Here is a 142,295-nt window from a genome sequence, read left to right as displayed (position 1 = left end):
CAAACAACTAATGTTGAGTCAATGGAAATGTAATCTTCTGTCCATTTAGTGTGTTCTTTCAATTATTTATGAACAATAATCATATACATATATGTGTGTGTGAGAGAGTAAAGCTAGGGTATGATGTGTTTACTAAGAGGATTTGGTGAGCACAACTTCAAAAGTATATCGGATCGATTTTAAACACTGAATTCAAACCGTTGAAATTCATGTACGTCATGAACGATGCATGTACATATTAATTCATATTCTCATCGAACGGATTGAAACTAAACTTCAATTTTTAATTTTATTAAGAGATCCAGGCCCTGCACACATATTAAAAGAGTCCCGTGAATTTTACATTCGGATTGATTCGTATTATGATTGAACGGATTGAATCTAAACTTTTAATGATAAATTTCTTTAGGATATCCAGACCCTGCAGAATATGCTGATGGGTGCAGAGGATTGATTTTTTGAGGCACTACTTCATCAACGGGATGCTGCGGGTTTCAATTTGGTCCGTTTTCTTTATATAAACTCATTACTACACATATAGATACACCAAAAATGAAGCAGAAAAGAAAGAAGTAAGGAAATTAAATAACTGCCGCACGATCAATGTGGATCCATGTCCAGTTCTTGGTCCATGCTACATGGGAATTGGGAGCTCGCGATTCAAGCATGAATAGGCAGGCCTGCTAAAGGCCTATATTCATGAACTCGGATTCGGCCCTGTTCATTGAAAGGCCTATAAAAATCTTGACTCGGAAAAGGGAAAAAAAAAAAACACTCGAACTAGAATAAAGGCCGAAATTGAAAAGGAGAAAACTCGGAAAATGGTAGTGGGTCCGTCTCCTTCGCATATAGTGTGTTGAAATTGAAATAAATTTTTTTATGAACCGAACTGTTTAAATTGAATTTAAACACTTAGTTCGGTTGAAATCGAAATAAAAGAGACAAATTAAACTGTTTAAACACTCATGTAGTGGGTCCATCTCCAGTTTGGTTGAAATCGAAATAAAATAAAAAGATTAATTTTTTATTTTAAGAACCAAACTGTTTAAACCAAATTTAAACACCTTGTTCCATTGAAATCTTTTAAGAACCAAACTGTTAAAACCGAATTTAAACAACTTTGTTCCGTTGTAATCAAAATAAAATAAACAAATTAAACTTTTTTGTTTCGTTTTAAGAACCGAACTATTTAAACCAAATTTAGGAATGAGGGTCATTTGACTTGATTTCAACTATGAATGAGGGTCATTTGACTTGTTATAAATATTATTTTTATCAATGTGATTATTGGTAGTCATTTAAAGTCATTAACCTAAAGAAAAATGTTATTATATCTCGGTTGCTCTCTACAATTCCCAATAGCATTCTAGCAGGGGTATATATTAGGCCTATAATTCTTAATTTTCAACAAACTTTTATCATTTTGATGACGGGACCGGTTATCAAAGACGCATTAAACCAGACATTGTGGTCCCTAAAAGTACCTTAATTTAGATCTAAAATATGATTACCTTGAATTTATAACAACAATAGGCCCTCCATTGTCTCAATATCAAATTTTAAATTGGAATAATGGCCTACGATTGTTCTACCACAAAAGAGTAAGACACACATGATATGGGCTATAAACGTACTTAACTTCAGGTAAGGCCCATTTTGGGCACTTGGCTTTAGTAATGAAATAGTGTGCTAGCTGAAAAGAGGTAATCTATTTTACACCTATGTGACTTTTATTTTTAATAAAATTTCTAGTTTTCTATATTCTTATGAATAATATTTGTTTTTCTCAAGTTTTGAAATCATGCCACTGCGAAGTTTAGGTTATTGTGGAGTGATATCGGAAATAGTAGATGAGCTGATGGGCTGAATCTGTCGGCCTTGACACGGGCTAGTTCACTATTAATTGGACCAAAATCCTCGATGAATTTTGCTCTACCAAGTCACACCCGCCTTTAGACCGAATTTATATATTATCATCTAATGCAACAAAATATTTTTGTTTATATATCTCCATTTTCTATTATTAAGCACGTTGGGTGTCCGATCCGCTAACGGCTACGATTAAAAAATGAAACTTCAGATTTGATCTCAACCCTCTAATTACATAATTTGTCTTCTTTTGATTAAATGCATTTGTTTTATGTATAGAAGTCTAAATTTAGTTAAAAAGATACTCACCACATGTGCTGCCACATGATACGTTACAATTAAAATTGAACAAATTCTGAAATTTAGCGATATTTTTATTTGTTTCCTTATTTCTTTGTTTCCATATTTCTCCTCTTCAATTGAGAAGACTCCACCTTCTATTTTCTTATTTCTTTGTTTTCTTATTTCTTCTTCGTTTCTATACGAAACACAATGAAAATCATTTTTTTTTATTTCCTTATTTCTCTTTCTTTGTTTCTATACATATTGTTGTGGGCAATTTAGAATATATTTCCAATATAGATTATATTAATGTGTGTGTGTGTGTATATTCTAAATTGAAAACAAAGAAGAAGAAGAAGAAGAATAATATAAATTGGAACACATGTGTGAATATATATTTCTCTTATAATATGTGTGTGTGTGTGTGTGTGTCCTATACATATACACGATAACATTTTTTATTTATGTTTTTTGATATCATATTATATGTCAATATTGAATTGTTGTACGATATTTGATATTAGATTCGAATCGAGCTATTATTTGATATTATTGGTACTTAAAAATAAAGAATCATCACATCATCAAATTGTTATCAGAGATCACGATCAAAGTTAATAAAAAAATACATAATCATATAAATTTTATATTAACATGTGTGTTAATTTTTGAATAATTATTATTTTCATTGATATATATATTTTCTTATAATATGTCCCCGTTGTAACGCACGGGTATGATACTAATATCTTAATAATCACCTATTAGAATCTGCACGAATATTAAAGAGATCACATGCATTCCACCTCTAGCCTTGTTAAACATGTAAGGAGAAGAAGCCGATCAACAATAATTAATTGTCCTTCTGTAATAATGTTGAATCACCAATAATTAATTGTCCTTTGGCAATAATATTAAAATCAATAAGGCTAGACCCTATTGATTTCTCAAAAAAAAAGTAATAAAAATAAATAAGTACGTAACAAACATGAATCAAAATATTAAAAAAAAAAAAACTAATTGATAATGTTGAACTGCTTTCCTCTCTTGTTGAATGTTGACTCCAAGTCTTCCTGTCTCATTAATTAATTGACAAAGATTCTCATCCATTGTGGCTAACTAGAACAACAGTTATTAAAATAGGATTATGTGAAACCAGGGGCGGAAGGTAGTATGGTGAAGAGGTGGCTGAGTAAATCCCACTGCTTTCAAAATTTGTTATTATACACAGAAATTTTCTAATATTTTTATTTTATATGTAGTAGCATCCTCTATGATAATACAAGAAATTTAAAGGACTTATATAGAAGAGTGTCATGTTCAATATGTGGTCATCAGACGGATAAGATGCTGTCAAGCGATTAATCATAAATTATCAGGAATAATCGGCTATATTCGGAAATAATCGTCCGATTAGTTAGAAAAATTCATAATAATTTGATGCAAGCAGCTAACAGTCCCTCAACTCCAGTCCCCCAAAAATCTCCGGATATTTTCAATTAATTATGTAAACATCAATACTAAATCCTGTAAACATCAATACTAAATCCTGTAAACTAATTCAACAAATCCTGTAAACATAAAAACGTGTGAAAGCTGTTGAAAACGCGTGACAGCTGTTGAAAACGCGTGACATCTGTTGGGGACCACCTTCTGTGAACATACACATAATATCCTGTAAACATACACATATTATCCTATAAACAAACACATATAATTCTGTAAGCAAATACATATAATTCTGTAAACATACATATTGTACTTGAAATTATAGCAGTTGAAATTATGGCAGTTGTGACAGTTAAAAACGCGTCAGAACTAAGCTAAAAAGGGAAGGCTTTTATACACGAGGATTTTTGGGGGACTGTAGCCCGGGGGACATTACCTTTTCTCATTAATCACTGCCAACGACTAATCGTCTGATTAATTGACCTAAACGGACTTTAAAACACTGGTTTTCATGATTTTCTTATTGGAGAGCATAGGAAGAGAATATTTGTTGGTTTTTTACCGTATATAGTGGGTTTGACACAGGGGCGGAGCTCGACTTTGAGTATAGAGGGGGCTAACCGACTAAACATCATATATTTAAAAAATATTTTAACAAAAATCAATATTTATATAACAAAAAATAACATAATTCTTCACTATTTGATTTTATAAAATTTATAATAAACAAATAAAACCAATAAATGACATATTTATCAAAATAGAAAAACATAACATATTCATATTCATATTTTTTTTATTTAAATTTAGATATGATTTTCTAAAAAATAAAATTCTATAATAATCTCATTAGCTATTTCTTTCTCGATATAAACAAGCATGTAATCTTTCTCTTAAACATAATTTTACCTGTGTATAAATTATACACACAAAAATAAATAACCTCTTCTACAATTCCATGCACTAATTATTTTTGACATAATTTAAATTTTTATGCAGAAATATAAAAATTTAATAGACATCCACGAATATCATATTAGTGATTTAATATGAAAGTAAAATACTACAATTAACCTTCATCACAAATTCATTAGTGAGAAGTAAGACGCTGGATAATTAAATCAAACTCCAAAATATTGAATAAATTAATCTATATAATAATTATAAAAAAAAAAATCTCATTTCCGCAAAAGAATTCATATCACCTTAAGGTAACAAAATATTTCTATTTGAATCTAGATCGTCCAATCAGAATCTACACAACTATTAAAGCAGCCCTGTGCATTCTACTTTAGACCGGATTGGCTTGGATTCCGATCGGACGACCATGGTCCAAACAAAAATATTATGTTCCCTCAGAGGATATGGATTCATTCTTTTCATGTTATACGCGCGTTTTACCTTTCTATATTTCAACAAATTTTTCAAGTCAAAGATTCTGTGCATGTTTTCTTGAGAGGTTATGTGTTCTTGTTATTTTTTTTTTCGTTTGGATTATGTGCATGTTTTATGAGGCGTTTTTGGTTCTAGTGCATACCCCTCTGCTGTTAATTTGGGTACACCCTTCCTGAGGGATTTTGTCACAACTTATATAATAGGTGATGTATGTTTGTAAAAACTTTATTTAGTTGAATTGAATGCCTACGGGCTTTAATAATAAATAAAAAATTCAAGCCAAAGATAGTTTTATTTACTTTTTCACGTGGTTTTGGTAAGTTGGAAATCAAGACATGGCACTCTTCTATATAAGTCATTTAAATTTCTTGTATTATCATAGAGGATGCTACTACATATAAAATAAAAATATTAGAAAATTTCTGTGTATAATAACAAATTTTGAAAACCGTGGGATTTACTCAGCTACCTCTTCACTATACTACCTTCCACCCCTGCTCATGTCTCTGCTGGCCCTGCATTTTTTTTTTTTATAATACCGCCCCAGTGGTAGGAAATATCATTTTTTATATTTGAGTGGAACTAATGAAGGAACATATTCTTTTGAGCACATGGAATGACGTAGCGAGTAGCGAAAAAATTGTTCTCTTAAAAGGATTGTTTCGGTTTCAAACAAAAGAAAAATACGTAACTGCCAAAAAAAAAGAATATAAACTACTAAAATAAAGAAAATAATATATTTCAATGGAGTTTCTGTTGGAACTTTATTTAAAAACTCAAAATTTCAACTCAATATTTTATATTTGATTAAAATATCAATTTGTAATATTTTCAAACTTGAGGGTTCAAATTTAAATTTCATATGTAATTATTTCAATTCCGTTTGTTTTCTCTGAATGGTTATAAAAGCCATTAAGCCAAAAAGGCGTTACAGTACATAGCCACCTTTGTATCTCATTAATCTCTATTAATCTCTCTTTAAGACAATTAATCAACGGATCACTTTCTAATGTTTGAACATTATAAATGATGCATCTCTTCTCTCTGTTATAGAGGATCCGAGAAATAAAAACAAATAAGAAACCAAATATGTTTCTTTGCTTAGTTCCCACATAAAGTGTCCTTTGATTAATCCTCCATTTATATTTTATTTCAATTAATCAAATTCTGATCTATGCTGGATATTGCGGAGTTATCGTCAGTTGCTTCCATGGCATGCCTAAGGAGCAACAACCCCGGATTATTTTGATTGAGGTTTCATCTTGCACGATGAGACAGAATACGCTTAAGGAAAGTGTTTCGTACACGATCCGAATAACTCTATTTCAATTTAATTTATTTTCATTAATTTACAACTATCCGAATATTCTGAAAATTTATACCAACAGTTTCTGCTTTGAAACGATTTTTTTGGTCCAAAAAAGGCCATTACAGTTTGCGTCCGATAACGAATATAGATTTTTTGGTAAACTTTTGGAAGTGAGGTCATAATAAGAAATCATATTTTCTCATAAAAAAAATAACTCCTGTTAGTAGTCCAAAATTGTATATATTAATAATTTTTTTTTCTGGATTTCTTTGACATGCTCTCCTTCTTCTTTAACAACTATTTAGTTATATTTAACATATATATGTATATGATTATTGTTAATACATAATTGAATGGACACAGTAAATGGACAGGAGATTACATTTCCAGAGTAGAACTAGGGTGTTCTTAAGTTCACCAAACTCTTTTGTAAACTCAACTCTAAAATCTATTTGATTAACTTCAAATGACAAATCCAAACCGTTGAAATACTTCTACCTTACGAGTGATGTGTCTACATGTGAAAATTTTAAAGGCATCCAAAAAATAAATGCATTAAAATTAATTTATAAACTTTCTAACTTTGACCACTTGATTGTATACAAAATTAATTCGAAATTTTAAAAGTTTCACATGTAGACGCATCACTCGTAAGGTAGAATGATTTCAACTATTTGGATTCGTCGTTTGAAACCAATCCGATATTGTCACACCCCAAATCCCTGGTCTGACAGCCTGCCGCGTATATTTATTAAGACATATATACACGCAAGGCAGTGGATCTTTTATATGCATTACCAATAACACATTTACATAATAACCACATCCCTTTATTCCTTACAAGATTTATCTGACAGAATACGGCAAACTATAATTTAGAATTGTCTCCCGCATCCTGTCAGTTTCAACCACCCAAATCCCCAATTTCATGTGGTTATGCTGTCAGATGCAATCCAGAACCATCTCTCTGTATTCGAGTAATAAACCTGAAAATGACCCAAAGGGAGGGGGTGAGAATAAATTCTCAGTGCGAAATTTGCCACAATTAGATTATTGGACTTGCAATCAGACTCCATGTTCAAAAATGAAATCCATACAAAATCGCATTAGCAGTTCTATAACAATATATATATAAATGAATGCATGTACTCGACAACAATAATCGAATGAAAAACAACTTAAGGAATTTCCAAGATGAAGTTCAAACAAACACATTTTTGGCCTGACTCATTTTATTATGGCTGGTAGCATCTACAGATGTTCCACCGAGCTGGACCCTTTATTTGACCCTCATCTGTAGGGTTACAGACACCTACAGATGTTCCACCGAGCTGGACCCTTTGTCTGACACCCATCTGTAAATGCTTTGGCTTAACCATTACTAAAGTCTGGTTCCAAGTCATAAAATGAAAATTCACATGAAATAAATCAGAATGTCGTCATAGTCAATTGACCGTCCAAATGCATTACCACGTAGGGTAATGCCCCCGAGCCACAGACGTCACACATAGGTCACCCACAATCACAATCAACACATATAGATATAGTCACCCACCCCTCGTCCCAACCGGTACTGGGATACCTCGAGGGCCGTTCACCTAAGGCCATTAGGATCCTGGGATCAAAGTCAGCTAGCAGACTTTGCAAATTCATTCACATATCAACTCAAAGTTAGCTGATACAGCTCAACCTTGCCATTTCATTCACATATCATTTCACAATCATCAATTTGTGGTGACCTTTATCCATAGTCAATTCATAAGAGAACAATCAAAATGACAACCATACAAATATGCAAATCAACTATATCACAACAATTCGGTCTTAACTAGATTGAGTTATGCAAACAATTCACACAATTACGATTATGCAACTAACAAATATGTAACAATCAAACAAACAACATGACAATTCCAAGTATGCAATAATCAATCACACAACATGACAATCGAAAAAGATAATTTAATTTCTGAAAATGAAACATCAAACAAGTCCAAGAACCCCGCACCTGATTACGACGAGCGTACCGCTTAGTTATGGATCAGACGTCTCGAAATGTCCCACAAAGTCTTGCTCGGCCGAGCCTACACCTATATTAAATGTACCCTTGATTTAACCTTTGTTCGGGTGCTTGCTTGAGTTGTATTAATCTCTTTATACTTTCCTTAACGAAATTCATATATTTTGGTGTCAACCCTTTCTTCATTGGTCTTAATTACTTAACATCTCTTATCAATTCTCATATTCACGTTTGGGTCCTCTAGACCATACACAATTCCAATTTGGTAACAATTCCTTTACCGTCTCACTATTTTGGTTCTCGTAACAATTCAATTTGCCGATTAATTAAACCCTAATTTGGTCGAAAATTGAATTAATCGCTCTATGTCAAGGTTGAGAAAGAGGTTTACCGATTACAAGTCTATTTGGTCGGATTAGCCTAAGCGATCAACAACATTTCCCAATTTCGGATTTGGTACCAAAAACCCTAGAAATGGAAATCCAAAATCGAAATGAAATCGGGAAAATAATCGACACATAAACAACCAAGGAGGCTCAAGGAGCCAGTCTACAAGCAATTCAAACACAAATCTCGGATTTACAACGAAAAACCCTAACAATGGTGAAATTCGGATTTTGAGGGAGAAGAGGAGAGAAGGGAATACCAAATGGGAGAGCTAGATGAGATCCACGTCCAATTTCTCGTTCCTACCTTCGATTTCCCGAACTTTCGTGAAATAATGGAGCTCTCTCTCTCTCTCTTTTCTCTTTGGGGCGGAACACACACCAGGCAGGGAGAAGGGACGGAGTGAGAGAGAAAGAGACACAGAATTTTGCTAAATAGACCCTCACATTGTCGCATAAAACGTTATAACGTTTTGGTAAATCGTTATAACGATTCAGCTGGTGAAAAATGTAGGAAATAGTGTATAAAACGCATAATTTAGTGTATAAAACGTTATAACGTTTTCTGAAAACGTTATGACGTTTTAATTGAATCCAGCCTTCATAAAATTGTCATTTTTTATCAAGTTTTACAGTGAAAAACGTTATATAACGTTTTACGATGTTTTTTTTTTTTTTTTTGCAGATGTAACAGATATATAGGTTTTAGAGTTGAGTTCACAAAGAAGCTTGGTGAACTTAGGAACACCCTAGTTCTACTCAGATGAGAAACCAGAATTTGAGTATAGCTAAATAGTATTATTACTTTCTTTGTAAATAAAAATACATAATACAATATAACACAAGATAAGAATATCATTCACTATTTGAATTCACAGAAAGATACAATAAATAACTAATGCCAACAAAGTGTCATGTCTATGAGATAAATCACTTCATCCTTAGTTCCATGACACAAATCTAATAATTTAATAGATGAAGATGTCAATTTACAAATAAATTCACTTCATCATTAATTCATTCTATTATATACTAATATCAGGCCAACTGCAAAGAATCATGAAAATTAAATATTTCTTTCTATCCTAAACTGGTACCAGCTGTCCTATTGAGCATTGGAATAACTTATGGAGAATTAATGATATGAAATTCTTACAATTCTCTGAGGTGGCGTACTGCCTCTGAGAGCCGGAGAATTGAAATTTGATGGAGAACAGAGACGCTGAGTAATTGGAGCCGTGGAGAACATAGATGCTAAATTTAAGAATTGTCTTTTTCAATTTCAGTAGATCGGATGTTAATAATAAAATACACGGAATTGTCTTTTCAAGGAGCTTTGTAGGTGGTATTCTAAAATATCATTTGTTTCAAACTCTTTCTATGTATTATCTTTTTAATTCGAAAAGGGTTTTAATTTTCTTCTTTTTCACTGCTCACGCACGAAAGGCCCACTGACCCAATTGTCCAAATAGAAACAAATGTGATTTTAGTTTTCAAAATTTACATTCAAGTCCTTTAACTTTGTTATATTATTATTTTATTTTTTTTTGGGGGGGGGGGGGGGGGGGGGGGGGGCTAATACATGTAAAACAAACAAATTAGTATGGTTTCTATATACTTGGTAATAAAAAAAATTCAAATCTTGGGGTGGCTTAGCACCCCCCAAGCCATAACTATGGTCCGCCCCTATCGTCGAGTGAGTATTAATAACTCGTAATTCAAGTGTAAATAGTTCATGTATCAAGTGTTGTATCTAACATATTTTATCACAATTTAGTTTGTTTTCTAAATGATACTGGATGACGTCTGAAAGTATTAATCTCAAGTATTGCAAGTATTTATACATCGTTATGCAAATCTAAATAGTTCATATGTCAAGTGTTAGTAACTAACAGAATCTATGAAATTTTTATTTTTACTTTTCTATATGGCACTGGATGTTTGAATGTATTAATTTCAAGTATTGCAAGTATTAATTCATACCTCATCATGCAAGTATGAATAGTTTATGTATCAAGCATTTGTATCTAAAAGATTTTATCAATATTTTTTTTCTTATGGCATCATGACGTTTGAAAGTATTAATATCAAGTATTGCAAGTATTTATACCTCGTCATACAAGTGTGAATAGTTCATGTGTCAAATATTTGTACCAGGCATATCATATCAAATTTTAATTTTGTTATTCCATATGACACTAGCTGACAGAAAGTAGGGGTGTCAACGGGTACGATATGGGTCGGGTGCAGAGATTTTCATACATATACCCGTTATGATAACAAAAATAAATTGTTACCCTTACCCGTCTTTTTTAATATAGTATGGGTCGGGTAAACGAATAAAAAATTACCATTGACATCTTGATTTGTGTTTTCGATATAATATTTTTCAAAACAAGAAAAAGAAAAGAAAATAATAACAAATACAACTAATTTGTATTATAAAAATATAATGAAATACAAAACTTTATTGTATCATGTTATCATGTATCATCTTCATACAAATATATAAATATTTTGTGAGCAACTAGTGTCTTTATAATCAGTTCAAACTTTTGTAGTCTGTATACCCAGTTCTATTCGTGGAAGGTGAGATAAACACTCACAAATAAAGATAAATCTTTGAAAAACCAACTAGTGTCTTTCTTTGTACGAGATATATATTTTGTGAGCACACAAGTAATTTTGCATGTTACATGACATTAATTTATCTTATAGAACTGATTATATATGGTATGTGAAAAATGTTTGTATTTCTTTGTACGATGGATCACCCTTAACAACGCTCATGCACGCTACTAGTACATAACTACATATATAGATATAATTAAATATGTAGTTTGAAAATTTGCTTCTGAATCACACCGAAACAGATATGTATTCAGGAGTAAAATTATGAAACTTTGAATGAGACCAAATACAATTTCTTTAAGAAAATTAAATATATACATAGAAAGATACATCATATATGTATAATTAATTAAATTCAAAGAAAAGTGTTTACCAAGAAAACACATACAGTGGTAAATCCCGCCAGAACACCTAGGATCAATACAATGCATATTACCTTTTTGAACAGCTCAAAATAATTTGACCAATCTATTTTTGATGTACTCGTAAATTGTTGCCACTTCAACAAGAAGCCTGTCTTCAGCGAAGCTAAACGCCGTCGAACTGGCTCCCATAACCCAGATTTTTTCAGGATGAAGATAAGAAAGCGAACTAGCAACCATGTGATACCGAGATTCAAGACAGTATACCATCCCTGGGACAATTGATTGACCCAATTATAATTATCACCGTCGTCGGTATCAACGTAGAGTACATATATGCCCACAGTGAATGCCAGACCCATTGCGAAAGTAGCACCCCAGATCACCAACATCAACAATTTCATCACAATTGGTTTCTTCCGTGGGACCACACACAACAAAAGCATCATTACACTAACGGATAAAAAAAGTGCAATCATGAGAAATGGTACGAAAAGATTTAATTTTTTGCTGAGAAGAGGTGAGCCTTTTGTGAGCCCATCTTTTGTATCATCATCAGATTTAAATCCTCCTGGAGGATTTAGTGCTGCTTGGAAGGTGACAGTCGCCACCAATGTTGCCACCAACAATAGAATTTGCGGATCATGCTTACTTTCCTTTTTCATCATTAAATTTGTTTCTTCTATATCATTTCTGGTTCTAAGACAACGGGGTTGCCCAACTGACGTTCTTGGCGTTGGTATTGGGTTTGTGCTATCACTTGAAACTTCTGATTGAGACAACATTTCAGCTGCTGTCTTTCCCCCAGCTGCTCGTATCTTCTCGCCAATGATGAGATCACCATTTTGCTGCCGTGATTCCAGCAGAACATCGAGTGGAGTTGACAACTTCAAGTTCATGGTGTTCACATCGATAGCTGATTTACCCAACAAAAATTTGATTACCTGAGATCAGGTGCAATTTGTTAAGTACATGCTTAGAAAGGCATCAAGGATGAAGATATTACTCACTTATTTTATATTAGTAATAGAGATATGACATACTGATAAGTTCTTGCTTGCCACGGCATGATGCAAAATAGTATTTCCTCTGTTGTCCTTTGCATTAAGGTCCCGCATTCGGTCGATCAAGAACTCAACTGTGTCGAATGAATTATATTGAACAGCCAAATGAAGAATAGTTTCTCCACCATTTGTAAGCATATGGACTGCCTCCTCACAGGCTTCCACTAACTCTTTGACTATTACTGTCCTTCCTTTTTTAACAGCAATATGAAGCGGCAGTAATCCTTCTTGTTTCTCACTTATTAAACAAATGTCTAAGCCACTCTGCAGCCAAAAATGAACAATTTTTACATTCATTTTTTGTAAATAGTAAGATCTTGAAGGTTTGCTGACAACAAATTTTGTACAAGTTAATGATACATAATATATATGTCGTAGTGGTGTCCTCAGTTGCATTGTTATTATAATAGAGAGTTTCTCCCATCTGAGTTTTGAACTCATGACCTAATCATGTACTTTAGCCACTAGATCAAAGGTTAGTTCTTTTTTACTTACTATCCATCAATGTCCATATAATTTTAATTTGCCAGTCGTCCTAAAAACATTAATTTTCCATGAAAAATTGTTTGTTGGTAAGTTCATCATGGATTATTATCGGGGTACTATGAACAAAGTAAAAAAAAAAAAAAAAGACATGACAAAGAGTCGCTTAAAACATACAACTGATCATATTACCTTCAACAACTCCTTGACTACAGTGACATGACCGTGAGCGGCAGCCAAATGCAGAGGTGACAATCCATTGCCGTTGAGCTCTTTCGCAAGCTCGGGTTTGCAATAGATAACTTCGCGGACAAAATCAGCATGTCCAAGCATTGAAGCAATATGTAGGGGGTTATCTATCACTGATGTACTCCCAATCAGTTTCTCGAGCAACAGCTTATCTTTCTTGAGAAGCTCTTTCAATGAATTCACATCTCCAGCATGAGAGGCCTCTTCTAGTCTTGTAGAGAGATTATCCATTATCGGTCTCTCTTCTTTGGTGGAGTTTCCATACACAACACTAGCCCCTTAAATAGAGTTTGTGCAGCGTGTTGACCCAACGACAAGTCAACAACTAATGTTGAGTCAATGGAAATGTAATTTTCTGTCCATTTACTGTGGGTTCTTTCAATTATTTATGAACAATAATCATATACATAGATATCTGATGTCCCTTAAGCTCTAATTGATCTCTATAAAGACTTAATCTCTATTAGTTGCTGTTTTGTAATATGAATCTACAAACTGTCCTTGCATTCTGTCGCTTAGATACCACTTAGTTGCTTTACAACTAATGTGAGTGTTTTGTCTACTAGTTTTATCAGCGGAACATTGCCTTCAAGGCTCATTTTGTATTATACTCTAGTTTCTAATTATGAAACGGGTGGTTAATACCACTTTTATTCAAAAAAAATCATATACTATTTTTGGAATTTTTTGTTATTTTTTATTATTTATGAAAGATAATAAAAAATGACCTAAAATGGTGACAAATTTTCTTTTATTTTTAGGTTATTTTTTTGACATCTTTCATAAATCATAAAAAATAGCAAAAAATAATTCAAAAATAGTAAAAATTGGTATTCTATGAGTTCAATATATAACAAATTTACTGAGCTATTTAGTTCGAAATTTCAAATGCAATTTTTTGGAATTTAAATCGGTAGCACTTCAGCCGAAGTGTTACCGAAAGCATATATATGTGTATAAAGCTAGGGTGTGATGTACTCACCAGGAAGGTTTGGTAAGCATAACTCCAAAAGTATATCAAATCGATTTCAAACACCGAATCCAAATCGTTGAAATTCATATACATTATGAGTGATGCATGTACATATTAATTCATATTCTGATCGAACGGACTGAAACTAAACTTCAATTTTTAATTTTATTAAGAGATCCAGACCCTGCACACATATTAAAAGAGTCCCGTGAAGTTTACATTCGGATTGATTTGTATTATGATTGAACGGACTGAATCTAAAATTTTAATGATAAATTTCTTTAGGATATCCAGACCCTGCAGAATATGCTGATGGGTGCAGAGGATTGAATTTTTGAGGCACTACTTGATCAAAAGGATGCTGCGGGTTTCAATTTGGTCCGTTTTCTTTATATGAACTCATTGCTACACATATAGCTACACCAAAACTGAAGCAGAAAAGAAAGAAGGAAATTAAATAACTGCCGCACGATCAATGTGGATTAGGGGTGCAAACGGATCGGATACGGATCGGATAGTGCTAAAATCATATCCGTATCCGTATTTTTTTTTCGGATACGGATACGGATCGGATATTAATCGGATACGGATACGGATCGGATATTAAACGGATACGGATACGGATCGGATATTAAACGGATACGAATATAATTCGGATTCTTAATTCAAAATACATATGTTATGCCATTACAAAATATATATAGCCATAATTAAAATTCATCAATTCACCGACCATATCCAATTAATTAAAATTCATCAACATAACTATAATTCAAATCAAAATATACCAACACAAAAGATATTCTCTCTAAACATATATAATTCTAAAATAAAAGGAGATAGTTTAATAATATTTTGTTAAGCTATTATCATCTCCATCTTCTTCTTTTGTTTCCTCTATAGAATAAAAAATTGATGCTACACAATCTGAAATTAAAATAATAATTGAAATTAATATTTGATTTTCAAAAAAATCGAATCAGAAATATATCATTTAAGAAATTGAATTAAGAAAAGATGGTTTGAATAAGATATATAAAATTGTTAAAATTTATATTCTGACTTTTTTCTATTAATCTGAAAAAGATTAGTTAATTAACTTTATTTCAATTATATACATGACTAAAGGTTAGTTAATTCCTGACTATTTTAGAATTATATATGTTGAATCTGCTAAAATATGATGATCGAATCTGCTAAAATAGAGATGCAAAATAAAATAACAAAGGCTTGAGAGTTGAGACATTAAATTGATTCATATGCACCTGTGATCATTAGAGAAGGTGCAGCAGCTGCCATATTTTTTTTGGAAGTCTTAATTAGTCTCAATTGTGTGTGAAATAAGAAGAGGGGAGAATGAGGCTTCTATATATTAATTTGTCTTATTTTGACAAAAAGTATCATTAATTATTTCTTTTAGATTAAAAAGATATTATGCATAGAAGGGAGACAAAGCGGCATAATAATCAATATAGCCTCCGCTCCAAATCCCAATGAAATAAGAAATTTGAACCGTCGCGGAGAAAAGAGAATTCAAAAGGTTTGATTTTGAAATTTTTTTTACCGGATGACGGATATCCGTTTAATTAAAAGTTACAGATACGGATATTATCCGTATCCGTATCCGTATCCACACAAGTAATATCCGTATCCGTATCCGTATCCGTATCCGCAAATTATCCGTATCCGAATATCCGTATCCGCAAAAAATCGGATACGGATTCGGATCCGAACGGATAATATCCGATCCGTTTGCACCCCTAATGTGGATACATGTCCAGTTCTTGGTCCATGCTACATGGGAGCTCACGATTCAAGCAGGTATAGGAAGGCCTGCTAAAGGGCGGGCTTTAGCCCACCAGAGCCCAGTCCAGGCCTATAAAATGGAACAATATCCATGAACTCGAATCAGGTTCGATTTTCTTGGGGAAAAAACTCGGATTCGGCCCTGTTCATTAAAAGGCCTATAAAAAAACTCGACTCGGTAAAGGGAAAAATCAAACTGGAATAAAGTCCGAAATTCAAAAAGAGAAAACTCGGAAAATGGCAGGGACAAGAATTCTCTTGATACTGTGAAAGATTTCCTTCACTCTGAGATTCGGACTAGCACAGGAGCAATGTTATTGGACTTTGTAATTCGTGCTAAGTTAAAAAGAACGATCCAGATCCAATAATGGTTAAAGATTCCCTATTATGGTACCAAGAGTATCTGAATTCAAATGGTAGTGGATCCATCTCTAGGGCGTTCAAACTGTCACTTTGGTTGAAATTGAAATAAAATTAATTAATTAAACATTTTTATTTTGTTTTAAGAATCAAACTGTTTAAACTGAATTTAAACACCTAGTTCGGTTGAAATTGAAATAAAATTGACAGATTAAAATTTTTTTGTTTTGTTTTCAGAACCGAACTATTTAAACCGAATTAAATTTTAGTCTGTTTGGTTAAACAAAATAAGAGAGATTAAATTATAAAAAATCAAAATTCAATACATACACCATACACCGATACATTAGTAATTTCATTGAAATAAATATTAAGATAATCTTACACACATTATTTTATTTTATTTTATATATGTAGATATTTTAAAATATACAAACCAAAATAGAATGAAGAAAATGATGATTTAACTAAACAAAATATAAAATAAACCATACTTGAACCATTATAATTCAATTGGTTCGGTTTAATTAGTTTTAAAAGGTCTAAATCGAACCGATCCATTAAATCAAAGAATCAAACCATTTAAACTGATTTTTTTTTTATTCGGTTGAAAACCAAACAAACTGTACCGTTCAATACCTCTACTGTCCTAGAGACATTCAAGTACCCTTGAGGAGGAAAGCTTCAAATCAAATGGTATAAATTTTACAAATTAGATTTAGATTATCCACTTTATAAATACTCAAGTAGACATAACTGGATTCACTGAGAGAGGCTAAGATTAATTGGCAATCATTTATTTTTTAAAATTTGTGTTTAAACATATTATTTTATATAATTTAGAATAAATTACTATAAATACAATAAAATTGAATTTTACACTCACATGAAATTATATATAATTATTTTTTAATGTGTTTGATCTTTCTAATTTGAAATTATAATTCCATCCTTGTAGATAACAAAAATTATACTTGTGCATTGTAGCACAATTGGCTAGAAAAAAGTTCTAGAGTTGTTGTATCCAAAGATTGAGAATTGATTCCCCTCCCGACTTCGCAGCTTCTGCAAAGGTTTTTAAAAAAAAAATTATACTTGTGCACTAAATGCTTTCAAATATTACATGAAAATTTACTCGCTCGTTGAACAACAAAACAAAAAATATATTTATTTTTCAACTATTAACTCACTGTTAAAGATACTTCCTTTCAAATACTATTGGAAATCCCTTTTAATTTCTTTTTCCGAGATTTTCCCGGAAAACGAAATTAAAAGGTCCCTTTTCAGAGCAAGACACATTTACAAGTACTCAATTTGCATTCTGATAAACACAACAACGAACGAGAGAGAGAGAGAGAGATAAGAGACATGTATTAAAGCATCCGAGTCCCGAAAATTTTATTTATACCATAATAAAAAAAATCAAAACATCTCACGATGTGGGGAATTTTATATTTATGCGGACCGCTAAGTTAATCTGCGACTCATTTATCAGGAGTCACAGATTGGTTTAGAGATCCCCAAAAACTTCAAAATACAATGTAATATTAGATGTATTTAAATTTTGAGAGACTTCTAGGCTAATCTGCGCTCCCTATAAATGAGTTACACATTGACTTAACTGTCCAGATAAATATGAAATTTCCCGTAATATGGGGTGTTTTGGTTTTTTTTTTATTTTTTTATTTTTGAAAGAGTATCAATGAAAATTTCGGCATCGAGTCGACTGCCTTCTCTGGCCATGAATATAATTGAGAATCTCGAAACTTCTTGATTCGCCTCTTCTGCATTTTTTTGAGAAAAAAATGGAGATGTGACTTCTGGGTTGATTTAACTTTTTAAAATAACCATGAGGTAGATAATGAAGAAAAAAAATATTTAAATATTAAAAATGAAATTAAAATTGGGAATATCCATAAAGCTCATTTTCTCATAATTTTTCTTGAAAAACTGCCTCTACCAAACACCCCAAACCTCATGTGTGACCCCTATATGGTAATTTGGAGGCTACTTGAGCTCTCAGCCTCTAACTGATAAGGATAAGGCTACTTATGCTCACTGAAAGAATTTGATAAGGAGAGTTTTAAAATATATTGAATTAGTCTAAATGACGAATTTAAACCGGTGAAATCGATTCATGTGATATACGCACATGTAAAATTTTAAATTTTCTAATTCATTTAGCACAATGTATGTATTAAAATAACCTATAAATTTTCAATGCTTGATTTTATACTTGAAAACTTAAATAAAAAAATTACATTTATTACTCGTAAAGTATATTAATTTTGACGATTTAAATTCTTCATGAAACCAATATAATAAATTTTAAAATTATACTCATCAAACTTTTTGACGAGCACAACACCCGTAAAATTTACTCAATTGAAAATATTAGGATGGAACGATTTCAATCATATAATACTCACCCAAGAAAATTTGACATTGACAATGTTTTTATCATTAAAAAAGTGTAAGACTTAGATGTTATGGATAGCATAAGGTCTTCTATGCTACAATTTCAAAAACCAATTGTATAAACTTCAACTTCGATCTAAGCAACTCAGTAAATTTGTTGTATAATGAACTTGTAGAATACCAACTTTTATTATTTTTAGATTTTTTTTTTTACTTTTTTTATGATTTATGAAAGATGGTAAAAAAATAGCATAAAAATAAAAGAAAATTGTCAATGATAAAAAATAGCATAAAAATTGTTAATGTTTAAGGCCATTTTTTTGTCAACTTTCATAAATCATAAAAAAATAGTAAAAACATTTCAAAAATAGCAAAAATTAGTATTCTACAAATTCATTATATAACAAATTTATTGAACTACTTAGATCGAAACTTAAAATTTATACGATTAACTTTTAAGATCGTAGCACAAAATGTCTTATGTTATCCATAGTAGCCTTACTCTTTGAAAAAAAAATATTCACATATCATTCAGGAGTATGGCTACTATAACATCAGTGTCATTTCAGTCTATATAACACCAACTCCAAAACCTATCAAATCGACTTCAAACGGTGAATCCAAACCGTTCAAACCGATCTACTTCATTAGTTGTGCCTAAACATGTAAAATTTATAACTTTTAGAATTTATTTGGTATCAAGTCAAGTAGTCAAATGTGTGAGTTTTAAGTTTATTTTAATACATTCATTTTTCAATTTTTTTACCGCTTGATTTGATACTTAATAACTCGAGAATATAAAAAGTTTGCATCATAAAGTTAATTGATTTGAACGGTTTTAATTAGTCGTTTGAAATCTATTCAATTAATTTTGAAGTTAATATCATGTGACACCGATGTCATACTAGTCGAACTCATCATTGAGACCTTTCACCAAACAAACAAACAAAAACACTGGCCCCCGGTTGAAAGGTCCATGCAAGTTGTTTATTTTTCCTCTGCTATTTCCTCTCCATGCACAGTGCACTAGATGGATAGAAATAGAAGAGAGAGGAAACCAATCTGATTTCGTCGTCTTTTATTATTAGCAATATAGATTTATTGATTTTTATATACATCGAGATTAGTGGGATCACTTAATTAAATCTGACTAATTCCTATGCTTTATTTTTTTTTATTGATTCGTCGGACTTGTAAGTCTCCTCCTCTCCACCTTCGTAGAAAATACTAAAGTGGGTTGGTGAAAATTGAAAAGAAACAAACCGAAAATGACTTCTTCCACCAATGTCTTTTTCTTGCGCGGGGGTGGGGGGTTGGGGGGGGAATTTTTATTCATGGAAATTATAAAATTTAAATGTACAGAAATAGTGTTTCGATTTTATCAAATATAGTAAAGATTGAATTCATTGAATTTGATCTATTGATTTTTTTTTTGAACTGCAGCAGAGGGAAAAGAAAAAATTATGGATCAGATTCAATGATTCCGATCCATAACGGGGTTGATCTTTTGCGGCACAAAACCCTTTGTAACCATTAATTTTCTACGAATACAGGATTTTTTGTCTCAGAAAATCAATCCCTTTATGAATTGGAGTCACTTTTCACGATTCATAAATTTTCTAATTGATTTTCTGCAGCACCAAACCCTCTCTATCCGTAGATACAAAGGGTTTTGTGCCACAAAAACTTAATCCCTTTATAGATCGGATTCATTGAGCCGGATCCATAAATCTTTTTTCTTTTTTGCAAATTTTTCTGTGCAGATTTAAAAAAAAAAATCAATAGATCAAACTCAATAAGTCCGATCTTATTATATTTGATAGAAACGAGACACTCTTTTTATTTTTGTACATTCAAATTTTATAATTTCTATGATAAAAATTTCCGAAGTTGGGCTTTTTGGAAAAAAAAAATTAGCATTGAATTTATTAGAAATTACCGGCAATCCGCCCACTCCAAAAGGAAAGAAAATATTGAATTTGATAATTAACGGAAACCCAGCAAGATTTAATTGCAAACAAATTATTTATTTCAAATTGAGCCGGTTATGTCTTGTCATGATTTGAGTTGTATGTTGTGTCATGATCAAGTTAGATTTTTACATAGTATAATTTGTCGTGAACTCGTGATCGAATTGGAATGGATGGTGATGACATGTTAGTCATGCCGTGATTACATGCATCGTGCTCAACGTAACTGGTTATTTTTGTCACGTTTTGCTTAGTTTAACTAATTTTTTTAATAATTTAAGTTAGTTTATTTAAAATTCATTATATAGTTAGATTAAGATCTAACAGTCCTAATCACGCGTAACTATGTATCATGACGCGACCATAGCAGTTCGCTTGCATGACATATAATGTCATACCAATTTTCTAAAACATAATTATGATACACATATCACAACACGCGACCGATACACATACCGTAATCCAATCCCACTTAACTATGTAAAAAAAAACAAAAAGCATTTTCTTTGAGGACCCTAAATTGATCACAAGTCAAAAAGAGGCTGCGGTTCACTATTATAACTTTTGCTGCGCATGATGCATTATTGGGTGCGTTAAACACGATTTATGATAATTGCACAGCACCAAAATTGATAAGCTCTAAACCCTCAAAACACACACACAAAAGTACAAGGAAAAATATTTCAAACACTATTTTATTTTTTGAATAAAAGTGGAGAATTTCCATCGATTTCATTGATAAAACAAAGTTATTCATAAGCCGGTATTGAAATGCTATTATTTTTCTATGAAATTTTGAAACAAATTCAAGTATATATCTCAAAAGCACAAAACAATCTACTACAAAGTCAAAAACTACCATCAATAAGCTAAACTAGACAAAAGTAAATTTAAAAAAGATAATTATCACTATTTGTTTTGCACCAAAAATTAGTTGAAGAAATTATTTTGAAAGTAATAACTTTAATATTATTGAACCTTTCAGTTTTAACAATCTTAGTGGCAAAGGCTTCTATGGACATAAGGACCTATTTGTAAAATAAACATATTTTTATTTTCAAAGTTCAAACAGTCAATCCGAACCGTTCATCTTGTTCTCCATATTAATATGTGCTTGGAGACCAAATTTTACATTTTTCTGAATTTTTTTACTATTTATTAAGATGGGTACAAAATTCAATGGTCTGAATTTGATATTTTTTGTACCCATCTTAATAAATAGTAAAAAAATTCAGAAAAATGTAAAATTTGGTCTCCAAGCACATATTAATATGGAGAACAAGATGAACGGTTTGGATCGACTGTTTGAATTTTGAAAATAAAAATATGTTCATTTTACAAATAGATCTTTATGTCCATAGAAGCATCACTAAAAAAAAAACCTTTTTGTCGCTAAATAAAAGAGCGATATGAGTATAAAAAATTTCTGATGAAAAGAAAGAATTATAATTAAAGGAGGACATAGTTTTTGTCACTAAATAAAAAGTTCTCTCCCAGCGAGGAGGTAAGAGCTAAAAACCAAACAGCATGTGATTCAAGAAATTAAAGTGAACGTTTGACAATTTTTTTTTTATTAATGTTAATTCAAATATGTTTGAAAGATAAAAATTAAATTTAGGAATATATTGTTAGACGTGTAGATAGCAGCATCAATATAATGTATATTACTTTGTTTCAATAAAATACATATGAAATATCATTATTTGTATAAATACGATACCTGCATCATTTAGAACATGCATTTAATGTCGGATTATATTTTAGATGAGACATGCATTAAATATTAATCAATTTTGAATTTAGATGAGACTCCTTCTAACTCCAAACAACTGGAGTAAGTTACAGTATAACTTGTATATGCTAGTAACAAAAGAGGATCATGCCAATATCAACTAAAACTGACAAAAAAAAAATCACCAAGGTTGATACACAATAAAGTCACTAAGACAGATACAATATAAAGCTACCAAGATTGAGACAAACAACAAAAGATTAGCCATCCTGAAAATTTAAAAAACTAGCGACTCAAGCAAGCAAATCATCCAAAAATCCTATCCCAAGCATATGGATTGAATCTCCTTGATCCAGCATAACTGGGTATGCCCCATCCTCTATCTCTGAATCCTCCTCTTGGGTTATCCCTGAAGTCCCTAAGAAAGTTATTATCTTACAAGACATGTCATTAATGTTCAAAGGTATAATTAAAGGAAGCAGATCACCTGCTCCCCGGGGTGCAGGAAAATTCTGCCCCCTCAGTCACTGCGGGGTGGGGTCGGGTTTAGGGTGGGTAGGGCCGGGTTTAGGGTTTAGAGTTTAGGGGGCCCACTAACAGTGACTCTGGAGGCAGGAGATTCGATCCCATAATTAAAAGCAAGATGAGCATTGATCCATTATTCAAAGTCTTACATCAAAATAAGGCTAAAAAAATAATCCTTAAGCCCACAACCTGTAAAGTAGGAATATTAGACTATTGGAAACACAATTAATTTATTTCTCTCAAGCCATAAACACCACAGTACAACACCTCTAACAAGTTCAACCAGGAGCTTATCTTTGAGGGGTATAGGAGCATTTAGTAACTAAATATCATCTGATATTTGTCCTTCAAAAATAAAGTTATTATGAATAACAATCCAAACTCACCATTGAAAAGAAAATGAACATTGTACAAAAAAATAATCAGTTGATTCAAAAACCTCGCACAAAGAGCATGAAGTATTCCCTATCCAACCTTTCAAACACAGATTTTCTTTAGTGAGAATCTTATTTTACTTTTATAATTATTTAAATAATCAAAAGAAATATTTACTAGGTAATTTCTTTCCCTTCAAAAAAACAATGAAAATTCGAATATATTTGACTTGGTCAGGATTCCACTCCATCTAGAAAGGCATATTCCACTCCATCGAATTTATTTGACTCAGACCGATCTAGCAGTTCAGATTCATCACTTGTAATTTGTCAACCCACCAGTTCGCACTCAAACTCAAGATCGAGAGAGAGAGAGAGTGTGAAATAGAATGAGATAAAAATCTGAATTTGCCAGTACGAGTAATTATGCGTTGTGTTTTACTGACAAATGGGCTCCGCATAATGTGACCGAAAGAAATTAACCAGATTCGTTCGCCACACCAAGTTATACTATTACTCGCCGCAGCATGGATTTCTCCAACACAGAAGAGAGTTGAACGAGTTAAAACTTAAAAATAACATATAAAAAGGAGAACGAAACAAAGAAAGACAATCAAGTCAGTGATAATTAATGGATCCGTATCCTCCCAGGTACCTGACTCAACACAATTTAAATGAACGGGTCAGATTTACTTTCATCCGGTCGGGATTCGGGATGACAAAGGGGCAGGATTATTTGTGCTTTGAGATGCGTGCCAATCCATTTTCAGACCGTCCGATTCAATTCTACTCAGTCAGGTAACTGAGGGGATATAATACGATGGCGTCATAGTTTGAGGCTTCGCTTCCGTGGATCTCTCTCTATATCTCTCTTTCTACTAGGAGACAGTAAGTAGACTCACACAAAAAAACAGCTAGATCAAGAGCTGTAAGCCTGTAAGAGAGTATCAGTCGCAATTAGCTGAACACTGTCACTTGGTGCTCGTTCGAAACTTCAATCACGACTTGAACTAATAAGGAAGTGAATCAAGCTAAGAGTGAAGAAGGGAGAGAGATCTCTTGCGAGCTTGGCCTATCTGGTTCAAGCTCTTTGTTTTGTGCTTTGGAAGGGAACGGGGGTGTACCTCGACAAAGAAGAGAAGATTGACTGGTTAGATGTTAGATCTTCTCCAGTGCTATAGAAATGGATTCGGGGAGCGGGTTCTTCTCCACAGATGCTTTGCGAATCGACCCTAAGTGGCTGATCGACCCGAAGCTCCTCTTTGTGGGACCCAGGATCGGTGAAGGAGCTCATGCCAAGGTCTATGAGGGCAAGTAGGTTCTCTGATTTATTTGATCTCTTCTATTAATCTGGATCTTAAAGCTCAATTTTCAGGTTCCTGTTTCATTGATGCTGGATTTTATTTGTTAGGTATAAGAATCAGAATGTAGCAATAAAAATCGTGCAAAAAGGAGAAACACCTGAAGAGATTGTAAAGAGGGAGGGGAGGTTTTTGAGGGAGGTGAGCATGCTCTCCAAGGTCCAACACAAAAACTTAGTCAAGGTTAGTCAGCAATATTTTAGTTACTATTCCTTTTTGGGAATTTGTATTTCAAATGGAAAATTTTGTAAAATCGCTATTATTTACCTCGGTAGAAGGAAAACAACATTGGAACAGCAAAATAAAACCTGTTTTGCTGTTCCAGTGGTGATTTGTAGTTTATCGGCACATGTAAGTTAAACACCACTGGAACAGTAAATCACCACTAGAGCAAAGACAAGGAAGAACCAATACTAAACTGGTATACTCAGTGCAATTTGGTGATGCCACCTTTTGGTGACCAGAATCAACATATAATCATGTTGCAGCTGATGTGATAGTTGCCAATTTTGTAGTTTATCGGGGCATGTAAGGAGCCTGTGATGGTGGTGGTAACTGAGCTTCTAACAGGGGGGTCACTAAGGAAGTACCTAGTGAACATGAGACCGAGGTGCCTGGAGCCACGTGTCGCTGTTGGATTTGCGCTGGACATTTGCCGTGCCATGGATTGCCTCCATTCTCATGGAATCATTCATCGAGATCTGAAACCAGGTAACTGTGCTTTATTGCTAAAACATTCTCTCTAATTGACTAATATTTTAGTGGCTTGATAGTTTTTCAAGTTGATACATGACAAATTGAATCAGAATGACAGTGCTGAGTTGGTGAGCTCCAAACCTGAAATTAATATTTCTATTGACTCGAGGATGATAAAAGATTTTAAAATTAATATTGGTTTCCTTAAGATAAATGATTCATATAAACCTCTCTCATCATTTAACAAATGGGCACCATGGTATATAGATTTCTCATGAACGTTTCCTTTAAGGGCTTCAGACTCTTGCACTGTATTTATTGTTATCATGTCATTGTAGTCAGTCAATTAATATTTCTTTCAATAAGAGATTAGATTCCATGCTTATCTCCATTGTAAAATATTTTTTTAATGTGCATAATTTGTAAGAACCTAAATCAAAATGTATATTGTTTAGGCAGTACAAGGAAGGATATTTATGTTGCTAAATTAAATAAAGTATAGGTGCTAACAGCTATATGTGAATATTTGATCATTCAATACATGCAGATATCTTTCTCGGCCATGCCTTATAAGTGAAAATTTGATCATTCAATGCATGCAGATATTTGCAGTACATATATAATATTCATTTCTGAAAAATGCCAAACCCTATATCTTTTATGCGGGGCTGATAAATTCACTATTGGTGTAAATCCCGCAGTTCCATCTTTGTGTCCTTGAAGTTAAAAGAGACCCTTTAGCTGATAATGAAACTACAAAATAGGAAGAAAGCTGCAGATGAACCTAAAATTAACTGCTTCCTTTCTTTAATTATGGACCTCTAAGCTGGATTCTGTTAAGACCTTTCTAGTTGTGCCTACTACATAGAACATTAAATTCTATATTTATTCATTTGATTTTCAGTAGTTTTATGCAAGAAGAACCTTGGACCGTCTTTCTGTTCATTTGAATATGCTGTTTAGCAGATTATTTTTTTTGGTTTCAAGTAGTTTATATTTTATATGTCTAAAAATTACGGATGGACGGTGAAATATTTGTAGGCGCTGTTTAGCAGATTGTTATTTAGAATTTAGTCCATTTTTTTATTTTTTTTCTTCCTAGTTTCCTTAGTTACTCTTATTGGAGGCTTTTCCAACTAGAGCAGTCAATAAACTTAAAATGTGGTTCAAATGAATCTTCATATGCCTGCACCTGCAAATTGAGAAATGTCTTTTATGCCCCTTCAAACATATGGATATCACGTTAAGATCATTTATTTTCTTGAAATATTAGGAACAGTTCCCTACTTGTCCCTCATGTCCTTTATGTAAATAGTTTTGTTACCTTATGAAAAAGATGGAATAAAGGGAGGATATATAGGATATGTTAGCCTAGCTGACAATGACATTTGTTGTGAGGGTGTGCATCATATTGCACTTGATGAGTTGTAGTACGCTAGTATCACATATTGTACCGACTATTACATGATTTGTACCATAGGTCTATCAAGTTCTTCTAACCTTATTTGAGAGAGTAATTCTTCCTTTGATCTTTAAAAGAAGCATATGATATGTACCTTTGCTCCATATGAGCCTGCCTCATATTTGTATATAAACAACTCTGACATATTTTTGCCCTTAACTTTGGTTCCTATTGTTAGATGCTTGGGGTTTTTCGATATCAAGTTGTGGATTCCTTTTCAATGATGATAAACTTTGAGCTGTTCTTGTTTTATCTTTTATTTATCTCATTTTCAATTCCTACTTGCGGTCATGGATGCACATATTTCATTTGCTTGATGGCATTTGTATATTGCCATTTGCAGAAAACATGCTGTTGACTGGAGATCAGAGAACAGTCAAACTTGTAGACCTTGGTTTGGCCAGGGAGGAGACATTGACCGAGATGATGACTGCTGAGACTGGGACCTATCGCTGGATGGCTCCTGAGGTATTTCTTTGTGTTTTTAGAAAAATAAAAGGTTTTCTTGTTGCAATTCCATACTGCAAAATTTCGGATATTTCCCATCTACCCCTGAAAAGCATTTCAAACTGTTGTGAATCCCTGAAGACAAAAAAATATTTCCTGTATAAATCTACGAAGTTTCCACTTCGTAGAGCTAATACAGGAAATTTAATTATATATGCACTGGTATTGTGTTCGCTTACACCACTTTGGTATCACAGTAAAAAATTTGAATCCTTGGCTCCATCTATGGCCTAGAGCAATTATTTTGTTCTTGTTATGATGTTTCTGACATTGAATAATCTGTAAAGCTATACAGCACAGTCACACTCAGACATGGAGAGAAGAAGCATTACAATCACAAGGTTGATGTCTATAGTTTTGCAATAGTGTTATGGGAGTTGTTGCATAACCGGCTTCCTTTTGAAGGCATGTCTAATCTGCAAGCTGCCTATGCTGCTGCTTTTAAGGCAAGTTTTAGTCCAAGGATCTAGCTGCTACATTATTACTGTATTAAGGGCTCTATTACCCCAAATATACAAGTAGAAAAGCCAAACAGTTTGATAAGCCAGCACCAAACTTTAAGTGTCTTGTGTCAATTAATACATGACTGTACTGTATGTACCTGGTACAGTTGCTTGATGGCTGGACCTTATTGGATGTATTGCGATTTAACACTTACAATGCCGAGTTATTAGTTCTAAGCTTATAATCAACTAGTAAATACAAAATAGTAGAAAGATGAAAAGAAATGAAAAACAATCTGGATGTCAATACGACAGCAATGATTGATTTTCTTTGTAGTAGTTTGATTCATGACCTGTAGACACTGTGTGCAAAGTGGACTCCCCTCAATCGACAAATTTAGATTCATTAGTAGAACCACTAACGTCACTACTAAAATTACATGGTAACTTATTTGATCCATTTTTATTATGGGGCTTTCGCACAATTTGGTGAATTTATTTTATTTGGCTGTTCTGGTCGTAAATTCTCAGTGTACTTTTGTAGTGTTATTAGCATGGAAATATAATTAAAGTCTGGTTGTACCCACCACAAACACCGTTCGTCTTATCTCTAAACAAATTTTTGTGGGGAATCATCTAGGCACAAAGCATTGTAATCTAATCTCTAAACATTTTTTTGCAATTTGGCATGTAGATCCATAACCCGTTGTTCCTTCTTTTGAGAAAAAGAACTGAAGAAAGATTATTCTGTTTTTTGTTTTTTCAGAATGTTAGACCCAGCGCAGATGAGCTACCTGATGAGCTGTCTCACATCCTAACGTCCTGCTGGAAGGAAGACCCAAATGACCGGCCGAACTTCGGTCAGATTGTACAGATGCTTCTTCAGTACCTCTCGACTTTGTCTGCCCCAGAGGCCCCAGCAGTCCCTCCCCGCTTGTTTTCCTCTGAAAATGCAATTCTTCCTCCCGAGTCTCCTGGCACGAGCTCTCTGATGGCTGCCCGGGGTGACCTTGGCGACACGCCGAAATCGAGATCTGATGATGGATCGAGAGGCTTTTTCTTCTGTTTCAGCCAGTGCTACTGAATCAAAGAGAATGTTGTATTTCTATGTGCACCGTTTTGAGAGGTATCGTTGTATATCGTGTACCCTATTGAATGAGAAATACCATGAGATGCCATGGTAACAGTAGCGGCCGACGTCAGATATGCCTCTACCGAAATAGAACAATGCATTATGTAAACTAGTATGTTCTATTATTTTCCCCTTTGTTTTCCAAAGGAGGGGCAGTTTGAGCTAGGAAAAATGGTATGGGTTTATTGATAATTTTAGGATTTATATTGGGGTGTATCAGGTATTTCTCATTCCCTGTGGGTATATGCATGATATTTTGAGGATTCTAGTAAACACTCATTGAAGTGTCATAAATCAAGTGTATTCATTGTTAGTAAAGGTAAAAATCCTCACCCCACAAAATGGGGATTAATGTTGTAATCTCGCTTGATGATATGAGATAGGTGCACATGATGATAGAGAAGCTCCTTTATGAATGTAACACCATGTATGTTAGGAAGGCAGATTGTTGTAACATTGTAAGGAACTTTTATTAGGTTAATTGGTACAGTAGTTCTGTGTACTTGCTCGTGATGTCAATGTAATTTCTATCATTTCATTGTAGTTCTTTTGCCAATTTCATCGTGCAGTCTTGTAGTGTCAAGGATGGTCGCTGTCAATACCTGTTTGGGCCAAAAATGGGCCGTGGTTGACACAAAGCAAAATTTAATTAGAGTAAAGATTGTTACGGGCCAATTGGTCCAGGCCTTTGTACCATATAGGATCAATGAAAGCTTATTTGATAATCGATTTTTACTTTGTTTAGGTAGAGCATTGAACTTTGAGATGAGGGGAAGGAAGCAGAATCACTGTAACGTTAGATTTTAACTTTAAACTTTATTTGTTAGGATTTTTAGAATTGCCGAAGTATGTCAACGGGCATAAAAGGACTGTATGATCAACTAACAAGTAATGAATAGTCACCGTATGAACAGGAACACCCTAGTTCTACTCTTTAATTGTATTATTTCTCCGAGGTTAAGTCTAGGGATTTTTTCATGAATTGACCCTACTGATTTTAATATTCACACGGTTTTAAAACTATGGCAGGATAGATAAGTTATTTTTTATTTTATTTTATGACAATTTTTAATATATGTAATGACTCCTTAATTTCAATGAAACACCTACGGGTTTTACTAAAAAAAAAAAAAGTTGTTTCTAAGTCAACTTGCTTCAGCTTTTATTTATTTATTTTCTGTATTTTTAAACCTTTTCTCCTATTAGCCCTTTTTGTTTTCCTTTTCTCAATCACATCACTTGCGTATCTGTGTACAATAAATAGCTCAACTGGGGACTATTCATTACTTGTTAGTTGATCATACGGTCCTTTTATGCCCATTATAACTAGATATCTAACGGGATACAGACTTGTGTCGGTACAAATGTTGAGATGGGAAGAAGAGAGAGAAATTGAGAAAGGACCATATTCAACGTGGGACCCAAAAGAAATAAATGATAAATCTCACTTGATACGAAAAAAGTTTAAATACAACTCCGGAGAAGAACGAGCTCTGGAATAATATGCAAAGCAAAGTACAAGATATTCACAAAATTCCAATGAACTTTATGTTATTTAAAATATATGTGTGTGGGCCTAGTGGTAAAATTATATTTATATATGTCTCTTCTTATTTTCTGTATACGGAACGGATATCAAACAGATACAGATACGTAATCAAATCAAATTGAATATTTATAAAAATAATATTAAAAATATTAAAAAATATTAAAATTCGTAATATTTATCTAATTAAAAGAATGGATAACATAAATTTTTCATAATAAATATTAAAATATATGACATATATCTACTATTCGGATACGGATAATTAAAACACAACCATATCAGCATTCTTATCCACATGAATATTCAAATATCGGATATCTACATTTAAATTTTTGAATACGGATCAAATACGAATCGGATATTATCAAAATGACCCCAAACATGATAAAAAATTAATTAAATACTTGACAACTTTCGTTCACATTTAATGTGGACCGTATGAATAGTAAAAATATCTCAAGGGGTCATCTCATTGGCGATTCTTGTACAGAGAAACTGAAAAAATGTCAGACAAATAAAGCGAAGAATTTACTCTCAATTGTCCAACGATGCAACCACAAATTAATTCGTACATAATTGTTAATTTTAAGCGCTAAACCACATGTGATTCGCACATTGAATTTGAGAACCACGACATATACGAATTCATATCATCTGAGCTTAAAAAGGTCCATGTACATTTTTGGTTCGGCCGGATTGGTTTATGTGAAATATAAAGAATCAATTAGAGATCAATTACATTGATAGTAAATTAATTAGAGTTCAATTAATATTAATTTGTAGATATAGCAAATCATATAATAAAAAATATTTAAATGACTCTTTATATTATGAGTCGGCAAAAAAAAAATTTACACGCAAGTTGGATTCTTTGATGATTCCAGCTTGAGAGGGAGTGCAGAAAATAAAGAATCTCAATTAGTATTAAAAAAACAGATATAACAAGTCACGAAATAAGAAAATATTATAATGACTCTTTATATTATGTGGCCTATAAATTGGTACCTTATAAAATATTAAAACAATATCAGAATTTAATAAAATTAGTTCTTTTCTCTCAAATTTAAACAGATTTTGATCGAACGGTCCGTATTCAAACTTAAAATTTAAGTTAACCTCAAAGGATCCGGAGTCCAGACTCATGATAAACCCCGTAGAAATTATGATGGGTGCAAATACTAATTATAAAAAAGTATAGAACTGAAACAATCACAGAAGTGGCTGTGTTAAATAAAAATTTAATAAATTGTCATAATTCATTTAAATAAAATATAATAAAAATTAACAAAAATAGAATCATATAACAAAAATCAATAGTATCATCAACACTTCAACAGTAATACTTTCACAGCTATCGTCCAACTAACAACAATAAAATATAACAAAAATCAACAGTATCATCCGACAAAGTGTAAAAAATATGAATGTATGAAACTATAAATATTACACAGGATTTAATGAGGTAAGATTGATGTTGCAGAAATTTATTTGGAATTGAATGTGGCAGGAATTAGTTGTGACAAATCCTTAATGAACGAGTTATGAGCGAGTTGGGGCATGCTCATGATCGCTCATTAAGTAAATGAGCGAATTTAAACAAGCTTTTAATGAGTGAGTTATGAACGACTCACGAATTACGAGCAATTTACTCATCCCTAATTATATGTAATTAGATTTGTAACTAAATTTTTTTATCAATATATATATGTTAATGTTAATGGTAATTCCGTTAACCTTAAAAAATAAATAAATATATATTATGTATATTAAGAAGCACGACAGTCGACAGACATGCTTGTGCCTAAAGTGTGAACTATGAATGGACAAGTGTCAAAAATAAAAAAATAAAAACAGTCGACAGACATGAGCGCCAAGTGTGAAGTGTGAACTCTGAATGGACTAGAAATGAAGGTACAGAGATCCTTGTGCCGTATCAGCCCCCTCGGAACTTGGAATGGCAAAACCCACGTCCCAACATGTCTTGATTTGACATTTTATTTAACACCCTTTTTCACATGAAAATATCCAAGCACAGCAATTTCCGCCTAAAGTTTGTATCAGACCACAAATGCAAGTTGTTCGCATTTTCATTTTTTTTTTTTTTTGCTAAAAATCAGAGCTCAGAGTTTCTCTCAAATAGTATGATAAGTTGATAACCAGGGAACCACCTTGTGATATAATGACAAATTCAAGGTTATTTTTCAGATTAGTTTGATGTCTAAATCTCTAATTTAGTAATCTTTACTTAAAAAAATAATAATAACTGTGAAAATTTTGGAAATTCAGATCCAATGCAATACTTGAATGAGAAAATAAGATATGATGAGTCCTTAATTTTTAATCTGATGCGTATCTCAAAACGAACCCCTTATATCTAAATATGCATCGAATTCCAATCACAGGAGCCAATTTTATAGACGACGATGACATGGAGCAGAGGCAGACCTAGATTAAAGGAATGGGGTTAACTGACTCTCATTTTTTTAATTTTTTTATTTACGTATAATTTTTAATATAATTTAGAGTAAAATATAATTGTATTGTAAAATTGACTCTCGTTTTTCATATAAAAACTTTATGTAATTGACATTTATAGTTTGAAAATCTAACTCCGTCCCTAAACTGGAGAATACATATTCAAAAATTGGTGTGCATAAAACGTTTAGAAATGTTATCTTAAATTTTCAATGGATCTCAAGATTGCAATATTATAATATTAATCACATAGCAAAAAGAAAATTCCAAAAAAAAATTTTACACATTGAAAATTGTGATAATTACTTTCCGAAAACCTTATATATAAAATTCGGTATAAATTCACTTGTTTCTGGACACACTGTTCCTACAACTAAATTAAATAAAATAAATTTCGTAGACGTCCTCTAGCAAGTGACTCCTGTAGTAATGTTTAAAGAAATAAATAAATAAAAAATCTTTTTTTTAATTCAAAAGGCAAAAGGTTCACACTTCACAGTGTTCTTTTTTTTTTTTTTTAAATAAGCCCTTAGGCACACAGTGTTCTTGACAAATATCCCGATCCCAATGGTTGAAAAGAAATAAAGTACAGAAAATCTGTCCTTATTTTTATTTTTTTATTTTCATTGAATCTCTCCTGAATTTTAGTTGAAACAGCAGAATCTCTTCTCTGTTGGTAAGAGATCTCAGTTGCTACGGCCCACAAAAAAATTCGCCTGTTTGTCTGCTATCAGCCGCCACGTGCTATACCTCCTCTTTCCAAAGCTGCCAAGAAACCCTAATAATTCTATGGAAGAAGAAACAAAATGTGACATGAGACTATGAGAGAGTCAGGATGTATACATAGATAATATAAGGTTTTGCGTAGCACGTTTTAAAAATTTGTAGTATAAATTTTAAATTTCTATCTAAATAGTTTATGGACATAAATTAGTTATATAATAAACATGCAGAATGTTAATTCTTAATATTTTTATAATTTATGATATTGACAAAACTGATTTAAAATATTGACAATTTTTTTTATTTTTCTTTTTTCATTTTTTATAAATCATAAAAAATAGCAAAAAAATTCAAAAATAGTAAAAATTGATATTCTGCAAGTTTATTATATAACCAATTTACTGAGCTACTTAGATCAAAATTTGAACTTTATACAATATATTTTTGAGACCGTAGCATGGAAGGCTTTTTGATGTAGTAGACATTTTTGTTGTGATTTTCAAAAATAATGAAATTTTGTTTCATGGCTGGTTGATATCAGAATATTGTTCTATGGTTTTAAGAATGGATTAATCCCCGTTACTATATAAAAAATAATTTAACTATTTTAAAATTGTTGTTTAGTGCGTATTTTAACCAAACATTTTATTTTTTTGCATATCACTAAAAAATTAATTCTAGTTTCATTTTTTTTAATATTTTTATGCGATCTTTTTGCATATTTCGAAATATAAACTCACTGTACTAAAATATACACTGCTATATTAAAGTGTATATTTACTAGTAGTATTTCAATTAAAAAAAAACTGTTAATAGTTGCATGTCACGCATTGGTTTCTAAATAAAAATGAATATTTTTATGTTTAGTCCTAAAATTAATATTTTTCCGAACTGATATAAATATGTCCTTGTTTCAACAATTTTTTTACCAGTTATCCTAAACTAAATATTGGTCCAAACCTAAATATTTTTTTATTTCTTTATTCTTAAAATATATATATACAGGGTCTGTCTAAATTGCTGCTGGCAGCATTTCAACAGAGGTGCTGCCGGGGTTATATTTAGCCGTGTGATGTCCAAACAACAAATCCAAACCGTTAGATGTTTAATCTATATTATAATCTACTTGGAGACCAAATTTTATATTTTTTGGAATTTTTTTACTATATATTAAGCTGGTTTGAAAACCGCTGATTTCAGTAAATTTCTGCAGCATTGAAATCAGCGGTTTTCAAACCAGCTTAATATATAGTAAAAAAATTCAAAAAAATGTAAAATTTGGTCTCCAACTATATTATAATATAGATTAAACATCTAACGGTTTGGATTTATTGTTTGGATATCACAAAATAAAAAAATAGCGGCAGCACTGCCGGCAGCAAATTAGCCATAGCCTATATATATATATAGAGGAGTTAGGCTGGGGTGCTATGGATAGCATAGAGGCCTCTATGCTACGGCTCAATATTCGAGTTTTCAAAATCCAAACGGTCGATCCGAACCGTTCATCTTATTCTCCATATTAATATCTGCTTGGAGACCAAATTTTACATTTTTCTCAATTTGTTTACTATTTATTAAGTATTTTACAAAATTGTTGATCCAACGGTGGCTGCACAAAACAGTAAAACCGTTGGATTAGCGATTTTCAAAGTGGCTTAATAAATAGTAAAAAAATTCAGAAAATTATAAAATTTGGTCTCCAAGCAGATATTAATATGGAGAATAAGATGAACGGTTCGGATCGACCGTTTGAATTTTGAAAACTTGAATATTGAGCCGTAGCACGGGAGGCCGCTATGCTATCCATAGCACCCCAGCCTAACTCTAGATATATATATATATATATATATATAGAGTGTGTGGCTAATATCAAAACGTTTGCACCAAGCCTCCCGTGCAACCAAGTTATTTTTCGATTTTTAAAATCCAAATGATCGATCCGAACGTTAGATGCGTTCTCCATAATGAAATGTGCTTGGAGACCAAATTTTATATTTTTTGAATTTTTTTTACTATTTATTATGCCGCTTTGAAAATCGATGATCCAACGGTAGCTTCTGATTTTATTGTTTGGTTAAGCCACCGTTGGATCAGCAATTTTCAAAGTGACTTAATAAATAGTAAAAAAATTCCAAAAAATATAAAATTTGGTCTCCAAGCACATTTTAATATGAAGAACACATCTAACGTTCAGATCGATCATTTGGATTTTAAAAATCGAAAAATAACTTGGTTCCGCGGGAGGCGTGGTGCAAACGTTTTGATATTAGCCACACACTCTATATATATACACACGAAGGATATTTATAAAAGAATGTACTGGAGATAACTAAAGTATTGATTCTGATGTACACTTGCTCACAGTAGAAGTAGTACCTATGATGCTATACGTTCATTATAAATTTATACATGAAAGAGTGTACGTAGCTAGAGGGACAGGTCCACGTGACAAGTCTTGGTTCTCAAACCCTAACCCAAACCCATCACCAACCCAGTGCCAATTGCCATGAACCGGAATAAATATTTTTCCTGATAACAACAAGCATGCATTACTCTGTATCCCTTGTAAATTAATACACCTACTATCTATGGATACCATGCATTATATACCATTCTTAGATTGTTAGCTATAGCGTTGCAGATACCTGATGCGGACATGTTGTTTTATGTTTATGTTTTCATCTAGTGTAGTAGGCTCATGTTGTGTGTGTGCACGCACAGAGACGAAGTCAAATTTTCGAACTATGAGTGATACCAAAAACATATGGAGGTAAATTCTATAAATTTTTTTACAGAAAATACGGATCAATTTTGTAGTTTTATATTATTTTACTTACAATTATGTAGAAAATTATACATAAATATATATATATTTTTTTTTTAAAAGTGAGAATCTATTGACCTCGTTACTCCTTCACTCTGCCTTTTTTTTTTTTTTTTTAACGTTGGACTAATAATTTTCATACTATTTCAATAGACGTAGGTCGTAGGTTGGAAAGACTTTATTTGAAAGTTTTTATTATGCCCCAATTTTTATAATTTTAATAACTTAATATCAAACTATTAGATACAATTTATATTATTTTCTCTGTGCATATATATAAAATCATGACATTTTAGCTTTAGTTTGATTTTTAATCAAGAATATATAATTGACTGATATGGATAATTCTGGAGTTGATCTTTTAACTCACTGATTCATATAGAAAGAAAATCAAAAGGTGATGTTATTTTAAGTGCAAATAGAGATAATATTGATCACGCTCAAACCGTTTTATTTCGACATTTAAATATTTAGAATTTTTGTTGCTAATTTTTTTAAAAATAAGTTATAAAGTACGTAGATATAAGAAATATATAGGAACATTTTAGTCCACCTCTTTCTAATAATAATTTTAATAAATAATTTTTTTATTCACTGTTAGTAAGTCATGCCGTCCATTTTGTATTCCTTGTCAAGATATCATAGTAATAATATACGCGAATAATTCACATTTTATTCACCTTTTTATGGTTCCAGTATGAACTCCGAATAAAATGCAAAAAAAGAAAACGTATAATATATTTTATTCGCGATAAAATGCAAGTCCCGAATTATACCCGAATCATGATTTCTTGACCCTACCGAATCGAACCCGAACTATTCATTTGTGACAATGACAGAGGGGGGCAATTGTAGAAGTCACATATGTAGAGCCACAAAGCCTTATGCAACAGAAGATCCAAATGCTCAAAGAGAGGAAGAAGGCAGGGGGAACATTTTCTGACGCCGCCAGTGATCCAGAGTAATCATTCCGAATGATTTTCTGGTGCATCCATCACTCTTATTGTCAATCTTTTGTTTTTTATTATTACATCCTCCAAGCTTATTTATTGCATGGCTTCTCCATTGTCACAAGCAAGCAACCCTTGATATATTATGCCTGATGCAAGCCTGATCAAAGTAATATATATTTGTTTTTTTCTTCTTTACATTTTTTCCTTGATTTGGCTTTGAATTTCAAAGGATTAGATCACAGCACACGCCATGCACATACAAAGAGGGTCAGCCGTCAATCAAGGTGTTATTTAATAGAGGGAGAAAGAAAAGAAGCAGATGGCATCATGCCATCATGGCAAATCGGAAATCCATTAAAGTATCAACAATTCAACATGTTTCGTTGGAAATAGCTCATGTTATTTATTTATCTGTTTTATTTACTGTTTGGTGAAATGAAAGGTGTTAGCTGTCTCCCATCTCACACTCTCAGTTTATCATTTCCAAATTAAACTTAGACTTTTTTTATTTGAATTAAACTTTGTTTTCTAAATAGATGAACAGAACTAAAAGTTTTTTAAATCCGACAATAATAATAATAATGACATGTCTAGCTAATTGTAAAAAAAATTCAAAAAGAATAGTAAAAAAAATACTTAATAAATAATAAAAAAATATAAAATTCGATATGCAAGCACATTTTAAAAATATAAGGGGTAATCGGATATCATAAAAATATGATGTAATTGGATCCCTCCTCTTGTAAATAATAGATTTTAAACATTGGAATTGGGATAAAGCAAAAATAGGAATTCAAAATAATTAAAAGTATCAACTGTCTTGGGCAATTTTCCATTTCCTTTCCTTTAGTTACATAACTCTTATAACTTTCCATGGTATCAATGAAATGAGGACTAGATCAATATTTTGTTTTACAAAAAAAAATTAAGATGAAACTAAAATTTATTTGTAGTATAAAGGCCTGTTCGGCCCACTATCGGAAATGAGTGAACTGAATTTTTATTTTCCCACGCAAACAGTAACGGAGTCGAACAGACCCTAAATTTTATCAAACTAAAATTTATCCCCCGAATATGCAACTAAGCTTCAAATTTCCCATGCATTGCAAAACTTTTTTCTTGATTCAGCATAATATCTCCATAAAAGATTAAAATTTCAATACTACCTAAACAAAATCAATCTATCACAATTTGACTTTAATATATATCTAAAGAGAGTTTCAAGTGCATGCCACAAATTATTAGCGTCATCATCTGTTATGGGTCTTATTGTACTTTATATTTAAATTTTTTATTTTAGTCTACACTAAATTTAAGGATAAAAAATAGTTACATTATGAGAACTTGTAGCCGAACCGTTTGAAGTTATTCCACGTGATTAAATTATCCTGCGTCATAATCTGTAATAAAATTATTGTTTAACTTTTTTTTTGAGATAAAACTAAGATGGAAGTCTTGTTGTAACCAGTGTTGTAAAAAATGTCTGTTTAGCTGTGTTTTTTGTTTTGTTTAGCAGTGTATTTTTTACAAACACTAGTTGTCTAATTTTACGTAACAGCTACTTCGTAACTTTTTTTCTAAATGAAACTGCCCACAGATTTTCAATAAAAAAAAATGTCTGTTTAAACCGATTAATCAGCCGATTAGTTATTGACGATGATTAAACTGTTGTGGATTTTTCTGACTAATCGACCTATTATTCTTTATTATTTTCAATTAGTCGTCTGGTGGTACCCCGTCCGTCCGACGACCGCACGCCGTTATTTACAACACTGGTTGTAACATCTATATAATGTCCATAAAAAATCTTTATTTGAATTTCAAATTAAGTTATGACTTTGTACACAGGATGTTGGTCTTTGTCTTCATATCAAAGATATTAGCATTACGAGCGCTTGGTTATTTCTACAATACAAAAAAAAAATCATATTTGCCGTAAAATGTTCTGGTCGGTAAAGCGCAAACCAAACAATAACATTGCTGGAATTCATATCAACTAAAAAGTTACCTCAAACGGTGAGTTGGAATCTGGTCCATTCGTTTTATATAGACACGAATCTTAAAGCCTCACAGGTTTGGGCGGAATTAGAATGGATTCTGATCAGACGGTCCGAATTCAAACTTAAATTGAGAGGTAATGCAAATGATGTGGACTCAGCATTGCTAGATATTGATGTTGGAGGATATATAGTTAATTAGCAGGACGAAAATATATATTCTAGATTATTTCTAGAGGCTTAAAAAATATTATATTAAAGTAATTGAAGTAGAAATGATAAATATTAAATATAAGATGCTATATCACTGATATTTGAACTAAAAATCGTTGTAAACACTTGGGTGTATTAATTTGAGGAAAATAAATCTGCTGTTATTCTCAAGGAATAACATGAACCTGTTATTCCGATTCCAACTTTTGAAGTTTTTATATGCGCAAATCTCAACAAATTAGTATGTTTTTTTGCATGAATCTCAGTAAAGATTAACGGTTGAGATAGATCGGAATAACAAAGATTTATTTCCGAATTTGAGTGAAAACCTGCTCCGTCAAACAGAGAATGTTTATTGAGAAATTAATTAAAACTCACCATCAAATTTGATCTAATATATAACTAACTATTTACCTGTTGACATTTATAAAATATTTATATGGTACAGAGCACAGCATCTTTACTACATCTTTGCTGGCATCCGTCATTTTCTTCTTATTTTTGAATATACGATGCTAAATCAAAGCTCGATCGGTGTCTAGTTAATATTTTAAAAGAAAGACAGGAATTAATATATATACTAGCTAGCTTCTTTGGAATAATTTCTTTATAGAGAAAAGCGATAGCTGAGCCAAAAGTTTCTCTCTTTTCATCGCCATAGTATATACATGCAGAAACAACTGCAACTACGGTTGTTGTGACTTGTGACTGATCATGGCATGGCAATGGCAATGGCATGGTTATAATTAACTTACACGCGTAGCAGGCCTCCAGCCAGCCAGCCACGTAGTGTTTTCTCTCCACGTACAAGCATGCACAGCTAAAACCCTCAACTTTGCACAGAGATCATAGTTCATAGATAGGGTTTTTTTTTTAAAGGTCAAACCTTCCTGCCTAGATGTTACATTAGAGTAGAATACTATACGCTAATGCTAGTACGCTACATGTGTAGACTGTAGAGATGGTAGGTACACAAGCGTGCAAGGGGGTTTTGAGAGGGTCTCCTCCAGTTCCTGTCGCTGCTAATAAATGAGGCTAAATTTGGAGGCTTCTCCTTGTTGTTACATGGAATGAGAAGAGAGAGCGCCATTGGGAAACTCAAAGAGGAGACAAAGAGATCATCCCAGCGTGGCCCCACCTACACTTGCACTGTGTCTTTGTTTGAGCCTTTGAGGGAATGAAGGGATTCAACAGTGACGTAAATATATAGAAGAATATAAAACATACGAAACTTCTCTAATGACAAGAGAGGGGTAGGTTAGGTTAAGTCGCTTCGATTAATAGTTACACACATGCCACTTTTTAAAGGTGTTTATTAAGTAGTACTTTTAAAGGCAGGGCTTTCAATCGGATAACCTAACGTGGTTGGATCCTCTACATTTCTACGGCTAGTATCACATTGACAAATGAATTATTCAAGTTCGATTTTCATGATTCAGAAATAATTTGGGTATAATTTGCAGAGGTGCTATTTTTACCCGATTATCTGGATCCGATCCGGAACCGAACTGGATCCGATCCGGATCCGATTAATTTAGATAGGGTATGGTTTAAAAAATATAATCGGTTAAATTATGGGTATGCTTACAAAATTAATAATTTAATATCCGATCCGGATCCGAACTGGAACCGATACTGTAATGGATAGGATACGGGTTTCATTTAATTATCCGACCCATAACCGAACCCAACCCGATACCCGTATAAATACCCGATAAAACATATATTAATAACTATTAATATATAAAAATACAACTTTGCATATTAATTTTTGCATAAGCCGTGGTGAGTCCAGTACTTTTTTTAATATGAGAAAATATAATGCAGTGACATATTCGCTATGTTTATACACATAGATGGATGCCAAATTTATTCCTTCTATAACAGCTGCATTAATTTTTTAAATAAAATTTATTACTATGGATACATCCTTCAATATTTGCCTTGATATCCTCTGCATAATAATGGAAATTTATTGCTCTCATTGATATGTCATTTCTACAAATTATTAGTATCCAATTCATAGATTTTTTGAACCATAGAAAATGAAATCGTCATATCTAATATTTTACTTTTTAAAAATTATATCTCTTCTTCAATATTTTTTTTTCAAAAGTTATTTTCTCTTCATCCTCTTGATTTTTTTTGTGACATATACCCGCTCCGGATCCAAAACCGCCCCGTATTCGAACCGGACCCGATAATCTACAAATAAGTTATGGGTATATATCTACCCGGAATCAAAAGACTGGACCCGAAATATCTACGGGTAGATAGATACCCGGATCCGGACCCGAACACTTTGGACCCGAACACTTTTAGGGTACGGGGCCAAATATAATAGTATCCGGACCCGACCCGACCCTATAGCACCTCTAATAATTTGTATAATTCGAGAATAATTTGAAATTATCTGAATCAGAAATATCAGTTTTGCAAGAGTGCAAATAAAAATATATATTTGTTCTGGGAAAAGTTCGGGAAAAATCCGCGAATAATTCGAAAAATTAGGAAAAAATTTGTGAAATTCAAGAATAATTCGGGTTTAATTCGGTCAAAGTTTGGTCAACCGAATAATTCGGCGTTCGGTTCGGCATCACCAAAAAAATGAATTATTCGGGTATAATTCGCGAATCTTGTGACTATGGCCAGTATCATATGATGTAAGAGTGAATTAATAAATGAGGAAGGATTAATTTTTTTGACAATGCTTATTTTAAACTAAATTCTAAAATAAATTCAAACAAATCCAAACAAAAATAAATTATATTCAAATCGGAACTTAAGATGAAATTATATATTGTGAAATTAAGACTGTTCCTGCATGCACTGGTTCTGTAGTGATTTTTATTTGTTAATCAAACTAATCTTATAACCAGTACTACTGTAAATAACTTTATGAGGTTATTAATTAAACATACAGGTTACCATCAAACAATTAATCGTGAATAATCGACTATAATCAGAAATAATCGGCCGATTATTTAGAAAAATCCGTAACGATTTGGTTACCGCTAACGACTAATTGGCCAATTAATCGGCTTTTTACAATAATGGTTATAAAAGCATGCAGGAGTCTTGGAAAATCAACGTACCGACTGGATTTATAAGTAATTAGAAATTAGCAGAGAGTAGTATATATACTGTCATAACTGCAAAGTATTAATGCTAAATAATCATTATCATATATTCAAGAGTTCATAAATAAACCGTATATATATATAGCATTCACCGAATCAATTTTCAATTTAAAATTTACACTCTGCTCATAAATTAGTATCCATCGTATCCGATCATTGTGCGCATAGAAGTAGTCTGGCCATTGATATACGTACAGAGATGATTAATTCAACAAGATTTGAGGGTAATTAAGTTGGATGTCTAGTCGACCAGGTTTGATAAGTTTAATCAACGTGATATAATTTAAATTTGTGTCTGTTTCGATTTTTGTGTAGACAGATTTTAAGGCAGATGTAGTGTGGAACGACACAGTTACAATACGGTATGTTACGTGTGTCGGTTATGTGTTGTGATTCTGTCTTCCGTGTTGTGATCATTCGCGTGTTGTGACAATTTTTAGAAAATTTGACACGGCACGGCACGTACTCACCAGAGTCACGTGTGATTAGGATTATTAAATCTTATTTTAATGGTAAATATTTAATAACTAACATAATTTATAATTAAATGTATACACGAGTCACGTTTGAACACAGTGTACCGTGATTATTTTTTGACATTTTGATCATAGTACAGTGCGACACATGAAAAATTAAATTGATCACAATATGACACGAAGTCAAATTCACAGCACGTTTTTTCTACTCTATCCGACGGTCATACAACTTGTTAATCCAAAAATAGGTCCGTTTACCTTTTTTTTTTTTTTTTTTTCCGGTGCCCAAATAGGACCGACAAAAAATTAATAGCTTGTATTCGCTTAAATCGGCTCGATTTTTATTTCCTTTTTTTCAACTTGTGAATATCTCGCTAATAGACCCATTTACGATTTTCATTGTGCTGGTTCGTTCCGATTCAGTCTGTTAACTAGCTGATAATTTGGATCATTGATTAAATTTAATATTTATATATTGATTGATTAATTATAATTAGAACCATTGATATGTTAGGATTAGAAACTATCTCGCCTCAGCACTTTTAAGTTTTCATTTAATGACGTCTTGGTGACAGGGCCAGATTCAAAGGGTCAAGTGGAAGTGTGGAACTTACCAATTTTATGAAAATAAAAAGCTATTAAATTTTGTGTATAATTTGTATTATATTATAATAATATTTTTTAAAAATATTAATGTATCATTTATTTAGTTAAAGCATTGAATACTTCTCGCTTTAAAAATATTTTGTTGAATATTATTTCTAATTAAATTTAGTATAGTTATAGTAAATTCCTAATTCCGTCAAATTTTATTGATTGCAAATAGACAAGCAGTGCAATCAAACGCAAAACACACTTTAAAATGTATGATAATGAACAATTTATTATAAGAAGCAACTACAAGAATATGCTACTATGTGTGAAGGTAAAAAGTGAATATTGTTGAGAAAGACATATTTGAGCCTATATAGTACTACGTAAGAAGGAATTACGGGGTGAAAATTATGTGCGGAATTGTTAGTATAATTTTCATATGTAGAGCTGGAAAAATGGCTCGTAGCTCGTGAACCGCTCTGAATTAATTCGCCATTTTCTCTCTTTTTCATTTAATGTGAAGTACTGTAATTAGTTTGAGATTTTAATTTGATTAATCAAATTATTGGGTGGTAATCGTCACCTAACTTGAAAAAAAAAACAAGATTTTAATTATTCTTTCAAATTGAACTGAAGTCAATAATATCAAGAAGCTTTTTAATGAATCTGACATTAGTACTCATGAAATTAGTTGCAGTTGTTTTCAAACATTGACAGATCAAACACTTGTCAAAAGACAAACATTGTTATAAAAAATATTAATTAGTAAGTCATAGACGTAATAATGAGACAATTGTCAATTTTTATATTTTTAAATGAGGAAAACTAGCGTGTGATGTGCTCACCGAGAGAGTTTGGTGAGCACAACTCCAAAAATATATCAGATCAACTTCAAACGCCGTATCCAAATTAACTGTTTAAATCCATTCACTTCATAAGTGATGCATGAAAATACAAAAATTTGAAAGTTTCAAATTTATTTACTACAAAGTCAAGCGGTAAAAAATATAATAAAAATTAAATATATAGAATAACTGTTAAATTGAATATGTAAAACATGGTGCCGTTAAATTAAGACTCACAGGTCTCTCATTTTATCATGGCGCCGTTAATTAATTTAGGTGCATTAAAAAAAATAAACTGAACTCTGGATGAAAAACAAAACGGTAGAAATGATCACCTGATCTCTAGCTAATTAATGCGTAATGATTCCATTTCACAAATGAACCGGCCACTAATTAATTAGTAATCCCTCACCAACTACCCAATATAACTCAATGACTTATTATTGGCAAAAACGAAAAATTCCTTTTGGTTTTACATAAAAAAGGGGAAAATTAATTAATAGTCTTAATTAAACAAGAGACACAAGTGTAACAAAAACTGACTTTTCATTAATGGATGCATATCATTATAATAATGGTTTTGTATAGAGGTGCAGTCTACTATCAATTTGCATTGCTAGGTGCCTTTTTAACTTGGAGCACATCACATATGACTTACGCGCATGTTGCATTAATATATTATATATTTATATCTACTGATCACAAATAGTTAAATATACAAAACCGAAACATTTTTCTTGGAGAAACAAAAACCTCCTCCTCTTCCATTTCCCATATTTGACGCATGAGTGTATCCATCAAAGCTCCTCATTTACACACAATTTAAAGCTTTAATTAAAAAAGCACCCAACCTCTCCTCTTCTTTCTATATATATAACTTGTAAGCCACTTGCACTCTTCAAACTTCTCTGCTTCTCCATCCTTCCAGAAAAGAAAAGAAAAGAATTATAACAATACATCATCTCCATATATATACATGGAGAAGAGATCACAAAGCAACATGGGTACTAACAGCAGTGGCAAGAGGGCCATGGCTACACCACCTGGTACCGCAAACAAAGACGGTACCACACGCTACCGTGGGGTTAGACGCCGGCCATGGGGTCGTTATGCAGCTGAGATCAGAGACCCGCAATCTAAAGAAAGGCGGTGGCTCGGCACCTTCGACACAGCCGAACAAGCAGCGTGTGCATATGACATAGCTGCTCGTGCCATGAGAGGCCATAAAGCACGCACCAACTTCCCGTTTCCTTCAGCCATGCAGCATGGTCACGTGGCAGCAGGTGATTGGACATGGCCAACTATGCCAACCGCACAACCTCCATTGAACCCACTAATCTTGCGTGGCCTTTTGAATCCCTCTTCGCAAACGTGCAATGCTGGTAACTGTGCTTCTTACGCTGCTATTCCATGGTTAAACCATGGAGGAGGAGCAAGTAATATTCCTACTGCTATTCCTATTCCAGGTGGTGGTACGCATGAGTGTGCCTACGCGAGTTGCACACCTACTGAACCTTCTCTCCACTTCCCACGAACACAGCCACAGCAAGTGCAGCAACAGCAGGTACAGCCCCCTTCAATTGCAGTTACAGCTCAGCTTTCTGAGCCAAGCACTGAAATCACTGGAACAAACAACATGGATCTCTTTCACAGTGAACCTGCCGAGGAGGGGTTGCTACAAGATATCATAAAAGGCTTCTACCCGATGCATAACCAGTGCAACAAGGGTGTCGACATTTGTAACGGTGCAGGAGAGTATACAGTTGATCAGGAAATGGTGATCAAGCAACAGGTGCAAGGTTTCTACTCGTCTGATCGTTTCTGCGATGATGCTGGTACCGATTTCCCGATGGTCCCACAGGGATTACTGGAAGATATCATGCAATATCCTGGCTTCTTTGAGTTCATTTCTTCTAACTTGCACAATGCTTGATTTTGATATCACCATTGTTCAAATTATTGTATCCATATATATGATTAAAATTGCGGCGCATGATTCCACCTATATATGATTATCTCCCCTAGCTAGATTTTTTGTTTTAATATATAGCTGCTTGTCATCATATCAACTTTATGATATATATATATTAGTTTGTTTTAAGATTTATGAAAGTTGGTAATTCTGTGGAAAAATGTATTGACTTGCTGCTATATCAAAAAAGCTAGTTACCTTGTGTCTAGTTACCTTGTGTTTTAGCATTCCTTCGAACCAAGTCTGTTTAGTGTTTAATATAATTTTGAAAATTTTAACTGCCCCATCGCGACAAAGGAAATAATTCAACAACCAAGATCAGATCGTTCTTCAAATACATAACAATTGACTCTCTTTTATCTTGCAAATATACTAAAGCAATATCAATAACATAGAAATCATGGTTATAAAATGTAGGCTGAATTTAATGTATATTTTAAAATTAAAATAAATAAATTTCTGATGTACAAATGTATTGCAAATATTTATCTTAAATCCTCTTCAATTAACTATCATTTTACTCTCTCGAGTTGCACGTAGAATAGTACATAGATAACAAATATGGACCAATCTTAAAAAATCGATCGTATCTAACTTGACTTAGAATCCAAACTCGACCCGACTCGGTAGATTCAAAAAATCATATGACTAGATTGTAACCTACCTACCTCTGTGTGATTCGAAATCGAACAATTCGAATTGTGATCCGACCCGAACCACTTTTGATCCATAATAAAACAATCATAAAAAACGATGCGAAGCCGAGTAATCCCATTCCCACTTAACCCGCCGTTTCATTTGATGTATATATATATTTTTGAGACTGGACAATGTTAATTTTTTGTTTTTTTTTTTCTGAGGATGAAAGTCGTATTCATTATTACGATTTTTTTTTTTAAAATAGAATCAAATTTAAAAATTTCAAAGATTATTTCCGATTATTATCAATTAATCGCTTGACAATACACTGTCCGTCCGATAACCGCATACCGTTGTTTACAACACTGATTGTTCCTATTGTATTCAGCAACTCATGTCACTCATGAATGATCTACCAGATAGGATTCTACTAAACTTCATTCTTGAAATTTGAGACATTATAATCTCTTATAAACTAATTTCCTTATTTAAGCATATTTTAAAGATATGAGGATAGACAATAACTAGAGCAGTTCTTATACCAGATATCTGACTAAAATTTAATCTGGCTGTCACTAGGGTTAGGTAGTTGAAATCTAGTGATCTAGTCATATGATTTTTGAATCTACCAAGTCGGGTCGAGTTTGGGTTCTAGTAAGTTAGATATTTTCTTTTAATATTGGTCCATATTTGTTGTCTATGTTATTCTACGTGCAACTCGAGAGAGTAAAAAGATAGTTAATTGAAGAGGATTTAAGATAAATATTTGCAATACATTTATATTTTATACATCAGAACAACACGCCATTTGAAAGTTTGAAATGAGTTCAGAAAAAAAAAAAAAGGTAAAAGTGAAAGTACTTGTGATTTAGAAGGGTGCATATGACATTGTGATATTTAATTAGAAAGAAATTTTTTTTTTTTTCAAAAAAAAATATACATTAAATTCAGCCTACTTTTTATGACCATGATTTCTATGTTATTGATATTGCTTTAGTATATTTGCAAGATAAAAGAAAGTTAATTGTTATGTATTTGAAGAACGATCTGATCTTGGTTGTTGAATTATTTCCGTTGTCACGATTATGGGGCAGTTAAAATTTTCAAAATTATATTAAGCACTAAACAGACTTGGTTCAAAAGAATGTCCATTGAATCAAATATTATTTCATAAACCTAACGAACCAACTTAACTATTCAGAATACTATTTGATTTTTTTTTTAATTTCCTGCCAGTTCTTTCATAAGCTAAATAACTACGGAAATGAGAAAGGTCACTTAACTTGGGCACAATTAGTGTGGAAAAAACGTACTAATTGGAAAGAAAAAAGTGTCTATCACGTTAATTTTTTACGTACTAAAGAGTGATCACGACATACGAATAGTCATGCTGTGATCAAATGTGACTCGCACGATCATTTGATCATGATTTAGATTAGTTTATTCAAATCTCACCATTTGCTCAAATTCTAACAATATTAATTACACATGACTCATTTGAGCACATGTCGTACCGTAATTAGATCTTTTGCGTGACGTGCTGTCATGCCGAATTTTCAAAAAATAGTCACGACATGAGACACACGAGCCAAAACACGTAACCAACATGCATGTGAAAATATCTCATTAAAAAAATGTGAAAGTAGCAACAGAAATTGTGACTTCTGGTCTGGATCTCCTAAAGTAACTTAATTTTTGAGTTTTGTATCGGGACCGTTTGATTTAAATCTGTCGTTTGAAATCATCTCGAGATTCGAATTCATCGCTCGGAATATGTGTGCTTCACTTCGGAGTGGATGGTCACGGATTCAAGTCTGACAGTCCCGATTTAAAACTCAAAAATTGAGTAACTTCACTGGATCTGAATTGGTCTGAGTCTGAGGAATTATCAGAAGAAAAAAAAAAACAGTGAAGAAACCAAAACACGAGTACGGAGAATCCACATCCCGGGACATTTGCCTGGTTGGTTTGTTTTTCTTTGCAATCCGTTTATTTAAGACAAAAGCCTGTCCTCTGTCGGTCCTTTTTTTACCTTTACAGAAGCCTGACAATAAAGCCATGAGGATATTTCCATGGCCTGCTATCTCTCTCTCTCATATTTTCAGTGGCAACTGACAAGCCAGCAGATAATGTGTTTCTTTCTCCCTCCTCCTATTAATTAGATGAAAGGGATTTTGTGTGTTAAACCATTGAATGGTCTTGAGGGAATCAAAGAGTCTAGATACCAAGGTGCATACCCAACCAATGCCTGACGCATTTAAGTAGATCTCTTATTTTTGCTTTGAGAAAGGCATTGTACAATACACGATATTAAATTGCATTTTACTTTTCTTTTTCTTTTGTTTTATGCTTTTCCTATACATTTCTTATAGATAAGCCCATGGGCTGAAAAATGACTTTAAAGAAACAAGCCATGCACACATGAATATATTATTGGATGTCAGAATTGTTACCTTTTGGACTTCTAAGTATAGTTCAGGCCTTCAGAGGCCCAGTTTCAACAGGTATTTAGAGATTAACAGCAAACGCAGCCTTGCAACCGTCAAACTATACACATGTAAAAAGGAAGGAAAAAAAAAAAGAGAGATCCAATCTAGCTTCTGCTCATGTTTCACAACTTGTCTTTGAGATCAATCTGTTCATTAATAAACACTAAGGCGCATTTGGTTCACGCTATAGATTATGCCAAGGAATAGAGGATTTCTAGGAAAGTGATATCAAGGAATAATATTTCAAGAGTGAGTCTATGGTAATATGCATATCACGGGTTGTTACCGTGCTACGGCTCTATATTCGAGTTTTCAAATTCTAACGGTCGATCCGAACCGTTCATCTTGTTCTCCATATTAATATGTATTTGGAGACCAAATTTTACATTTTTTGAAATTTTTTTACTATTTTTTTAGATATTTAGAAAATCACTTGATCTGAAAATTCTGGACCATCCAAAAACAGTGATTTTCAATAAATCTAAAAAAATAGTAAACAAATTTAAAAAAATGTAAAATTTGGTCTCCAAACATATATTAATATGGAGAACAAGATGAACGGTTCGGATCGACCGTTAGGATTTGAAAACTCGAATATAGAGCCGTAGCACGGTAACAAATCGTAATATGCATAGTACCATAGACTCACTCATATTTCAAGGAATGTGTTATTATCAAGGTTCTAAGTAGCGGGCTATAGCGCCACTATAGTATTTTCAGACCATAAAAACTATAATGGTGCTATATAGGCAAAGTGTTGTTTTTTAACCATTCCGCTATGATGCGATAAACACTATTTAAACTTTTGGTTATTATTATGTTTGGTTCGCGTATGACTATCATTTTAGCATTTCAAGGAATGTATCGTTATCATGTTTGGTATATACATGGCTATGACTTTTAGTATTTCCGGGAATGAATCATTGAAATAAATATTTTTTTAATTGAGTGATAAGGTAATGATTGATTTTTTTTAATTATAATTTTTATTTTACTCTAAATCAAATACAACTGGTCTGATTGGTTATATTTTCATTGTCAGACAGCACTGCAAACTTCTTTCGGTCAAATGCTTGATTTTTTTATTTTTTTTATTGGAAATCCGTAGACATTAAAATTGAAAATTAAGTTTACATCATTACATCTCATTAGAAATATTTGCTTTTACACAATTCAATCTCACATATCTCCTGTATTAGCAACTTAGCCAAATTTGCAAGTTGGTGTGCTCTTTTATTTTCCTCTCTTGAAATTTAAACACAGCTATACTCTGGTTGGTTTACCAGTATCATTGCAATTTGCATCAGTTGCGAGTAAACTCTCCAATCTGTCGCCTGTAAATGTTGTAGTGTTCTCCCTGTGCTGAATGTGTTTATCAATACTTGTAAATCTGAGTGAAAAATACACTGTTGCATCCTAAGGCTCACTGCACCGTCCTTATCCGGATTTTTGAACGAGCCGTCCACGAAACAGGAAAAATAATCATAGTGCAAGGTTCAAGGCAGCGAATTGATCCCTGATTCCATAATATTTTGAAAGATGCAAAACAAGAGAATCTACATACCTTTGCTTCTGGATGATAGACTAGCACTATTGACTCTGGTGTTACTCTCAGTGATGACATTATCTGTTACAGAGCAAAAAAAATAAATTATGGTAAGTAACATCTTTTCAGATACTCCAATAAAATAGGAATTTTCAGATGGTTTGTACACCTGTAGCTCAAGTGTATCAGATAAGTCATCCTTTCCGATGCCTAGAAGAAGAGAATTCACTTTTGCTTCCAGATTAGGAATAGTTAATTTAGAAAAGCCAAGCACAGAAGCACGGATAATGCACTGCATGCACAAATAATAATATGAACTCCAAAATCAGATTGATCCAAATCAATTGGAAGTTTTACTCAAGCAAGTTAATTAAAGAGAACAACAACAAAAAAAGATTCAAATAACATTTTTTCAGGAAACCACCAGTTAAGACCAGTAACATGTCCTAACATATTAGGTGAGGCTCTATTTTAATTTTATGTTCTCCTCCTCTCACCTATTAATTTCTTTCTTTTTCAGTGTGATGACTTTGACCGCAATTGAAGTGGAGGGAGGGATATGGTGGCTTTTTTGCTTTCAGGTGTTTTAGATGGTAACTAAATGCCTCATGATCAAGTTGTGATCATTAAAGTTGTAAGAACCAAATAATCCAAATTGAATTCCAGTTTGTTTGGTTCAGTTAAGGTTCGGTTGAATTTTGGTTTTCATCAGTTCGGTTACATGCACCGAATCGACAGATTTTACTACCCCTATAATACCCAAGTAAACAAAGTGTGCTATGATCATCAAGCAAAACAGGTTATGCTGACCAAAACATTAGTAGCATACCAGTCCAGTTGAATTCTGAAGAATGAAAAATTGTTCCCAAGTGTATATTTCAAGACTCTTTTACAGCATCCAAATAAGCCAGACCATTACAGTTCATCGGCTCCCACTTTAAAGAAAGTGATGATGCATTGGCAAAAATTTTGTCAGTGGCATGTATAGCAACAACAGCTAAACAAACAGTTTGTTCATTGGATCCAACAATTGGATTTGCTTGGATTCTCCCTAGATTACGATCCGCCCTGCTTACTTCCCTTATTACATGAATTGCATTTTCTGTAGGCATGCAGAAGAAATTATTAAATTCAACTAATTCCATGTCAGATTGTTATTGTTATACAGATTCGATACCTTCTACCAGTATCAACAAGGAACACAAAAATTTCCATACCCGTACTAGAAAATTTATGGCATTGGAGTGTACTGCACTGGTACAATCAAGGGATATTTATTTCCGTCACATATGAGACTAGTTACTCGTGCTACCTTTACCAAACCATCCGCCTAATCGTTTAATTCGCGGATAACATAAAGCATTTGAAACCCGAATTTAGTGCTAGTGTCACCCAGATATTCATAATCTCAGAATAAGCTCGCCAATCCTGACTGATCGCCCATCAAGTTAATTCGAAGATGAAATCAACAGAGTAAAATCGAACAAGGAAGAGTTAACTCGGCGGTCTCGCTCCAGTACAGATACCATAGACACAGTGACGCATGCATGAACATGCAAACAGACTTTAAAAAAACTATAGATCGTATTATTAACTGCCGTGTGAAGGAACTTGTTACCATAAAGCTAGATTTTAATGTGTGGTGCGGCTATGGCTTCTGTTTTTTTTTTTTTGGTTGGTATGACACCAGTCAGGTTCTGAGCTGGGTGGGACAACCAATTTTGTTTCCAAATGCAGCCAGCCAACTCAGAAAGGGTTATTAATGCTTGATGCACATCAATACATGTAATATAACCTAAAACTAACAACTTGAAAATGTTGTCCAGTTGATTAAATTTCAGAAATACATTTTTTTGTTGTGATAAATTTGCCCCTGAATCAGATGGTAAATGCTGGTTATCTTAAAGAATGAGCAATCATAATAAAATGCAAGGGTGTCTAATTGCTTAAGATTTCCTACTCACACTTTGTTTATGTACCTGAGTACCTCCATCCAGTGGCGTAGTCAGGATTTTTGTCAAAGGTAGGCAAAAATCTTTATGGACTTGGTACCATAGAAGAAAATATTGAAATCGAAATCAGTCACTTGACCGTGAAATTAGAATTGGGTGAATTATTCGGAATCGGTCAGATCAGATCGAAAAATCGATTTTTTTTTTGGGAGACGCTTGTTTTGTAATATTTTTTTTGGAAAAAAATTGATAAATAAAATACTTTTAATCCCTATAAACAGTATATAGAAGGAAAACGAGGGAATAAAAAAATGAAAAGAAAGAAGAAAATAAAGAAAAACAATTCAAAAAACAATTAGAAAATGCAAAAGCAAGATAAATGGAGGTGACTATTTATACATAAAAGAAAGGATGAACGGAGAGGCAGACTAGAGACAGAAAGAGAAGTCAGGAAAGAAGAGAAAATTGGTTTCATTAAACCTGATAGTGCCCTCCACACTCTTTTACATCTTTCTGCTTGAGCTTGGTTTACGAAGAACCTTTAAGAAATCTATTAATGATTTATAATTATAAACACCAAGTCTAGATGGACCCAAGGGACCTTTTTCTTCAAAAGCTCAAAACTAAACATTGAAAGAAAAAAAGAGCCAGGTCTGACAGAAAAAAGGACATGGTGTGAAAAGAGAAAAATCAGTCTAAAAAATAAATAACTGAAAAAGAATGAGCTGGAAATTGCACTGTCAAGAGTACAGGGGTAGACAGAATAGAAGCAACAATTTATACGGGGTCCTATTAAAATTTTCAAATCCAAGAGTAGGTAGTTACCTACCCCTGTAATATGCTGGCTCCGCCTCTGCCTCCATCATGTTAACCTCTACTGGAATACCAAAGCATTGGTGGCATTTTGAAATTCCCTGATGCATCTGGTTTGGTGTCTGACCGCATGAAGACTGTTGCTACTGGCGGGGTGGGTACTTCTACTGGAATAGCAAAGCAAAGTCTCATAGATCGTCAACCTCTCAGAGAGGTATTCCAGTAGAAGTACCTCATAATGGAAACCTGTTGGTTGACCATCCATGAGACTTTGCTTTGGTATCCTCATATTGAGAGGTAGGCGTTAGAGGCTACAGTGTTGGGGCGAGCGTTGTGAAGTTGGAGTAATTCGATGAGGCGGAGTGTGCGAGGGGAAAACTGGGGCCTGGAGAGGTTGGAAGAGAGGCCACGGCGGAGGATGGCACGACGAACGGAGGAGCCGCACTGGAGGAAGCGGAGGCGAAGGGAGGGGGAAGTGCAAAGAAAAGAGCACTGACGAAGTCATCAGAGATGGTTGGATCTGCCATTTTTCTAGGGTTCCAACTGAGTTCGCGCGGGAGATGAGAGAGAATTCAAGCCAATCTTTATTTATAGAATTGAAAAAAGAATTCAAGCTGGATCTTCTGAATATCATTTATAAACAAAAACTGAATTTTTTTGGTCTTCCTTCCTTGAAAAAAAAGAAAGTTAAATAATTCAGCATTTTTACTGACTAAAATAATAAATTATTTAGCATTTCAAACCGTAAATATAAATACGGCACACAAATTAATTATGATACCTAATCTGCTGAAATTCTCTCTCAAGTCCTGGTTGGCACAAATTAATTTAGAAAAACGAACGATCCAGATTAATTTCATCCAAATCAAATTCAATCCGAATCTGTTGTAACTGTAGAGGGTTTGCTTTAAAATTTGTTCTAAGCTAAAAAAATAGATCCGATCCTATGGGATCTACTTTTGAGTTTAATAAGTTCTACAACTATTCGATTCGCTTCAAGATCCATATACATGACAATTGATGTGAATGAATATGAATATTAGCCCTTCGTAATATATTTATTATATAATAGACTAATATCCGAAATTAATTACAAGGTTTATATAGTTCTATCAGTGTTTATACTTGAGGACAATATTTAAAATACTATATATAATATATTGAATAAATAAAAGGGATAGAATAAATGATTACAAGATTTTAGGGAGATATTAGATATTATTAGGGTTAAAAATAAAAAAAATATCGTCTAAACATTATACTTAATGCTCCTTAAAGTTTGTAGTAAATAATAACAATACAAATAATATTACACCGTGAAATTTGCTGAAATGCATTTACAGTAAACTGAGCGTGTTTATTGTTATTTTAATCAATTGCGGCTTCACTTCAAGTTGTATCATCATAAAAATAACATAAATACTCTAAATTATAATCTATATATGTGTTCGTGAATATTTACTTTAGACCAAAAGGATACGCCAAAATTAAAATGCATAACTCCGCTTGAAATTCATTCAATTACAACAAAGTGTTTCCCTCTATTCACATTATTAATTGGATATCATTGTAGCACTTTGTTTGCATCAATCACAAAGAACAAATCGATATCGTCTAATTAAATAGTTGAAGCCATATAATAACTAGAATAATTAGATATCATCTAAATATTACAACCCACATTCTTCTTAATTTTTACGCGCGTTTATTAATATTTATAATTGACAACTGCTACATTGCAAGCAGTGTTATAAAAAACGGCCGTGTAGCTCGATTAATCGGTTGATTAGTCGTTGGTGGTGATCAAACTGGTACGAATCGTCCATTGCTGTCTATACGGTTAATTTGTTGGTCAATTTTATTAGTTTTCTTTGTATTTATCTGTTATATGCAATGTTATCAAAACCTAACCGGACACTGACCCAATAAAACTCCAGTTCAACAGTTTACTGGTCAAATCGATGGGTCAACCGGTTAAACCACTGATTTTTTTAATAGTTCCATTTGAATTGAGTTGCTAATTTTTACCATAGTTAAATATTAGTTACAGTAAAACTATATGCACATAATTTAATTTGAGCAAAATTCATTACATAAATAATTCCAATGATAATATTTATATACTTTCAATTCAAATTGGCAGACACCAGTGAATTTATAATTTATTATATAAATTATAAAATTGACAATTTTATTTTATTGATTGGGTTCAAATTGATGCACGCCATTATAGTCTCAAAAACATTAAAAGAAAATTAATGACTTGCTTGTAAAAATTAATCACTGATTAATTTTTAGCAGTAAGAGATTTTACAAGTAGTTCAGTATATAAGATGCTATCTTTGTATAATTATATATCTATGCTGGAACAAACTTGTAATTTACTTTGATGTTTTAATGCAATTGCCTAAGAGCTTACAACCAAAAAAAAAAAAAAATTAATCACTGATTATGTGATTCATCATTCATCCAATATCGCTGTATTAATTTTTTGCTTCTGCCCATGAAGTCATGAAGACAACTTACAGTAACAAAAGTTTTGATGGGTACCTATGAGGCTATGACCCAATTATCCCAACAGTTAATAAATATAAGGATTAAGAAAGGAATCAGATGCAGTCCAATAAGTATCGGATCCGTATCCTCTCAGGTACCTGACTCAAAAAAATTGAAATGGACAGCCCAGATTTAATATCAGCCAGTGCCTGCTCGGGATGATGGAGGGAGCAGTATTATTTGTGATTTGAGATTCGTGCTACGTTAAAAATTCCAATCTTGAACCGTCCGATTTAATTGTACTCAGTCAGGTAACCTGAGGGGATGTGAATTCATAAGTATCGGTGCAAATTCAAACCGATATTCAGACCAAAGCCTTCTGATTCGCAGTAAGATTCACGCAAACAATTTTAATATTCATATAAATCAAATGCATCCAAATTATACAGATTTTGATGCAAATAAAAAAAACTTGTAGGTTGTATCTACTACCACATATCAGGACCACTATAATACTACACATATTTTTTTGGGATCCAATCATCTATCTGTCCAAAGAGAATCTGAGCCATTCATTGAATCAATCTGATCCACTCATCAAAAGTGTATCTCAATCTCAGCCATTAGTTAGTGATTTTGATTGTATGCATCGATTTCATGTTGTCAAATATATAAAAATCTAAATTCAGATAAAAATTTACCCGTTTCAATGCTATACATAATCTTAGAGCCACATATTTTTCTACCTTTTTTGTCTCTTTTTTCCTCTGTTGCCGTGCGCAAAACGCGCTTTCATTTTTCCCGATGCAGAGATGACATTTTTTATCTTTTTTTCTTCTCTCCTTTGGGAACTCAAATCCTTTGGACCTTTCCCACACGGTCTCATCCTTTTTCTCTTTCTAAAGGCCATAAGTGGGCCAAGTGGCCCATAACCGTTTGGAAATTGGAAATAAGACACATCTTTAAATTTATTAAAAATAATTATGTTGCTAGGATGACACTCAGAGCATCTACATCCCTAAAACTCAAAATGATTTCTAAATAACTGTTAACTACTTTTTAGAAATTATGGTCTTTAAAGTTTCTAACTCTCACATCTCTGAAACTCATTTTAGAGTTTCTATTAAGCCACGTCAGCAACAAATTAAAAAAGAAGAAACAATTTGAGCCAATTATTTGGCCAACATAGAGTTTATAAACAGTTTCTTAATAAGAAATTTTCCTGCATAGTTTCTAAATAAGAAACTCTCCCACATCCCTGAAACTGGATTAGAAACTGTCACGTCAGATTAGAAACTCTAATAGTTTCAGGGATGTAGATGCTCTCACAATTTAGTTTTCTCCAGTTCTTTCCACGTTTAGCATAATCAAACTTCGAGTCAGAGTATATGCCTTTTATTTTCACCACAGCAGGCTTCTCTATTTTTTTTTATTTAGTAGGACTATTGTTGTAATTTTTTATTTTGCCTGCCCGGATGCTATTCTTTTATGTTAGGCGGTTGGCTATAAAATTGGCGCTGGATACAAGCAGAGCGTTCGTCATGGACGTTAAGCGTCTAATTGCATATACATTAATTTTATCAAGCTCTAAAATTATCTTTTGCTCTCATTATTAACTAATACATGATGAATAAATCAAATAAAAATTAATCACATCTAAAGAAAGTAATCAAAAAAATATTTCAATTCCGTTGCAACGCACGGGCACTTAACTAGTCTCTATAAATACTTGTGTAATAACGGAGCAGCTGCTCATAAAAACACATAATGCAACTTTATATCTGACTCTTTGTTAAGTGAGTTATACATTTTGATATAACAATTTTTAATTCATACATAATATAGATAACAAAGTGAGAATTCCGTATATATCTTGTACTCAGCGCGGGAATTACAAACTACCCTGTAAAAATGCCGATTTTTTTATTAATCGAAAATAAATAAATAAAACCGACCCGGGCCGGAAAGCACGATCCAGGCATTTTGCTTTCATACTATCATAGTCAAAGATTTAGATGTAGTTCCGGCCAGATCCAGTCTATTTATCAGTTGCCCCGCAAATGGAGAACAATTTAGTAGAAATTTGATATATAGGTAGGACGGAACAATTTATTACGTCCCGTGGGACGGGACAATTTTTTCCGTCCCACAAATAAGAAGAATTTTGAATTTTCGCACACTCAAAGTTAGATTGTTATTTCAATGTTGTAGTATATGAATTTGTCCCGTCCTACTTGTATATTAAAATTTCATCGAAGCTTAACCCATCTACGATATTTTTATTTTCGATTTTCGATTAATAAAAAAATGGATAAAAATGTGTACCTCTGATACGCCTCTCTCTCTTGCCACTATATACATTCTCAAATTTTTGTCAAAGAATAAAAAAAAGACAACAAAATAATGGACGATTCAGATTAATTCCAATCCAGTACCTATAGTGATTATAGGGGCTGCTTTGGGATTCGTGCCAAGTTAAAAGAATGGTCCGAATCTAACACTAGCACCTCAGATAGCTGGGTCATACAGATTCAAACATTAAAAGAAACTAAGCGTATTCCTTTTCTAGATTATAAATAATTTATAATTTACAATAATTAAACCAATAGTTAGCTCTAACAAAACGGTTGATTATTATGTAAAAAAAAATCAACCCGAATTTAGCCGCCTTGGAAACGATCTACGAAGCAACTTCCTCAAACCATTGCTCCCCTTTCTACCTCTCTTGCTAGTCCGGCCGGGTTCGGCCCGACTCGCAAAAGACACCGGTGCAGCGGCATGGTCTAACAGTAGCCCCAGCTCCAGCCTTTTCGACACGGCTACTATTTCATAAGGGTCCCACAACGAGTGCGAAAAATCCCATCCCGACTCCGCCTCTCTCTCTCGTTGCTTGCTCCATTTTATCGCCTCAAGCTGGAACCGAGAGGGTCGCCGCGTGGAAGTGCCTTTCCGCATGTCGTATTCTTTCGTGGAAGATTTTGGATTCGAAGAATGTGCTAGCCAGGCCTGTGCCGCCGCTTTCAGAATTTCGAGGTTTGGATTGTCTCTGTTGGTATGCTCGGGAAGTTGCTGCTTCATGGCCGTAGAGGTAGAGAACTGCGTGCTGTAGTTTCCATTTCGGTTCATAAATTTTGTATTTTTTTTGGGGTAGTGTTTCTGTGAATGTTGTGAAAATATCAGCCTCTCGTTTTTGACTGGCTGGAAGATAAGACGTGTATGAAAGTTTCTGTTCACAGGAAAATGAAAGAAATATACTGTTCTTTTTGATTGGGAATCGACTGCAATCTTCTGTTTTTTTCTTTTGTTTTTTTTTAAGGAAAGGAATCTTCTGTTCTAAATCCGAAATTTTTATTCATAACATAATAAAAAAATATAAACCAAAACACTTCTGTTTAGTCAGAATTCAAGAATTATCCATGTTGTAGATTGGTTTTGCGGACTAAAATATTGGAGTCCGCAAACTAATTTGCGACCCCAAATTTTTTTTTTTTACCAAAATATTTATTAATAAAAAAAAATTGGTTTCTGTGACAGATTTTAGAATTTGCCATTTTCGATTTCTCAAACTTTGAGGATGCGAATTTCAAGCAAAAAATATGAAAAAGTGAAACTTTAACATATGTCAGGTTGACTCTATTAATTGAAGCCGCAAACTAAGGGCCTGTTCGGCCGACAAATGAGAATGGGCTTGGGCACGGGAATTGAATTGAAAAACACTGTTTCCGTGAATTTTTTTTTTTCCACGTAAACAGTGATTCGTCCGAACAGGCCTTAACTCTGCTGCTTGAGTATTCCTGGGATTCCTCCAAATTCAGAGTGTTTTTTGTTTTATTCTATAAATAAAAATTTCGGGTTCTAAAGATCCCACCTCTGCCATGAATAAATCTACGAAAATGAAATTATTAGAGGAACAATAAAATTTTGTTAGGACTTGGGAATAGTATAAACAAAAAAGGCGATGTTTTGATTCCGGCCCAAAATGTTCTGTTTAACGGCCCATATAGAGTCCATTAGTACTGTTTAACGGACCAACAGGCTGTGCATTTGTCCTCGCTCTTCGCATCCAGCCCGCAATTGGAGTCCCTGTTCCCCCAGGTACCTGAGGTATAATTAATAAAAATGGACGGTCCAGATTAATTCCATCCAGGCCAAACTCAATCCGGTAGCTGTTGAGGTTGTGGGTCTGCTTTGAGAGTCGTGCCAAGTGAAATGAACAGTCCATATTCACATATTGCACCTCAGGTACCTGCGGTGATACGGATTCCCGCAATTGTCTACTGTGCTTACTGGCTACGGGGCTCTTTTTTAAAGCCGGGAAAATGTAAAAAGCAATTCCACGTGGTACAACAAGTTCAATCTGACCGTTGATCCAGTAGTTTGACTTGTTGACCACTACTTCTGTCTCTTGTGACCTTGTCCCCTCGCTGTCCCGTTCTAGCGCCGTTGCGCGAGGGAAAAAGCACACTGATATTTTGAACTCGTTTGTAATACTCCCTCTCTCCCACTCTTTCCATTTGCGACTGATACGAGGAGAAACAATGAGCGCTCCAATGGAGGTTTCTCTTCCCAACGGATCCGATCTCGCACGACTCGAGGCTATCGCTCAACCCGTCGCAGTTGCTTGTAGCACTCCCGCTCCCGCTTCCGCTCCCGTCGATGATAAGATCTTGGTATCAGGTTCTAATTCTCTTTTAATTCCTGCTATTTTAGCTTGATTTTTGGTTTGATACTGATCTGATCCGCTTCGTATAATATTGATCTGATGAATTAAACGCTTTGTTAATCTCCTGCTACGTAAACAACAACATAAGAAAGTTGTTATATGCTCAGTACATATGAGGGTAGTTCTTAAAATTAGTCAAGGATTCATGAGACTAAATGCTAATGCCCACACTTAAGCGTATCATTTTACTTTGTGAGAAGTTTCTGAACTTTGTACTAATTCAATTTCAGTTGAGGTCCTGATGAATCCTTCTAGCATTGCTCGTGTTGAAGAAGTTCGGAAAGCTGTGGAAAGGTCCTATTTTCAATTTTTATACCATCCTGGCATTTAATGACTGTAGAAGTGAATAAAGAGACGTCCTTGAACGGACTGTACTTTTTATAATAAAAGGGGTCCTTTTTAGTCTAAACCTCATAAAAGGGGCATATCATGATTTATTGTTAAGTTGAAATTTATAGCCAGTGAATAATAGTTTACAGTTGACAATTTTTCATATATCAGGATGCTAGAAAAGAGAAGCATGAGCTATAGTGACGGTCCTGTTCCCGTGCCTGTTGATGATACATTTCTCCATGAAAATGTCAAGAGAATTTTTATATGCGATACTGGTAACAGAACTTTGAACCTTCATTTACATAAGTTTTATTCAACAACAACAACCACCACCACCAAGCCTTTAGACCCAAACAAGTTGGGGTAGGCACATTATGTTATTCAGTGTTTGATAAATATTTCTCTGCAGATGAATGGATCCAGAAGCATAATGTCCTCTTGTTCTGGCAAGTCAAACCTGTTGTGCACGTATTTCAGGTAAGGTGGCATCTCTACTGATTTGAGTGGGTCTTTTGATTTACAAGTAGGTGCTATTGGTACTTCTATAGAATGGACTGCAGGACTAGTATTTGGTACCATACTGGTTTGGTCAGGCAATGGACCCATACTGGTTTTCTACTGATCATTTCTTTGTTTTGATTATTCTGGTTTGGTTGCATTTCATTTTATGGTTCTATTGTGCTTAATTTACAGCGGTGTCTATGATAACAATTAGTTTATTTCAATATGCCCCCTTGAAATCCTTTCTTAATAGCTAGTATTTCACATGGTACAAACCTTTACTAACTCTTTGAAGTACAGCTTAATGAAGATGGTCCAGGTGAAGAGCCGAGTGAAGATGACACTCTCTCTAGCTTCAATGAGTGGGCCCTACCAGCCAAAGAATTTGATGGGCTTTGGGAAAGGTCAGTTATGTTGTGCTTATATGCATTTCACTTTAAATCCGTGAAGTTTCTGTTTAATTAGTTAATAGTAACATCATGCAGCTTAATTTATGAAAGTGGTCTCAAGCAGAGGTTATTGAGATATGCGGCTAGTGCTCTGCTGTTCACGGAGAGAGGTGTGAATACTTGCCTTGTTTCTTGGAATCGGTGAGATCCATAAAATATCTAACTTAAGTAATTTTTGCCAAGTTTTTTCTTACCTTAATCTTTTAACTTCAAGTTGCCTGTTACCAGTATCTTTTAAAATTTTGTGTTTTGAAGTCCAGGTGGTATGAGATGTAGTTCTTGTTTTGTACTTTTTGCTAGTGTTTACATTTCAGAAATGGAATTTTGTGTGTTTCTTGTTATAACTGCGGACACATTCAATTTCAGAAATACTTACTTTTTCTGACATTATTTTAATGTGGATTACTTCTATATTTACTGCAGCAGTTCTCTTATCTGTGCTCTGATTGCAGGATAATTCTATTGCACGGGCCACCGGGAACAGGAAAAACATCCTTATGCAAAGCACTTGCTCAGAAACTTTCTATTCGTTTCAACTCAAGGTTTCCTGTTATTTAAACATAATTTCTGTTTGTTGACTTACATCATAGATTATAATAAAAACAGCCATGAGTGATTGGTGCCTCAGCTTCTAGTATAGTACAGAAGTGAAAGAAAAAGAAACATAAATGAAATTTTCATACTAGTATGGGGGGGGGGGGGGGGGTCTATTTGCTTGGCATTGTCGAGTACAATATTAATATCTGCTAATTATCTTACTAGGTACTCGATGTGCCAATTGATCGAAGTTAATGCTCATTCATTGTTTAGCAAATGGTTTTCTGAAAGTGGCAAATTGGTATGTCAATTGAATTTCATTCTACACTTTGGATTAATAATTGAGCTGCAATTTTGAACTTCAAAAGTTTGGACCTGCAAAGCTGGAGTTGGTTACATTTGTCTTATTTAAACTCTAAGTGCAGCCTTTAGGAGTTATCAATCAAACTGGATATACAAGAATAAAATTCATCATTGAACTATACATAGTCACTATATACCCCTCGGGTTATTATTTCATTTGCTCTTCTTCAGGTGGCGAAGCTTTTTCAGAAAATTCAGGAAATGGTGGAAGAAGAAAGTAATCTGGTGTTTGTTCTTATTGGTCAGCATCATTTGTCTCGTTTAGTGTTAATCTTTTTGTTTGCTTTTGCATAAGATGTATTGAGTTTGTTAATACAAAAATTTCATCGCTGCTGGCTGCCCTTTGTTCTTTGATAACCTTCTCTACATGAAACTTTTCAGATGAAGTGGAAAGCCTTGCAGCTGCGCGACAGGCTGCCTTATCTGGATCTGAGCCGTCAGATTCTATAAGGGTAATGCTTACGTGTTTCACTTTTGAGCCCATGTTACTCATATTTTTCTGATATAATCGTAATCTGGGTTTATTAACCTCTTCCAGTTACGCCTTCTTGTGATGTCAACTTTAGGTTGTGAATGCACTACTAACTCAGATGGACAAATTGAAGTCGTGGCCAAATGTTATCATTCTGACTACATCAAATATAACTACTGCTATTGGTACTTGCACAATCTTTTTGCTATAAGGGTACTTTTGAAATACTAGATATTTATGAATATTTGTGATAAGTAATAATGCCTAATCCATTTATGTAACTAATGTTCTGCATACTTTGTTTAAACAACAACAACAACAACCAAGCCTTTAGTCCCAAACAAGTTGGGGTAGGCTAGAAATGAAACCCAATCACAATCATAAAATCAAGATACTTTGTTTAAAGTATTCCAATATTTTTGGTTTGTTTCGATCCTCTAAGACTTACTCCAATGCAGATATTGCTTTTGTTGACAGAGCTGACATCAAGGCATATGTGGGTCCACCCACCCTTCAAGCACGATATGAGATACTGAGATCTTGTGTACATGAACTTCTACGAGTTGGGATTTTAACACTTAATCAGGTATTCATCAAATGTAACAAGTCTGACATCCTGTTGCATTATTCTTGTCATGTCATTCGTGTTTTGGTCTATATTTTGAGTTATGACTTCATATCACACACATAATGGTAGCAATTAACAGGTACTGATCTGTACCTGTTAATTGTTGACATTAATTGGTAGCAATTTTTATGCAAATGCAAAGCTATGCCCACATTTTTTAAGCAATAAACATCAGATTGCTAAGGAGAAGATATTCAAATCTCAGTACCTTTTTGAAGCAATGGGGCAATAAGGATTCTAATTTGTAGTGTACACTGGCTCAAATTTTCAAATTATACTTAATTTTTAGTTTTTCATTCTAGAATTATGCATTTCCTGTAGAAAATGGGTGAGACTTCTTATTTTTGCAGATGTATTCCTGATAGTTTTAGGTTTTGTAGGGCATACATGGAGATTTCCTTATTTCTGGTACATTGTACCATAGATCACTTACCACTGTTACAAGTTATAAATGGGCCACTCAAGTTTTAAAACCACTAAATTCCTGCTGTGCCAATTCTGGTCAGTACATCTGCTGCATATGCAAATTATGTTCAAAATGCAGTCACATTGGCCTAATTTTCTGTATTTATTGTGCACCTCTGAATCTTCTACAATCTTAATCATGGGCTACTGTAGGAAGAAGATCAATTTCCACTCCCAAGCTACTCAAGCTTAAAGGAAAAATTGCATTTGCCCGGACCAATGGAATTGCAGGGGTCTCTTCATCTCTCCAAGTTACTTTTTGAAGCTGCAGAAGTCTGCCAGGTGAAACACATCAATACTAACATACTATCTAAAAGAAAGAAAGAGAAAAAATGATGATTGTATAGGTAGTGCCAGAATGGTCATCTTTCCAAAGCGCACCCAAGTTTACCCAAGTTTGTTTGTTCATTAACTTTTGGTGGAAGGCACATATAATATATGTTGTGCTTCGCTTTACATGTACTCTTCAGGCTTCAGCAAAATTCACTATTCATGAGGTGGTCTTTTGTTGGTTGTAAGGTGCCTCTTTGTCATATGTATTTGAAAGCAAACTTGACATGTTTGTAGCTCTTTAAAAGAAGAGGCAGCAGGAAAGCTCCAGTAACAGTTAATACTAAAAGAAAAAGATAACTGATGTTGTAAGAGTAGATCACAGTGCAAAAAGTCCAATTTCTTAGATGTCTTTATTTTTGTTTGTCCTTGTTCTCTTCTTATCTTGCGTTTCTTTTGTTTATAACAATCTTCATTTTTCCTTTTCAGGGATTAAGTGGTAGGTCTCTAAGAAAGCTACCCTTTTTAACACATGCGGCTCTCACAAACCCATCTAGCTGTGAGGCCACTACCTTCCTACGTACACTTGTACAGACAGCTCGACGAGAGCTCACTGAAGCTTGTGGTTGATTTAGTATTTTGACCATAATAGTTCGGTAATGGCACACTTTGATAGGTTGTCTTTCTGTTTGAGAATTTCCATACTACTAATTAACAACAGGAACTTAGAAGAATGACCATGTGCTCTACTAGGATGTGTAATTGTGCGAATTTGTAACTTTTTTTTTTTGTATAATCTGTTGTGTAATAGTAGAAGGCATCGCCAACAGCTGCCCAGAACTTAAAAGTGCGAAATAATGTCGTGTTAAGTTGTTGGGAGAATATCAGGTTTATTTGTTTTTGAGACGTGAATGCTAGCTACACTTGGAGGCTATGTTTTCACTGCAAACATGCTGGATGCACCAACTTAATCTATTAAATTTCTTTAAGTTTGAATCTGATAGATCAGCAACTTGTGTGAAGGAAAAACAACACATAATTAGAATATTTTTTTCACGTGATGGGATCTCACTAAAATGGTAAAAGATAATAATATCTTTACGTGGTATGGTGGATAATCATGTCATGCAAATAGTTATATCATGTAACGTGTTACATTTAATTATTTTCTTTTTTCAAATTTTAACTTGAGTTTATAGAAAAAAAAATGAAAACAAATAAAAAACTATTGTGAAAAAAATTGCAATAAAGAAAATATTGAAAAAATAGTTACGTAATATATCACATGACGTGACCAGATTGATTTGGATGATATGCCATTTCCAATCGAAGGGAGACTCATACGGATGGACACATCATGCAACGTGCAATGACGTGTCGTGCCGTGACAGAATCGGTAACAACAAGACTAATTTCCTTCACTATCATCACCAATTGCCTCATTTTTTTTGGTAAGCTAGAAAATAAAATAATAATATACACTGCAACTGACACAGCGCTGAAATTTAATTAAAAGCTAAACGAAAAGCTACTTGTACTCAACTGAAAACGAAAAATTCCTACAAGGAAATCATTAGGCATGGTAATACTTTTACAAACACTCTGTAAGGTATCGATGCTATTCAATTGCAAGATCTTAACTTTGCTTCCCAATAGCTGGTGCACTGGCCCCACCTGACGGATCGTAGGAAACCATATTACCCCCATACTGAACGGGTACACCGTACCCAGAAACAGTTGAACCGACATAATGGTTTGGAGCAGTTGTTACATCATTAGCCATCATACCGGCCGCTGGGTTTTGAGCTGTAACATAATGATTTTGATAAACTGACGGACCCGGTTGGCCATACGTAGGAACCGAGTAGCTGTAAACTGGATTGTGAGGATATGTCACTCCTTGTCCATACCCTTGGCTTCCATATGCACCCCCTTGGACTCCCGGTTGCTGGTATGGTGCCACTGGCTGATGGTACATGGGGACAGGATTCTGGTACTGAACAGTCTGAGTTGCTGTTGATGGTCAAAAACATGTTTAGAAGAAATTCTTAAATGCTGCTCCCAGAAAAAACAAAAAGATGTGCACCGCAAAGTCTACACTCTATAACAGTGAGGACTATTGTCTTTTTTGCTTCTCGTAGGTGACAGTTTGGAAGTTGTACTTAGATCTAGTGTTATACATTCATTTCTTCAACAGATTTTGAAAATAAGCCAAAGGTAGCAGGTGGTAGAAATACTTAAAATGGAAGATAAAATGAGAGGAATACCCTGTTGTATTCTTTTTTCAGCATTAGCAATATCAGCACGCAACTTATCTACTTCACTAGCCATGGACAAGAGGTTCTTCTCCACGCCTCGCATCTGTTCAACTTGCTTGACATTTGTCCCTTTCTCATACTCAAATGTGGTTCTGCACTCAAATATGGGAAACAAAAAATCTGAGAAACTATCATTATATCAATAACATTTTCCATTACATCTATAATGATGAAGAATGAAACTTCAGTGCACCTAAAATGATTATACACCACATCAATGACCTCAAAGGAACTGAATACAGAAAAGTTGCCCTATCTAATACAACAACAACAACAACAACAACCAAGCCTTTACCAAACAAGTTGTCCTCTCTAATATGCATAAAAAAAAATTAACCATAAATTCGTAAAAAGGGAAAACCAACTGCTCTACAAGCCTAGACAGTTGGAAAAGGCTAGTTTTATTGTTGTAGTTTTATCATCCTAACATAACAATAAATACTTAGTTAAGGCTCCAACTGTCTAAATATATTCTAGCATTCTGCAATGGCAGAAGACTCGTGACACCGAGAGAACTTCCTTCAGACAAAAGATCGGGCAGTAACTACATAGTTACAAATAGCTCCTTTTTCTGTCTAGGGGTGGCAAAAAAATCTGGTCAGGTCCTCAGACAGACCTGACCAGACAGCGCGTCACAAAATCCTTACCAGACCAAACCCTTAAATTGGTTGGGTCAGGTAGATCCACAGGGTTATATACCTGATATAATATTTTTTTATAATTAATAATGCTTATTTTAATACACATCTTGAATTTAGATGCTAAGAAGGCTAGTGTAGAAATTTAATCAAGCAAAAGAGGGTCAGGTCTACTCAAGTAGCTGGTGGATCAACTCTGACCAGAACCTGATACATGAACCAAATGGCTGCCTTAAAAATTACCAGCCCTAGCAAAATTTATCAACAATGGAGTAATCCTTCCATCAGATCAATCTAACATCCAATGGTACTTGCAAATATATTCAAAATGTTAATTCTTAGTTGCTCAGTGAGATTTAATTATATGGTATAATTTTGCTAAAAGTGATCAGAATATGATAAAACTACGGGTGTAGTTCACAAGAAAAACCAATAGACAAACTAACCAACCGGAGTTTTTCATGTTCCTGTCTTAACCCATCAAGCTCCTTGTACATCTCATGCAACTTCCTGTTATCAGCACCACACATCTCCAGCTCCTCACTCAATCGCCGCATTTCAGCCCCCAGCTCCTCTCTTGCTGCAGTAAGTGCTTGTGCTTCAACATGCGCCTGATGCAACTCAATTTGCAGTGTTTCACCAATCCTTATTTCAGTTTCAAGGTTCTTTATTTTCTCAAAAACACCCATGATTTGGATATCAATCTCTGACCGCACCCCTGCTAGGTGGGCCTGAATTGCATCGATTTCTTTTTGGGAAGCGGCGATCTCCTGTCGCATGGCTGTATGGCTCTCTGCAAGGCGTGTGTTTTCCCTTGCCAGATTCTCCATCTCGTTAAATTGAAAAGAGACCTTTCTTTCAAGGAGTTCAAGGTGAGGAGGAGGGTATGCGGGGTCCGCCTGATGGCGGTGGTGAAGGGAAGGAACAGACCCAGGATACGGGCCATGTCGGAGCAGACCGGGGGATTGTATCGAGCGCCCTTCTAAGCTGGCTGGCACATTCCTCTCTATGCTAGCTGGTATGTGCCCACGAAGAGACATCTTTCCTGTAGAAGTGGAGGGGTACAGTTTTAGAGCGCGGAGTCAACAGAAGGAAACAAGTTGTAACAATTTCAAGTTTTTGAAGTGATGAGAAATACGTTTATCTTTAACAAAGGAGCTAGATTGGTACACCTTCACTTTTGCGAATTCACTGAAGGGAACATTAAGAAGACTACTTATTAGAGAATACTCATTCATAATTTACTCTAATTATAATATCATAGGGTTGGATCCTATTTGAGGGTAACAGTGAATTGTATGGCCCAGAAATAATGGTTCTCTGGTGAATACAAGCTAAGGGAAAGAAGGCACTAGCCTTGGATTGCTAGCTAGTATAGGTGAGAGATCCTAAAATTATAGTTCTGAGGTTAACTTGATGGTAATTGGGATACAGGTAAGCAGCGGAGACGAGTATTTAATGGATTATGTTCAGTTATGAATAAAAACATTAAGAAGCAAAAATAAATGAAAAGGAAGTTTAGATAAGGGGACGGAATAATGATCTCTCAATAGGAAAGGAATGTTGCTAATATTGGTGACTTTGGATAGTTCAGTCAAGTCTATAGGAGTCAAAGGTTAAAACCACTCATTCTATTCCAATATTCTGAAAAGATTTTCTGATACGAAAGAGAATCTCTGAAAATGTACTTTAAAGTAATGATTTAAACCTAGCAAAATGAACACATTAGCATCTCTTTCCTAATGTTCTAGTCCTCAACCAAAATACTACTGCTAACAGCTAATTACTACAACAACAACAACCAAGCCTTTAGTCCCAAACAAGTTGGGTACTAATTACCGTCCTACTTTTTTTACCTAACTATTAGAAACCTCGGCAATAACTAATATACAGCTCTAAGCATAACTAATGCTAGACCAAAATAGTACATTCTAATAAAATCTAAATATATTCGGAATACATTCAAATATCATGCAACCATCTAACAAGTTAGCATCGTCTAATAAATGGAAAACAATTCTTCATATCTCCAAGGACAGAATAGATCCTTCAATACCCACAATGACCAATTTAAGATCCAAACAAACTGAAACCTTCTTCAAAGCCTTTATTCCCAAACAAGTTGGGGTAGGCTAGAAATGAAACCCAACTGGAATTAGCAACACACGGACTTCCCTGGAGGTCACCCATCCTAGTAGTACTCCTGCCCAATTCGTGAGGGTTTCATTTTCATAAAGAGGCTGTTTTTTTACCACTGGCTCGCCAAGCTTATTTGGAATAAGATAAGCCAAAAAATAAAAATAAAACTTGCTTAAATCTGTCTGGCCAAAAATGTAAATTCCATTATGAATTTATAATATTCTAATAACTATCCAGCTGTTCAATAATCAATAGCTACTAATTTAACTGACAAATATTTTGTAAGATTTTCAGAGGACCTACTTTTTTATGTTGCTTTGTTTCCTATATATGAGTTAGGGTCTGACTTAAAATAAACTACCAAATTCCAGAAAGGTCATCATCTAATGTATTATTACCAGACACTTGATCTTCAATATAATGAAATGAGTTTACAAGATAAAATTCAGTCTTTAAACTTTAAAATGAAATTAGCAAAGCTAACATAAGAATCATGGAGATGCAAGAACAAAGCGCCAAAATTCCACAAGGTTCATCAATCAAATTAAGTTAACCAGTGTTTTAAATTTTAATTTATGCGGATGCATATGCATCTGTGTGCATGCAAAATACGAATGAGCACCTAAATTATATGGACACAAATCAAATATGCATATTGACTGTGAATCTAATTATTGAATATGCGGCAATCTATTGAATTTGTGTATATGATGGAGCAGCATATGTAATGTGCACATTAACATTTTGTTTTTAGTGTTTCAAAAGTCATTTTAGTACGACCTCTCTTAGAAAGGATGAACAAAATACATGGAAACAAAAAACACACACTCTTATCTGCAAATAAATATGTAGGGTAGGTTCTTTAGACAACCAACTTACTTGGCGAACCATATCAATAGGTGTCAAAGCTTGTCAAAGCTGACAAAACCAAAATTATAGGTGTTCACTATAACATGAGATTGATTGGTTATCTATCAATTGATTTGAATTCCAAGGTTCAGTTTTAGAGGCTAAACTTGGACGACTAAATGAGCTTCAAATTTCACCTGAATTTTAAACCCGTCCTGTCTAAATAGTGGAGAATACACCTATACTCTTTGTTTTTTATTTTATTTTATTTTATTTTTTATTTTTTATTTTGACGAGTTTTATTTCCAGTTATCGCAATAGTCAAATAAGTGGATTCAGATCCTCCCCGGTACCACAAAAAGGAATCTTTTACAATTAGTTGATCCGGACCGTTCTTTTAACTTTGCACAAAACTCGAAGCACAAATAATACTGCCCCCCTGTGCCATCCCGAATAGGCACCGGCTGAGGAGTAATCTGGACTGTGATTATGGTAATTGTAAAAGATTCCTTCTTAAGGTACCAGGGAGGATATGGATTCCAAATAAGTTGGGTATCAATATATCATAGATCTATAAAACACATACTAACTATACAACGCCCGTCTGCTTCCAATACAACATATGCATAAAAAATACTGAAGTGAATTGTAACCTACTAAAGTTATGATACCCTAATTATACCCAATTCTAGGGGGAAAAATGATATAGCTATTTTGATCAGCCACCAGAACCTATCAATAACTCCTTGCAAAAAGTTTACTAGTTCAACAATTCATAAAAATAAAAATAAAAACATACGCAAAAACAGAGAATCACGAACTAATCCTTAAATCTCAGGCAAACGGAACTAATCAAACAGCGACTAGAATCACCATATGCTGGAAAGATCTAAAAGAAAAGTACTGCACAATTCTTGACATACCTTATCTGATTCCGATTCACCGAATTCGGGCCGAAAATCTCACCACTGGAAGAGAAATAGGTAAACGATCGGAGCAGTCGCGGCCGATTCTGAACCAATTCTCCGGCTTCCTCGAGCGAGAAGAAAGAGGCACAGGGAGAGGATTGCAAATGAGTCGACGCGACAAGGGTGCGATGGAGCGATGTCAGATATCAATATTTGATCTTAGCCGTTCACATTGATCCAATCTGATCTGTCCAATTTTGATCGAACGAATCGTACTAAATACAAGGCAGATACGCCCTTTTTGCAAATGACGTCTAAAGTTAACATTGATTCTAAATTTAAGAAATACAAACATCAAAATGATATGTTCAAATTATAGAAATTTAAGTTTTGTATAATTTTACAATTTGATCTTTTAACTTTCATTGTTTCACCTTTAACTTGTATATACTTGCAATAAAAATATCAAAGTGGATGCATTTTTTTTTTGGATTAATGGCAAAGCAAACATACATGTTTTTTTTTTTTTTTTTTTTTTTATAGAAATATCTTATATCTTATCAACTAAATTTTTTAGAACAATTTGAATTATAAAAATAACTAAAAAAGTCCCCATGAGGAATTTAAATCTGCTGAAATTTGAGATCCATGAACAGTACCCTGAAATTTCTGAAATCTTGAATCCAATTGTCCAAGTTTTTATGTGAACTCATCTCAAAACAGTTCGACACCTGGATTTGAGATTTCAAGAATTTCATGATTACTAATGACGATCTCGAATTTCAGCAGATTTGGATCCTTGCACCCCTACTGTATACCTGAAATTCCCCTTTAAAAATGATATTAGATTTGACATTTGGTTCATAAAATTTGAAACGTGCTTGATATAGAATTTGCAATTCTTAAATTTGAAACGTGTTTGATCTTTCTGAAGCACCATTATTATTTTATAAAATGAATAAATTTGCATTTAATTGTTTCAAATTTCCACGAATCAAAATACAGTATCTAATATTATTTTTACAGAGCGAAATTTATCACATGGACCTTTTATTATTTCTATAATTTTTGTTTACAAATTTAGTTGATTTATATACATTATATTCATAAAAAAGGAATTGTATTTGCTTTGTTATAAATCTACCAAAAGAATACCTACTTTATTATTTCAATCGTATATAATGTATATGTCAAAGGAAAAAAAAATTAAAAGATTATACTGTAAAATTATACAAACTTAAAATTTTATAATATTTTATAATTTGAAGATATTAGTTCACACTTCTTATAAAATAAAATTTAAAAAGTCATATTTAAAATATGAGAACCAAATATATTTTTCTACAAAATGAATTATTATAAAATTTGTAAAATATTAATTATAAAAAGAAGATGTAAACTTTTCTTTCGTAGTTATTGTAGATGTACATTATTTTTTTCTCGTTTCCATTCCAATACTTTCTCTACGACTTCGGATCTCCTAAAGTACTTCAATTTTTTAGTTTAGATCCAGACCGTCAGATTTAAATTAACCATTAGATTAAAAGATCCTGTGCTCCATCACAGACCGAATTGGCCCGGATTCAAATCGAACGCTCTGGATCTAAACTAAAAAATTGGGTCACTATAGGGGATCTGGACCCTTCCTGAATCCGTGTTACCGGAGGTGCAATTGAATCCGTGTTCTCAATCCGGTGCTTGTTGAAGACTTGAGGTTATGGGGGTATGCTTTAAGATTCGTGTCACATGAAATGAACAGTCCAGATTCACCACTTACACCTCAGGTACCTGGGGTGATATGAATTAAGTGTAAATATTGGTCTTGTAAGGGTATTTTGATATAAAATTTCCCGAGAAGTTAGCAGCGAGTGGAAGAAGGAAAGCTCGAGATGCAGAAGCCGAGCAAGGCGGGGAGTGCCTCCGCTACTCCGGCGAAGCGTGGGCGTCCGTTCGGGAGCACCACCGGGAGCGGTGGTGGTGGAGGCGGCGCCTCCTCATCGGCGTCCCCTGGAGATCCGGGATCTGCGGCCTCTATTTTCGGCCCCTCTCTCCATGTTTACTCCAACCTCGTCGGTAGCTCTCTTGCTTTCTCTTTCTCCTATTTAACTTGCAGGTACTAAGAAGTAACAGCTTTACTGGAACTTTCAGCTGGAAAGGGTTAATCTGAAGGAAAAGTAAAGGATTAAGAGCTGATTTTGCATAATATTGCTGTTTCTAGCTTTTTTTTCTTTGTACAAACTACGCTTGACTCTTTGATTTATTTGGAATTTGGAAATAATGTTGCATGCTGGTTACATTGTTCATTGGTAATTTGCTGTTGACACAGCGGTAAAAGAGAAGTCTCAACCCGAGTAAAATTAAAATCCTAGTTAACCTTGAATTTTACTTGGCAACTCAAACATCCCATATTTAGGTAGAGCAATCTAACACTTTCTGCTTTCTTGTTGGGAGCAGATTCTTTTTTTTTAAGGAATTTTTGAAAGCTCTGTTGTGTTAAACACAAGGAGCAGGGATAAATGGGTATTAGTAGGAAGGGCAGAGTTGTCAAAATTTAACAAAATATACTTTTTGCTTAACTGTGAGGTGGTCATCTTTTCTGAAATTTCAGATTCAATCATGAGGAATGATGGGTGTTATTTGCATCAGTACAACACTTAGTCAATTACCAAGATGTTGTTTCTTCATTTTGCTAACCGAGTTGATGGACTGAAGTTTTTTTTTGTTTTCTTTTTTTCTGTTGTCCTTATCAGATGAGAATAGCAAGAGAATAGTGCTTGCTTTGCAAAGCGGGCTGAAGAGTGAAATGACATGGGCCTTAAATGCGGTCACTGTACTTTCTTTCAAGGAAAAGGATGACTTTCGCCGAGACTCTGTACCACTCTGCAAGATACCAGGATTATTAGATGCTATTCTCCAAGTTGTACGTGCCAAAACCATTTTCTTCTCATCTCAGAAACACCAAAAGTTTGAATTTAACTTCATTTCACATAGAGGTTAATAAGCAGTTTTTGGGGATAGCAACTGTGCATAATAGCTGTCAATAAATAAATCTCAAGACTTCTTTCACAGTGAGCAAGTTACACTTGATATTTGACCATATTCACAAGTACTAGATAAAACTACCTTCAAGCACAATGATTGTCAAAGCGTGCTTCATTGTAACCCCCTAACACAAAACTGATGTCTAATTCTAATTGGCTTGATTTTGGACTTAGTTGGTTGGGATTATGTAATGTCACATAGGTAGATGATTGGCGTGATATAGCTATACCCAGAGACTACACCAAGCCAGAGAGATCAAGATCACTTGGTCTCAGTGCACTACTCACTGGATTTGGCAACGAAGCTACTACAATACCATCCTCTGACAATCTTGCTTCTCCTGGGTATGCTTTTTGTAGCAGGGAATTTAGCAGAAATGTTTGCATTGTGATGAAATTGCAGAAAAGCTCTCTGTTCTATGTATCTGTAAAAATGATACTTGATCAGTTGATCTTTAATGCTGCTGGCAGGCTGGCACTAAGCTTCCATACAACTATTTATGTGATTGGCTGATCTTAGATACAATCAATTTTCAAGAAAGTGTTAACAAACTAAGTTGAAGTTCTTTCTTCTTTTTTTTTTCTTTTTAAAATGCTTGTTGTCCTTGTTTTTTCTTAATTTACTAGCACATGTTCAAACTGGAAAATGGGCAACCATTAATATAGACCTAACTAACAGCAGTGATATTCTCCATAGGCCATAGCTTATCACTGAGGAAGGATTATTTTTCAATAATGAAAACAAATACTTGGTTTGTTGCAAAAATATGCATGTGTTCTGGTGTATTAAAATCTTGTCATACATTATTGTTACACACTTGAGACGATTCAATGTTGGGTTTAGTATTCTAGTCTGAAAATAAAGGACTTTGAAGTTTGGTATACATCTACTCTACGAATGAATATGGTTTGTTATCTACATATGTCAATGAATATGGTTGATATTTGTAAAAGACAGGCATATCATGTGTTAACCTCGTGCAATTTGTTTAATGCTCTGTAGTGGTTCAACCAAGTCAGAGGAGAATCCTAATAGTTTGAAAAGGAAGCGCCCAGTTGGATGGTGGTTTGACGAAGATGGCTTATTTAATCTTGATGAAGAAGGCCGGGCTGAGAAGCAAATTTGTGCCATTGCTGCTTCTAATATAATTCGTAATTTCTCTTTCATGCCAGAGAATGAGACCATAATGGTGCAACACAGACACTGCTTGGAAACCATCTTTCAGTGCCTCGAGGATCAAAACACAGGTACTAAATTATGTTTTAATTTTGCTAATGACTCGCAACAATTATGATGTTTGCAACATACACCAACCAATATATTAGCGTAATAAAATTGGTATGCTCTGTGAAATATTGACAACCTTGCCCCTATTTCTTATGGGCCTTTCCCTCCAATTCCGAATTAAGTTGAATTAAATCAAGAAAATTGAGATGTTGATTCCTAGTTATATGATGTAAAAGACGGGGTATCTTATCTAGTCTATTTTTACTAGTTTTTTTTTTTCTGTGATAGGGTGTTGTCTGTTAGTTAAAGTTATGACTAATCATTGATTTCGTTTACAAATTGGGTATTTGTCTTTTTTTTCTAACTATAAATATTATTTTACAATTAACATGCTTAACTTAGTAATTTTTTGTTGTTTTTCATTTTCATCTGGAAGCAGAAGACGATGAGCTCATAACAAACTTACTTGAGACCCTAGTTAATCTGGCTCCTGTGCTAGACCTTCGCATATTTAGCTCCACAAAACCTTCTTTCATCAAAATGAGGTCGGTTCAATTTTAAAATGTTTTTTTGTTTATATCCTTTTTATGATTTTTAGATTTGTGATCATACTTCTTCTGTGATCTATAGTGAGAAGCGCGCAGTCGAATCTATTATGGGCATGCTTGGGTCATCTATAAAAGCTTGGCACTGTGCAGCGGCTGAACTTATTGGGAGATTGATTATAAATCCTGACAATGAGCCATTTCTTCTCCCTTTTATCCCGCAGGTATATTTTGTTATTTGTAAGCATTAATTTGTACTAACACTGTAAGCCGATCATCTCTTAAAAAAAAGCACTGTAAGCTGATCATGTAGAATGTAATAATGAACCCACAATTGCTATGTAGATGGTGTAGGCTACAAAAGTATCATAATGTTATAATTTTTCTAACAATTAACTAAATGTTTTTAATATTCTGATGGATTTTTTTGCTAGCATTTCATGATGTAAATTTCTGCAACTATTTTTGCAGATACACAAACGTTTAGTTGATCTTATGAGTTTGCAAGCAATAGATGCACAAGCAGCTGCAGTTGGGGCTCTCTACAATCTGACTGAAGTGAACATGGATTGCCGGTTGAACTTGGCTAGTGAACGGTGGTAAGGGTACAGAAAAATTGTCAAACATAGATACAAGTGTATAATTACCCAACTCTTAACTCTTCTGGCTGGCTGATCTATGGTTAAAATGCTTGAATTGAGTTGTTAGTAGACTAATAGATTACTTCAGGGATACAAGTGAATTGAGTTACTCAGTAGACTTATAATAAGATTGTTCTGGGATACATAAGTGAACAGGATAAAAAGCATGACCTTTGACTTGCTTCTAGGAGAACTCTAAGCAGGTTTCTGGCCAGATCCATCTATTTAGGCCTCAATTGAACTGTCTTACATAAATAAAAGATAGAAACCAATAAAAACTAGTATAAGCAGGAATAATGATGATACATTTGGGATTGAACATCACATTACTATATAAATTCTTTGATTTTGTCCAGGGCCGTGGATAGACTAATAAAGATTGTGAGAGTACACACAGTGCCTGAGGTGTGTAGAAAGGCTGCGATGATACTTGAAAGTCTTGTTTCGGAGTCCCAAAACCGGCAGATGCTTATGGCCCATGAGACCACGTTTTCTGAGATTCTCATGTCAGAAGGGAAGTACTCCGAGACATTTGCCAGGATTCTTTATGAACTGACTGCCAAACCAAATAGTAAAATGTCCTCAGCACGGGCAGTGTGGGGTAATGTGAGCTAACTGATTATATTACAGTAGGTAGTTTTGTTTGTAAAATATTTATCTCCATTTGTGTTTAGAGTAATTTCAGTAGTTGGAAAGCATATTCACTGAGATTGGTAATATGAGTGCTCTTGAGATGTTAGCCAGAATTCTATATTATTATTAACTAACTCGTGAGTCTTCGTAGTGAATGATGTAGGGTTGATTTTGTCGGGAATTCAGCTGACTTTAGTTGCAATCAGTCAGTTTATTTTAGGCTTTGCTACTTGTCAGAACATTGGCAATTAAGGTTGTGAGGCTGTTTAATCATATAACCTGTGATCTAATTACTTAATCAGGATCCCAGGCAAATGCTCCAAGAAGCTCAAACAAATGAATCTGTCATGTGTATACAATCAACATGCAAATGGAGAACATTTGTTAGGGTTGTTATTCTAGTGGAAGTTATATAGTGCTGTTATTGTCCTCCCCATTTAAAGCAGCTAGCATTTTCGCAAGTGGGATCCGCTGGAGGTGATAAATTTCATAAAATTGGGCATAAATGTTTCATTTTAAACTTAAACTTACTTTAGTCAGATGCAAAATTACTTATTATTTTGTTTATAACAAGTTTTGAATTTTTTTTTAACACGTTATAGATAGGTGCTGAAAAATAAGTGGTAAATTGCAGTGTTTGAAATTAGCCTTCCAAAAGAAGTGTTTGAAATTATCATTCCGTTTACTTCACATAGGATAAAAGGGAGGTGAATAACAGGAGAGGAAGCAAAAGGAATGAAAAGAAAGGTTTTTGTTAAACGATAACAGTCAAAACCAGATTAGATGAATGTAACAAAACAATTTAAGAGCTACAATATTTGATTTCATTAAATATTTTTGTTAATTAAAATTACAAACATATGTTAACTATAAACATATTTAATAAGTTAAATCAAATCAAATATGCTTAAAAGTTAAAAGAGTAATAAGTTGTTTTTGTTACGATAACGCCTAATGTAGAAGGTTCGCATCAAATATAAGAGAGAATATTAACGTTACCACTTCATATTAGTGTCTCAAACAATTTTAGAAACAATTATACTTTATATTTTGTATATATATTTTTGAAAATATAAAATGAATTTCGCAAGAAAATCCTTACACTACACTACTAACAAGCTGAAAGTAGGTATTTTCTTATTTTATCGTGCTAAAAAAAATTACCGTTCAATAACTTTTCAAAGAAAAGAAATTGTTGCATAGACGAGGCTGTCTTCAACATGAGAATAGCATCTTGCATAGAAAAGAAGACCACTAGTAATTGTGAAAGAGTAAAATTTTTGAACATAAAGTCTTTCTCTTATTTTTCTTCTCAATAAAAAGAAATGGAAATAGTAGTGCATTACTATTATCTAATGAGTTTAAATGTTTAATAGATCAATATACTGGAGTTTGTTATAGGTCAAAGTATTAGGAAAAGTAGAGATATTAGTTCTTGTGGACTTGAGATATATACTAAATACATTTGAGAACAACATTCACTAAAGTAATGAAAAGAAAAAGAGAATTCCTACCTACTTTCCCGAGTCCTATTTGTACCAATAATCCTACTACTCATTCATACCGGATTTTCGTTCCCTAGTAGAATTGAGAGGAACTTACCCGTCGTATCCACCTATCTATCCAAAGCTTCTTTCAACAGAAAAGAATATGGCCCACCCTATTTGTGAAATGACCTAAGCTCTAGTCTTTTGTTTCCATCCACTATTGTCCCATTATAGGACCACTGTCCCTAGTACCATTAAAGAACCTAGATTTTTACCATTATTTTATACAAACTTATTATAAATTTTTTTTTTCTATTTGATAGATTATCAATTTACTCCACCATCTTAAATCTCTCTATAAATAGTATCAATTTCTAAAATTTTGATAATCATTATGAGATGCTAATAAATTGTAAATAGATCTAGCAAAGAAGATTGATATATATAGCTAATGTTCTTCTAATTCATCATTCAAAACACCTCTTGGTTCACGTAAGTAAATGAGCTATAAAAAAAAATAGATGTCAAGTAAGTTCTGTGTGCAAGCTCAGCACAAAATACACGCAGGCCTTTCTTCGAGCTATAACAAAATATGTACAATTTGTGAAGTATTAATAAAATTGAAAATTTGACATATCAATATCCAATGATAATGTTGACAAATCATCGATAATTTCAAAGCAGCTCCAAAAGGATATAATTAACTTCCAATTGGCGATTCAATTTTTATTTTTTCTCATGAGACACCCAGTTTTTGTTTCATCATCCATTTTGAATTACTTAATTTATTTTGAATCCTGAATTAACCCAAAAAAATGTCCTAATTGAATTGCTTAATTAATGACTATTCACCATATGCATCTTGCACTACAAACAATGCATGAAGAATGTAGTCTTAAAATTTAGAAGGAGAAATTTATAAATATTATAAAGCACATATGATTATGTAAAATTTGCACGAATTTTGTTGAATGATATTTGCCATGAAAATATATTTTGCTTCTAAATAAGATGATATGAATTTCATTTTTAAATAACTTGCACTCAGGAGAGAAACTTGTCGAAAATATTGTATTTTCTGAACTAATATAACGGAGGTCGGGCATGATCCAAACACAGAAAAAACACAATGTTGACATGTCATATTCAGGAGCGAACCCACATTCAATGAATGGAGTCAATTGACTGTCATTTGTTTTTATTTTATTTTAATATTTATACCGATTTTTAATATAGTTTAAACTAAAATATTATAGATAGTGTGAAATTAACTCCATTCATGGTAGAAAAAATTTGTATACTTAATTTCCATAGTTTGAAAGTTTGATTCCGCCGCTGATCATATTGATATATCTATTTTAGATATGATGAGATCTATGTATCCTCGTAAAATTGCCAATGTCAATATTTTGGTTGACCAGAGCTGAAATATGAATTTGTTTTCTGAATTACAAATGTATAAAATAGTGAAAAAAAAAAATTAGACTTCTATTCTATAACATTATTCTTGTCATCTTGTGTTCGAAAAGTTTGAAAAAATAGTGAATTATTCCTTACCTTTTATTTTACTTAGCATCGAATTTGATGCAATATACCTTACCTTTATTCTGTACTTCTTTTGACTTGGAAATAGAACGATTTTTTTACATGTTCATCAGCAGCTATCAACCAACCTTCTTTAAAACCTCTTTGTTGGAGATAAAAAGGTGCAAACCTTTGTGCTACTCTCACTCTCCACCGCACGCCTTCTCTCAATTCCAGTTCCCTGTTCTGTTTGATTCTCTCTCTCCAAGACTTCGCTGCAATGCGCACAACTTGGTGTCTTTTTTTTATTGCTCGGTCTTGTTGGAGCCCCACCTGTTTGCATGTATATGCTCTCTATCTGACACCAGCTTGCTTCTAACTTTTTTTCTATCACAAAGTTGCAAAAGGAGGGGGCTTGGCTTTGCATGCGCGCGCTTTGGGTGCATCTCTCCTTAACTAGCACTATAGTTTTAGTATCAGTACGTATGCGTGAAACACAATGCACCGGCCCCTACCTTGGCACTAGAATAAAGTATTTTTTTCTCTCTTATATATCCCTGAAAAATCTCAAATTATATATGTACATTAAGATTGCATGCGAGTTTTTTTTTTTGGTAAAAAGTCCATAGGCATATCATTAAACAAAAAAGATTGTATTTATACGAGTTGATCGAGCTCGAGCTGATCGTAATTCTAGTTTGATTTGATTATAAGTTGAGATTTGTCGAACTAGGGCTGAAAAACCAAGAGAGTATCGAATTCAACCTAATTATAACCAGGGACGAGTGCGGGATTTCTGTCAGAGAGGGGCAGGAATTGGATTATAATAACTTATTGGGTTCAAATCTATTAACTAATCATGTACTAAATAAAAAAAGAATCAACATAATAAGAAACAATAAAAATAGTATAGTCTTACATAATAAAAAATTACAAAATAATATCATTTTACATATTAAAAACAATAAAGTTGGTCCGGATCCGTAAATGATCCGTAAACATTACGAACTTTAATATTTTTTAATATCTTTTTACATTATTTTAATAAATATTCGATTTGATCCAGACCCGTATCCATATCCGTCTGATATCCACTCCGTATCCGTATTCAGAAAAGAAAAAAATATGAATATGATTTTACCACTATCCGCTCCGTTGTCACCCCTACTGTATACGAGATGTTGGTCATATATATTATTCCTTGTACATTGTCAGGAATATACGAGAAATTTTGAGATTTCGTAGGGTTACATATTAAAAAACTTCCTTAAAAAAAGCAAACTTTTGAACAATCTCTTCCTCTTTCCGGCCTCCCCATTTCATCCGCTATTCAACTTACATTCCCTATATATACCATCACCACCTTCTTTTCTTTTTTCGCATTCAAGCGTTTAACTAAATTAATGTCCTATATTCTTTGTCCCCTCTCTCATCTCTTTTGTCTGAACTACAACTCTAGAAGCATGTACTTCAAATTTGATCATCAGTTGCGACAGTTAGTGCCGGCATTTATTCTCGTCTTTCTACTCGGTGAAGATGGCTGAACGTTGAACTAATTAATTTCTTCTTTTCTCCCTGAGCGAGAATCTCAGGAGGGGAATTGAGCTATTTGGTCCGATTGAGGAGTCGTTGTTTGATATCTCTGCTCCTTTTTTTTCTTCTTCTTGTCTTTCTATTTGTTTTTTAGCTACTGGATTTTGGTGTGACTGTTATTTCTGTTAGAATGAGGCAGGCAACTGCTTCTTGAGTATGTTTAATAGATCTCTAATGATATTTAGCATATACTATCAGAAAATTATGTGCTTTTTATATGTTTGAAGTATATGTACCAGTGATGGGCAATGAACTGCATTGCAATATTATTTTGAGCACCTTAATTATGTCGAAAAGTCGATATTCTTACTCGTTTATATCTTGATGATTATGATTCAAATCGTTCAATGCTTATGACAATATATTCAGGGGCGGAGCCAGGAATTTATATAATGGGGGTCATTTTTTTTTTTTAATAAGAATGATGAGTGAGAGAGAGATAATATAAAATAAGAAGTGTCACATGTGAGCTTTTGATTTATTTATTTTTTTATTAAAAAATGCTAGAAATCTCTCAAATTATATACAAATTAATTTTTCTTTTAAAAATAGAGGCCAATAGTATAAAATTTCACAAAAAATATGAGGGTCAATTTCTTGTACCCCTAACATTTTACTATAATTTATATAAGTGAAGTATATATTTTTAGTACTAGTTTTTGAAGAAAAATGAGAGTCAATTGACTTCATTTTTGTATATTAGGTCCGCCCCTGAATATATCCAACGCAATATTGAAACGTTGTATGATGAACTTCGTAGATTAATTATGATTAGTCTACTCGTGAAATTATTTAAAAAAATCATTTATAGGCAACTTAGTGTATGATAATCATATAATTAGTTAGATCATTTATTAGAAATTTAGAATCAATGTTTCACCTTTAATATATAAATGATGGATAGGAATTCTAGCATACATGAAATGCTATATAATTAATATATTTTTTTGATATTTTCAAGAGTGTTTCAACCGAAAACTTTAAAAATATAGATTTATTCTTCGTCGTATTATATTCGTTTAGATCTAACCGTTCGAAAATTATTTCGATAATTTATCAAGAGGACTTCAAATTAATGCAGAATTTTATAAGTCTAAATTCTGAAAATCAAATAAATATAATTTCATGATATACTCGAAAGATGTTCATTTCCCCCCCCCCAAAAAAAAAAAAGTTGGGAGTTATAAATCAAATTTCTCGGTCCAGTATGTAACGAAAAAAAGAATATATGTATTTCAATTTTTTTATGATAAATTGAGAGCAAACTGAAAAATGACATGATGGATGATGATTGAAACATATAAGCCAGATTTGTCATCAATCCTTCATCAGTCCCCCCCACCCTTCCTCTTTATAAGAATTAGGGACCAATTCCCTTTTTTCCATTACAGGTCAATTGACCAGCTTTTCTGTGGCTACAGTAACCAGTACATGCACAATAAAAGAGAACCGGATGCCGTAGAAAATTTCTACCCTAATGTTACTAACATATAGATCTGAGTTTTGACATTTAAATATTAAGAGAGTTGATAATTATATCTCAAATAAAATATTCGCACGCGTCCTCTAACCTTCTAGAATGTCGGCGACAAATCGAGCAGTTTTTACTTCATAAAACGCAATAACAGTACAAATATTTCTTACCGTAGAACCATTTCGCTGCATGAAGCGAAAAGTATACTCCGTTTAAAAAATTAACAAAAGCCGCGCCAAATGCAGCCAAATATTCATATAATTTAAACATATTAAGAAAAGCGTTTAATCAACTCGGTAGAAAATTTATGTATTTAAAGTCACTGACAGATGGATTCGGAGTGGGTTTTTATATTTAAATATTGGATATAGTTTTGTCTGAAAATTCACTTCAAACTCACTATTTAGTGACTTTAAGAGCATAAATTTTTTGCTCACAGAGTAGGAGATTCGGTTCCCAATTAAAGAATCGTCGATGGTTTATTCATCATTAAGCTAGATCATAAAATACATTGATCAATGGATTAGCTAAATGCAAATTATGGAATATAGGAACTTTTATTTTGAATAATATAATTCAACACTAATATTATCAAATTTGATACATCTTGAATGTGTTTGACTACTCATCAAATGATCGATTTGAAAAACTCGATGATTTAGGAATTATAATTTTCAAATTACCTTAAATTGAGTATATGACTTGTGAAGTAAGAGCTTTGTTTGTTTGACCCATTATAGAAGATGGTTATATGTTATATTGTAAAATTTAATTATTTGTCAATTTTAATTTGTGCTTGTCATCTCAAAAGACTCAGAACCTGTCATAAAAGTTGGGGCTCTAAATGTTGCTAACTAAAAATTTAAGCGTTTATTCCACGGCATAGGAATAAACATTCTAATATTAGCTAATCTCTCTCTCTCTACATATATAAAATCCGGTTAATATGTTTTTAGTAGCATTTCGGTCTATATACTTCTAATTCAAAATCTATCTGATCAATTTTAAACGAAAAATCCAAACCGTCAAAACCAATCTCCTTCTAGAGAGCTTCATTTACATATAAATTTTTTAAATTCAGTTAGTATCAAGTCAAGCAATAAAAAAAAATAAAGAACTAAGTTAGTATTCCTTTATTTTTTTGAGTAAAAGTTAGTATTCCTTTATTTGAAATTGAACCCTTCAGTTTCCAGAAAACCAATTAATTTAAACCAATTTTCAGTAGAATTATTACTCTGTATTAACAATTTGGTACATTCTCCTAGAATTACTACAATTATGACATAGTCAGTTGTTAAAGAGAAACAGGAAGAAAAGGTACCCTGCTTTGCGGCACTCTTTTGGTAGCCTTTCAATTACTTCAGCTTTTCACAATCTCAAATCAATTCATTAGTAAATTACAGACCAGCGAATGATATGCAACAAACTGGTATCTAGGCAAGCAAAATACTAGACTTGATAGAACAACAGTTATGAGTTTGACAAATTGCTTTTATTTTATTTTCTGTGTCAAAGCACGCTTGAAAAGTAAAACGATAATTGATTTCTCATTCATTATTTCATTCCCTGTTACAACCTAAGAAAATGTGCACATAAAAAGTTCTGTGTAATGACATAAAGATGTTTTTTTTCTATTAGCGATGATAGTATCTCTTGCGGATACTGTCTCCATTCTTATGAATCTGCTTAAAAGATTTCATAAAAAAAATGGCAAATAGTGAAATAGATAATTCTTTTTTTAACTTGCCGTTATTAATAAAAACATGGAAGATAATTTTATAATGGCAAATAGTATCTTTTTTTAACTTCTTTATAATATTCGTTCTCTAGACAAAATAACCACATTCATAAATCATAAGCTATATATATATATATATGTACACTAACCCATCTATATATAGCTGAACTACACTAACCCATCTATATATATATATGTACTATATATATATATATATAGAGTATGGCTAACGCGTTTCCTCTAGTATATCGACAATATGCTTCTGACCTTCAAAATCTATCGAATCGGTTTCAAATGACAAATCTAAACCGTTCAAACCAATGTCCTTAACAAGAGCTTCATTTCCATATAAAAAAATTTATGTTTCAAATTTATTTACTATCAAGTCAAGCGATCAAACTATGAAGGATTTTGTGCGTATTTTAATGCACTATTTTGCTCATTTTTTGACCACTTGACTTGATAGTAAATAAATTTGAAACTTAAATTTTTTAATATGGAAACGAAGCTCTCGTTAAAAAGATTGGTTTGAACGGTTCAGATTTTTCATTTGAACCCGATTCGATAGATTTTAGAGGCCGGAAGCATATTGTTGATATACTAGTGGAAGCGCGTTAGCCGTACTCTATATATATATTTGTTCAGAATTTTGAATATATGTTTTTTTTTTGTTTTTGTATTTCTTATCTTTTAATGTACTTTTAAGAAGATGAAGATAGTTGCTACTCAAGCACCTAATTAAGGCATTACTAAAGTACAACAACAATGTTAATTAGCTAACATCAAGTTATTTTTTTAATCTAATTGAAATCAGAGTATCAGACTAATTATGGTGTATGAAAATTTCAATTGTTTAATTACCAGAAAGCCAGAACATAGCATGGTACTGTTTGAGAGACCCAAGAATAAGTTTTGTTAAATGCAATTTACATCATGCGCCCATCACCAAAACTTTAAATTAAGAACAGTACCATAAAAGTTGTTCCGTTACAGGTATACAAGGAATATAATTATATACCGTTGAGGAAAGGAGGAAAAAGTGCACACCTATGGGGTGGCAACCTCTATTCAACATGGTCACTATGAAAGTATGAATTATTCGAGTTTGGTTCGGCGAGGTCAAAAATTTGTGATTCGAAAATTATTCGAATATAATTCGGGAATTATTCGGAATTATTCGAATTAGAGATCTCAGTCCTGTAAGAGAGCAAAAAAAATATTTTTGGAAGAAATCAGAAAAAATTCGCAAATAATTCGTAAAATTATGTTCACATCCAAAGCCTCATATAAAACTTGATTATTCGTAAAATTATGTTCAGATCCAAAGCCTCATATGAGGTTTTAAACTTGATAATCATAAATTATGTTCTTTATTTTTTAATTAATTTTTCAGCAACTTTAGTCTCGACTTCTTTTAGTTCTGTTTTTGCTGAAAATTTATTATTGTCTGCAGTAAAAAACATAAGAATCAGATTTACTGTGGTAGTACAATCTCATTTTACAAGAAACAAAAAGTTAGATGTGAAAAAAATGAAAGAAAATAGAACGCCGCGTGCCGCAACAGAGGCATCCGAACAGGATGCGTGCGGTAAAATTAAAACTTCGACCAAACGCTTTTCACGTGTGGCACCTCTAAAATTTTAATCATACAATTATTTTTAAATCATAAGTCCATTTCCGTATTATTGATTTTATTTCTGGCACTAAAAAAAAAATTAGGTTGTTATCAATTACTTCTTTATGCCTATTATTTTTTTCTTATTTTGACCGGCTTCTTATTTTATTGTTTTAATCCTTATCATGAGATGAAGTTGTAATATTTTATTTGGTCTATGATGGCCGGAAACTAATATTAATATATTAGGATGTAAAATTAGAGTATGATATTGATAGTTACCTTCTCATCATGCCTCATGCCTTTCATACATCATCATACCTCATATTTTATATCTTCGTTTTCAAAGTCTAAATTATCTATCCGAACCGTTTAACATGATATCCATATTAAAATATACTTAGGAATGAAATTTTATAATTTTTTGAAATTTTTTTACTATTTTTTAAGATGGATAGAAAATCACTGTTTATTAAACAGTCCAAAAACAATGATTTTGTACCTATCTTAAAAAATAGTAATTTTTTTCCAAAAAATATAAAATTTCATCTCCATGCATATTTTAATATAAATATTATGTTGAGCGGCTCGGATCAACAGTTTGAACTTTGATTGGGGAGAGGCCAGGGGCGGACCTGGTGATCTATCAGTACTGATCGACTTTGCTGCCCCCTCCTTAATTCTGGAAAAAAAAATTTCCCCCCCTCAGGATGTTTAATTTATAATTCGGATTAAATTTGGTCTTAAAATCATAATAAATTTCTTGAATTATATGATTGGTAATTAGAATTATAAGTTAAAGCATCAGAAAATACAAGTCAGAGCATTGGAAAATATAAGTTAAAGCATTGTTTCTTTATCGAGTATCCAATTAGTTAATGAGTTTAAATCCAATTAACTATTTAAACCCAATTCGATATTTTTTGGTCCCTGACGAAAATTCTAGATCCGCCTTTGGGAGATGCCACTTTCTGATTTCGTAGTATTCAATTACTACTGAATAAATAAAGAGAAAAAAAAAAATAAACACTGGTCTGATAAACCAATCAGTATGATGTCAGGTTTTCATCACTATTCAAAGAAAATTGCTGATGAACTGTTACATTGGGAAAAGCCAGAGAGAAGAATAATACTACTGAGGGAAATGACCTAGCTAGCTTACACAAGGCATGCTATAATACCAAAATACTTATTCCTCCATTATGACCTTATCACAAGATCATATTGAATCGTATGTTCCATTCCGGGTATACAGAAAAAGCAAAAAAAAATATCCTAGGAAAAAAAAAGGTTGCATTGCTTTGAGGTAGCCAAGCATAAAAAATAATAAAATATAAAACTGAGAAAGACCTGTTCAAACTTGGTGGGGCTACATTAGCTGACACAAATGCCATTTCCTTTGCCTTTAGAGAAAAAGGCAAGAGGAGGCCATAGCATGCGCAAGCTTTGGGGTTCTCAACATGCTTGCATTGCAATGCATGCAACATCTGTAATGGTTTACAGAATAAAGTTTTAGTCTTTGGACCAATCTCTTCTCCTTTTTTTTTTTTTTTATCTTTTGTATAGGTGTCTCAGTACTATATATTCTCCACTCATAACCATTTCTCATGGCCTTTTCTTCTGTTGTTTCATGACATTCTTCTCTAACTGTACTTTTGCCATGGTGGAAGTAGGTCTCTGTAGATGCCAACAAACAATTCCAGGCACCACTTCGGAACTACTACGAGGAGAAGGCAGAGTAAAACCCTAGCTTGTAGAACTGGTTCAAAGGGTTTGAAAATATAGCTTGTAGATTACATCCAAAGACTTAATCAACCATTGGAAAACAAATTTTGTTTAGGTTTACTATGAGATGCCCGTCTCAATTCAACGGTTGATTGTGTCTTTGGACAGAAACGGCAGCTACCAGAAACCCTTTGAACATGAACTTGCTTTGGTTCATGAATAGGTGCTAAAATGGGGGATTGAGCAAAATGGTCCGAAAATGTACTTTGTTTTTTTGTCTTTTATTTTTTATTTTTATATTTTTTTTTTCAAGTTTTCCTGTTTGGGGATGATTGTAGTTTCTACTCTTACAGTAAATGATGAGTACTAAATTTCTGATTTCTATAATAGCATTCTAAAGCTGGCAGTTAATGATAAGATACTTGGTTCATTTTTTTGCTATATATCTGTTAGTGATGCAAACTTTAGTTTCTTTATTTCTTTCTTTTTGGTCATTTTAACCAGTAGCATTGGCCAATTTTATTTTTCTGGTGATGCCATAGTTTAACATGTGGCATGAGCCCTTCCACATTATTTTATGATGCCACAAGATAATATAATTACTTAAATTTAACTATTTTGGGTTGAATAAAATCAAATATAATTATTTATGTAATTCAACTTCTAAAAAATATTTGCCTGAGACCTGGAGGCATCATCAACGTCTAACCTAACTAATAAGTGTACATGCTGAAGTGTTGATGCAGTGCTCAGTAGCGGAGCCACAATGAACCAGGGTTAGACAGTGGAAACCGGATATAGATAGATTTATGTATAATTGGATTGTCGCTTACCTCTGGAGAAAATTTTGTCTATCCTAGACAACCCACAGTCTGAATTTGTTAATTTAGTACGGCAGTCTGCAACCCATTAATCGTACTAGTAATTTTTTTTGCTGATAAAAATCCTGCTACTCTCCTTGACAGTGCCCCAAAACATGAACCCCCCGGTTGTTCACCTCTAGTACATTGGCTTTATCTAAACTAAAAACTAGCCAGAGAAATAAGGCATGATCACCAGTAAAACACTGTATCAGGTGCCTAACTTGTCAGTAGAATATTAAATGCTCAACTTGTGTATAAACTAAAGTTTGCCCCTTCACCTACTATTCCTCAACAAATAGTCACGTCCTCTAGCAGAACATAGAATGCTCAACAGTAACTTTAGTTTGCTGGTACTGTGTGAAACCCAATGGGCAATGCCAGAATGCTTTCCTCTCTACAGGCAATCCAACATAACCCATGGGCCTTTTCACTCAGTCCCAAAATAAAATAGCCCTGATTTAACTTGAGAACTGAGCACTACCGAGCAGTTCTTTGTTAAAAATTCCCTGACACAATCTGTGTTACAAGTCACTGACGGGCTATAAAGAGGGAGGACATTTTGAATTTATATTTAATTGTGGACTAAGAGGTAGAGTAAGTTAAATATACTCTCCTAAAAGTCGTCAAAAATGAAAAAAGTAAAATGAAGATAGATTTGACATGAGTAATGAGTTACAACTGAGCAAGTTAATTTATCTCTTCAAACTTCAAAGCAATAAGTTTACTTCGCATGTAGGACTCACTAACAACATTTTTCTCATTTCTCCTTTCTCCTTAGTTGATAATTTGAACCATGACTCAAGTAACAAGTCCAAAAGAAACAAGTACAACTCAAATCATCTTAAACTTGGAGTAAAGGATTTAATCCTCAATTTTAAGTGGCAGGCCTAAATGCTAAAAATGATTCAAGAGTTTTTGACAAAGAATTTGTAAGTTGACGGTCCTGTTTAGTTTGGAAAACTGACCTTACAAGTTCCTCATTTGAATTAACTTGTTGATTAACATGTTATTGACAATGAATTATCAGAATGTATATTATTGTCATAATTATTGTACTATGCAGTATGCTGCTGTAAAGAGAATAAAAAAGGGGCGGGTTCCTGAAGTTATTAAAATATAGAACCACATTAGAAAACAAGCTAGCTTAGACTGATAAATGCAAGCCAACAATAAATCTAACAAATTCATCATAATATTCTCACTGCAAAATTGGACAAATATTGCACACGGGTACAGAAATAAAAGAAAAACCGTAACAAACTGTGCTACTACATTCCTCCTATTTCTTCTTACCACCTGAGAAAATATCATCAGGCACAACTTTGAGCGACTTCTTATTCTTCGACTTGGCAATCTTCTTCAGAGTCTTCGGATTGGTGATCTTTTGAAATTTAGTCCCTGATCTTATTACATTCTCCTGTTTCTTCTTCTCCCTCTCCTCCCTCGCCTTCCTCTTCTCCACCTTATGTTTCCTGATCTCTTCCTTCAGCTCAGTTATCCTCTCCTTGTACAACTGCTTATCCTTCTTCTCCTTTGCACGAAGTTCAAACGACTTTGGACGGAGAGTCACTGCCTTGGCCGAGGCACGATGTGTTCGGGGCTGCTTCCAATTGCGGCCAGAGACTCTTCCTGCGATAACACCGTCGAAGGTCGGCCGACCAAAGGCAGGCTTGTCAGGATCACCGGAGGGGATGGCCGCAAGCTTCGACGGGCGCTCCGCGGCGGCGGAGTCCATTTCATCGAGATCCATCGATTCTGCAGCATCAGAAAGTGCTCTCTTACGCTTCTTGTTCTTCTCTCCGCCTAGACCCTCGTCTAGGAAGCGGAAATCGAGCGTTGATGCCATGGCGGAGGCGTATTGTCAGTTCTAGGGTTAGGGTTTTGCGAAGTGGGAGAAAGAAAAGACTCCGCTACTTGAGCAATTTCAAGTGCCCTTTTAGGATGTTAGGAGAAAATAACACAGATATTGGACCCGCTTACAATATGGGTTCAATATGGGCTAAAAAGCCCAACCATTTACAAGTTGGATAATTTAATTTATGGGCCTATTAATGGGTTTTCAAAACGGGCTCAATTAATATGTTAGATAATTAGATATCCAAAATTACGTAACAAACGGGCCTATCCATATCCACTACTGGACTACGCTATTTGATTGCAAGTCCCAAACAAAATCAATTTATTCAAATACGGTGAACCCGACGAGTCTTATCCCCAAAAGTAACCCAATTTTTAAGTTTTGATCCGATCAGAAATTCGGGCCAATCCAGCCCGTGGTGGAACGCACGGGGTCCTTCAATATTCGTGTTAGAGCTGATCGGATGGTCCAGATCAAAATAAAAAATCGGATTACTTTAGGGGATACGAATTCGAACCCGACGGGATCTTAAAAACCCCAAAGAGCATTGTTCTGGGACTCTACCTTCCCAAATTCAAATTATCGCAAGACCCCCAAAAATGGCGGTGCCCTCGAACGGAGACGGACCCGCCGAGTTGAGGGAGATCTGCGAAGATGACGGTTTTATCTACAGGAGGCCCCGCCACGCTGTAGATCAAGCCTCCGTCGCGTCTGACGCGGCCGCGAAGGCGCCAGAAGCGACGGAGGAGAGTGAAGCGGAGCTCAGGCGATGGCGCCGACAGCAGAAGCTAAGCTGTCTGAAAGGTTTACGGGATAAATATAAAAAAGAGCTGGACCAGTGGGAACGACTCACTTCTACAAGCAATCTGCTCTCTGAGCAATTGCCTGAGAGACCTAGTGTTGATTTGAGGTCTCAAATAGTCCATGAGTCTCAAACCACGAGACAGATGGAGAATCTATGTCACGACCACTCAGTTGATGAGCTCTTGATTCAGGTACGGCTATAGGGATGGCAAAGAGCCATTTTTTACTGCAACTGAGGGTTAGGGTTTCTCTCTAAATTATTTACCGATGATAATTTAGCTGAAAGTGAGCTCCTAAATTTTGAAGAAGTTTCAGTGGTCACTAATCAAATTAATTTATAATTTGTAGAGGTTGATTTCATGTAGATGCTTACTTTTAGGTAGATTAATACTTTCAAATCTATGGAGAATTTTATTAATGTACTAGTTGCTAAAATTACTGGAAATCCGTACTTGCATAGTTAAGCACACTTCCAGGCATCAGCCCTGGTGTAAGTATGGTTTATTGTTTAAAAACCTGATGGTGTAAGTGGAGCAATTTTGTAAACCCAAAAATATACTTGCAGCATTGTAGACATACCTACACTAAACAATTGTTTGATGTTGCTCCCCATTAGACCTGTTGAGACTAACTAATTTTGGAGTGTATGCTTCAGAACCCATGGTAAAAATAGATGATATAGAAGAGGCTAATTATTGAGTTGCTTGTATGGAAGTGTAGGTGGAGTACCAAGAGGCTATTTTCAGAAAGATAGAAGAAATCTGTTCTGAAGTTGATGCACTTTGTGAAGAAAAAGAAGAAAATTTGGCAAATTTGCTAATTGAGCTGCCAATTTGGTCCAGTCCAAGGACCTTACTAAAGTCACTGTCCGGCTAGGTTTTTTTTTTAATATAAATATTTTGCTGTAGTTGACCCTGTTTTTAATAGTATTAGGTTGTGCATGTGCTATATGGAGTCTGTGTTCCGGGACGCAATGTGGGTTTTGGGTCCTGTCATTAAACCTGGGTAGTGAATTGTAATTTAATTTGCATGTTGGAGCTCTTGGATGAGCACGTCTTTGTTGGGGTGGTTGCATGCTTATATACTTTCCAGCAAATTTACAAACTGCCCCTCTATTAAAATAGTTTAAGACAATGCTCCCTTCCCTCTAAATTTTTTTCACAGGATGCACATTTTGGGCCCCTCATACTTAACATTGTAAATTTTGGTCTGCTACTCCCTTTCATTTGTTAGCCTAGTCTGTTGTGTTGTGTCGTGTCTTGAGATACACAAGATGAAAATGGAGATGTGGGAGAAAGAACTGTGGAGATGAGATGCCAATAAATTGAATTGACTGAATCAAGGTGAAGGATAGAGAAAAAGGGTTCAGTCTGGTTAAATTCTGAGGGATGTGGTGAAATATTTTCTAATATTGATCGTGTCAGCTCAATACCTCTGTAGTAGAGACTTAGTGGGGCAGTTCGTAGAATTTCCAATGTATTCTGTATCATACACACCACCCTTCATGTGGAGCTTGAAAATGTATTTAGTTATTGCTGTTATTGGAACTTTATGTGTGCCAGTTGGTACTGAAGCTCGTTTCTGGTATGTTGGTCAGGTTGGCATTGGTATTTTACATGTTGGTTTTCGTTGGTACCATACTGTTCCACTAGAAGGTTGCCATGAGGTTGTGAACTTCTATATAATTTATATGTTTTTAGTAACCAAAACAAAATGGCAGTCCGAACAGATTTTACAATCTTGGTATCGTTTGAGAGAGAGAATTGACTTGTAACTAAGAGTGAAAAGGATGGAGAATGAATAAATGTCATTACTCGTTACAGTATAATATCAAATAATAAAGTTTAAAGGAAATTTTCTCGAAATAAATTAATAGCGTTATATATGAGCCGAAGTTTACATGTAAATAAAATAGAATTTTGAGGTAAATAAGATAGAAATTAAAGTTATAAATAGAGCTAAATGAAGTTTTCGCCCTTATAAATAGAGCTAAATGAAGTTTACATGGAAGATGATATGGCCATTGAAGGTTTGAAAGAAAGAAAAATGCAAATATGCAATGGGTGATGAAGAAGAACGAGGAGAAGCTGGTACAACGATAAGAATTGAAAATACGTGACTTCACTAGTGGGATGAAATTGGAGCTATAACAATGTTGAAATGATGCGACCTTACTCTAGTTGGATGGTTGCCTCCGTTGGTGGCAGCCTGGTAGGGTTACTGGATTGAACAAATTGCCTAGAGTTAGGCCTTGCTGGTAGCTATCTGACGTCGTCGTCGTTCTCTACATAAGCCTCAGTGCTTGTGATTAAGAAATATGAACCAAAAATGCTGGGGCAAAATCAGAAAACTGAGATTGGTAGTATAAATTTAATTTACCGAAAAGTATTAGCCTTGTGTAGAGTTATAAAAAGTGAACAACAGAATTGCTAATTTTCCAATACCCTTTTAAATTCGCTCCTGTCAAAGGGTGGTCCTAAAGGGAGAAGGCAATGATTGGTATTTTAAGGGAATAACGGAATGATTATACATATTTTTACATTTCCACGAAGAGTTACCAATTTTTTTTTTCCTTTGTTGAATCTTTTTTGTTAGCTAATTTTGTTAAAATTTATAAAAAAAATTGCTCAAAAAAAGCCTCTTTTTTTATTTATCGTGATTACTGATTACCTTCTTTTAGGTGTTTCTTCTGGCTGAACCGAAGTGCTATAGTTATGTTTCCTCTTTTATAGTAAAAGAAGAAAAATTAAATTTAAAAAATAAACAGAGAGAAATAAGAAAAGGTAAAGTTATGCGAAATTATGTAAGTTGAAAGCTTGTCCTAATTAACACAATACAATTAGTGATAATAATTAGCTTTCACATTTTTTTTAATCTTAATCAGGAAAGAACAGATTTTGAACAACACAAGGAACTCTACTGATTCTTACAAAACTGCTACATCGCAAATTATAAATACTATTCTAAATTACAACAAGTTGAGATTAGCAATAACAGCATTGACAACTTGTTGGGTGGAGCTATCGCCACCCAAATCTTTCGTCTTGAACTTCCCTTCAGAAACCACATGTTTGACAGCAGTTTCCAACCTATCAGCAAATGAAGGGAACTGCAAGTGCCGCAACATCATAGCAGACGATAGGAGAAGGGCTACAGGATTTGCCTTTCTCTGTTTAATTATTTTCTCATTACCCACATTTCCGGCCGAGGTGCCTTGTTCGAATATGGCATAGTCTTCGCCTACATTGCCTGCGAGATAAATTATTCTGTCAAGAGACCACCATTCATAACCGGAAAAAAAAGAGGAGGAAGCTGTAAAGCTCAACTGAAACTACTGTTTAATCTCAACACATATTTATACCAGAATGGCTCCACATTATACACCTTTATTTCTTTCTTAGCTCAAATAATTAACACCAACAAAGCCAAAAACCAATGAGAGAGGCAAAATTGAAGAAGAATCACATTTAACCTATATTGAACTAGCTAGCAACACAAAACATGTGTAGTTAATGTTGCCATAATGAAATGTTGAGATTATCAGAAACTTCAAACATATTACCTCCAGGCATGACACCGGTGCCTCCTACAAGGCCTGCAGCAGTGTTAGCCACCAGATTTCCATAAAGGTTTGGTGTTACCTGCCAAATTAGTAGCAATGAATTAGAATCTAGATATTATAATAGAGGCATTGAACTTTTAAGATAGATCTGAGTTTTAAAGACATTTATACCATGACATCAAATTGTTCAGGCTTTGAAACAAGTTGCATACAACAGTTATCCACAATAATCTCGTTATAATCAATGCTTGGGTACATAGATGCGATATCACGGCAGGATTCTAAGAAAAGACCATCAGCAAGCTTCATAATGTTAGCTTTATGCACGGCCGTGACTTTACGTCTGTTGTTGAGGTAAGCATACTCAAAGGCATATTTAGCAATCCGGTCAGAGCAGAATTTTGTTATCACCTACAAATTGTGATTCAGATGTACAGAATGATTATACTATCTGTGCATATTTCTAAGGAAATTTGCACAAGTAACAAATAAGTATAATGAAATGAAGTACCTTTAGGCTCTCAACAACCCCTGGTGAAACCTCATGCTCCAATCCAGAATATTCTCCTTCAGTATTTTCTCTGATAACCACAATATCGACATTGTCATGCCGTGTTGGTAGTCCGGGCAAATTTAAACAATGAACAAGCGAAGCATAGAGATCGAGCTCCTTCCTGAGTTGCACATTCAGAGAGCTCACGCCTCCACCAAGTGGGGTGACAAGGCCACCTTTCAAACAGACCTTGTTACGGCGGATTGACTTGATGACCTCTCGCGGAACAGAATCCATGTTACCATGCACCTCATAGGTCTCAAAGGAGACTGGAGCGTGCATTGCCTCCATGACCTGGCAAACTGCATCTGTCACGATTGGCCCAATGCCGTCGCCCGGAATTAGAGTTACAACACGTGGAGTGTCATCACCGGGACGTGGCATGTAGGTCACAGACCGGTGGAAGAGAGGAGCGGAAGGAGAGGAGGGGATGAGTTGACAGAGATGGCGGAACGATTGCCGAAACATGGTGGATTATTGGGTTTTGGTTAGCAAGATTTGGAGCCCTGCAACAAAAGCAATTATCAGCAAGATAGATTTCAGGGAGAATGGCAGGATTTAATGGTTCATGTTTGATTTCTAATGATAATAATAGCGTACTCAAATATTTATGCCTCTAATTATAGTGCTTCGTTCTCTTGCTTTCTTTCTTTTCAATGGATTGATGCCTTCACCTTGAGAAAATCATCTATTATTAGCAGAAACCTATTAGATGGAATTCAAATTAAGCTTTAGCGAGTACAAATAATAGAGGTTAAGATATGGCTTCTCGTTTTAGCACATGTATCAATTTTCAACAATTGCAAACCATACAGTTGGGTTCAATTTCACTGTATCGATAACAGATTCCCAGTAGTTTTACAATTTTTCAAAGAATTCATTAAAAAATATATTTACACCTTAATCATAAATCTAACTAGTAAAAACCAATTAATCTGAGCTAAAGCAAACATTTCCTAGGAACAATGTAATTCCTGAAGCACATGTCTTCTGAAAATAATACAACAATTAGTCAGTTGCCCAGAAGTAATAGGAGGAAAATAAAATAAAAAGCAGCTTCCCAATCAATGTAACAATTTGGTTGTATATAACAGCACAGTTTGCACAAGCCTTGATCACTTCCGATCGAATCACAAATGTAAATACATAATAGGAACAAGATCAGGGCAAGCTCCTGGATTATTAAAAGAAAAGTATGCGACCAAAATTGGCAAGCAATATAAAAAATAAAAAATATTGGGCTAACACCTTCAGCCCAAAAATTGTTTCTGCTTCCAAAAACAAAAATCAAACTTAAACATCAGTCAAGATTAGCAATAACTGCATCTACAACCTCCTGAGTGGTGCTGCTCCCACCCAAATCCTTGGTTCTATAATTGCCTTCGGCTATGACACGCTTGACAGATGTCTCGAGTCGATCAGCAAATGAGGGAAACTGCAAGTGTCTAAGCATCATTGCTGATGATAAGAGAAGTGCCACTGGGTTGGCTTTCTGCTGCTTGACCAATTTCTCAGTCCCTGTGTTTCCTGCTGATGCACCTTGCTCAAAAATAGCATGGTCTTGACCAACATTACCTGGTGATAGATAATATTTAATTAAGGGATTTGAATACTAATAATTTTAGAAAGTAAAAAGAAAGAGTTCCTAAAATGTAAGAGGAAAAGTACCTCCGGGCATCACTCCAGTGCCCCCAGCAATACCAGCAGCAGTGTTAGCCACCAGATTTCCATAGAGATTTGGTGTCACCTATCAAAGTGTGAATATGAAATCAATGCCAGAATAAATAACTCCAGCAGGAGAAAAATATCAAACGTGAACCATGCTAAGTGCTAACTTAAGACAATAGTCTAGAGCTGGGCTAAAAGTTCGTAAGGTACAGACAGATACCACCCTATACCAGTCAGGGCTTTTTTATTTTTTTTATTTTGTAGCTTGTTGGGCTGAGTCTGATTTAAATTTCAATTTAGCATTTGATTGCTTTTTGCATTAATCACATTTTTTATTTTAACAGTCTGGTCTTGACATTGATACACATCATAACGTACCTATACAAAGTAACGAACCATGAAAATAATTCTCTTTACCAAAAAAGGGTAAAAGGGAAAGATGTGAAAAACAGACCATGACATCAAACTGCTCTGGTTTAGCAACAAGTTGCATACAACAATTGTCGACAATTATCTCATTATACTTTATGCTCGGATACTTAGTTGCCACCTCACGGCATGATTCCAAGAACAAACCATCTGCAAGTTTCATTATATTGGCCTTGTGCACAGCTGTGACCGTCTTTCTGTTGTTCAGATAAGCATACTCAAAAGCATATTTAGCTATCCGCTCAGAACAGAACTTTGTGATCACCTACAAAAGATAATAAATATTCACTACAAGTTATTTAAGTTTAAAGACAATGCCTCTTTTTGGTATGTGTCATAACTTGTTTAAATGTTTGTGCTCATATGCCAAAGGCGGTTTACACAAAAATCCAACTTGCTTGTATTTTTTATTAAAAAGAGTAGGCAGGAGCCGCAGGATTTCCCAAATGTTAAGAAACTAGTTTTTTTTTATGTATTTTTTTAGTACCTTTTGTAATTCCACCTCATGTACCTGTGAAAGTTACAGCACAATATATTATTCTTTCTCCCATGGGTAAAATACTAAAATATGAAATATAAGAACACAAAATGCACAACCATAATATTTGACTTTATTGCGCTTAAAATGCCCATTGAAATTATCACAAGTACTAAATGATTGGGATTAAGCAGAGAACGCAGCACTGAAACCAGTATCAAAATTCTGCTAATGTAGTATTATACATGCTTATAGTATGGTAAAATGCAACAAAAATACCTGCAACCAAATCAGAATACGAAAAGAGAAAAACTACCTTTAGGCTTTCTACAACACCTGGCACCACCTCATGCTCTAATCCCGAATACTCCCCCTCTGTATTCTCCCTGATTACCACAATATCAACATTTTCATGCCGTGTCGGCAAGCCCGGCAGATTGAAACAATTCACAAGAGATGCAAACAAATCAAGCTCCTTTCTCAATTGCATGTTCAGGGAATGGACTCCACCACCGACTGGTGTTACAAGACCACCTTTTAGACAAACTTTGTTGCGCCTGATTGATTCGATCACCTCAGGGGGCACAGTCTCCATGCCACCGTGCACCTCATAGGTTTCGAAGTAGACCGGTGCGTGCATGGCCTCCATTACCTGGCGCACTGCTCCGGTAACCAGAGGTCCGATCCCTTCCCCAGGGATCAGGGTTACGAGCCGTGGCGCGCCGTCGCCTGGCCGTGGCATGTAGGTTATGGAACGGTGGCCGAGGGGGAGCGGAGAGTCAGGTGTTGACCCGAGTAGATGGCGAAGCTTGAGAAGTGATCGGCGCGACATGGCGGACTGCGACGAAGGACTGAATAGCGATGTTTCTGTTTTGAATCCGGAATGGGAGATCAGAATTTCGAGGAGAGACGAGGACTCGAAAAGGAATATATTCTCGGAGTGGAAATAACTTGTGAAATGACTGGAATAGCCTTCCTTTCCTGAGAATTTCAAGTCGTCGGATGGGTAAAAGTGGAATATATGGGACTAAAGTTGGGCTGTCGCGTGAAGTTTGGTGATTATCCTGATTCGGAGTTGCAAACTGCAATGGCGTTTCCAATTGTTGCAACTTGGAACTGAGAAGCAAAATGAAATGGTGGAATTTTGACTTCTAATATTTCGTTCTGCCACTTCACAACATGTATGGTTGACCTGAGGAGTAATCCACCACAATCAACAGACCTTCCTGCTGGGGCCCACCGCCTACCTACATGTTTTTGGCGCATCATCTAGAATGTCGTTCGTTTTGAACATGTGAAGATAGAGTGTTTTTAAGGTTATCTAATTTTTTTTTTTTTAAAACTCAATTTTAAAATTTATTGAATTGGTATCAAATGATAAATTTAAATTGTTAAAAAAATTCTAATTTAAGAATTAAATTTATAAATCTTCTAATTTTAATCGCTTAACTTTATAATAAATTAATTTAAAATTTTCATATATAGATAGGGGTGAAAACGGAGCAGATACGGAGCGGATAATGCTGATACCATATCCGCATCCGTCGGATAATGAGCGGATACGAATACGGATACGGATAGTAAACGGATATTAAAATTCAATACCAAATCCGCCTTAAACGGATACGGATACGGAACGGATAGTTCACGGATACGGATTCGAATACGGATATAAAACGAATAATGATCGGATAATTGAATTATTTAAACTTTAAGATACAAATACTAATTAATAAAATTCAAATATGAAAATGAATGAATAATTTAAGTTAATTTATTTAAATTTGTAATTAAAATTTATGGAAAAACCAAATCAAAACCAAAGATGTAATAGAAAGATATGGCAACCACTGCCTTTTTGAAGTACGAGCCTCATAAAGGAGTAAAGATTTTAACAGAGTTATTTTTACTTCAGGCAACGCACTTACCATATACAATGCTATTTTATTCTACAGTTCGTTCTCTGCGTGAAGCTAAAACTGCTTTGTTAAAATCGTTACCTCATAAAGCAGAGAAAAAGGCGCTAGCTAGCTAGGTCTGTCCGGATGCTTCGAAATAGCTTTAGTCCCACAACCAAAAAGGAAAATAAATATGGTTAATATATAACCCTTTCCGAACTCCACTGGTTGCGTAGTAAGATAGAGGAATATAATGGGTTAGAATATGTGATCCGGATACATGCGGATATCCGATCCGTTTGAGCACCCCTATTCGAATTCGAATCCGTATCCGGGTACTGTTCCTCTTAGCAAAGAATTATCCGGATCCGTATCCGGTAATATCCGAATCCGTTTTATCCGAATTCGGATCAAACGCGGATACGGATCGGATACGGAGCGGATAATTCGACTCCGTTTTCACCCCTATATATAGATGCATTACTTGTAAGGTAGAAAGATTTTAAGAGTTTATATTCGTCGTTTGAAACCAATTAATTAAATTTTAAAGTTCAATTTACAAAGAAATTTGGTGAACTTGAAAACACCCAAATTCTACTCCATTAGATTGACAACAGCTGAGATTTGAATTGGATGAGACACGTGGCTCGAATACTATTCGGATTCAAATCCAAGCCTCCGAGGATCGGATATTATCGGATTTCGTCCGGATCTAAATCCGAAAAATTATCTAAATTATTTGATGTGTATCCGTATCCAAAAAATTATAACGGATAAAGATACGATAAGACTTTTAACTATCCGTATCCGACTGTTTACATTTTTAAACCACAACAAATATGTTATATGTTCTTAAATTGATTTATTAAATTGCATATTGTACTAATAATTTATTAAATTGCATATATATGTATATTTTGATGGATAATATAACACTATGACATAATTAGCGACTAATATTTTAATAATATAATAGATATTTTGTAACCAACAAGCTAAGTATGAAAAATATCCGTATCCGTATCCGTCCGATATCTAATTTGTATCCGTATCCGAAAATTATAACAGATACAGATATGGTAAGACTACTATCCAATCTATATCCGACTGTTTCCACCCCTACTCCGACCGATTTCAGTTCTCTTATGTACACCTGATTCAGATGAACTGTTGGTTTTCCTTTACCTTTGATTCGTCAATGACAATTATTGGCATGGTGTCGTTCGGCATCCCCAACATCTTTTTTTTCGAATTTGACCCAATAAATCTTGAGGACGGTTCAAATGCCTCCATCATGTCTCCATTTTTAAAAACTTTAATAATTCAAAATTTAAAACTTCAAATTCCAAATAAACCGTTGGATGTGATCTACATCATTTTATCTATGCACGTGTAAAAAATTATGACATTTCAATTTGATTTTGGTTGTCATCAAGAGCTTGTAAAAAAACGTACTAATATGGATAATTTCTAGACGTTGATTTTTCTACTTATTGATTCACATAAAAATAAAATTGGAATGTGATAATTTTTTATGAGCACCTAGATAAAATAACATAAATCACATCTAATGGTTTTGTTTAGACTTTTCAGTTTTAAAATTTGAGTTATTAAAGTTTTAAAAAATAGAGACATAACAGAGGCACAAAAAATAAAGGCATTTGAACCCTCCTCGTAAATCATAAATGTAACTGGACTTGATCTTCAATTATTTATTTTTGAAGAGTTAGAATCGCCGATTTCTTTTATCCATCGTAAAGTACGGATACCAACTTTATTATTCTTTATCCAAAATAATATTTAATACGTTTACAAGTGAAAGGAAATTTGTCAAGTCCAACGTCCAAGTCAATGAAGGGATGAATATGTAGAAATTTTTTTATAAACCATAAATAGAAAAATAATTTTTAGGGAACCAGTATGATTGTTTTTTTTTTTGAAAAACCACAAAGACCGAGTGGAGCATTCGGTCTCCACTTTTTTTTTTCTCCAGACCGAATGCTCCACTCGGTCTCACCATTTTTTTTCAATTTTTCACAAATTCGGCCACATAAGATCCGAATAATCCTTTTATGTATATGTATAGAGAGTGACTTGAAATTTTAAAATCCAAAAAGTCGATCCGAACCGTTCATCTTGTTTTCCATATTAATATGTGCTTGGAGACCAAATTTTACATTTTTATGAATTTTTTTACTATTTATTAAGTCACTTCGAAAATTGTTGATCCAACGGTGGCTTAACAAAACAGTAAAATTAGCAGCCACCGTTGGATCAACAATTTTCAAAGTGGCTTAATAAATAGTAAAAATATTCAGAAAAATGTAAAATTTGATCTCCAAGCACATATTAATATGAAAAACAAGATGAACGGTTCGGATCGACTTTTTGGATTTTGAAATTTCAAGTCACTCTCTATACATATACATAAAACATATGCCACACCGTTTGCCGCACGGAAAAGTTGAAAAAAGTTAAAAAAAAGTTGAAAAAAGAGTGAGACCGAGTGGAGCATTCGGTCTGGAGAAAAAAAAAAGTGGAGACCGAATGCTCCACTCGGTCTTTGTGGTTTTTCAAAAAAAAAAAAAACAATCATGCTGGTTCCCTCAAAATTATTTTTCTATTTATGGTTTATAAAAAAATTCCGAATATGTATACAAATACAATACGTTTAATTATTTTCATTATTTGGATTTTGGAGCCTTCGAGTGCTTTGAAATGTTCCCTCTATTTAAAGCTGTATTTTCCTTTTCGACCAAAAGTGTCGTTTGCAATTTTTTTTTTTTTAAATTAGAGACTAAGAGTCTAAACTTTACTTACAATTAAAAAGTGATTATGTAATTATTTTGGAGTTCCAATACATTATTATAAATTTTTAACAAAAAAAATATAGAAATAAGACATGCTTTTAAAAAAAAAGCTCCAATATAGATCCTACTAATAAATATGCAAATATGCAAATATAGAATCCTCTGAGATATCTCAACTTTTGCTTGACTGACGTCTACGGTGCTTATTCGGGATAGCGCGGTGAACCAGTATTATTTTGCTTTGAGATTCGTGCAGAACGGATTTTAAACGGTTGAGAACTTGAGATATTGTATAAAAAAGGCTCAAAGTTTGAGATGTCTCAGAGGATCCGAATTCATCGGCCTAAAACCTTTTTTATTGGATCGTTTGTTAGGGCCTGATAGTGATCGCTAACAGCACAAAATTTGTCGGCCCAAATTATAATTTTAATAGGAGAAAATTTGATTTCTATTTTTTCGATGGATGTGTGAAATATATTGACCGTATCCATACTTGGATGAGTGCGTATCCTCTGAGATATCTCAACTTTTGCGTGACCGACGTGTCCGGTGCCTATTCGGAGGTGGTGTAGGGGCTCAGTGTTATGTGTGCTTGGAGATTCGTGCAGAACGTTTTTAAACGGTTGGGATTTTTCATAAAGTCACGCAAAGTTTGAGATATCTCAGAGGATTCGAATTCTACTTGGATCTGTTTGGGCGGAAAAATCACGCATCATAGGAGATATCTCAGAGGATGCGAATTCCCTTCCTCTCCCGCCAGGTGGTATGGCTTTTGTCTTTATGGGGATCTGTTGTGGCTTCAAGACTTGGTTGCTACCCAGGATGCTTGCCTCGAAAGGCTGACAATGACTCGTTATACATTCTGCACTGATACCCGATCCCTCCCAAATCTGAAAAGTAGGAGATTCCTTTTCTGTTTCCTTTTCCAGAACCTTCGGAACAGCGTCAGCAACTGACTCCTCAGTTTGCGCAGCCTTTCCTATTGGTTTTTGTGCGCATGCAACGTCTTCTTCCTGAGGTTGAATCCATCACCTTTTGGTATTTGTAATACAATTCTCTCCATTAGTCGCCATCTTTTGTTTAATAAAATAGATAGCTAACGATCAAGTTTATTACAATCTGAGTATATCTTAATGATTCATATATCACTGCTAATTTAGAACAATTAAAATTTCAAATCAATTGATTTAATATTACCTAGTGAAATATATACTTCAAATTTTATCAAGTTCATAATGTTAAATTTGTAATATGAAACATTTTTTTAATGGAAAACATCAATTATCAGGGGCGGATCATAGTTGAAGCTGGGGGGTGCTAAGCCACCGCAAGATTTTCAAAATTTATTATCAAGTATATAGGAAGTCTTACTGGATTCTTTGTTTTATGTGTATTAGCACCCCCCATTATGATTTAATAAATTTCAAGGGACTTGAACGGAAACCTTAAAACTCAAAATCACGGAGTAGGCTTCCATGCCTATTTGGGGCTTTGATTTCCGTGTGTTCACACTTCACAGTGAAAAGGAAAATGAAACCTTTCTAGATTGAAAAGGTCATACTAAGAAAGAATAAAATAGTGCCCCAAGCCCCATCCAATAAAAACGAAAAAGCTAACTGCAAAAAGAATAAAATAATAATTAACAGGGCATTATTCCATTTACCAGAACAACGTAAAGACTGATAAATGTAGGCTCAGCTAACTGCAAAAAGGAAGCAAAAATCCCAGAGAACTTCAAATAGAGTAGATTAGTGTAGTTTTATTTTATTCAGCGTAGCTTTTATTTTTATCACTGTTTACTAGTACCAGCTATATTTCATCGCTTTTTATTTAACTTAGATAGAACTCACGTAATATGGAACACTTTAATATGATTAATACATGCCTACGGACTTTTCCTAAAAAAACAAAAATAGATCAACCCCTAACCCGAGCGGCACTTGCGATCTGACCTCCATACAAATCCGAGGTCCCTTTATTCTCCACCGTGATTTTCCAATGTATTTTTTTTAAAGATATTGTTTAGCACCCCCTATGCTCAAATCTTGGTTCCGCCCCTGTCAATTATCAAAGTAAATGGTTTGTCCATCGATGTTCAATGCCTATTTTTGTAATATAAATTAATTAGCATTCAACTTCCAGTTGCTAAATTGGGCTCTTAAGTAGTGTATTTTTCTTTTTCCTGAGCAAAATTGTAAATATTTTTAAGAAAAAAATTCAAGGTAATTGACCGTTTCTATAAAGTGCAAAAGTATTTTTGCCTAAAAATAAAATTATAAAAAAAATTGGTACAACCTTTTCAGTAATGGATCCATTAAGCATTAATTAATTAACAAATTTTAATTTAAAATAGCTGAAAACTACAAAACATAAGTGTTAAGTCTTTCAAAATAGCTCTTTCAATCCATTTCAATTTCCAGCTATGTGTATAATTAAGATTATTTACCAAAACACCTCTAACATTTTCTTTTTTTTATTTAACCCCCAAAGTTCCTAACTCAACCCTCTATAAGAAAACAAATTACGTAAAAGTGTAATTGTAATCCCTCTGTCAAAAGATGATAAAATAGAAAAAAAAAACGAAAACCCGTGCGGTCAGAAAAGGATGATATTTGTTTGCATAACAATAGCACTATGCGGCACCCTTTGATAGAGACATGAGTAATTGCGCCGCTTGCATCATGTCACGACTAGACCTCTCCAATAACCGCCTGCGCATCTCCTGGACCCGGCGTTTGACGATGAATCTCAAAATCCTCCGTTACTTTGCCTTTTGCAGCTCCTTCATCTCTTCTAGTGTGAGAACATTAGAAGTTGACTCGGATGAGGCTTCCTCTCCAGCCAGAGTGAAAAACGGGAGAGTATTCTTACCTGCACTTGCCTCTAGTTGCCTTTTTCGGAATCTGATACCGCATGCATTGCACAGTGACTGCAAAAAAAAAAAAAAGACGAACAAAAGGGTTAAATATGACATCAGCAGCAACACTACATTTTTTTTACTTTTAAAACTAGGATAACTTTTTCTCATTTGTAAAATATTTTTACAGAGCTGTTTTGATTTCGTGCAGCGCATGCACAGATGATAAAATCAGAATAGCATGTACAAGGTTCGTGCACTGCATTAAGCCAAAACTCCTCTGTTAAAATTAGGCTTTTTTCAGGTCTTTAGAATCTCATTTTGAAACTCTTAAACAGGCGAAAATGTTATTTTATAAATCAAACCTTTTGAAGTAAAACAAAACAATAAATTCTTATTGAAACCTTTGAAACTTGAGATTTGAAATTCGAATATAGTGCGAAAATGGATCAGATTATCGCTAAAAGGTGATGTGCTAATTAAACAGTAGTGTACAATACTTAAATAAGATGTTTTCTTCATTATATGTTGCTTTTATTCTATTATTATTCAATTTATGAATCGATGTGGTTAGAGAGATGGCTGAAATTCAATTCTAGTGAGGAAATGTATCAAATTCTTGCTTAAATCTCACAAGCTTGTACTACAAAGTATTTTATTAAACAAATTGAATCCATCACCAAACAGCAATTAACATTTAAATTTAATAAGTGACAATCGAGCATATCGATCATTGATCAAACTGAATCCATTGCAAATCATACTTCTATACTAAAAGAAGGCATTTCGAAAAAGGAAAATTTCTAATTTCGGTTAGAAGGTAAAACATACTCCATACAGAGATGTAAAATGTTATCTTATAAATCAAACCTTTTGAAGTTAAACAAAAGGTAAATTCCTATTCAAACCTTTGTAATCAAAATTCTATATACAGTTAATCTAACGCGATCAGTGAAAAATTTCCAGAGAAAACAAATTTCGAGTAAAAAAAGAGCATAAAACATAAATGGATAAGGGAATAGCAGAAACCTTGGGTCCAGTGGGTCCCGAACGCCAGAGAGGAGTCTTAGAAGTACCGCAATTAGAACAAACCCCCGGCCGTTGCATCCCACTGCTCGATTTCTTCATCAAAAATTCTATCTCGTCTCTCTCTTCGTTGGATTCATCCTCCTCTGTCTTCTTCAGTACAATCTCAGAGCGATTCCAGCCATTGGATGAGATCCTACGAGGACTACGAGCCTTTGCATACTCATGAGCAATGGCGAAATTGGTTGTAGGAGCCATTGATCAAGGAGGAGGTTTTACTTTGAAATTTTAAAACAGAGGTGTCAAGAAAACAGAGTAGTGTAACTCTTGTTGGTTGATCCACTAATTTCTTATTATCTCCAGTGTTGTTGTACTGGAGGGATAGAATACTAATGGATCCATCCATTATTACAACCAATGGACGCATCCATTGTTACAACCAATGGACAGCAGCTACACAGTACATAACGGATTAGCTCAGGGAATTATCAGAAAAGATGCTCACTGTTTGGACAGCTAACGCTATTTTTTGAATTATCAATTGGCCTAAAACTTTGAAAAACGACAAATTAGATTGATATCAAGTTTGTATGTGTCGTCCATCTCTGTAGATGTATGTGTTCATTTACTGGCTATAATTCTCATCTCTAATGCTGTATTAGCTTAGAAGTTAGAATGCATTTAAATTAGTTATGAAGTTCAAATTCAAAAATAGACAAATTCACTAATGATCATGAAAATAAGATTGGCAAATTGGTTATACGAATGATTTTATTTGGTAGTTAATGTAACATTATTCACGTTTTATTCACGAATAATTCATGAATAAAATGTTTTTTTTTTGTGTTTTCATACTGAACGACAAATTATTCGCGAATAAAACATGAATCTTTATGGTTTTTTTTATTCCTTGTGGGACTGAATCATTCTCAAATTATACTCGAATTACAAATTTTTAACTCTCACGAACTGAACCCGAATAATTTACTTGTTCTATGAATGAAAAAGCCTAGTTTGTATTAATTATATTCTTATGCCCATCATTTCAAAATATAGCTACCAAAATTGAGTATCAAATTAAAATAAATTCAGTTCAACATGTTTTATAAGTTTTAATTGCATGTTTGATTTTAACGTAGTATATCGAGAAGCTTTTAAAGTTCAAATTAAATAACATTGCAAGGAATAATCCCGCAGACTCTACAAATTCTTCATAAACAAGAACCAGCCGTTGGTTTAAAATTTAATTATAAAGATGTCGTTTTGTATTTAAACTTTAAAGTTAAAAGACTTCACTCCATTTTTATTATAAAATAAAATTCTTCATATATAAAGTTGTCAATTTTATCCCAACCTGCAAAATTATATTTCAGTTGTGTCAAACGAAAATGCTAAAATACTCTTTAGGTCCTAACTCATCGTATACTCCGAACCATAGTGACAAATGAATTATTCAGGTTCAGTTCGGCGATTAAAAATCCGTGATTTGGGAATAATTCGGGTATAATTCAGGAATTATTCGGAATTATTCGAACTAGAGATCTCGATCCTTCAAGAGAGAGAAAAAACTGTCCTGGAAAAAATTCGCGAATTATTTGTAAAATTCGGAAAAAAAAATCATAAAATTCACTAATTATTCGGTTTAATTCGGTCAAAGTTTGGTCAACTGAATAATTCGACATTCGGTTCGGCATCACCAAAAAATAAATTATTCAGATTTTATTCGCGAATAATTCACAAATCTTGTGACTCAACATCTATTAAAAAAAATAAACATATCATTCAGACTTTGCTTAAAGAAATAAACCTGGACTTTTCATAATAATTTGAATTTTTACAGATAATTTATATAAGAAAATAACAATAAAGTGAAATTTTGATATAAATAAATATTTTTTGAACTCTAAAGGATTACACAATATGTAACTACATAATTAATCACTCGAAATATTTTATAAAGAAATAAAAACATATATCATATCATAAATGAAGATGTTGCTAAGGCGGTTTACAATTTAACTGAAGTAAAAAAATTTATGAGAAATTAGAATTGGAAGCATCTCCTATATGTAACTAGTAACAAAGGAACTAATATTTGTAATGTTGATAAAGCCGACAGGAACAGGTACGAGTCGTACGACACTGCAACTTCTGTTGTGGTTTGCTCATTTTGAGAAACAGGTGGCCGTGATTCGATCAAAACCGATTCCGAATCTTGATAAAGATACAGCGTCTCAGCTTGCAAATTAATTCCCGAATTCCGATCCAAACCCCGTTACAAGTTACAACTTTAAAATCCCAACCAATTTTGACAGTTCATTATCTGATGTTGGTATGATGACGCTGGAATCTACGGTAAGATCCAAATCTGCTTTCTCATGTGGGCTGGTGAACTCATCTGGCCCATTGGGCTTTCACGTGTTAAACTTTGAAAAATATTAGGCAACCATGCTCCGCCCAGAAAAAATTGAAATTTTATAAAGATTAATTAAAAACAAGGAAATGGATTATTTAAAAAACTTGGGGTCGGTGCAAAAAAGAAAAGGGATTATTTGGAAATTTTTGTCATGATGGTCATCCGAACTAAATTGTTGGATCTGATGGGTATCGGATTCGTCCAATGTATTTTATTTATTTCAGTTTGGTCACCTGGTTACCAGATTGTTAAAACTGGTACAAGGTGCTCATTTGAAAATCCTAAAACAGTTCTTTTATTAGCATTTTTTTAGGAGTAACTTGTCATAACAAAAATCTAATTTTATATACACGCTACAATGTACAAATTTTCAATTATTAATTTTATAAATAACTAATCTCAGCTGAAGCATAAGACACGATTTAGCATGTTTTCATTAAATTAATTATAATGCATAGTAAAATAAGTTGGTAATATAATACCTTTTATACTGTGGTTCTGATTAGCGTGTGACTTTTAAAAAGTTAACTTGGTTATATAATAATTTACTATGAGATATCAAAAAATAACATTTTCAATTATACATACGAAGACAAAGAACCAGCCAACAAGAAGAAAAAATGAATTCGGCAAAAGTGTAAATGTGTTGCACAATATAAAGGAGGAACAAACACGGGATTTGGATTTTTGATAGCATTAATTAACAAAATTTATAAATTTAAACAATTATCTGGTACAGTGGGTTTATACCCGAGTAGGTATTGACATCGGACTGTATTAGTCATATATATGGTTGTAAAAGAGACATTGAATTCGACCAGAGAGTTCATGTTTTTTTTATGATAGTGTACTATGATTTTTCTGAACTGATTCCCTCATTATATGTTTGTCATATATTTATCATTTACCTTTTACATGTTGTTAAGTATTTGAATTGAACTTAGCTCGTCATGTATCATAATAAATACTAAAAAAATAAATAACATGTTGGCAGTTAATTGAAATAATATTTTAAATTATAATAAGTCATTATGTATCAAAAATAGATACTCAAAGAGGATAAATTTGAAATATTTTTGCAGCGTGATATTGGTGCAGTGAATACATTTCAATAGTGTTTTTCTTATTTCAATAATCCTCCAATATCTTAATTACTTTCACTACCATATATCTAGGATACATGTTCAGAAATTTGATATAGAAGTTTATGGTCTATTCATGAGCTCTTAAATAATACTTCTTTCATGGATTTGACATGTTATTTGCATGAATCTCTCATCTATATTTTGTTGAAGGAACAGAAAGATACGCATGTTATTATTGCTTTTATGTATTGTGGCGCAAAAGTGACGGATTCTGTAGGCGGCGGAACAATTTATACAAATGGGTGAAGTTTTTGTCCAAAGGACTTTGGACAAAATCTCATCCAAAGTTAGTTGTAAACCGTTCAATCTGTGTTAAAATTACACGGATAATTTAGATTTACATAGCCATTTAAAGTTATTAAGTTTTAAATATATTGATACGAATCTTAAAGCAAATCAAATGGTATGATACGGCTTAGAACGAGATTATGTTCAAAGCCCTTTGGACAAAATCCAATTCCTTTACAAATATAAAAGAAAACACAGAATCATTATCGGCATGGATTGCCTGTGTTTTCTTCCGTGCCGCAGCGATATTGAAACAATGAATTTGATTCATCCTAAGCTTGCCACATGCCAAACTACTCCTATTTATGTGAGCATCCTTTGCCAACATTGGGCCATTGGGGTTGATAATATATGGGCCTGGTTAAGTTCTGGGTCTAGAATAAAATAGAAATTCAAAAGAAAAGGAAGAAGTAATTGAATCTGAGATATCATTTTGGGCTCGGCCCGTAGAAAAGAAAATTATAGAAATTATTTTTAAAACCTGGGTTGTTGTTTTGCCCTCTCGAAATGATAAAAAGTTGGTGTCCAGCATTAGCTACGGTGCTGTTCGGCTGTACTCGGTATAAATGGACTACAGAATTAGCTACCGCAAAATTTGATTTAAATAGTTTCAAAAATATTTTTTAGAAAGCGAAATTCGAACCACTGGAGATGCCAGTACATAATTAAAAACTCACTCAATAGCTTTTAGAAAGCTTTGACGCGTCTCTGAATTGAATGGAGAAACGGCACAAAATCAGAACTACTAGAGATACTGCTCCTCAATGCTGCTCTTTAATGGACAAACGACACAAAATTAGAACCATTGGATCAAGATCTTTGATGCTGCTCCTCGATGGAGATGTGTAACGCAAAATTAGAACCACTATAGATGTTGCTATTTTTTTTTTTTTTTTTTTTTTAAAAGAGGCGATAGCCCATTTTCATTGCTGAAAAGATAAGATTACAGAGTCAAGTCACCTAGTGTGATAGATCAAAGTAAACCAACATAGCAACAGGGGACATAGCCCAGCAGGCAGCAATACATCCAAGCAAAAGAAGAGTCCAACAACCAAAAGTATGTTAAGCTATCTATAACTAAGCTGCTTTGACAAGGGCTGGGGTAAACAAAAAGTAAGTTGTAATGCTGTGGCTTCATTCCTCACTGTGAGTAACTCCAGGAGCTTGGAAAATCACCATCTCCATATCAGGTGGTATGACAGCTAGGGGCACGGCATCTTCAATAATAGGCATCCATCCCATTGCTGCATCTTTAATCTTCTTCTTAATAGGTCCTGTCCAGTAAACAAGAGTAGACTTAATTAGTAAAATGATAGATCTAGCTGATTTGTGTTGGCAATCATTAAAGCACACATCATTCTGATATTTCCAGAGTACCCAGCACTAAAAGCTATGAGTAGTCCCTGATTTTCTACTGGGTTAAGAGTAAGAGCATGGTGAAAGATGTCATCCCAGGACCCCCAATTGTGCATGAACAGTTGACTTTTTCCTAACCAAAACCAGACTTGTTGAGCAAATTGACAGGTCAAGAAAAGATGGTCTCTTGTTTCAGTATTAGAGCAAAAATGACATGTAGTTATCCCTGTCCAACCTTTGGTGGCAAGGACATCCTTAGTGAGAAGTTTTTTATGCATATTAAGCCACATAAAGATTCGAATTTTGTGTGGTATGGGTAATGACCACCAGATCAATGGATGTGCAATTAACACCCCTCTATTATTTAAGAATTTATAAATAGCCTGAGTAGAATACTTCCCTGTGGGATCCCATCTGAGATTGAGAATATCACCCTCATTACGAAAAGACATGGAGCTGATAATTTGTAGAAGATCTGACCAGTCTGTCAGATTGACCCCACTAAGGGTTCGTCGAAAGCGTAAGATACTACCTTGAGATTGGATTACATGAGAAAGGAGGATGTGTTTGGTTGTGCTAATTTGGTACAATTGTGGATAAACAATGGCTAGAGAGCAATTTTGGTACCACAGGTCTTCCCAAAATTTGACCTGTGAGGTAGTACCTGGTTCATAGCTAACACTTACATTTCCTAAATTATCTAATGAGCTAATAGCTGTGTAGAAAGGTGATTTGTGAGGGAGTGTACCTACACCATATTTCATAAGAATCAAAGTTTTCCAAGTACTGCTGTAGGAGGGGTTCTTAAGTTTCCACCACCATTTGAGTAATAGTGAAATATTCATGTCTCTAAGATTAAGAACTCCCATACCTCCTAATTGTTTTGCCAGACAAACGACAGACCATTTCATTAAAATATACTTCCTTTTTGCCCGATTACTACCTTGCCAAAGAAATTGTCTGCGAATCGTATCTAGTCTATTAAGTATGGTCACTGGTATTTTATAAACAGACAAGGTATAAAGCGGAATAGAAGACAGTACTGAGTTTACCAAAGTGAGTTTCCCCCCCATGGAGAGGAGATGTCCTTTCCAACTAGGTAGGCGGTGAGCTACTTTATCAACTAAGAATTGTCATTCGGTTCGAGTCAAAGGAAATTGCCCCCAGGAACAGTTAAACAGGTGATGAAAGTGAGTATCCTTGGAGACATTGAGAGGGTACATAAAGGTTTTTTCGTAGTTCATTTTGATGCCGGATAGAGCCTCAAAGGCCATCATGGCCCACCAAGCGGATTCTATATTTTCTGCATGAGCTGCCAGGAAGAGGATTGTGTCATCGGCGTAATGACAATTGGTAACAGCTTTATGATTGAGACAAGGAGGTCCTAATCCTATAATGACATTCTGAGTTCTACCTTTAGCAAAGATCTTACTGAGGGTATCAGAGGCTAAGATATAAAGAAAAGGAGAGAGGGGGTCCCCTTGCCGGACTCCCCTTTTACAATAGAAATAAGTAGATAATTCTCCATTAATGTTTACACAAGATTGAGAGCTGTACAACCATTGTGTGATCCATTTTACCCATTTAGTTCCAAATTTCCGACTTTCTAACACTTCAAGGAGATAGCCCCAGTGGATTTTGTCATACGCCTTTTCAAAATCCACTTTGACTACCACCCCTGGTTGTTGAGTTATATGGCAGGAGTGGAGAAGTTCTTGACTAAGTACTACATTATCTAGTATAGATGTTGCTATTCGATCATCGAAATAAATCAATTTAGAAAAGGAAGAAAAAGAAGAGGAAAAAAATCAAATCAGAAAAGGAAGAACGAGAAGAGGAAATAAATCGATTCAAATTTTAAAAAAATTTAGTGCAATCGGAGAAACACATGTTTAATTATCAAAAATAGCATCTAAGAATAACGGAATGTACGAGACTCTTTAATAAAATAAAAAAATATATATATCCTTGGACTAAAAAATTGTCAAAAGTATTCCCACATATCCAAATCTAAACGAGGGCTTTTAAATGTTCCCTCTATTTAAAGCTGCATTTTTCTTTTCGACCTAAAGTGTACTCTGCAATTTTTTTTTAAAATTAGAGACTAAGAGTCTAAAATTTACTTAAAATTAAAAAGTGATTATGTAATTATTTTGGAGTTCCAATACATTATTATAAATTTTTAACAAAAAATATAGAAATAAGACATGCTTTTAAAAAAGTTCCAATATAGATACTACTAACAAATATGCTAATATAAAAATTGATAACAAGTGCATATATTATATCATATTCATAATAAATAAAAAGTATATAAAACAACTTAGGTTTCAGACCAGATGAAGCTCAGAATTTTCGCAATCTATCGAACAAATTGAATCAATTTCAAAGAAATCGGAAAAAAAAAAAAAAAAACAGTAGAAACCTAGAAACATTTTATTCAAATGCATAATCCCAATCCATACACCTATTTGCCTTGTATAGGCGATTCTATCAGTTCGAGAATTACAAGATTTGATTAACTAAAATGTCCTAATCATTGTCGTGATGCCACCTCAGCGCCACATCAACAGAACAAGGCCGAGATGTCTATTTCGGTAGTTCCAGTTTCTCCGAGTCTCTAGACTGCTCTCCATTTCCTTCTACCGCTTGCTCTCCATTTCAGATCGCGTGGGGCCCATAAGTCACTCATTGCTTATATAATTTATATCATCTGTATTACCACATCAACATAACAAGGCCGAGATCGGCGAGATGTCTATTTCGGTAGTTGCAGTTTCTCCGAGTCTCTAGACTGCTCTCCATTTCAGATCGCGTGGGGCCCATAAGTCACTCATTGCTTATAGAATTTGTATATCTGTATTACCACACATGCACAGTGCACTGTTATGTAAAATGAGATGATCTGAATCGTTTTTTTTATTAAAATGGGGATTTATACGAGTTGAGAATCAGTAAAGTAATTCAATTGTTGGGTTTTAGATTGGGATCGTCCGATTCGAATCTGTGACAATCCATCGAAAGTGGAGCGCACATATCCTGAGAAAGGAATCCGAATCCCGAAGCAATCTCGAACGACGGATTCGAATCAGACGGTCTCGATCCAAAACGCAAAAGTCGGGTTACTTTAGGGGATCCGGACCCGATTTCTACCATCTAAATAGATACACTGGATTGAATTTGGTTCAACTGTGAGTAAATTTGGACTGTAAAGTTGTGAAATCTCAGTGTGCGGTACTACATAGGATACGGATCCTTATAACGTTAGAGAGCCTTTTATTATACGTGGATCCCACTCGCAGTACTTCAAAGTTTAAATGAAGACAGAGCGCGTGCCTCAGCTGCTCCTGCTTTCGTCTTCTCCCTCGCACAATCTGATTGGGACAAAACTAACCGCGACTCGGGTCGTGACAAAATATGAGAGTATTTCATAAAAAAAAAAAAAAAATAATTTGAGATGCACACGTAGAATTCCTGATAATTTAAAATTCTGCATGTTTTTAATGGAGTTGAAATTATTCTTATCCTTAAATTTTTATTTTAAATAGATATAAATACTAATATTATTTATGGATGAGAATAAGTTATATACTGATAATTATGTAGATGCAGAAGCGAATGAAATGGACATCGTTCATTCTGTTTCACTCCTAATCGAAGGGCCATTCTTAGATATGATTTAGAGGAGGTTCAAATGCCTCTATTTTTTGTGCCTCCACCACGCCTCTATTTTTAAAATCTTTAATAACTAAAAATTTAAAAATTAAAAGTCAAAATAAAACCGTTAGATGTGATATATATTATTTTCTCTATGTGCTCATAAAAAATTATTACATTTCAATTTTGTTTTTATATGAATCAATAAGTTGAAAAATCAACGTCTAGAAATTATCCATATTAGTACGTTTTTTATAAGTTCTTGATGACAACCAAAACAAATTTGAAATGCCATAATTTTTTACACGTCCATAGATAAAATGATGTAGATCATATCCAATAGTTTTATTTTAACTTTTAAGTTTTAAATTTTGAGTTATTAAAGTTATTAAAAATGGAGGTATGGTGAGACACAAAAAATGGAGGCATTTGAACCTCCTCTATGATTCATATGACCACCTTCGTAACTTGTCAATCTACTAAAAAAAATTATATACGAGTCGACCAACAATTACATTTAACTTTTTACCGATTCTAGAGATAATTCCATAACAGAAGGTCCTTGATTACTCGCTCTCAAAGTTTTACCTCTTTCCCCAATGCTGTTAGCCTGTTAGTTTAATATCAGGCTAACAAAAGCTAGAAACGCCATTCTTACAGAGAAAGCCCAAATCCAAAAGATACTTGGAAAAAGACGTTATCTATTCTTGCATCCTCGGGCCTCCAGCCCAATATAAAACACAACTAGGCCCATATCTCAAACAAACAGAACCGCATTTCTATACTCCACCTCCCGAGTCCCGACCTTTTGTGGCACCTCTTCATCCACGGACAATGTAAGATGTCCAGAAAATATGAAACCCAACCTTAACAAAATCCTCATTTCCATTATTCCATTCCACAAATAACCTCAGCCCAAAAGTAACAGAGAGAGAAGTCACAACAGTCTTGGTAGCATCTACCAAGTTCTCAAAAAAAAAAAAAGAGAAGTCACAACAGGTACACAATTACACAAAACCCTGCGCAGTAAAGTAAACAACCAGTTCAGCATTTTGTCGTGAATTGGGAGACGCGAAACGAAGGCCGCCTCCGAACCTCAGGATTTCGCCATCCTCTAATCCTGAGGCCCTCCTTATCCCCTTCCCCCAAATCTCACTTCGACCAGTAGATAAGGCTTTCTCCATCCTCCTCTTCTTCCTCTCCCCCCTTCTCAGGCTCTCAGCTAGTCGCTTTTCTCCTCCCCTCCTCTACACTCTCCATCTTCAATGGCTTCCATCACCTCTCTAACATCCTCAAAAACCCTTCTTCCCTCTTACTCCTCCAAGCACCGCTGCTCTCCTAAAGCAGCCTCTCTTTCTGTCTCCTCCCCCTCCTCTCTCTCCCTCTCCACGTCTCCCTCCTTCACTGCCAGGCCACACCCCACTACAGTCCTCCAAGTCCGCTCCCGCCGCGGCCGCCTTGTTATCCGTGCAGCCCGTGGCAAATTCGAGAGGAAGAAACCTCACTTAAACATTGGCACAATTGGCCACGTCGACCATGGGAAAACCACTCTAACCGCCGCCTTGACCATGGCTCTTGCGAACATCGGTGGCAGTGTGGCAAAGAAGTACGACGAGATAGATGCGGCACCTGAGGAGCGGGCCCGTGGTATTACAATTAACACTGCCACAGTGGAGTATGAGACAGAGGCGAGGCACTATGCCCATGTCGACTGCCCTGGACATGCTGATTATGTGAAAAATATGATTACTGGTGCAGCACAGATGGACGGTGCGATTTTGGTGGTGTCAGGAGCTGATGGGCCCATGCCGCAGACTAAGGAGCACATTCTCCTTGCTAAGCAGGTGCTTATGAGACATTTCAGGTTTTTCTGGTTTGGTTGTCAAACTAGTTAGATGCATTAAGAATCTAGGGTTTAAATTTGTAGTCAGTTTAGGTGCTAAAACAAAGCTTCACTGAGTACAATTTCTTGCTCTAGCTAGGCTTAGCAAATTTAGTCAATTCCAAAATAAGGAAGTAGAGAATTTGCAGTAAATGGAAAATGCTGAATTGAGAACTTTATGCTAATTTTTGGTGTGTGGAGTATATCCAACTTGTCTGACAAAAAGGGGATGATTTTTTATTTTTTTTAATTTAAAGTGCATATTTATTTAAGTGTGATTTTTAAACAATCATTAGGTAGTGGTACAGTAAGCAGCTAAAATTGCAACTTCAGCTTTCCTACGTTGTCACTCAACAAGTAAAAGGTAAGTGTTTTGTTGGCAAGTAGGTTTAAGAAAATTGAGTATGATAGCTTCCCGTGTAAGAGTAATCAATTTTTACAATTTTCTCAAATTGAAATTTGATCAAACAACTGCAAGCCTTCAGATACTGTTAGTGCCCTAGGTAACAATCGGTTTGAATATTTCTCATTGTAAAAAAAAGTAAAAAACTACTATTTAAAATAGAGTTTTTACCACACAGGTTGGTGTGCCAAACATGGTTGTCTTTCTCAACAAACAAGACCAGGTTGATGATGAGGAGTTGCTTGAGCTGGTCGAGCTTGAGGTCCGGGAGCTACTTTCCGCTTACGAATTCCCTGGTGATGACGTCCCGATCATCTCGGGCTCAGCCCTCCTTGCACTTGAGGCGCTCATGGCCAACCCGAGCATCAAGCGCGGTGAGAACCAGTGGGTCGATAAAATCTTTGATCTCATGGATGCTGTTGACAACTACATCCCCATCCCCCAACGACAGGTCGACCTTCCCTTTTTACTGGCTATTGAAGATGTCTTCTCCATCACTGGTCGTGGTACCGTTGCCACTGGCCGTATTGAGCGTGGTACTGTAAAAGTTGGCGACACTGTTGATATTGTTGGTCTCAGGGAAACCCGCACTACTACTGTAACAGGTGTGGAAATGTTTCAGAAGATTTTGGATGATGCCATGGCGGGGGACAATGTTGGGCTGCTCCTTCGTGGTATTCAGAAGGCTGATATCCAAAGGGGGATGGTGCTTTCCAAATCTGGCACCATCACCCCACACAGTAAATTCACTGCAATTGTGTATATATTGAAGAAAGAAGAGGGTGGCCGGCACTCACCATTCTTTGCTGGATACAGGCCTCAGTTCTACATGCGTACCACTGATGTCACAGGAAAGGTGACTGCAATCATGAATGAAAAGGATGAGGAGACTAAGATGGTTATGCCTGGAGATAGAATTAAGATGGATGTTGAATTGATCATGGCAATTGCATGCGAACCAGGGATGCGGTTCGCTATCAGAGAGGGTGGTAAGACTGTGGGAGCCGGCGTCATCCAATCTGTTGTTAAAGAGAAGGAGGAGGTTGTCGTTTAATTTTTTTTTTTTTTTTGTTGGAAATGCGTTGATATTTTCTTGTTCAGTAGAGGTGTTGCTACATTAATGGGTTTGCACTTCAAAAGGACAGGCTGTAGGCTAAGAACTGTCATATATGTTGCGATTTCGGTCCCTTTTCTTGATTTCCGGCATTGTTGTCTTTGTGTTCTACAGGCGGGGAATGAACAGCTTAAATTGCAATTTATGCTCTGTAATTGAGACATTTTTGTTCGTGTTTGTTACTCTTTTGGGTTTCAAGTTGTATTGTATTGTAACTCATCATAACAATTATCCTTTTAACCTGAAACAAAGGCAATAACTTAACCTCCTCTCAATTAAAAAATTGGACTTGTTACTTTTTTATGCTACTCATGAAGACAACGAGGACAGTCTGGCTGTAGCTCTCTAATCTATGAACGGGAGCGAATCTGGTTTTGAGGGCTTTGATTGCCTTGTATAAAATCCATTGTTGGTGCTTGACAGTAAATGCTGACTATTTCTTTAAATAAAAAAACAAAATAAACAGAAAAGATAAACTTTTTAATTGGGCCTTGGGCTCTCATCTGTTAGCATAACAAAACGGGCCATCATTGGAAAACAGGCCTTGGGCTCTCATCTGTTAGCATAACGCCATTATATGTTTTTCTCCAGCCTCCCTTACACGAGTACCCGAGTTCCTCCGTTTCTGCGAGCACGCGCGCTCCCTTCCTTGCGCCGCGGTTTCGTCTCTCTTTTGATTTTTTAATAACTCGGTAAATTTTCTTTGCAACACCGTAAACTTGATTTTGATAATTTATTGCTGTCACCATCACTGGAGTTAAGCTTGATTTTGATAATTTAGACATGTCGGGTCTTTTTTTAGGGCATTTGGGTATTTTAAGTATGTTCTGAATTGGTTTCTTTTTAGCATGCACATTACTTGTGTTATACTGGTTGGGCCAAAGGCAATGTAGACGGGTGGTTTACCTTGGAAATTTGATGTGATGGTTCATATTATAAGCTACTGTGGTTAAGTTGATGGTGCAATAATACTCTAGCACAGATGATTTAGAATATTTGGTTTTGATTGTATTTAGGTGAGCACAGAGTTTCTTTATCATTGAACTATGTTTTTATGCTGTCAGAAAGTGTTTTTTTATGAATTAGAGCATTTGATGCACCAGATTTATTCTCTGTATGAATTGGCAAAGGTTCATTTGCTATTAGTTTTATTCCTTGTACTGAATAGGATAGGCTAAGGCCCAGCTCTGAAGTTGGGACTTTTCTGTTTCTACCTGCACCAAGTGTTGTGCATCATTTGGCCGTGCTGTCATCACCTTTCGCATAAGTGGTTGACATTGAGATAAGGTTTTTTTTTTTTCAATATTCTAATTCATCAGTGAAGAGATCTTGTTAATTTTTACTTCACCTGTTTCTTCTGTCTAAATAGAAATTGATTTAAAGACAAAATTAGGTCCTCAGGTATAAAATGCAAGAATTTAAAGTGATCTCAACCATTGTTGACCTTCAAATTTAAATATTGTATGAATGAATTCTGATGTTTAGTTTAATCAGTTAGTTCTCTGGCAATAGAAATTAATATCAGTTGGCGGAAAAGCTAAATTTATGTATATCAGTTACAATTTACACTAATACTTATCTTAATTTGATATGGGCAAGTATTTTGAGAAACAAAGATTACTATTTTCCTGGATATTGTTACTGGATCTAACTGTAAAGTGCCAAACCTCTACTAAAAGGTATTCCTATTTCTCTTGCGTGGGATTTGAGGTTTATGCCTCACTTGTAGCCTGACCCCTACCCAATAATTGGAGCTTTCTGAGTTTAAAAGCGTTAATTAACAGGAGGCCCTCAAATGTTGTCTACTTCTTATTTTCGCTCAAGCTTCCAATGCTCCTTTGTGTTTGTAAAACATTTTGACCTGTATCAATTTTGGTCCCTGCTGTCATTTTTCAATCTAAAAATGAATGTCGACCTTAATTAGTCCTGGCATGAAATGAGTCAATTCTTTTATTGAAAGATATCCTGTCAAAATATTAAATTTTACTGTAGAAATAACTAACTGTTCATTTCTTTGAAATGATAGTTCGGGCTTCGGGGACAAAAGGGGTTTGATTTTAAGTTTTCAAGGACCAAGCCAGAACCATTTGTGTAAGTTAGTTGGGCAAAAATAAATGAACGATAAAATTGTGAAAAATTTCTGATTTTACTTTTGAGCAACTTTATGGCCCTTTTCTTTCATACTGGCACATGTTCTGATACTATTCATGAGTCCGAACTGGTATTTTTTTTTAGAGTAAGAACTGCAATGCATAGCAATTGTGGTTCTGTGCCTTGCAGCTATCTAACACTTTTATACTTGTGATAATGAGAAGAATATATATTATGCAATGGCTTAACCTATGCCAAACCCAGTTTGGTAGTATGTATTATGCAATATTCTTTCCTTTTCAGTCTAATAACTTGGCTTTTTAATGTAATAGAAATGGTGAACGCAATAAAAGGCATTTTCATCTCCTGGTAATTTCTCTTTTCCTCTCTTGGATATAATTTTGTAGTCATGTTTTGCTCTCTCTCTCTGACGCCCTTTTGCATGCTTAATTTGTTGCAGTGATATTCCCATGGCACAATTCGTAGTGAATTTAAACAACTCAATGCCGGCTAATGAAAAGTTTATTGTGCACATGCTTGATAGCACGCACATGTTTGTGCAGCCACATGTGGAGGTGATGATTAGAAGTAAAATCTCTGAGTTCAGAGACCAGAATAGCTACGAGAAACCGCAGTAAAAATTGAATATGCTTTTTAACATTGTTGTTTCTCTCTGTGTGTTGTGTGAGAAAATTAAATTTGAACTGGCTATTGATGTGGAATGACATGAGCACAAGAAATATTAGTCATCTTTTCTTGAGTTATTTTGATCAAGAATGATATTTTTCTTTCCATGGAGAAGTTACTGTGTCATAAATTCCTATTTGACATAAAAATTATTCCCCAATGAAAATGATTCCTATTAGAGTATTTTTTTTTTCTCAGGTTTTTGTAGAGATATTTTGTTAGATGTGCTGATGTAATTTTTTTCTTTTAATTCAACTGCCACCCTCTGTCAGTATTTTCCAAGAAAAAAAAAACACGCAGAAACATCATTCAGTGTCAACATTTATATTTATTTTCAGCTTCTCTATATATTTATATTTAGTGTCAACATTTGCTCAGAAAATTAGCCAGGAACCAACTGAACTCGTATCACCTAAGGTAACAAAATATTTTTATTTGGATCTGTACTGTTTAATTAAAATCTGCACGACTATTAAAGGAGTTATGTGCGTTCTACCTTAGACTGAATTAGTCTGGAATCCGATCAGCCGTGATTCAAACAGAAATATTATGTTACCTCAGAGGATATGGTTTCGGAACCAACTTCCCTTGCAAGGCTCGTTGTTCCTTTCTTTATCCTAACTTGTTTGCAATGGTAAATGAGAATTGAATAGGCTACTTACAAGCATAGTGACAATATACGCATTTAATTTGCATATTAAATATTTATTTGATGTTTTCGAATTGAACTCGGAATAAAACGCAGAAAAACATATAATACGTTTTATTTCCGAATAAAACGCGAGTCATGAATTATTTGTGAGAAAAACGTGGAAAAGATATTAATTGTTTGGGGGTTTTGTGTGTTTTTTGTGCTTTTTTATTGTACCGAATCATTTCCGAGTTATATCCGAATCACGAATTTTTAACCCCGTCAAATCAAACCCGAACTATTTGTTGGTCACTATGCCTACAAGTCCACAATACCAGCGACAATGTATCTACTCCACTTCATAAAAGTGTCATTCCTTCGCAACAGGAAACATTTATCCCTTCTATATTAAAAATGAGGAGGGTTCAAATGCCTCCATTTCATGTGCCTCCACCATGCCTCTATTTTTTAAAACTTTAATAATTCAAAATTTAAAACTTAAAAGTCAAAATAAAACCGTTGGATATGATCTCCATCATTTTATCTATGTACTTGTAAAAAATTATGACATTTCAATTTTATTTGAGTTGTCATCAAGAGCTTGTTAAAAACTTACTAATGTGGATCATTTCTAGACGTTGATTTTTGAACTTATTGATTCACATAAAAACAAAATTGAAATGTCATAATTTTTTATGAGCACATAGAGAAAATAACATAGATCACATCTAATGGCTTTATTTTAACTTTTAAGTTTTAAATTTTGAGTTATTAATGTTTAAAAAAATAGAGGCATGGTGGAGGCAAAAAAAATGGAGGCATTTGAACCCTCTCATTAAAAATATACTTTAAGATTTATAAATGACTATATATATAAGCAACAATATTATTAGTGCTTAATTAGTCCACATTTACATTGCTGAAAAAACATATTACGTTCCGGATTAGTCATCTTCAGAATATTTATTTTGTTTTGGGGTTAATTAATTAATAATTACATTTTTACTTTTACTTTCCCTTTATACTAAAACATCAAAATTGTTCCTTTTTTTTTCTTATGAAAATTTTGTTACGAACACCCGAGATTATATTTAACAGGAATGAAGGAAATTGAAATGACCAATCTAAACTATAATTAATAAAAATAAAAAGTTGGGAAGGCCAAACAAAAATATTTCGTTCCCCTCCAGTTCAATTAGAAGACCGAAAAACTTTTATGAGATGTTTGATGAAATAAGAAATAGAGCTAACTTCAAAATTGAGAACAGTAGTTAACATAATATTTTATTATATTAGTAGAATAGTGAGGAATTTACAAAAGACAAATAAAGAATAGTCCATATTTACTAATTCAAACACACTCAAACGAAAAATAGTAGTTTAAAATAATATTAATCCGAATTAGTAACTATTTTTCACTCATCCAAACGCACTCTTAGTTCTCTTTACTTCTGAAAATTTTCTGATCATAATCCGATCACAATCCTTTGCTTCCTGATTTTTTTTTTTTGTAAATAAAAAAAAACAAGTATGGACACACTCAAGATAAAATTTGCAGTTGACAAACTTTTCTGATTTTTTTAAAAATACCCAAAAATTAAATTTTTATTAAAAATAACTAGGTTGTGAGTGGAATTTTAAAAATACTCAGGCCGCAGATTTTTTCCGCTCTCCGGAATTTTTATTCCGAGCTGTGGAAAAAATTTGTGCCCCGAATTTTTTTTTTTAAGATTTTTTTATTCTGAGCGTGGATTTTTTTATTTTTTTTAGAGTTTGGAGAAAGAAAATATCCATGGTTTGATTTTTTTTTTTATAATATATAATGTATGTGTATGTATATATAATATGAGGAGGGATCAAGTTACAACAATTTTTGAGTTACAACAAGTATTTTCTACATTTTCAAAGTCCAAATCGTCGATCCAAACCGTTAGATGTGATCTCTACAATAAAATGTGCTTGGAGACCAAATTTTACATTTTTTGGAATTTTTTTACTATTTATTAAGATGGGTACAAAATTCAATGGTATGAATTTAACTAGTTTTTGTACCCATCTTAATAAATAGTAAAAATATTTCAAAAAATGTAAAATTTGGTCTCCAAGTATATTTTATTATAGAGATCACATCTAACGGTTTGGATCGACGATTTGGACTTTGGAAATGTAAAAAATTATTGTTGTCACTTGTTGTAACTCAAAAATTGTTGTAACTTGATCCCTCCTCGTATAATATAATATATGTATAATATATCTATAATATAATTACATATAATTATATATAATTAAGGTTTTTGTATAATTATACAAAAACCTAAATTACTCTACATGCAAACTAAAAAATTCCACAATTAATAATTATACTACAAAAACCTGAATTATACTAAACAAAATACCGATCGTTGTACGTCTACCATCGAATGAAAACTTAAACTGAGTTTTTGAGGCACTAAACGACGTTTTTTTGAAATTTTGATGCTTCCGATGCCCGGTGTATCACCCGGGCAAAATTAGATCCGTCTCGTTCTCCCCTTTCCGAAAAGTGCTCATACGTGCAAATCCGACTTTCCTAGCCAAAGTTATGGATGTTTAAAGTTTTTTCTTGCGGTAGAATTTTGGAAATTTATAACTAATTGCAGAAAAATCCAAATAAATTGAAATTTGTGTCAATTATGTGTATTTTTGAATGCTCTACATGCTGGTGTATTTTTTATAGATACATATACATATAATATATATACATACACATATTATAAAAAAAAAAACTAAACCATGGATATTTTCTTTCTCCGAACTCTAAAAAAAAATAAAAATAAACTAAACCATGGATATTTTCTTTCTCCAAACTCTAAAAAAAAAAAAAAATCCGGGCCGCAGAAACAATCCGCGCTCGGAATAAAAAAAAAAATTTCGGGGCGCAAATTTTTTCCGCGGCCCGGAATAAAAATTCCGGAGCGCGGAAAAAATCTGCGGCCAGAGTATTTTTAAAATTCCACTCAGAACCTGGTTATTTTTAATAAAATAATTTTTTTTTTGGGTATTTTTAAAAAAATCGGCAAACTTTTGGTTCCAAATAACTTAACGAAGTGTTGTTTCGCATGGAGAAGCATTGAAGCAAAATAATGATATGGAATGCCGTCGTGCCGACTCTACCGCACACACGTCATGGAACACATTTTATGCTGATACTAGCGGATTACTCGAGCAATGACTTATGAGTAGAGATTCCATCCGATAAAAGGTTTCCTCACGTAACCATCGAGCCAGCAAACGTTCACACGATCAACTTTTAAGAATACATTTGGATGAAACAAAGAATAAGGAATAGAGTAACAATAGAGCTAATTTTAAATTTAAAAATAGTAGCTAACTCAACTTTTGATTGAATTAGTAAAATAGTGAGCTAACTTATATAAGACAAACAAAAAATAGTGGATTAATATTATTTTTATTTCATCCAAACATTGAATAGTTAAAAAAATAGTGCTATTCTCACTCTATCCAAATGCACCTAAATGTATTTAGAGCATCTATATTTTAGCAACTCAAATGAGTTGTCAAATAACTATTAATCACATTTTAAAAATTAAATTATCTAAAGTTTCTAACTCTCACATTTTTGAAATTAAGTTTAGAGTTTTTATTAAGCCACGTTAGCAATAAATTAAAAATGAGAAGTAATTTGAGTCAATCATTTGACCATGGTGGAGTTTTTTTTTTTTTTTTTGAAAAATTGGCAGTGATTACCAATGATGCATTATATAAATTTGATTACAACCGCATATCCTAAGTTATCACATAGCCTTTAAACCAACCTTGCCATGGTTTGATCTATTCCCAAATTCACCACAAATTGCTTTCCCCTTTTGCAAAATCTCAGCCAAAGCTGCGCCTCTTCCTTTGCTCTATTTGCAACTAGTCGAACTGGTAGCTTCGTGCCTCGAAAAATAACTTCATTGCGTTGCCATGGTGGAGTTGATAAACAATTTCTTAGTAAGAAACTTTCCTGCATAGTTTCTAAATAAGAAACTCTCTCGCATCTCTAAAACTATATTAGAAACTGTCACATCAAATTAGAAACTCTCATGAGTGAGTCTATGGTACTATGCATATTACAATTTGACATCGTGCTACGGCTCTATATTTGAGTTTTCAAATCCTAACGGTCGATCCGAACCGTTCATCTTGTTCTCCATATTAATATGTGTTTGGAGACCAAATTTTACTATTTTTTTAGATATTTAGAAAATCACTTGATCTGAAAATTCTGAACCATCCAAAAACAGTGATTTTCAATAAATTTAAAAAAATAGTAAAAAAATTTCAAAAAATGTAAAATTTGGTCTCCAAACACATATTAATATGGAGAATAAGATGAACGGTTCGGATTGACCGTTAGGATTTGAAAACTCGAATATATAGCCGTAGCACGGTGCCAAATCATAATATGCATAGTACCATAGACTCAGGGGCGGACGCAGGTTTTTTTGTCAGGGTGGGGCAATAATCGGATGCAAATAGCTTATCGGGTTCAAACCCAATAGCTTATTGGGTACAATTCAACATAACAAAAAAAAATACCAATCAATATAATAAAAATCCTAAATTACTTGAAAAAAATCAACAATTCAACATTTATAGGGAATTTGAAATCAACATTTTGGTTCAACTTGGCAGCCTCTGCCTTTGAATTCAAAAAAAAAATAAAAACATTTTGGTTCAACTAATTTTCGCTATTTGGGATCAGTGCCTATTTGGGCTCCGCTAATTTGTTTCGCTCAGAGTTTATATGGGCTCCGTTCTGTCTATTAGAATTTCAAAATGGGCTTAAAGGGGGCAATTTGAATTCCAGGGAGGGGCAAAGGTCCGAAAAGCAGATTTTTAGCACTATTTTTGAAAATCCAGCGGGGGGCAACTGATCCCCCTGTGCTACAGCAGATCCGCCCCTGCATAGACTCACTCAACTCTCATAATATCAGAGATGTAGATGCTCTTAGGAGTTAGGATGGGACTTTAGTACGTACATGAACTTGGAATAGATTCTAGATCGGCTAGTTATGTTGTGATATTTATACATCTTGTGACTAAAATGACAAGGAACAATTAAAGTATGTAAATGCTCAAAACAATCACGACATATTAATAATTTGTGATCGAACATAATATAATATGATTGATTGTGTTTAATTATTATTTTTAAAATTTTAAAATTTCTTCAAAAAAATATAAAATATCAAACGTATAAACAATATTGTAAATAAATTGTGTAAAAAGTTAAATTTATTGTCTAGAATTTGAATTGTTCTTTAAAATAAATAATAATACAAATTTTATATTGCTTTGACTACACGTATTACGATCAAATCATGTGTCGTGTTAAATCCTTTTCTGAGAAAAAACGTGACATAAATATTGGATAATTTTTTGTTTATAGAAATTAATAAAATAATATATACGAAAATAGAAAGAGTATTTGATTTATAATAATAATAGAAATATCAGGACCAGCCGTCATGATCCTAACTTGTACCTTTTTATATTAATGATCTCTATTAAGTTGTCTAATAAATAAAAAAAATATACTTTAAATCGGGATCGTTAATTTCGATTTTTCTAAAATTATTGCAGACAAACTACTATTTTTGTTTTTATACCTCTTACTTATTAATTTATATGAATAAAAAATTCTGTAAATATTGTGTTATATAACAGCGGAAGCCGCATCGTTGAACGAAACACCGCCCTGTTTTACATTTCTATCAGCCCTTTTTAGTGGGTCAGAATACCCCAAAGTAACTCAATTTTGGAGTTTAGATCCGGACTGTCCGACGTAGAGCGCAATAATAATAAGGGCTGTAAACAAGTTAGCTCGGGCCGAGCTGGGCTTGGCTCAGCTCGTTTATTCTGGTCCGAGTCTGGACCTAGGGGTCCCGAGCCCAAAGTCTTGGCTCAGTTTGTGACAAGCCAGCTCGAGCTAGCTCACTGGGCTTTATTGGGCTGCTGTTATACAAATTCAAAAATATAAAATAAAAAAGTTCATTCATACATACAACAGCCAAGCTCACTAAATATTATAAATACATGCAACAACCCACCAAATATTATAAATTCATGTAACAACCAAGCCAATTCATACAATTAAATTCATACAACATATAAATCAACACAAAATAACATAAATTCATATGAATCCACACAAAATAACATAAATTTATAATGGGCGGGGGGGGCTAATGGGCCGAGCTGGTTATGAACCGAGCTGACCTCTGGCTCGGTCTGAGCTGAACTCTGGCTCAGCTCGTTTATTTTGGTCCGAGACTGGGCCGAGCTGGCTCATTAACAGCTCGGTCCACTATCGAGCGAGCTAGAGGCGAGTCACGAGCGATCCACGAGCTATGAGCTTTTTGTGCAGCCCTAGAGCGCACCGACCCTTTAATAACAACAGATTCAAATCTGATAGTCCGGATCTAAACTCAAAAATTGAGTTACTTTAGGAGATCCTAACTAAAGGGGTGCCCATTTTTACAGCACCAATTTCTTGATATATAGCACAATAAAATTTTAGGGACGAAAATACCCCTGCTCTTATTTACACAGCACAGTCCTTCGCAAAAACTATTACGAAAATTTGATTTACTTTTGTTATTATTATGAAATTGTAAATTTTGCATACTTGTCAGATAATTGAATTTTTTTGATAATCTCTGATTTAAATATAATTGGGAAGAAACGGGTCACGGATCAAGAGGGTTAAAAGGCACAAAAGACAGACAGGGACGCAAGGCTGTGCTATGGAAATAAGAATAGGGGCATTTTCGTTCCTAAAATTTTATTGTGTTGTATACCAAGGACTTGGTGCTGTAAAAATGGGCACCCGTCTTTTGTGTGATCCGTGACCCGTTTCTTCCCAACTATATTTAAATTAGAGATTATCAGAAAAATTCAGTTATCTGACAAGTATGTAAAACTTACAATTTCGTAATAGTAACAAAAATAAATTAAATTTTCGTAATAGTTTTTGCGTAAAGCTGTGCTGTGTAAATAAGAGCAGGAGTATTTTCGTCTCTAAAATTTTATTGTGCTGTGTATCAAGAAATTTGTGCTGTAAAAATGGGCACCCAGCTAAAGGGGTTCCACCAACTTGGTGGCCACTTTTAGAGGCCACTTTTAGAAGTAGGACCGATCCGTTCTCCACATGCTGCCACGCACTATTCAAAGGAGAATCCAACGGTGTAGATCTCCATTGATTTAAACAGAACGCAATTTTAGTCTAAAAACGCCCCTCTAAATTATTTTAATATCTGATATTTATAGAACTAGCCAATAACATCGAAAGAGAAACAAAAAAATAAGCATAAGTACTATTTTCTCCAAAGCATTTCTTTTCTCTCGTCTCTCTCACACCCACCCAAACCGAATCGCATCTTTCTAGCTCGCCGAAACCCTAGCCAGAAATCTCCGCGGCAATGTCTACTACCAAACCCGCCTGGGGCGGCGTCGGTGCTTGGGCTCTTGACGCCGAGCGCGCCGAGGCGGAGGAGCGCGACCAGATCCCCACCACCACCCCTACTCCCGACTCCTCTCAAAATTTTCCTTCTCTCAGGGAGGCCGTTTCAACCGGAGGAAAATCAAAGAAGAAGAAACAGCAAACCTTCTCGCTCGCGGAGTTCAACACTAGCGCCTCCAATAAGGGACCCTCGCATGAGGAACTCCTCAGACTTCCAACTGGGCCCCGCGAGCGCACTGCTGATGAGCTTGACCGGTCCCGCCTTGGTGGTGGCTTTAGAAACTATGGCGGTGAGGGATTCAGGAGAAGGGAAGGAGATGATGAATCCCGCCGCGGGCAATCTAGGGCACCTGAGTTTGATCAGCCGTCTCGTGCTGATGAGGTTGACAACTGGGCACGGGATAAGAAATCGTTCACACCTTCCATCTCAGACTCTAGCAGGAGGGATCGCTATGGATCATTAGGTTCAGGTGGTGGTGGTGGTGGTGGTGATGGTGGGTCTTCTCGGGCAGATGAAACTGATGATTGGTCCCGTAGTAAGAAGCCAATTTCTTCTTCTTCTACTTCTCGGCATTCTGGATTTGGCTCTGGATTCAGGGAATCAGCTGGTTCTTCAGATTCTGACCGGTGGGCCCGGGGTGTTAGTCTACCACAAAATGGGGGTAGAGAGAGGACAAGGCTTGTTCTTGATCCACCAAAGAAAGCAGAAGGGTCGACACCAACTGCTGAGGTGCGGTCCCGGCCCAGCCCCTTTGGCGCTGCCCGTCCCAGAGAAGAGGTTTTGAAGGAAAAGGGATTGGACTGGAGGAAAGTTGATACAGAGCTTGAGCAGAAGGGGAGTCGGCCAACTAGTTCGCACTCCAGCCGGCCTTCTAGTGCTCAATCAAGCCGGCCTGGCAGTCCCGGATCAGTGACTGGTGATGTTGCGACACGTGTCAGGCCAAAGGTGAATCCTTTTGGAGATGCTAAGCCAAGGGAGGTTATCCTTGAGGAGAAAGGTAAAAATTGGAGGAAGATTGACCTAGAACTGGAGCACAAGGGAGTCGACAGGTACAATGCCCTTTCCCTTGATCTGCATTGTTGGTTAAAATGTGTGTCATTTTGATTATTAAGTACATTATGTTTACATAATGGTACCTGATGAAGTGACTTTTTGAGGCTGAAAGTGGAAACTGCTTTTAGAAAGAAAAAAATTCTGTTGCAAGGGATTGTATGTCTGTCTGCATATATGCATGTGAGAACCTGAATGTTGTTTATAAGGTCTTTGATTTGGATGAGCTTTTTTATAATTCACTTGGTCCGGTAGTTATTTAAAACTCAAAACCACTGCATTCCCCTATAAATCTGCTTCTTTATTACAGGCAATATTTTAACAATGTTTCTTTGACATGTTTTTATACACTAAGGCATTTAGGAAGTATTTTTGAATGTGCATTGCAGATGTCTTGATAATTTACTTTCACGTCTTGTCAGTATTGTCTGAAGCAGGAAAGTCACTCTTACATCACGAGTGTTTTTTTTCCTGCTCTGGTAGCATAAAATTATTTGTAACTGTCCAAAGTAGAAGTTGTGGTACGAGTGTTTCTTTGACATGTTTTTATACACTAAGGCATTTAGGAAGTATTTTTGAATGTGCATTGCAGATGCCTTGATAATTTACTTTCACGTCTTGTCAGTATTGTCTGAAGCAGGAAAGTCACTCTTACATCACGAGTGTTTTTTTTCCTGCTCTGGTAGCATAAAATTATTTGTAACTGTCCAAAGTAGAAGTTGTGGTACGAGTATATCCATTCTATTTTTTGCTTTGCGGGATTTAAGTGGGTTCACCTTGTGTTTGCCATAAAATATGCTGCTTGTTGAACAAGGTATGGAACATGGGGGGGGGGGGGGGGGGTCTTTGTAGAGCAAGGCTCATTATTTAGTGGATTTTGATGAAAAAGGCAGGTTAAGTGCCTACATAGCAGTTTAATGGTACTTATCGTCTGCTAAATTTGATTTGAGATTACTTGTAGTGTTGGTTTAATAATAATATGTTTTCGTACATGCGGTATATATTAATTATAACATGTTTTTTATATATCTGGTATATTTTAGCGAAATAGAGGTTAGTTTGTAATAAAATAATTGATATATTGCTATGTTTTTGTGTGTACAAATGTGTTAGTAATAATTTGAATTTTGTCAAGTCTGAAAAGATTTGTTTTGTTAAACATATGGGTATCATGGGTTGTCGACTGCTTCACATTAAAACTTGACAACCTAAACACTAAATTATCCCTGGGTCTCTAAGAACCTTTAAAAGTTATTTGGAACCTTAAAAAAAGCTCTACAAGATTTTGCATAGATGAAAAGCAGAATAAGGAAAAAGGGAAAGAGATAAGTGGTTAAGTGCAGCCCCAAAAAAGCGGTAAATTCCAATCATAGAGTTGACATCGAATGAGAAACTCGACCACAGCCACCGTCAATAACATCTCCACCCTATAGCCCACTTCGGCTTGCAAATGAGCCCTGAATGTGCATATCAGTCCCATTGTTCTATTCAGACAGGATATTGGCAAAACATCTGAAATTTAATATTTCTTTTTGCTAAGTGAAATTATTATGAATTAAGTTTTGTATCTGTACTTTTCCCTGAATGTGCATATCAGTCCCATTGTACTGTGACGTGATAATTTTCTTGTTCACCTGCCAAGTTAGTTTGGATCAAAGTATATTTCTTGCTCTTTTTTTTTTTCTCTGTTTCCTTACCATGTGCGTTTTTTCCTTCCCAGACCTGAGACTGCTGAAGAGAAGACGCTCAAAGAAGAGATTAGCTCTCTGAAGGCCGAGCTCACTGAAACTGAGAAGAAAGACCCTGAAGAAGTCCAGGATCTAGAAAAAAGAATCCTTCAAAAGGAAACTGATCTGGAACAGCTCATAATTGAGTTGGATAATAAGGTTCGATTTGGGCAAAGAAGCTCTGCTGACACCAGACTAGGTTCAAGCGCTGGTCGTGTCCCAGTGTACCAACAACCTGGTGCGTCAGAGGAGCCAAGAATCAGTGAGAGTGTGGATAGGCCTAGCTCTGGGGGAAGCAGCAGAGGGGATTCATGGGCCCGCCCTGTTGAAGAGAAGAAATGGGGATTTCAGGGCCCTCACAATAGAAGTTCTTTAGGTGGTAGCTCTAACCGGTAAGCTAACTGGTTCTCGAGATCTCATCAAACAAAAGTTAATTGTTTTTCTGAGGTAAAACAAGGTGGTACAATTATTTTCCAAAATCTAGAATCGCGCTCCCTGAGCTAAGGGTCTGTGTCTTCTCCATAGTACTGTGATGAGACGAGGCATAACTAAAGAAAAAAAATGTGAAAAAAAATAGCAGTTTCTGCATGCTGATATTATGTCAAGGCACAGTAGTCAATACTATTTAGAATGGAAAAGGCATACCAATTTGCACAGTATTAAATTCTCCTTCGGTGTAATACTGTTCAAAGTATGTCATTAGGGTTTTCTCCCAGAACTTTGCAATTCCTTTTTCTTTTTATATTATTAATGTAAATTGGAAATAATGTTTAGGAGTGTGCCATTAGTCAATACTGTTACTTTCAGATAATTCAAGAGGACCCTCTTGAGGAAAATTGTTTGTTTGCAGATGTTGCAAGGGTAAAAAACAGGAATGCTGCTATGCTTTGAGTCTCTTTGATGCTAAATGATGCTTTAAATTTCTTTCAATTACTGTAACTTTTATGATGATTGATGAATACCAAAAAAAAGTTCTGAGTCCAATTTATGGATGTTGCAAGGGTAAAAAAAATGTAGGAATCCTGCCATTTTTTGGTCTCTTTGATGCTTGAAGCCTGTACTAGTTGGAAGAGGGTGTTGGATGGGCATCAGATCAAATTTGGTCCGATGACCAATCAGAGCCGTCTGATTCACTTAAGATGTGTGATTACCGCTTTAAGATTTGTGCTGTTAAAATACGTGTGAATCTTAATTCGAGTTGGACTGTTCGGACTGGTCATCGGATTGTTTTTGGTCCGATGCCCATCGGACACCCCCTGGTTCTGTACTAGTTTCCTTGGATTTAAAATGCTCATGTTCATCTTCCTAATTTCTGGGAACTTAAATGCAAATTTGGGATTTATCATATTGAAGAGAAATTTTTATTTGTTTAATGTGGTATTGATCTCTTTACCTGGTACATAACCATTAGCTCATTGTTTCTTATTTCAGAATAACCACAAAGGACAGATGGTGAAAGCTGGTGTGCTCCTATTGGGAACCGAAATGAAAATAAGTTATGTTTGTCTTCTATATAATGTTTTAGTGGAGTATCTTTTTTTTTGTTTTTAGCATACAATTGGGACTTGCTGAAATGGAAGGTTGTTTATGACCCATGAAACCATTCATTTGTAACCTTGATGTGGTTTATTGAATATTTTTCCATGTCGAAAGAGCTTTGCCTTCGGGAAGTGTAATCAAGATTTGTTTTATCTGAGGTGTGTATCGTAGAGCGTCGTGTTTCTATTAGAAATTTGCTGAGAGACTAACATCACATTACTCTTTTATGGTTGTCCTTGCATCTATTTGTTATTTTAAATCAAGTTATATTTATTTTAAATCAAGTTATATTTGTTAATTAAGTTTCTGATAGTATTGTGAACAATATATTTGACCACCACCACAACCGGTTGTCTGGCTTCAATTTGTTAAAGTTAAAAAAAAATGCAGCAGTTGATATTATGCAACCTTGAATCAAGTTGTGAATTTTGTTGTCTATCCCAACTTGTTTGGACTAAAGGCTTTATTGTTGCTGTTGTTGTTGAATCAAGTTGTGAATTTTGGAAAATTATTGGATTTTAAATAGTGCCAGTTTATACTCATGAAAGCTTGCTTTAAAGCAGCAGCTGCTCCTGCTCAGGTCAAATTCCGGTAAAAAGTAATTTTGGGTCAAAAATACAACCGATTCTTTCCAACAAACTCTAAAACTTATTATTGGGTACACCTGGAATTATTGGGTTGTACGTCTGAAGATTATTTATCACTAAAACAAAATATAAGCTTCCCAAGAAAATACATGAGCTGATGTGATGCACAGTATAGATTGCTAATTTCAACAGCTTTGTATATTTATTTCGGCATCTTCGCATATATTCTCGTCAATAATAACGATAAAAAAAACAATTTATGTTAGCTTACTCTCGAAATATTGACAAACTTTTGTAGTTGTTTATTCACTAGGTTTGGGACTAAAGACTTGTTGTTTATTCACTTGAATAAGTTTGGGTCAAAGTTCATGCGCTTATGGTCCCTATCCAACGATTCCCTGTTATTACATGATAGCGATGTCCCAATTATAATCCAAGAAAAATGATGGCATGGCGATGTTCCAGTTATTACATACTGCCATACTGGTATTATGTATGGGACCCTAAACCAGAAAACACACCAATAGCATCTCAGATGCCAAACATCATCCATCAAATATTAGTTGTGCCTTTCATTAATTAATGAAAATTTGTATACCTGCGTATTAACTAATGCCCTGGAATTTGACCGTGCCTTTTATTATAGAAATGAAGTTATGCCTATTGGGAGCTTATTTGAGTAGCAATAAGTCTTTATTAATATGCATTGTATCAACTCAGCAGCATATATTATACGCACGGCCGCAAATTTATAAAGACATAATCCCAAATACCAACCGGTACCAAAATAAACAAGAGTACAAACATCATACATGACTGAAGTACAATATTTGACCATTACGTACAGCACCATATTGATAGAAGCATGCATGCAAAGTCAGGGTCATACAAGCACTTCAAATAAAAACAAACTTAAAATGTCATTACATCAAATCAAATTAAAAAAAAAAAAGGTGGAACGACTCAAACAAAGAAAATACAATGCAGAACAAGCAAATTCAATATAAAATTTTGAACTTTACTCTAAAAAAAAAAAAAAAACGCTAACAAAGTCGGGCATTACATTCAGAAAAAGAGCAAGCATTTAACTACATTCTTATGCATCAAACACGCAAGGAAAAAAGAAGCAAGTAGATAACAAAATGTAGAAACACGACGTCTTTCAAAAGCCAGGGAGAAGGTCGTCGCCGGTTATCCCACGGTCTAAGAGTCCAGGGTCAGAGGAGCAGCCTAGGTCAACCCATGCAATCTGGCTGCAGATACCCGAGTCGGCGGTGAGCCTGCAGTGGGCACGTGTAGTCAGATTCAAGCAACGCAATGCATATGGAGTACCATATAAGGTCCGGTCACCTGATCCTCTACATGCAAACCAACACATCTTCTGCCCAGAACCCGCGACCTTTACACAAAATGATTGAAGGTGATCAATGAACCAAATCTTCCTGTCCAACTCTACATCGGTGATCTACACCCAATCAAACTTATCTCCATTAATCTCCATTCTGAAAAAAGGTATTGAGTCCCCCCCCCCCCCCCCCCCCCCGCATTAATGGAGCACTCGTGAAAAACTGTGGATGGCCAACCACCACAACTTTTCCTTCTACCTCAAGAGGCTCATAGAGGTGGACCCTGTGCCGAAGGCTCCCACCTGTTACAAGATGCCAACTAAGGTCTGCAAGCTTGAAAATAAGGTTGTGCAAATTGAAAAGGCAGTACACAGAGCCGCCACATAAAACCGACTTCTCAATTGGATCAATTTGACCGTGCCTGAAGTCATAAGGGTGCTCCTCCCAGCATGCACCACCAGGTCGGACAAGGTATACCTTCAGAAAAATGTTCCCCGCATAATGAACATAAATAACAACCTCCGGTGTGCCCTGGGTTGTGGTGAAGAATGCATTATAGCCAGCTACAAAAGATAAGCTCGGCAAATCCATGCGGGCCCCAGTACTGGGATTCAATTAAAATACTGGGTATCTCGGCAATCCCCAGCCAGAAGACAAATCGCTTTCTCGACCTTGCAAGAGCAACCATCCATCTTTGGAGTACAATAAACAGGAGCTAGATTGTAAATCTTAATTGGCTACTAAAAAGCTCTCCCGCGTCATCATGTTCCCGAAAATGAGGTTACCTTGGCTTGTCCCAGGATTAGCCGTGTAAAAGCAAGGGGGTTGGCTGCTCAGAGAAGGTACAAGGGAAAGCGCCGACAAGGCGGGGGCGCTCAATTTCCACTCATCAAAGACAACTACCAGTGCACAGCCCTCATCCTTTTCCCTCAAAAGTTTCATCAGTTGCTCAATTGACGGAGTTGGATTTGGACGACGATTGCTGGGGCATGACTTCATTTTTCCCAAAGCTTTCTTTATCTGTCAAGCAGTAAACCAATCAGTCATTAGAACAACTGAGAGGCAATATTGAAATAAGGTGATATTAGCAACCTTGAATCTGAGAACAGTATGCTACACAATTACATATCAATACCAACTCCACAAGTTCAGTACCAGAGAGAATGGCTGTGGTAATGCTTGGCCAAGAATAGAATGCTTACAACTATCAAGCTAGAATTATTGGTGGTGCTTGGCAGCTTTACATCAGGTTTTTTGCATGAACCACCCTTCTTTTCTAGCAGTTGCTGCTTCCTTTTTCGATTGACCTTCCGCGGCCTGGCAAATGCTTGGGAAAATATTCCATTAGTACGTAAACACTGAGTTATCACTGCCTTGATGGTCTGCACCTTATCTTCTATTGGTCTCCAGAAGCGCATTGTGCTAAATTGAAAGGTAGAAAAGTTTTCAACTTTGAATTAGTGGAGATGCAGATCAGATCCCGTATGAGTACATTCGAGCAAGTACTAAGAAAAAGAGATAATCTATTAGAAATTAACCAAATTGGTCGATATAGAAGAGAGGAGTTATATAGCAAATTTCTTTTATAAAGGAGACATCTAGACTTCTCCGGCTAAATTAATGAAGAATCTAGCACACTTTCGAATGGACTCTTCCGATTAGGATGAAATTGTAAGTCAGTTAAATATAAATAAGAGCAGGCACCAAATGTTGATGTGTGCTATGACTTGAGAAGCCAACAAACACAAGAGAGCTTGTAATTCTTCCGTACTTGTACTCCTTTATTAAATGAAATTTAATCATATTTTTGTGTGCAATACCGAATTTACAGTTTCAATTCTTATTTCTAACCCTTTGACTGCTTGGGCTTTCAACATGGCTTAATTCAGTTATCTTGACATTCAGAGTAACTTAATGTTGCAGACGAACCTCTATATGAATTGAATTTTTGTGAAATATAATTTGTCAATCCAATTTTATCCACCATCAAATATACAGACTAGCCTCCAAATATCTCAAATACGAAAATATTTACCAGACAATTCCAAAAACAAAAACTATTGTTTCCACTGTGTCACTTAAATCATATCAGAGCTACTGAACTGTTTAGGGTTGTGGGAATGTTCTTTCCAAGACAATTCAATGGTGTAGCAATTCAATAACAATATAACCTGATGGGCCCAAAATCTGCCTTAACCCCATGTGGATCAGGTTGGTAACTAATTTGGTTTGACAAAATATATACTGGGATTAATTTAATGTTGTATGTCTCTATCTACTTGAGCAACACTTCTCCCAAATAGATATTGTCAGATTTCAAAAGGAAACAACATAGTACAACAGAGAAATTACCTTTTTCCCTGTTGCACGATTAGCATATGATAGTCGGGATCAACATCAGCGAATATATCTGTATCATCACACTCAACTGGTGGTGCGGGCCTTGCGGCTGCAGTACCAAGAACCACCGCTCCAATAGGTGCAGATTCAGAGCAGGCGGTGTCAGCCGGATGAGGCATAGCCGAGTTCGACTTGGAACCATGGAATAGCATGCGGCGGGACCCTGAGTACACTAAGACTTGGGCTCCCTCCTCGCCAAGTGCTTGCAGGGCTTCGGGTGTGAGGCCATGCGGAGGTGGAGCGGCTGCCGCTTGGACCGATGATGAAGCTTCGTCGAAAGAGGAGTGCTGTGTCGTCTCCTGCCTCAATTCAGGCTCTGTCGCCATGAGCGAAACTTGGAGATTGATTGGGAGAGATCAGGCGTAATTATCATGGCCTGGGACTACTATTTTTAGCGCCTAAATTACAATTTTGTTTTTTGATATATACCGGATTTGTCCTTACTATTCTTTTGTTTAACAAAATTCCAAATCATATTATTTCCAAAAAGAAGAGTGTACTGTGTATCCTCTGAGATATCTCATATTTTGCGTGACCGACGTGTCCGGTGCCTATTCGGGGATAGCGTAGGGGCCAGTATTAATCGTGCTTTGAGATTCGTGCATAATTATTTGAACGGTTGAAATTTTTCAAAAAGTCACCCAAAATATGAGATATCTCAGAGGAAGCGAATTCTAAAAAGAAGGAATTATTCAATGCATCAAAATAATTGGCTGGACAATTTTATGGCAATCATTAATTAAATGACATGATATCTTTTTTTTTACCTTTCACGCTTATGATAATCAATATATTACTTGAAAAAATTATTTCTCGTGAGTAAAGTTCGGAGTGTATACGTCATGCTGTCACTTTAATGACTTCAAATTTAAAATTCAAATTACAAAACTGAATTGATAAATATATTTATATTATTTTTCTACGCATATTTAAAAAAATTGCAATAAAATATACTAATATGAATATTTTCTGCACGTTGAATTTTTTCTTTCAACTTACTAGTTATATATATAAAAGAAAAGTGATAATTTATTATGTGCATATAAAGAAAATAATATAATTTACATCTAAAAGTTTTATTTTGTCATATGATTTTTAACAAATTTGTTATTGGAAAAATAAAGATAAAAATAGACATTTTCGACCCTTCTCATTTTTCATTATTAATTTCCAAATTAAGTGCAATTTCCATATAGACAGTTATTTTACAAAATGCATAGTGTTATCGGCTTATCGCTTTGAAATCAAAATTGAATAACAAAAGAAGCTATTATCACATTAAGGGCGTGTTCGGATGTCACGGGATTACGGAATGGGAATGGGAATGGGAACAGGAATTCACTTTTGAAAAAGTGGGAACCCACGGGTATGAAATGCACGGGATTAATTATGAGAATATGAGAAAATGAGTGTTCGTTTGTATCATGGGATTAATTGTGGGAAATATTTATTTATTTAAAAAATATATATTTATTTGTTTTAGTTTAGTTTAGTTATTAATAATTTTTATTAATAAATTACAATAATGTAATTAAATATTTAATATTACTAAAATGGGTACAAATAAAATAAGAAAATATTTATAAATAAATAAATCAATAAAATGAGAAAACAATAACTAAAAACATTTTACAAAATAAACATTTAAAAACATTTACACAAATAAACATTTTAAAACATTCACAAAAATAAACATTTATAAATAAACAAATATTTAAAATATGTAATTACAAAAAAGAAAGAAAACAAAAAAATATATAAAATATGTAATTTAAAAAATAAGAAAACAACAGTTAAAAACATTTTAAAAAGATGAAATTAAAAAAAATCCGGATCAAAACCAAAGTTAGTCCCACAACTAGCAATCA

At 34.3% G+C, this 142,295-nt stretch overlaps 15 protein-coding genes across 28 annotated transcripts; 8 read left to right on the top strand and 7 right to left on the bottom strand.

The window, feature by feature from the left end:
- Window positions 1-11,684: 11,684 nt before the first annotated feature.
- Window positions 11,685-13,795, bottom strand: LOC144566546 (uncharacterized). The gene is made up of 3 exons (XM_078316580.1): window positions 13,443-13,795; window positions 12,747-13,031; window positions 11,685-12,647 (listed from the first exon to the last, which is right to left on the bottom strand). Exons 1-3 carry the CDS (start codon window positions 13,728-13,730, stop codon window positions 11,697-11,699), a joined length of 1,524 nt encoding a protein of 507 aa, XP_078172706.1. The 5' UTR covers window positions 13,731-13,795; the 3' UTR covers window positions 11,685-11,696.
- A 10,670-nt stretch (window positions 13,796-24,465) lies between these two features.
- Window positions 24,466-29,367, top strand: LOC144566400 (serine/threonine-protein kinase STY13-like). Its single transcript, XM_078316414.1, has 6 exons — window positions 24,466-24,971; window positions 25,069-25,201; window positions 25,534-25,729; window positions 27,520-27,644; window positions 27,971-28,129; window positions 28,893-29,367. Exons 1-6 carry the CDS (start codon window positions 24,841-24,843, stop codon window positions 29,208-29,210), a joined length of 1,062 nt encoding a protein of 353 aa, XP_078172540.1. The 5' UTR covers window positions 24,466-24,840; the 3' UTR covers window positions 29,211-29,367.
- A 16,659-nt stretch (window positions 29,368-46,026) lies between these two features.
- LOC144566661 (ethylene-responsive transcription factor ESR2-like) lies at window positions 46,027-46,983 on the top strand. The gene has a single exon (XM_078316693.1). It carries the CDS (start codon window positions 46,027-46,029, stop codon window positions 46,981-46,983), a length of 957 nt encoding a protein of 318 aa, XP_078172819.1.
- Window positions 46,984-59,606: 12,623 nt separating this feature from the next.
- LOC144566659 (uncharacterized) lies at window positions 59,607-60,035 on the bottom strand. The gene has a single exon (XM_078316692.1). The coding sequence runs from the start codon at window positions 60,033-60,035 to the stop codon at window positions 59,607-59,609; it is 429 nt and encodes a 142-aa protein (XP_078172818.1).
- A 1,385-nt stretch (window positions 60,036-61,420) lies between these two features.
- Window positions 61,421-66,610, top strand: LOC144566814 (pachytene checkpoint-like protein). 2 transcript variants are annotated; one of them, XM_078316845.1, is made up of 14 exons: window positions 61,421-61,627; window positions 61,911-61,974; window positions 62,182-62,288; window positions 62,423-62,490; window positions 62,815-62,918; window positions 63,000-63,104; window positions 63,416-63,505; window positions 63,726-63,801; window positions 64,035-64,104; window positions 64,245-64,315; window positions 64,430-64,520; window positions 64,794-64,921; window positions 65,582-65,710; window positions 66,188-66,610. In XM_078316845.1, exons 2-14 carry the CDS (start codon window positions 61,922-61,924, stop codon window positions 66,326-66,328), a joined length of 1,233 nt encoding a protein of 410 aa, XP_078172971.1. In that variant the 5' UTR covers window positions 61,421-61,627; window positions 61,911-61,921; the 3' UTR covers window positions 66,329-66,610. The 2 variants fall into 2 exon arrangements, with proteins under 2 accessions (XP_078172971.1, XP_078172970.1); XM_078316844.1 differs by having other exon boundaries at window positions 61,424-61,634.
- A 592-nt stretch (window positions 66,611-67,202) lies between these two features.
- Window positions 67,203-72,722, bottom strand: LOC144566071 (protein FLX-like 4). Its single transcript, XM_078315936.1, has 4 exons — window positions 72,566-72,722; window positions 69,105-69,699; window positions 67,966-68,108; window positions 67,203-67,711 (listed from the first exon to the last, which is right to left on the bottom strand). Exons 2-4 carry the CDS (start codon window positions 69,692-69,694, stop codon window positions 67,335-67,337), a joined length of 1,110 nt encoding a protein of 369 aa, XP_078172062.1. The 5' UTR covers window positions 69,695-69,699; window positions 72,566-72,722; the 3' UTR covers window positions 67,203-67,334.
- Window positions 72,723-74,382: 1,660 nt separating this feature from the next.
- LFR (ARM repeat superfamily protein) lies at window positions 74,383-78,819 on the top strand. 3 transcript variants are annotated; one of them, XR_013515109.1, is made up of 9 exons: window positions 74,383-74,623; window positions 75,301-75,470; window positions 75,794-75,936; window positions 76,595-76,839; window positions 77,256-77,364; window positions 77,450-77,588; window positions 77,836-77,963; window positions 78,362-78,689; window positions 78,729-78,819. XR_013515109.1 is itself a non-coding variant. In XM_078315935.1 (8 exons), exons 1-8 carry the CDS (start codon window positions 74,440-74,442, stop codon window positions 78,618-78,620), a joined length of 1,374 nt encoding a protein of 457 aa, XP_078172061.1. In that variant the 5' UTR covers window positions 74,383-74,439; the 3' UTR covers window positions 78,621-78,819. The 3 variants fall into 3 exon arrangements, 2 of the variants coding, with proteins under 2 accessions (XP_078172061.1, XP_078172060.1); XM_078315935.1 differs by having other exon boundaries at window positions 77,259-77,364; window positions 78,362-78,819; XM_078315934.1 differs by having other exon boundaries at window positions 78,362-78,819.
- A 12,998-nt stretch (window positions 78,820-91,817) lies between these two features.
- LOC144566068 (coiled-coil protein) lies at window positions 91,818-92,589 on the bottom strand. The gene has a single exon (XM_078315933.1). It carries the CDS (start codon window positions 92,501-92,503, stop codon window positions 91,937-91,939), a length of 567 nt encoding a protein of 188 aa, XP_078172059.1. The 5' UTR covers window positions 92,504-92,589; the 3' UTR covers window positions 91,818-91,936.
- A 458-nt stretch (window positions 92,590-93,047) lies between these two features.
- Window positions 93,048-94,848, top strand: LOC144566853 (cryptic loci regulator). Of its 2 annotated transcripts, XM_078316890.1 has the most exons (3): window positions 93,048-93,510; window positions 94,040-94,195; window positions 94,484-94,848. In XM_078316890.1, exons 1-2 carry the CDS (start codon window positions 93,115-93,117, stop codon window positions 94,193-94,195), a joined length of 552 nt encoding a protein of 183 aa, XP_078173016.1. In that variant the 5' UTR covers window positions 93,048-93,114; the 3' UTR covers window positions 94,484-94,848. The 2 variants fall into 2 exon arrangements, with proteins under 2 accessions (XP_078173016.1, XP_078173015.1); XM_078316889.1 differs by having other exon boundaries at window positions 93,049-93,510; window positions 94,040-94,551.
- Window positions 94,849-96,106: 1,258 nt separating this feature from the next.
- LOC144566066 (isocitrate dehydrogenase [NAD] regulatory subunit 1, mitochondrial-like) lies at window positions 96,107-98,340 on the bottom strand. Its single transcript, XM_078315931.1, has 5 exons — window positions 98,035-98,340; window positions 97,393-97,940; window positions 97,053-97,292; window positions 96,882-96,960; window positions 96,107-96,568 (listed from the first exon to the last, which is right to left on the bottom strand). Exons 2-5 carry the CDS (start codon window positions 97,900-97,902, stop codon window positions 96,288-96,290), a joined length of 1,110 nt encoding a protein of 369 aa, XP_078172057.1. The 5' UTR covers window positions 97,903-97,940; window positions 98,035-98,340; the 3' UTR covers window positions 96,107-96,287.
- An 87-nt stretch (window positions 98,341-98,427) lies between these two features.
- Window positions 98,428-101,102, bottom strand: LOC144566065 (isocitrate dehydrogenase [NAD] regulatory subunit 1, mitochondrial). Of its 2 annotated transcripts, XM_078315929.1 has the most exons (5): window positions 100,326-101,102; window positions 100,019-100,042; window positions 99,557-99,796; window positions 99,103-99,181; window positions 98,428-99,009 (listed from the first exon to the last, which is right to left on the bottom strand). In XM_078315929.1, the coding sequence occupies exons 1-5, from the start codon at window positions 100,839-100,841 to the stop codon at window positions 98,735-98,737; spliced, it is 1,134 nt and encodes a 377-aa protein (XP_078172055.1). In that variant the 5' UTR covers window positions 100,842-101,102; the 3' UTR covers window positions 98,428-98,734. The 2 variants fall into 2 exon arrangements, with proteins under 2 accessions (XP_078172055.1, XP_078172056.1); XM_078315930.1 differs by lacking the exon at window positions 100,019-100,042 and having other exon boundaries at window positions 100,326-101,100.
- Window positions 101,103-118,449: 17,347 nt separating this feature from the next.
- Window positions 118,450-121,029, top strand: RABE1B (RAB GTPase homolog E1B). The gene is made up of 2 exons (XM_078316731.1): window positions 118,450-119,306; window positions 119,926-121,029. Exons 1-2 carry the CDS (start codon window positions 118,728-118,730, stop codon window positions 120,799-120,801), a joined length of 1,455 nt encoding a protein of 484 aa, XP_078172857.1. The 5' UTR covers window positions 118,450-118,727; the 3' UTR covers window positions 120,802-121,029.
- A 419-nt stretch (window positions 121,030-121,448) lies between these two features.
- On the top strand, window positions 121,449-123,824 carry LOC144566760 (Nucleotide excision repair, TFIIH, subunit TTDA). 7 transcript variants are annotated; one of them, XM_078316787.1, is made up of 5 exons: window positions 121,449-121,553; window positions 122,030-122,148; window positions 122,888-122,952; window positions 123,285-123,321; window positions 123,413-123,824. In XM_078316787.1, exons 4-5 carry the CDS (start codon window positions 123,287-123,289, stop codon window positions 123,588-123,590), a joined length of 213 nt encoding a protein of 70 aa, XP_078172913.1. In that variant the 5' UTR covers window positions 121,449-121,553; window positions 122,030-122,148; window positions 122,888-122,952; window positions 123,285-123,286; the 3' UTR covers window positions 123,591-123,824. The 7 variants fall into 7 exon arrangements, with proteins under 7 accessions (XP_078172913.1, XP_078172911.1, XP_078172909.1 ...); XM_078316788.1 differs by having other exon boundaries at window positions 121,477-121,553; window positions 122,035-122,148; XM_078316785.1 differs by lacking the exon at window positions 122,888-122,952.
- A 7,783-nt stretch (window positions 123,825-131,607) lies between these two features.
- Window positions 131,608-136,248, top strand: LOC144566133 (eukaryotic translation initiation factor 4B1-like). Of its 3 annotated transcripts, XM_078316031.1 has the most exons (4): window positions 131,627-132,827; window positions 134,549-134,947; window positions 135,406-135,557; window positions 135,987-136,248. In XM_078316031.1, the coding sequence occupies exons 1-3, from the start codon at window positions 131,737-131,739 to the stop codon at window positions 135,464-135,466; spliced, it is 1,551 nt and encodes a 516-aa protein (XP_078172157.1). In that variant the 5' UTR covers window positions 131,627-131,736; the 3' UTR covers window positions 135,467-135,557; window positions 135,987-136,248. The 3 variants fall into 3 exon arrangements, with proteins under 3 accessions (XP_078172158.1, XP_078172157.1, XP_078172159.1); XM_078316032.1 differs by lacking the exon at window positions 135,406-135,557 and having other exon boundaries at window positions 131,608-132,827; XM_078316033.1 differs by lacking the exon at window positions 135,406-135,557 and having other exon boundaries at window positions 134,549-135,002.
- A 1,986-nt stretch (window positions 136,249-138,234) lies between these two features.
- LOC144566708 (uncharacterized) lies at window positions 138,235-140,754 on the bottom strand. Its single transcript, XM_078316732.1, has 3 exons — window positions 140,380-140,754; window positions 139,230-139,449; window positions 138,235-139,047 (listed from the first exon to the last, which is right to left on the bottom strand). The coding sequence occupies exons 1-3, from the start codon at window positions 140,751-140,753 to the stop codon at window positions 138,757-138,759; spliced, it is 885 nt and encodes a 294-aa protein (XP_078172858.1). The 5' UTR covers window position 140,754; the 3' UTR covers window positions 138,235-138,756.
- Window positions 140,755-142,295: the final 1,541 nt, after the last annotated feature.

The sequence above is a fragment of the Carex rostrata genome, chromosome 15 (assembly GCF_964058835.1).
Source record: "Carex rostrata chromosome 15, lpCarRost1.2, whole genome shotgun sequence".
Taxonomy (NCBI): Eukaryota; Viridiplantae; Streptophyta; class Magnoliopsida; order Poales; family Cyperaceae; genus Carex; species Carex rostrata.
This window is presented reverse-complemented; position numbering and strand designations above follow the sequence as displayed.

Bases quoted from the DNA above. Each gene is read 5' to 3' on its own strand.
- LOC144566546 (XM_078316580.1), bottom strand. From the start codon at position 13,730: ATGGATAATCTCTCTACAAGACTAGAAGAGGCCTCTCATGCTGGAGAT. The intron at 13,032-13,442 runs GTAATATGATCA...TTTTGGCTGCAG, and splicing joins TAGTCAAGGAGTTGTTGAAG to AGTGGCTTAGACATTTGTTT. The intron at 12,648-12,746 runs GTATGTCATATC...ACCTGATCTCAG, and splicing joins TGGCAAGCAAGAACTTATCA to GTAATCAAATTTTTGTTGGG.
- LOC144566400 (XM_078316414.1), top strand. From the start codon at position 24,841: ATGGATTCGGGGAGCGGGTTCTTCTCCACAGATGCTTTGCGAATCGAC. The intron at 24,972-25,068 runs GTAGGTTCTCTG...TTTATTTGTTAG, and splicing joins GCCAAGGTCTATGAGGGCAA to GTATAAGAATCAGAATGTAG. The intron at 28,130-28,892 runs GCAAGTTTTAGT...TTGTTTTTTCAG, and splicing joins CCTATGCTGCTGCTTTTAAG to AATGTTAGACCCAGCGCAGA.
- LOC144566661 (XM_078316693.1), top strand. From the start codon at position 46,027: ATGGAGAAGAGATCACAAAGCAACATGGGTACTAACAGCAGTGGCAAG.
- LOC144566659 (XM_078316692.1), bottom strand. From the start codon at position 60,035: ATGAAGCAGCAACTTCCCGAGCATACCAACAGAGACAATCCAAACCTC.
- LOC144566814 (XM_078316844.1), top strand. From the start codon at position 61,496: ATGAGCGCTCCAATGGAGGTTTCTCTTCCCAACGGATCCGATCTCGCA. The intron at 61,635-61,910 runs GTTCTAATTCTC...ATTCAATTTCAG, and splicing joins TGATAAGATCTTGGTATCAG to TTGAGGTCCTGATGAATCCT. The intron at 63,506-63,725 runs GTTTCCTGTTAT...TTATCTTACTAG, and splicing joins TCTATTCGTTTCAACTCAAG to GTACTCGATGTGCCAATTGA.
- LOC144566071 (XM_078315936.1), bottom strand. From the start codon at position 69,694: ATGTCTCTTCGTGGGCACATACCAGCTAGCATAGAGAGGAATGTGCCA. The intron at 68,109-69,104 runs GTTGGTTAGTTT...ATTTGAGTGCAG, and splicing joins CAGGAACATGAAAAACTCCG to AACCACATTTGAGTATGAGA. The intron at 67,712-67,965 runs GTATTCCTCTCA...GACCATCAACAG, and splicing joins TGAAAAAAGAATACAACAGG to CAACTCAGACTGTTCAGTAC.
- LFR (XM_078315934.1), top strand. From the start codon at position 74,440: ATGCAGAAGCCGAGCAAGGCGGGGAGTGCCTCCGCTACTCCGGCGAAG. The intron at 77,365-77,449 runs GTCGGTTCAATT...TGTGATCTATAG, and splicing joins CCTTCTTTCATCAAAATGAG to TGAGAAGCGCGCAGTCGAAT. The intron at 77,964-78,361 runs GTAAGGGTACAG...GATTTTGTCCAG, and splicing joins AACTTGGCTAGTGAACGGTG to GGCCGTGGATAGACTAATAA.
- LOC144566068 (XM_078315933.1), bottom strand. From the start codon at position 92,503: ATGGCATCAACGCTCGATTTCCGCTTCCTAGACGAGGGTCTAGGCGGA.
- LOC144566853 (XM_078316890.1), top strand. From the start codon at position 93,115: ATGGCGGTGCCCTCGAACGGAGACGGACCCGCCGAGTTGAGGGAGATC. The intron at 93,511-94,039 runs GTACGGCTATAG...ATGGAAGTGTAG, and splicing joins TTGATGAGCTCTTGATTCAG to GTGGAGTACCAAGAGGCTAT.
- LOC144566066 (XM_078315931.1), bottom strand. From the start codon at position 97,902: ATGTTTCGGCAATCGTTCCGCCATCTCTGTCAACTCATCCCCTCCTCT. The intron at 96,961-97,052 runs GTATAAATGTCT...CTAATTTGGCAG, and splicing joins CTGAACAATTTGATGTCATG to GTAACACCAAACCTTTATGG. The intron at 96,569-96,881 runs GTAATATGTTTG...TTTATCTCGCAG, and splicing joins CACCGGTGTCATGCCTGGAG to GCAATGTAGGCGAAGACTAT.
- LOC144566065 (XM_078315929.1), bottom strand. From the start codon at position 100,841: ATGTCGCGCCGATCACTTCTCAAGCTTCGCCATCTACTCGGGTCAACA. The intron at 100,043-100,325 runs GTAGTTTTTCTC...TAACTTTCACAG, and splicing joins GTGTTGTAGAAAGCCTAAAG to GTACATGAGGTGGAATTACA. The intron at 99,010-99,102 runs GTACTTTTCCTC...ATCTATCACCAG, and splicing joins CACTGGAGTGATGCCCGGAG to GTAATGTTGGTCAAGACCAT.
- RABE1B (XM_078316731.1), top strand. From the start codon at position 118,728: ATGGCTTCCATCACCTCTCTAACATCCTCAAAAACCCTTCTTCCCTCT. The intron at 119,307-119,925 runs GTGCTTATGAGA...TTTACCACACAG, and splicing joins ACATTCTCCTTGCTAAGCAG to GTTGGTGTGCCAAACATGGT.
- LOC144566760 (XM_078316782.1), top strand. From the start codon at position 123,233: ATGCAATATTCTTTCCTTTTCAGTCTAATAACTTGGCTTTTTAATGTA. The intron at 123,322-123,412 runs GTAATTTCTCTT...AATTTGTTGCAG, and splicing joins AAAGGCATTTTCATCTCCTG to TGATATTCCCATGGCACAAT.
- LOC144566133 (XM_078316031.1), top strand. From the start codon at position 131,737: ATGTCTACTACCAAACCCGCCTGGGGCGGCGTCGGTGCTTGGGCTCTT. The intron at 132,828-134,548 runs GTACAATGCCCT...TTTCCTTCCCAG, and splicing joins GAGCACAAGGGAGTCGACAG to ACCTGAGACTGCTGAAGAGA. The intron at 134,948-135,405 runs GTAAGCTAACTG...GTTTGTTTGCAG, and splicing joins TTAGGTGGTAGCTCTAACCG to ATGTTGCAAGGGTAAAAAAC.
- LOC144566708 (XM_078316732.1), bottom strand. From the start codon at position 140,753: ATGGCGACAGAGCCTGAATTGAGGCAGGAGACGACACAGCACTCCTCT. The intron at 139,450-140,379 runs GTAATTTCTCTG...CTTTCAATTTAG, and splicing joins ATCGTGCAACAGGGAAAAAG to CACAATGCGCTTCTGGAGAC. The intron at 139,048-139,229 runs GTAAGCATTCTA...ACTGCTTGACAG, and splicing joins ATAATTCTAGCTTGATAGTT to ATAAAGAAAGCTTTGGGAAA.